Here is a 144,179-nt window from a genome sequence, read left to right as displayed (position 1 = left end):
GATAGACTGGAGAAGCTGGGGTTGTTCTTCTTGGAACAGAGACAGTTGCGAGGAGATTTGATAGAGGTATTCAAAATCATGAAGGGTCTAGATAGAGAGAAACTGTTCCAGTTGACGGAAGGGTCAAGAACTAGGGGGCACAGATTTAAGGTGATTGGCAAAAGAACCAAAGGTGTCATGAGAAAAACCTTTTTTACGCAGGATCCAAGGGGGTGGAGGAGGAGATTCAATCATGGCCATCAAAAGGGAACTGGATAAGTACTTGAAAGTAAAAAAATTTGCAGGGCTCCGGGGAAAGGGCCGGGAGGTGGGACTAGCTGGATTGCTCTTGCATAGAGCTAGTGCGGACTCGCTGGGCCGAATGGCCTCCTTCCATGCTGTAACCTTTCTATGATTCTGTCTGTTTTTCTAAAGCGGGTGGAAAACCAGAATTTAAAAAGAAATTCCACCAGTTGCCACATAATTGCAGAAATGAATTCGGAATCAAGTGGTAGGAATCTAGGGGGGTAAAATTCGATAGGGGCCGTTTTTAGACGCAGGTAGCGTGCTATGCTATCACCCTGTGCCCAATGGCCCCTGCCCAGGCAGGACGCAAGTTTCGACCCACCTGAGGACTTACCTGCAATCAGCCTTCCTTTTCAGGCTTTGCACGTGGAATCAATGCAATTTGCACTTTCCACCACCAGAGGGAGCTCAATCTCTTAAAGGGAGGATGTTTCTTAGAAATCTCTTAAAAGGTAGCTGGTACCTGTTATTTGCTGAAAATAACAGTCTACTGTCTGCATGGAGTCTGAACGGAGATCAGACATCGCACACGTAAAACACAGATGCAGGTTCCATCCCTGTGTTTACACACTGATGAGTTTTGTTAAAACATTGAATAAAGGTTGCGCATTACTAAATCCCACATCTTCCAATCTGCACGCCAGACCTCACCAATCTGCCGATCTGAGTTGGTACCAGGTCTGCGAGAGTGCATACACCAAGTTTCTCTGCTGATGCACTGGAGACCTTGGGTGCAAGAGGTGGACAGAAGGAGGGACATCCTATATCCGCAGGAGGGGGCAAGAGGCCCCCCCCAGGCATATACTCAAAAGACAGTGGGAGGCAGCGGGAGACGAAGTCAGTGCCAGGTGCACAGCATCATGAACATGGATGCAGTGCAGGAAGAAGTTCAATGCTTTGACATGAGTGGTCAAGGTGAGTGAGGTCAACTGTTAAGTGGCGTCTCCTACCAACTGCTCCGCGCACTACACCCCCCATCACCCACATACCAACAAACTCTTTCCATCAGTACTCAACTCTTCCAATCAGATGCTCCCTCTCACCCTTACAATTTACCACTGTTTCAAGCCGCCCACCCACAACTCACAGGCCACACACACTGGTAGCTATTCAACCATGACGGGCACATCACCCAGATACACATCCCACAGGAGAAGGTGGCACATATCAAGAGGCAGCAAATGGCAGTGGCATTTAGCCCGTCGAGGCTGTTCCGCCATTCAGTGAGATCATGGTGGACCTGTGAGCTAACTCCATATACCCATCTTCGGCCCATATCCCTTAATACCCTTGGTTCACAGAAATCTATCAATCTCAGATTTAACATTCACAAGTGAGCTAGCATCAACTGCCGTCTGCAGAAGAGCGTTCCAAACGTCTCCCACCCTTTGCGTGTAGAAGCATTTCCTAACTTCACACCTGCATGCCTTGGCTCTAAATGTTAGGCAATGTCACCGGGTCCTAGTATTCAAGTCTAGGTGACCTCCAAGAACAGTTACAAATGTCTTGGCAGCCAGAAGCAATAATCCAGCCACTAACCTGTAAATCCTGCATGGTCCCTTTAAATACTGCTGTTGTGGGGTCCTTCAGGCACGCTAAGACATGTTCAGATGGTCGGGGTTAAGACTGTGCATTGAGTTGAGCGTTAAGTCCCAAAATGGTGTCTGTCACTTTAAATCAGCATTGCACACTGATTAAAGCCATTTTCCCCCTACTTTACATGATTCTAGAGTTCGTTATCTGCGCCTGCGCTATCTCCTGTACCATGATGGCGTTTGTGCATCCAAGACGCCATCTTGGATGTCGGAGAGGCCGTGTAGCACCGAAACAATGGGCGCTACACGGCCCAATTTAGCGCCCAACGTTTATAAAGTAATGTGGTATTTGAAAATTGTTCTGAGGACAGCTGTTTGCCAATGGTAACAACAGAATTTTTTAGTTGGAAGAAATAAACTCAGCATGCAGTATAGTGACTGGAAATTCATATGAGAAAATAGAACTAATTAAGAAGTTAATTTAAGTGTTTAGGTTTTTTATTTGGTGATTTTTAATTTTTGTCCAACCTTTCAATACTACTTTCTGTGCCATTGTTGGAGTACTTTTAAACTTAAAGGCTGAACATTTGCCGAGAAAGAAAAATAAACAAATTGCATTTATTTTATTAATACCAATGTTAGTGACAAACCTCAAACAATTTTTTTAAAGTATATTTTGTAGACTCTCCACTTTAGAGCTCAATCTGTTCTGGTATTATAATGTTAAATTACTAGCATTTCATCCTGCATAAATCAGAAAGATTTAGTGCACTGATTTCTGGGTACAGTTAAGGAGAACATGAATTATCTGAAATTTAAAAATATTGGGCAGATTCTGAACGACGCATGCCGTTATTAATGTGCAGATCAGCCAGCAACTTTTGACAAATAAGAGATGCCCCGTGAATTGCAAATCGCACGAGTTGCTGGCCGATTTGCGTCGCTCCGCCGTTAGCTTTGCGAAAACAGCATCTCCCCATGATTTTCATGAAGTTGCTGCATTTGCACATTAATTGTCCATTAAACTCACCACAGAAAGTTAAATCTAGTAATTAATAGAGTACGTACCCTTTTAACAATGTCATAATTGTTAATGACGGCCAATCAACCTCTCTTGCCCAGAAAGTTAACAGTGATAAGTGTGGAGTCTTATTCTTTCAGGTTGTGAATTGTTTTAGGAGATTTTAAACTCAATTTTTTTTTTCTTTTTCTTTCTGTCTCTTTCTCTCTCTCTATCCAATCTTTCTTTCCCTCTCATTCTCTTTCTGTACCTGATTTGACATTGAATTCACCCACTTTCATTCACTCTCCTTCCATTCACTCTCCTCAATCCCTCCTCTGTTTATTTCTCAATCCTTTAATCTCATTGCTTAAGGAGATACACTGTTTGTCCCATTATTCACTAGGGTCCCAGATGCCCTGTTTCCCTCACTGCGCGTTATCAGCTCGCACTTACAGCAACTTTGCGAGCAAAAAATTTTAAAACCTTAACATGCACGAACAAGTCTAACCAATGGGGCATGTTAAGGTTTTAAAATTGTGTGAGATATTACTGAACCATCACGATTAGGAAGTAAATCTATTGTACAATTTCAACTTCTGAAATAATGAAAATTGTAACCTAAATATATAATATTGGACTAATAACTTTATTGAAAAGCACCATTTGACTCGTTATCTTAAATAACGATAACATAATTTTAACCTTTTATGATAAATAATCATGCTACTATGTTGAATTAAAGAGTGATACTAAAGAAAAGATGTTCCAGTATCAGTGTAATTAGTTTTCTTTTGATTTATCAGGCTGGCCGATTTGGACAGTTAACATACATTCGAGTTTACCAGGGTATGCTGAAAAAGAGTGAGACCATCTACAACACACGAACTGGCAAGAAGATTAGAGTACAGCGCTTAGTCCGATTGCATGCTGATCAGATGGAGGTATGGCTTCTAACTGAAAGTATTTTATATTCTCTCCTCTTCCCGTCCACTCTCCAATAAACTTTGCAGGCCAATCTTTTTGCATCCATAGTCTTTACATCCATCCCTTATCAGTTATTTTGTGATCCAAACGTTTCTAGATACAGTGTAAGCAGCTCAGAAAATGGGATCTGTTGTTCAGACTCTTTATATGTAGAGTTTGGTCTTGGTAACCTGCTGCAGATGTAGTAGGAGTAATATTTTATTTGTGAAGTTGAGTGATTTCTTTTAAAGTAAGGACTTGGTACGTTATTTTTGGCTGTACTGCTCGGCGTCCATCTCATAACCATGTGCCAAATTAAATAGTAATGGATGGTTTATACTTGTACTGGGTAACTGAAGTAAGGCCAGTTGATCGTCATATCTTCAGTACAGTACATGCAGGTATTGCTGTTTGATCATGTCCATTGCATGAAGGCAAAGATAAGAACGCTACAATTTACCCATTAAAGTTAGTTGGACCTTATTTCTGCAGATAAAATTGATAAAAATTTATTTAAACTCTTTACAATGAGTGATTGATTGAATTAGAAGAACCTCGACAAAGCTAAAGCAAGATAGAGCTGATTCATTTTTGTCACAAGCGATATCTCCAACAATACAGCATTCCCTCAGTACAACAATGAAATATTAACTGAAATTATATGCTTCCGTCCATGGTGGGGTTTGAACACACAGCCTTCTAAATCAGCGGTGAGTGCAACCAACGAAGCCAAGATTTGTGTCTTCTAAAAACTGTGATTATAGTGGATGGATAGGCATTACACTTAGCTTCAAGATAAACCCAGCAACTATAGGCCAGTCAGTTTAATCCAGGACAGAATTAACAGTCACTTGGACGAGTGTGGATTGATTAGGGAAAGCCAGCACAGATTTGTTAAAGGCAAATCGTGTTTAACCAACTTGATAAAGTTTTTTGATGAGGTAACAGAAAGGGTAGATGAGGGCAATGCAGCTGATGTGGTGTATATGGATTTTCAAAAAGCGTTTGATAAAGTGCCACTTGGTAGGCTTGCTATTAAGATTGCAGCCCATTGAATAAAGGGGACAATAGCAACATTGATATAGAATTGGCTGAATGACAGGAAACAGAGAGTAGCGGTGAGTGGTTGTTTTTCAGACTGGAGGGAGCTGTGCAGTGGTGTTCCCCAGGGGTCAGTGCTGGGACCACTGCTTTTCTTGATATATATTAATGACTTGGACTTGGAAGTACAGGGCACAATTTCAAAATTTGCAGATGACACAAAACTTGGAAGTGTAGTGAACAGTGAGGAGGATAGTGATCGACTTCAAGAGGATATAGACACTTTGTTGGCATGGGTGGACACGTGGCAGATGAAGTTTAATGTGGAAAATGCGAGGTGATGCATTTCAGTTGGAAAAATTAGGAGAGGCAATATAAACTAGAGGGCACAATTCTAAAAGGGGTACAGGAACAGAGAGATCTGGGGGTATGTGTGCATAAAACGTTGAAGGTGGCAGGGCAGATTGAGAAAGTGATTAAAAAAGCATACGGGGTCCTGGGCTTTATAAATATAGGCATAGAGTACAAAAGCAAGGAAGTTATGACGAACTTTTATAAAACACTGGTTTGGCCACAACTGGAGTATTGTGTCCAGTTCTGGGCACCGCACTTTCGGAAGGATGTGAAGGCCTTAGAGAGGGTGCAGAGGAGATTTACTAGAATGATTCCAGGGATGAGGGACTTAAATTACGTGGATAGTTTGGAGAGGCTGGGATTGTTCTCCTTGGAACGAGAAGGTTGAGAGGAGATTTGATGGAGGTGTTCAAAATCATGAGCGTCTAGACAGCGTGGATAGAGAGAAACTGTTCCCATTGCAGAAAGGTCAAGAACCAAAGGGCATAGATTTAAGGTGATTGGCAAAAGAACCAAAGGTGATATGAGGAAAAACTTTTTTACACAGCGAGCGGTTAGGATCTGGAATGCACTGCCCGAGGGAGTGGTGGAGGCAGATTCAATCATGGCCTTCAAAAGGGAACTGGATAAATACTTGAAACGCAAAAATGTGCAGGGCTACGGGGATCAGGCGGGGCAGTGGGACTGGCTGGATTGCTCATGCATGGAACTGGTGTGGACTCGATGGGCTGAATGGCCTCCTTCCGTGCTGTAACATTCTATGATTCACCTAGGTTTATTTGAGGGGAAGGGAATAAGGTGGGCAGTGATTAATAAACTATTTCAGTTTACCTAAAGAATCATTTTATTTCATTTTTTTCTGTCTTCCATAGGATGTTGATGAAGTTTTTGCTGGTGATATTTGTGCTTTGTTTGGCATTGATTGTGCCAGTGGTGATACATTTACTGCAAGAACAAGCAGCAATCTTTCAATGGTAAGAAAGAAACATTTAACAAAATCTTAAAGTATTTACAGTTTCTCCAACAGTAATAACAAGACTCCCTCTTCCCCAAGAAAGGCCCTCTTATCTTTGAAACTTCATTACAAATGGAAGTGAATGGCACATTGAGGTTGTTCTCATGGAATATGGGCACCACATTGGCCTGTGTACAGTCTACCTTTTTAGTGTCCAGTGACCTCCCTCATAATGATTGTCTGTGCCTCACAGATCGCCTCCCCAGTCTCTCTCAGCATCCTTCTTTGGTGATTTATTTGTTTTGAGTCCTTTCAGATTGTCTAGGAATTCACCTCATTCATTTGATTTTACTTTGGCGAGGATACATTGCTCATGTTTTCTTCCTTTGCGAATGCTTAAAAGTAATATTTCAACAAACTTTCTGTTTTGTACTCATCCTCAGTTTCAACCCTTTTTGCATCATTTACGGTTCTCACATTTTCTCTGACTATCTTTTTATTGCTGTAGTACCGAAAGAAATCTTTATTGTTATGTTTCTAGAATTCATGTATGTACATCTTATTGTAGATTTGCTTCCTTTCATGTCTGCCAGAGTTTGCCTTTGCTTAATCTCCAGTACGTGTGTGTCTGGGTTTCTGTGGGCACATTCACCTGTTTGATAACTTTCTGCCCTATGATCTATCTTATCTGGGATCTGGCTTTCTCCCTGCCCTCTCCCCTGCCTGTCTAGTCCAAATGATTTTCAGTTGCTGCCTCAATGTTGCACACAAGTGTCTTTGTTCCTACGTGGTTTGGATGCAGCCTGTTCCTCTTGTACTAGTTCTTTTTACTCAAAGTATTCCCAGTTTAAAATGAAAGTAGCATTGTTGTTAGTTGAATCAGCAAGTTGCAGCCCATCAATTCTGTTTCAATTAGAAGCTTCATTTGGGGAAATGGGAAAGAATTTATGTTACAGAAACCGTTTATAGTTAATTTATAGTCTTCTACAGTAGCATCGAACAATTTGTACACATTTAATTTAAACTTATAGTTGTACCTTTCTTCTGCTAATGCATAACAGTCACCAGATTGCTCACATTGTAGGGTAATAAAATCTGGCAACTGTAAGAAAATAAATTTCTTTCTTGTCTCCCCACAGCTGTTCAATCTCCTCATAAGCTGTCTCTATGACAGTGAAACTGAGCAAGATTATTATGATTGAAAGGAAAACCCAGTACTGAATTACAAAGTGCACTTTATATTCTTCTGATCTTGAAAAATGTATGATATTAGGAAGGGCTTCACCAACTATCTATGGGCATAAAACCAAGTTTGATACTTTTAAATTGCATTATTTTAAAATGTTATCTCCTGTGGACAATGCAGCAATAAAATAGTTGAAGGATTCAATGCAGCAATGTGATAAAATGACATGGAAATATAAGAATATAATATGTGATAATATACGTATATATTGATGCTACTTTTTCTGCTTTCAAATACAATACAGGAATCTATTCATGTCCCTGATCCTGTGATATCAGTCGCAATAAAACCTGTCAACAAGGTACGTGTATCTGGGTTCCATCTCCTGAAATGTATTTTTCTCCTTGGGTTCCATTTCATACATTATGTTTTGACCAATGAAGCAGGAAACACACCTGTTTTAAGTCCTTTTCCAGTGTTACTGTTGAGCTAGTTGTTAGAAATGCACAAGAGTACAAAATTTGAAAGATTTGCATTTATTTATCATATCACAACTCAGAAACTTCTCAAAATGCTTCACATATGATTAAATACTTTTGAAGTCTTGTCATTCATTGTTTGTAAAGTGCTTTGAGTGAGCCAGTGTGTCACACCCTCCACTTTTCTGTGAAATCATGCCTAGCCTATTCTTGGTGTTCTCCTGACTATACAGCTAAAGTCAGGCATTCATCACGTAGGAACTCATGTGAACTCATATCACTCACACCCACCCTGACACAGCATCAGCATGATATATCACCGCAGTGGCCAAAACTTTTCCACGGTTTGATTGAAATATTAAAATTGGGGAGAAAAAAATTATACTATTTAGATTTTGTACTGTTTAGTGTTTTTTATGCAAAATCCTTTGGCATGGATTAGGAAATTCCAATTAAAATCTCTGCCACCCATAATTTTTGCATTCTGATTCTAAATGAAAGGTGAGAGGTCCTTTCCTCGCCCCTGGTGCCTTTGTTGAAGTTGCATTTTTTTAAAAGGCGATGGGGCAGACTTTAAATTGGGAGTCAAAGAAGTGGGCAGGACTAAATAATTATATGTAGAATCTGTACTCAAATTGTTAGTTAGTCATCTGAAAAACTTGAAGGCAGATACAGTTGCCAAAATAATTTGAAATTAGATCTATGATGTATAAAACATGGGCAAAAAAATGTGAATTAGGACCTGTTTTCCAGAATCTGAGGATTTCAACTTCAGTTTTTTTTGTTGGGAACACATCTGTTGTGATTAAAAATATATACTTGTTTCAAATATTTGAGCCACCCAACGGTGTTTTCTATCAGAAAACGAGATTGTAATTAGGCAATTACATTGATAATAATAAAAGGTTTTTCATTGTTTCATGATTTTTAAGAAAGTTAATAAAGTTCATAGATAGCTTCCTAAGTTCTTAGACCCAAAAACTCTCTGCAATCTCTCAGGTAGAACATAGTTGTTTGGGAATAGGAGCATCTCATTTTGCTTTCCAAATGTTGAAGTTATAAATGTACTTTTTTGACTGACTGAAAATATTTTTCCATGTAAGATGTTAAGGAAAACAGTTTAAAGTATACTATATTCTGTTTTAGAATGATCTGGATAAATTTTCCAAAGGAATTGGCAGATTTACACGAGAGGATCCCACTTTTAGGGTTATTTACGACCCTGAGAGCAGAGAGACAATTGTGTCCGGAATGGGAGAATTACACTTGGAAATTTATGCGCAGGTATTTAACTTATTGTAACAACATTTTCTTCTTATGGTTCGAATTTTGGTGTAGTTCATTAAGTCTTTTGTGAACATTAGATTTCAATATGTATGCATTTCAAATGTTCTTCATGTGACAGTACCTTTCAGATTGAAGACAAATGTTTTATTCTGCCATTTGAATAGTGATGTCAGTATTTGAATTCATTGATTTAAAGTGATATACTGAGGGAAAGCTCCAGATTCAAACTATATTTAATGCACAGAACTCTCAATAACCACAGGAAGGTTCGGCCATGAATGGCTTATTTTCTGTAGTGATTGTTTAAATTCTGTTAATAATACACATTTTTGCCAAGCTATTTAATTATTTTTAAAACTTAAAAATAGCTACCAGTTCAAGTGCAATTACAAACTGTTGGGCATTGCTTTCTCTCTCTCCCATTCTGCCCAAACTTCCTCATTGCTCCAGCAACTGTTGAGTGGGAACCTAAACTGCCTGTCTTATGTCACTGGCATAATCACTGCACGTGTATTATAAATTCCTATACATATTTTTTAAGGTATTAGATATTGCAATATTGATAGTACTGTAAAATCCACTGCATAAATTACACCATCCTCTAGATTTTTATGCCCTGCTAGTTATGGTGTGATTTATGCACTGGTATAATTTATCTTGCCAATACCTGCCTAGTATAAAACAAGCCAGTGCAACCTTCATACTTATAAAACCATTATACTGGAATTTATAGTAGCTTTTCTTTTGGTATGCTAAGCTGATTTTATGGACTGGAAAATTACCATTTTTACATTTGGTGAAGAATGATTCATTTAACTTGAACAAATTATATTGGGTGTGACAAATTATTACGGCAATTGGTGAAGCGTAATTTCCTTTAGTTTGTGCAATGGGGTATTCTCGAACAGGTGTTGAGTACCTAAATGGCAGTTTTTAGAACAAAGGCTGAAACTTTCTGCATTTTCCATCAACAGCATTTTGTGATTTTATTCCTGCCCTGAAATTCAACACACAACTTTTTTATACTGATTCGCAGATGTTTTTCAAGTCCAGCTTTACTCTTGTTTTGATTTTTTTTGTTCACCTATTAAATGCAGTTGTTTTTAACCTGTAAGAGAATAGGCCAGATATCTGAGTTAGTCACTGTTGGGTACCTTAATATTGACAGCAAAAAATTACATTTGTATAGTGCCTTTCAAGTAATAAAGTGTTCCAAAGCAATTTGCATAGGTGAGAGAGAGATGGACTGAGCACTAGAAAATTTAGGAGAGTTAGCTTAAAGCACAGTCAAAAAGATATGTTTCAAGGTTTTTTTTAAAAGGCAAGGAGGGAAGGAGCAGGGCTAAGAGGTTTAGGTTGGGCCAAGATGGCTAAAAGCTCTGCCAACAAGTGAGGATCCCTGGGGGCGAGGAGCATGGATATACAGAGGGTTGGAGGACTGTCGGATGCAGACTGGGCCAAAGAGCTGAAGTTTGGAGAGATGGGGCCATGGAAGGATGTGTAAACAATGACCAGGACTTTGAATTTGGTTTGTTGTGAGTTGAGCGGCCAGTGGGGGTCAGGAGTGATGGATGAGTGAGACCCAATGAGGGACAGGATGTGGGTGACTGGGTTTTGGACAAGTTGGAGTTTGTACAAGGAGGTCTTCAGGAGATGGCAAGTCTTGAGGTAATGAGAGCATGGATAAGGGTTCCAGCAATGGAGGCAGTGAGATTGGAGCAAAGGCGAGCAATGTTGCTGTTATGAAATTTGGGTCTGTTTCAAGTTCAGCAGTACTGGTCACTTCCCTTACCTTCAGGAGTGCCTCCACACTGCCCAATATCTAATAGTATGATAACAAAACCTGGTGTGCCTTGGGATCTGAACTGAATAGTGCGTCTTTCACACAATCTTTGAGTGGGCGGACTGAAAACACTTGAATGAGACGAAGCCAGATATAAATAGTTAAGCTGTGTTATCTTGCAGACAGAAAGTGAATGTACAGAGCGAGGGTTATAAACAAAACTTACTTAACTTAACTTCAAACCCCTCTTCATGCATGGCCTGCGTTAGTGGGATGATTCATACTTACTTTAATCAGTCTAACATTGAAACTGGCCACGGCTTACACTTGCTCGGTCAGCACTAGTCCTACAATATACTATAAATCTAGCGCTTTCTTGCCTTTCCTCGACCATCTCAACTAATTGGCTGGCTTTAAACATTGTTTTTCTTTTATCTTTTTGTTACTTCTGACCACAGGAAGCGGATGGGGTGTCCCTTTGATGACATCCCTGTTCAGTGATTCCCCAATTGGCCTGATCATAAAACCAACTACCTCGCACCAAAAGTGGATTCTAACCAGACTACCTTAGCAACCATCCTTGCCTAGCTCACATGATTTGGGCCATCCCGACAGTAATAGGTGTGGATGATCGCTGGAATGTAACAAATTTCAATTGCCTAAAGTATTCTGGCTGAAACTGTGTGCCTGAAACTCTACATTTCCCAGTTATGCTGTTTAGTGAATTTGACCCCTTGAGAGTTGCGTGTAATAAAAGGTAACATTCTTAAGAGACATAATACCAAGATCCTTTCTGTAGTAAATCGTCAATAATCCCAGAATGTGATATTTGCCACGGTGAAAGTGCGATCTTGGTGATGGATAGCATATGGGGTTTGAAGCTCAGCTCAAATATGATACTGAGGTCGTGCACTGTCTAGCTCAGTCTGTGTGAACAGCTGGGGAGAGAAATAGAATCAGGGGCAAGGGTTGGAACCGAATAAGATAGCATCAATTTTCAATATTCAATTCGAGGAAATTCTGGCTCATTTGTGACTTGACAGCAGTAGTGCAGGAGCAGGCAGCAGTAGTGAAGGAGCAGGCACTGCTGCAAGCCCCAGAGTCGGTGACTTGTCCAAGTTTCCTTCTATTCTGCGGCATTGTACGGCCAAGTTGTATGCTCCGACCCTGCTTTGGGAGTCAATTTAGTTTGATGGGAAAAGTGTTTTGGTCGTCAGATTGAAGTGTTGCTGCCAGCCTTTAATTCTAATCTCTACAAGGTTAAGGATATGTGAAGTGATACATTTAGGCAGGAAGAAGAAGGAAAAGCAATATAAACTAAATGGTACAATTCTGAAATGGGTGCAGGAACAGAGACACCGGGGGGGTAAATGTGCACAAATCTTTGAAGGTGGCAGGACAGGTTGAAAAAGCAGTTAAAAAGGCATACAGGATCCTGGGCTTTATAAATAGAAGCATAGAGTACAAAAGCAAGGAAGTTATATTGAACTTTTATTAAACATTGGTTCGGCCACAACTAGAGTATTGTGTCCAATTCTGGACACTGCACTTTGGGAAGGGTGTAAGGGCCTTAGAGAGGGTTCAGAAAAGATTTAGTAAAATGATTCCAGGGATGAGGGACTTCAGTTACTTAGATAGATTGGAGAAGCTGTGGTTGTTCTCCTTGGAGCAGAGAAGGTTAAGAGGAGATTTGATAGAAGTGATCAAAATCATGAAGGGTTTAGATAAAGTAAATAAAGAGAAACTGTTCCCATTGGCGGAAGGGTCGAGAACCAGAAGGCACAGATTTAAGGTGATTGGCAAAAGAACCAAAGGCAACGTGAGGAAAAACTTTTTTACGCATCAAGTATTTATGATCTGGAATGCGCTGCCTGAAAGGATGATCGAAGCAGATTCAATCACTGCTTTCAAAAAGGAATTGGATAAATACTTGAAGGGAAAAAATTTGCAGGGCTACGGGGAAAGAGCAGGGGAATGGGACTAACTGGATTGCTCTTACAAAGAGCTGGCATGAGCTCGATGGGCCAAATGGCCTCCTTCTGTGCTGTAACCATTCTATGTCAGCTAGGCAGTCTGGCAACATAGAGGCAATTGTGGAATCAAGAGTGATGGTAGATAGGTAGTGCTGGTATGTTCACAAGCATGAACATTGACCCTATTTCAGCAGATAATGTTTCCAAGGTACAGCATGTAAAGAGTGAGCCAAGGAAACCTTGAGGTCTTTTTAATGTGGCCATGGGGATGGGCGGAGAACTGTTGCTGGAAATAAGGTGGCTCTGTTGGAACAAGTAGGAATGAACCTGTTTCGGGGATGCCCCCCAAAGTTAGACTACAAATGAGATGGTGGAGAAGAATGGAGTGATCAAATGTTGTGGAACGTTCAAGGAGGGATAGCAGTCATACAGGATGCCATCAGTGACTTTGATTAACGCTGTCTTGGTACAACGGACAAGGTGGAAACAAGATTGTGCAGATTCAAATAAGAAACATTGGGAGAGGGCACAGAGGTGGCTAGCAACGATTTTGGAGGGAAAAAAACGATAAACTTAAAAACCTGATATTTTTCACTTCAGCATAGAGCTTCAGGTCACCTCGAAGACTGCTATCTAAGGTTTATATAAGGTGTTAATGTAGATTTAAAAGAGGACAGTGCGCTCCCTGATGATTTATTTGGTAATGGCATACAAATGAAAAGCCCCAGTTTGTTTCTCAATCTATACTGAGTTAGCTGATCTTAGCCAAAATGGCAGTAGTGGTGTTACTGTGCTCTTAGACCAGAGAGAGATGGAAAATTAGCCACTGTTCCTGCTCCTAATCACTATTCCTTGCTGGACAACGCAGCTGTGTGGGCATCAAGGACAAGATCAGACTTAGCTTTAATGTTGCCCATGGAGAAATAGCATGCCAACAATAACATTCTATGCTCACTAATGAAGAATGGCTAATTGTGGGTGAGTTGTGGAAGAGCAATCACTGCATATAGATCCATACCTCAGGAGAGTTCAGAAGAGGAGAAGAGGAGTAAATTGGCAAAAAAGAACTGTTCAGGATTTCTGACATTTCTGCCTGATGGGCCCAGTTTAGGTGAGTTCATATTCATCCAGTACATTTTGCAGTAATGTGACAAATAATTGCCAACTTTTGATGAGTAAAAAATATCTTGAAGGGGAAATCTGCCCTAGTTTTTGTAGACAAATTGAAAAGGTATTTGCAGGGTAGAGTTTTTTTATATATAAAAAGAAGGAATGGAAGGGGACCCTTGATTATTTAGGTACTTTGTAACATCGAGTCTACAACACAGAAACAGTCCATTCGGCCCAACTGGTCTACGCCGGCATTTATGCTACACATGAGCCTCCTCCCGTCCTACGTCATCAAACCCGATCAGTATACCCTTCTATTTCTTTCTCCCTCGTGCTTATGTAGCTCCCCCTTAAATGCATCTATGCTATTTGCCTTAACTGCTCCCTGTGGTAGCCCAATCCACATTCTTACTACTCTTTGGGTGAAGAGGTTTCTCCTGAATTCCCTATTGGATTTATTAGTGACTATCTCGTATTTATGACCTCTAGTTTTGGACTCCCATACAAGTGTAAACATTTTCTTTCGTCTGCCCTATCAAATCTTCTCAAGACCTCTGTTAGGTCATCCCCCGCCTTCTCTTTTCTAGAGAAAAGAGCCCCAGCCTGTTCAGCCTTTGCTGATAAAATGTCTCCACGCAGTTCTAGAATCATTCTTGTGAATCTTTTTTGCACCTTCCCCAATGCCTCTATATCCTTTTTATGCTATGGAGACCAGAACTGTGCACAGTACTCCAAGTGTGGTCTAACCATGGTTCTATACAAGTTTAACATAACTGCTCTGCTTTCCAATTCTATCCCTCTGGAAATGAACCCTAATGCTTGGTTTGCCTTTTTGTATGGCCTTATTAACCTGTGTCGCTACTTTTAGTGATTTGTGTATCTGTACCCCGAGATCCCTTTCCTCCTCTACCCCATTTAGACTCTTATTATCCAAGCAATATGTGGCCTCCTTATTCTTCCTACCAAAATGTACCACCTCACACCGCATCACCTTACACTTATCTATATTGAAATTAATTTCACAATTACACGCCCATTCTGCAAGTTTATTAATATCTTCTTGCATTTTGACACATTCTTCCTTTATATTAACTATACCCCCCAATTTGGTGTCGTCCGCAAATTTTGAAATTGTATTTCCGGTTTCCAAGTCCAAATCATTATTGTATGTTGTGAACAACAGTGGTCTCAGCACCGATCGCTGTGGCACACCACTTCCCACCTTTTGCCAGTGACAGTAGCTACCCTTAACTCCTACACTCTGTTTTCTGTTTTGTAGCCAGCTTGCTATCCATTCCGCTACTTGTCCCCTGAATCCACATGCTTTGAACTTAGCTATGAGTCTACAATGCGTTGCCTTATCGAAGGCCTTTTGAAAATCCAAATATATTACATCTACTGCATTACCCTTGTCTACTCTTTCTGTTACTTCTTCAAAGAATTCAGTAAGGTTGGTCGAGCATGACTTTCCCTTCTAAAATCTGTGCTGACTTCTTTATTATATTTTCATTTTCTAGATGTTTTTCTATTACATCTTTGAGCAAAGATTCCATTCCTTTCCTATCACCAACGTTAAGCTAACTGGTCTATAAGTCCTTGAACTTGTTCCATCTCCCTTTTTACATATAAGAATCACATGAGCTGTCTGCCAGTCCTCTGGCAGTATTCCCTTCTCTAGTGAATTTTTATATATATGTAATAGTGCCTCTGGTATCTCTTCCCTAACTTCTTTTAATATGTGCTGATGCAATCCATCTGGACCGGGGCTTTATCTTCTCTAAGTTTGGTTTAGTTTTTCAATTATCTCCTCCTTTTCTATCTAAATATCTTGATATCTTTTTTGATCTCTTCTTATAATGTCATGCCCACCTTGTTCGTCTCCCTGGTAAATACTGAGGCAGAGTAACTATTCAATATTTCTGTCATTTCACTGTCAGTATGCAGTTTTAACATCGACAATACAATGAGCCGAAGTTAGGGTTTGAAGATGTGTCTTTTGCTTGTCCAGCAATATAGGTTTCTAAAGAGCATTATTTATCTGCAGAATCATAGAAATTTCAATACAAAAGTTGGTCATTTGACCTGTCATGCCTGCGTTGATCGACTCCCCACCAAAACTATTTCTCATAATCCTGTTTCTTTGCTGTTTCCCTAATCCTTTAATATTTTCTGTTTCATCTATTTTTCATCTATATTTTCTTCTATGGAATCCTGGAAGCAAACACACATAAGTTAATATCCTTCATTTGTAAAAAGATTGCTGTTCAAAGCCGAAGTTCAAGGATTATCTTGTATTTCCTGAAGTTTATCTATTGCGTTGTTGAAATAAAAGCTACGTTACTAAAAGAAATTCAACTAAGCAACATTTTCGGTGTCAGAAACTGGTGATATCTGAGTTCTGAGATGAGAGTTTGAGCATTTTAGAATCTTAGATACAAAATTTTTTTTAGTAAAGGAATGTGAAATATTTTGATTGCCATTATCTATATTGTGATACTGGTGCAACTAAGGATGCATGAGTCAGCCTCTTGCTACCACATTGTGCAATGTGGTAACAGCAGTAGACGTAGTGCATTTGAACATCAAGAGAATTTTTCGCATTACTAGATCGTGAGCAGATGCCAAAACGCTGAAAATAAGGAGAAGCTGGAAATGGCTATTTAGTCCATCCAGCTCAGTTATTCAGCTCATTCTTATGACTGACAGAAACCGGTTTTACCTTCTTCCTTTCCTGATGCTAAGTCCATGTTCTTCCACTCCACTTATTCTGAATCCTTCACGTATCATTGTTAAATATTGCAACAACATATATGCAATGCAAAACTTTAATCTTCACAGCAAAATTTGATTTTGGTAAACTTGAGAGTATGACCAACAAAGCACAAGATTGTATATATTGATACTGAAGTTGGCAAGGCATGTCATTTGACATTGCACATTCACAAGGTCTTGTTTTAAAATTCATACATTTTTTGGTGAATTGTGTACATTGCTTTGAAGTGAGTCAAGGTGGGAATGCAGCAATTCTACTTTTGGCAATATCGTCAAAAGTTTGGGAAAATCTGTTCCAGGAATGGCTGGCTGCCCTCAGACCACTCTATCGCCAGCTTATTTTATTTGAAGAATTAGCAAGATCCAGCATAGCTTTACTGTGTACCGACAGCTAACCAAATGAGGGATACACAAACTCTGGCCAAACTGGAAGAAACTTCAGCTCATCCAGAACTGTATGTTGGACAAGTAGGCTGACATTACAGAGGGACAGGAGGGGTCGAGAGAGGTCGGTGGAGAGGTAGTGTTGAGTGTCATCAGCATACATGTGGAACCTGACGCCATATATGCAATGAGTGAGCTACAGTTGCATACTTTCTGTCCCCTCAAGAACTGCTGTTACTCCTCCAAATGTAGGCATACCCATTTGCTGCAAGTGAAATAGCAGCTGGGTCATGGCAATTATTATTAAAAATTGGAAATAAAAGTTTTGCAATGCATAAAATCAGACCTAAACAAAACTCCAAACATTGTTATGGAAAGGCTATTTAATAATAACCAATAACAATGATGCAAGTCAACAAATGCAACAACACTTCACCTTCCACTAAATATCATCGTAGGTACAGCACAAGAGGGAGGCCATTCAGCCCCTCGTACTTGTGCCAGCTCTTTGAAAGAGCTATCAAATTAGTCCCATTCTCCTGCTCTCTCCCCATAGCTCTGTAAATTTTTTCCTTTTAAGTATTTATCCAATTCCCTTTTGAAAGTTACTAATGAATCTGCTTTCACGATCCTTTCAGGCAGTGCATTCCAGATCATTACAATAGTTTCTCCTTATTTACTCTATCAAAACCATTCATCACCTTGAACACCTCTATCAAATCTCCCTGGACTTTGTTTATTCTAAGGAGAGCAACCCCAGCTTCTCCTATCTCTCCACATAACTGAAGTCCCTCATCCCTGGTGCCATTCCAGTAAATCTTTTCTGCTCCCTCTATAAGGCCTTGACACCCTTCCTAAAGTGTGGTGCCCAGAATTGAAGGCCTAACCATTGTTTTATAAAGGTTTAGTATTACTTCCTGGCTTTTGTACTCTGTGCCTTTATTAATAAAGCCCAGGAACCCATATGCTTTTTTAACAGCCTTCTCAACTTGACCTGCCACCTTCAAAGATTTGTGTATGTGTGCCCCCAGGTCTCTCTGTTCCTGCACCTGCTTTAAAATTGTTTATTTTATATTGCCTCTCCTCATTCTTCCTACCAAAATGTATAACTTCACACTTCTCTGCATTAAATTTCATCTGCCATGTGTCCGCCCATTTCACTAGTCTAAGTATGCGCTCCTGAAGTCTGTTACTATCCTCCACATTGTTTACTACATTTTTGAGTTTTGTGTCATCTGCAAACTTTGAAGTTATACCCTCTATACCCAAGTCCAGGTCATTAATATATATATAAAAAAGAGCAGTGGTCCTAACACTGATTCCTGGGGAACAACACTGTATACTTCCCTCCGGTCTGAAAAACAACCATTCACCACTACTCTTCGCGTTCTGTCCCTTAGCCAATTTTGTATCCATGCTGCCACTGTCCTTTTAATCCCATGGGCTTTAATTTTGCTTACAAGTCTATTATGTGGTACTTTATCAAATGCCTTTTGAAAGTCCATATACGCACCAACTGCACTACCCTCATCAATCCTCTCCATTACTTCATCAAAGAACTCAATCAAGTTAGTCAAACACAATTTTCCTATAATAAATCCGTACTGACTTTAATTTATTAGCCCATACTTTTGCAAGTGCCAATTAATTTTGTCCTGGATTATTGTTTCAAAGTTTCCCACCACTGACATTAGGCTGACTTGCCTGTAATTGCTGGGTTTATCCCTCTCCCCTGTTTTGAACAGGGGAGTGATATTTGCAATCCTTCAGTGCTCCGGCACCGCTCCCATATCTAAGGAGGATTGGAAGATTGTGATCAGAGCCTCTGCAATTTCCACCCTTACTTCCCTCATTAACTTCAGATGCACCCCATCTGGACTGGGTGACTTTTCTACTTTGAGACTTGCCAATCTTTTAAGTAACTCCTCTAGTTATTTTTGCCCTATCCAATATTGTTACTACCTCCTCCTTTATTGCTACAATGTGCTTTTTTCCTCCACGCAGCCTTCTGGGTTTTGCTGTACATTCTCAACTTTCCCCTCCCCTTCTTCAGGGTTGAGAGGAGCCCCAACTACATCTTCCCTCAGGATCATTACAAGAAAAATTAAAGCACAAATAAAAACGCATATAAATCAATATGATAAGTTGAAGAAAAACTTTCAAACCATTAAAAGCTGACAGTCAGTTTTTAAAAGTCCACTCGTGCAGGCTAGGCTATCCACACACTGCTGTGCCCTCTTCAAATCGTTGAGTAACAGTGCCAGTGGGAAAGAATGAGAAAGGTGCAAAACTCAGCAGGGGAACCATTTACATTTTTTTTTAAACCTGTGTTGAGGTTGTGCTGGCCATTGAAATAGCCTCAAAAATGCATTTTCTTTTTCTACAAAATAAGGCTTACTGTAAATTGGGCACACTAGCCTGTGCAGCTGATTTCATGAACCACGCTCCTGGTCATCAAGGTCCAGGGCTACGCAGAGTGTTGTAAAAATGACTTCAAGTGTCACGATTGAGCAAGTCGGTTATAGAGTGGCTAAATGAAAAATGAAGCTCCTTCTACTTTTTGTCAATGATATGCCTCAGCCCCAATTTCAGAAGTACTTATTGCACCAACATAGGAGAAATTCTAAAGTTATCATTATAGCCTGTCTGACACTTGTGCTGAGCTGTGGGCTAAGCACTAAAGCCTCATAGGAAATTTGTTGAAACTACCTAAACTCATTTCATCTAGGACACTTATGGGCAGCCATGAAAGCAGACTTTCTTTCCATCAGTACTGGAATGTAACATGCACGAAAGCTGAACTTGTTTCTTCTTTAAAAAAAAATTAAATGTCAGCTCTCAGTTTGTGATGAAGTATGAGCTGAGTTGATAACAAAAATCGCGTCCAAGCTGTTCTTTTAAAGAGCCTTTGTTCTGTCAGAAAGCATGAGGGAGCTGTTATTATATTGGAGCAGACCTAAGCTGAGCAAAGAAGCTGGTTAAAGCTTAAGCTGTTGTCATAGTGATGTCGTTGTCTTTGCACTGCCCAAGATGGCAACAGAATATTGGTGCGCAACCGTCTTTGCAACAAGAAATCATTTTCTTTTGAAAATAGGAACAGGAGTAGGCCATTCAGCCCCTCATGCCTGTTCCGCCATTTGATAAGATCATGGCTGATCTGTGATCTACCTCAATATACCTGCCTTTGGCCCATATCCCTTAATTCCTTTGGTTGCCAAAAAGCTATCTATCTCACATTTAAATTTAGCAATTGAGCTAGTATCAATTGCCGTTTGCGGAAGAGAGTTCCAAACTTCTACCACCTTTTGTGTGTAGAAATGTTTTCTAATCTCACTCTTGAAAGGTCTGGCTCTAATTTTTAGACTGTGCCCCCTACTCCTAGAATCCCCAACCAGTGGAAATAGTTTCTCTCTATCACCCTATCTGTTCCCCTTAATATCTTATAAACTTCGATCAGGTCACCCCTCAACCTTCGAAACTCTAGAGAATACAACCCCAATTTGTGTAATCTCTCCTCGTAACTTAACCCTTGAAGTCCGGGTATCATTCTAGTAAACCTACGCTGCACTCCCTCCAAGGCCAATATGTCCTTCCGAAGGTGCGGTGCCCAGAACTGCTCACAGTACTCCAGGTGCGGTCTAACCAGGGTTTTGTATAGCTGCAGCATAACTTCTGCCCCCTTGTACTCCAGTCCTCCAGATATAAAGGCCAGCATTCCATTAGCCTTATTGATTATTTTCTGCACCTGTTCATGACACTTCAATGATCTATGCACCTGAACCCCTAAGTCCCTTTGGAAATCCACTGTTTTTAACTTTTTACCATTTAGAAAGTACCCTGTTCTATCCTTTTTTGATCCAAAGTGGATAACCTCACATTTGTCTACATTGAATTCCATTTGCCACAGTTTTGCCCATTCACCTAATCTATCAATATCCCTTTGTAATTTTATGTTGTCATCTACACTGCTTACAATGCCACCAATCTTTGTGTCAACGGCAAACTTAGATATGAGACTTTCTATGCCTTCATCTAAGTCGTTAATAAATATTGTGAATAATTGAGGCCCCAAGACAGATCCCTGCGGAACTCCACTAGTCACATCCTGCCAATGTGAGTACTTACCCATTATCCCTACTCTGTCGCCTTTCGCTCAGCCAATTTCCTAACCAAGTCCGTACTTTTCCCTCGATTCCATGGGCTTCTATCTTAGCTAACAGTCTCTTATTTGGGACCTTATCAAATGCCTTCTGGAAGTCCATATAAATAACATCCATTGACATTCCCCTGTCGACGACTTTAGTCACCTCTTCAAAAAATTCAATCAGGTTTGTCAGGCACGACCTACCTTTCACAAATCCATACTGGCTCTCTCTGATTAACTGAAAATTCTCGAGGTGTTCAGTCACCCTATCCTTAATTATAGACTCCAGCAATTTCCCCACAACAGATGTTAGGCTAACTGGTCTATAATTCCCCGGTTTCCCTCTCTCCTTTCTTAAAAAGCGGAGTGACATGTGCAATTTTCCAATCCAGAGGGACAGTTCCTGAATCTAGAGAACTTTGAAAGATTATAGTTAGGGCATCTGCAATGTGCTCACCTACTTCCTTTAAAACACTGGGATGGAAACCATCTGGTCCTGGGGATTTGTCACTCGTTCGTGCTATTATTTTCTTCATTACTGTTGTTTTACTTATGTTAATTTTATCGAGTCCCTGTCCCCGATTCAATATTCATTTTCTTGGGATTTCAGGCATGCTATCCTCTTTTTCTACTGTAAATACTGACGCAAAGTAATTGTTCAACATGTCCGCCATTTCCCCATTGTCAATGACAATATCCCCACTTTCAGTTTTTAAGGGGCCAACACTGCTCCTGACCACCCTCTTTTTTTCTAATATAACTATAAAAGTTCTTCGTATTGGTTTTGATATCCCTTGCAAGTTTCTTTTCATACTCTCTTTTTGTAGCTCTTACTGTCTGTTTTGTGACCCTTTGTTGATCTTTGTATCTTTCCCATTCGCCAGGATCAGTGCCATTTTTTGGCCTTTTTATATGCCCTTTCCTTATGTCTTATACTGTCCCATACCTCTTTAGTTGTCCATGGCTGTTTTTTTTTGGCAGGTAGAGTTCCTGCCCCTCAGGGGTATAAACCGGTTCTGTATCTCGTTAAATGTTTCTTTAATCATTTCCCACTGATCACCAGTCGTTTTACCCATTAACAGATTTGCCCAGTCTACTGTTTACAGTCTCTGTCTCATCCCATTGAAGTCGGCCTTACCCAAGTCTAGAATCTTTGCAGCTGATTCACTTTTTCCCTTTCAAACACTACATTGAACTCGATCATGTTATGATCACTATTGGATAGATGTTCACGCACAGTTAAGTCGTTAACTAAATCTGGTTCATTCATGGTGGGGGATTCGGTTATGGTAATGCCGTTGAATGTCATGGGGAGGTGGTTAGACTCTCTCTTGTTGGAGATGGTCATTGCTTGGCACTTGTCTGGCGCGAATGTTACTTTCCACTTATCAGCCCAAGCCTGGATGTTGTCCAAGTCTTGCTGCATGCGGGCACGGACTGCTTTATTATTTGAGGGGTTGCAAATGGAACTGAACACTGTGCAATCATCAGCAGTATGTTTAAAACTCCTTAAATAATGTTAAAACTATTTGTGTTCTGCCAGTATCTCTGTCACTCCAAGTCTGCCTTTTTTTAAATCCACACCAGAACTTCTATCTTGCAAGACATAAATTTGTAAATATGCCGTTGCATTGCTTCACTTGATTGTAAATCTGTGAATGAATATGTTTGTGTTGTTTATGGTAGTTCGATTACTTCATCTTGGACGGTGCCAGTAATAAGAAGTACATTTGGTGTACTTATTATGTTACCACCTTCTCTCTGTTACAGATTGTTTCGTTACCATTAGTTGACTCCTTTGAAGAGGAATCTTGACAAGCTGCTACAATGTGCTGAATGGGCCAGAGTGCTGTCACTAGGTCTTTTAGCCAGCATGTGTCTCAAGCATGAAGTTTTAATTCTGAACGTCAATGGAAAGCATCTATTTGTTTTGTAAGCCAGAACCAGACAAGTTTGCTCTTGATTTGTTATAAGCAAAACTCAGCTCACACTGGTTGAGAAGATTAGCTGAGACTAATTAAACTTGGCTATACACATCTCTGCGTGTAAAATATTTTATAAGCTGCTTTTACACCAGCATTGTTTTCATTCAGATTCCAAAAGAACAGCGTCCATGAGACTTGAAACATTGAGCTGGCGCATCTGCTTCCAGTGATTGAAATTGTGTAAATGCTCGGAACCAATTTATGAACACCGGTCTGCCGGAATCAGAACTAAAACAGTGCCAGTATAAAAGTGGCTATCGAGTACAGAGGTAGGCCCTGTGTGACACCTTGAAAGATGGCGTTTAATTATTTTATCTTTTGTTCAATATTTAGAGACTAGAGAGAGAATACAGTTGTCCCTGTATAATGGGAAAACCTAAAGTTGCCTTCAGAGAAACCATCTCTACATCTGTTCCGTAAGTAAAGTTTCCTAACTATAAATTTACTGGACTTTTTCATTAACCACTTCGGAATTTAAGCTGTATTACGTTTTTGAAATAACTGATGTTCAAGAGATTTGGTTTCCACATTTTGCCTGAACATTCAGTGCTTAAAATTCTTTCTTGGAGTCCTTTTTTTTTGGGAGAAATTTTACTTTTTATTAACCAAATCGTCCCAAACTTTGCTGTGGCACTAAACAGCTAGGGCGTTCCAGAATTTGATTAGTGTAGCACCATGTTAACATATTGATTTTCAAAAATCATGATCTGTTCAGTTGCTAGAAAAATTAGATCTTGATACTGGGAAATACATAGGTTGAACAGTCCAGTGACATCTTTACTTTGCAAAAAGTTTCAGTTAAGTAGCAGTGCAGTGGCAATGTGCTTTCCAACATCAACACATAATGCCACAGATAGAATGATGCAGGCTTAATGTTGCCAGTCAGACAATTTCTAGAAGCGCTGCATGGGGACGTGCTGAATGAAGACTCTAATACATTGTGCACATACTCCATGAATAATGTTGAAGTAGCTAAGGATGAACTTATTGAATGGCGGAGCAGGTTCGAGGGGCCTTATGGTCTACTCCTGCACCTATTTCTTATGTTCTTATGATGAAGTTGAAGGAGATCTAAGGATGCTGGTAGACTTGGCATTTGCAATATCGGGTTAATGTGGATTAGCAATCAATGGAGCAAATAGAATGCTGAATTATATAGCCAAATCATTAGACTGCAACTCAAAAGATGATATGCTAAAATTGTACGGTGCACTCATTCGATTGCATCTTGAGTACTATGTCTAGTTTTGGTTGCCGAGATGCAATGGAGATATTCGATCCCAGGAGATAGTTTAGAGATGAGTGGTGAAGCTGATCTTTAGCTGCCAAGGACTGAGTTGAGGAAAGACTTGAGAAACTTGGGTAAGGCAGTCTTATAAGTAGGCAACTAAGAAGGAACTAAACAGTATAGAAAAAGCAAAGCTGGAACACTGCTTCAAGTTAAACCATGACAGTAAGGCAAGAGGGCATAAGTTCAAACTGGGGAAAGTAAAATTTAGGACTGATGTTAAAAAAGTTCTTCCAAACAACGATCAACACAGGGAATGGACTTTTGTACAGGGTAGAGGAGCAAAACATCTCTGGAATCATTAACAGTATACAAGATGAGAATTTACATCCCCGTTTGGTATCAAAAGTGTGTGCAAATGCAGATAACACAGAGGAATCTGGGTAAGTGGCAGTCAGAAGATGGCAACCACATGACTGAGTGAGTCAGCTCTCAACTCAGAACGGTAACTCTGGCAACTCAAGCTGGCACGAAAATTAAGTTACATTATGTAATCCTGGTACTATCCATTCTTATTTAGAGATGTATACCTGAGAAAGATTGTTAGATTGTATGCTTTTTGTCTCTCTGTCTCTGTCTCTCTGGCATACACACACTCACATACTCTTACTGGAATGCTTGGAGACACTTTTCTTTTGTGTTATTACCTTGGTCTGCTCTATTGCTACTTCCAGAAAATGAAGGATTCAAAAATTGAGGCCTTGCATGTAACATGGGGTGGGAGAAATCATGAAGCTATTATAAGGAGAGAAGTATTCAAAGGTGACCGGGTTCTGTGTACCAGTTTTGGATGCCTTAATTCACTGAAAATAATTTATTCTCATCACACACAGAATGATGAGGAACACATCAAAGATAGATCATCCAATCTTCCAGTTTGTGTGCAGTCTTATAAATCTGTTCACAAAAATGTGTTTTATAGTCAGCATTTTTTTATTAATAGATAGTAGTGCAACTTTCATTGATGCAGTGGAATTGTTGCGATTATAAGTGATTATATTAATCTGACATTAATGTAGTTCACTGGTTTGAGTGGCTTCAGTATCTTGTACCATTTAAATATGTTTTTATGGCAGTAGTGGAAAATGTAACTTGAAGCAGCAGTGTTACATCCATTGTCAGCTGCAAGTATTGGTTAAATTAATGTTAGTAAGGTTCTTTTTCTCACATAGTCTTGTTTGATGTGCTCCAAGTGCAATGGGAAATATACACTTTGCATGAATGTGACTAGTCCTATATGAGTGGTTAGCACTCAGTTCATGGAAAAACCTTCCATTGCCGATCCTTCCAGCCTTTCGGATCCCGATCCTTCCATCCTTTCGGATCCCGATCCTTCCATCCTTTCGGATCCCGATCCTTCCATCCTTTCGGATCCCGATCCTTCCATCCTTTCGGATCCCGATCCTTCCATCCTTTCGGATCCCGATCCTTCCATCCTTTCGGATCCCGATCCTTCCATCCTTTCGGATCCCGATCCTTCCATCCTTTCGGATCCCGATCCTTCCATCCTTTCGGATCCCGATCCTTCCATCCTTTCGGATCCCGATCCTTCCATCCTTTCGGATCCCGATCCTTCCATCCTTTCGGATCCCGATCCTTCCATCCTTTCGGATCCCGATCCTTCCATCCTTTCGGATCCCGATCCTTCCATCCTTTCGGATCCCGATCCTTCCATCCTTTCGGATCCCGATCCTTCCATCCTTTCGGATCCCGATCCTTCTAGCCTTCCAAATTCTGACTCTTTAGAAAAACTTTCAGATGGAGAGGACAAGCAAAAGTATTTCACAGTCAGTGGTTGCTTTGGGTGCCACGTCACCCACATAGTGCAAGTGATTATTTCCTGTTCAGGGCAGAGAAAATAGCATTACTAGCATGTAATGAATGTGCTGGCAATGATCATTGTGAAAGGGATTTGAGTGGTCTCTGTGGAGATAATCGGCTCATTTCTTTGATTAATTTACCTGGGTTGGCAACTCATGGAAAAGAACTGTGTAGGTAAATTGAAGAAATCTATCTGTTCTTATCTGGAAAAGAGTTGTTTAGTTATATTAAAACATTTAATGAAAATGCCATAGCACTGATATGTTCAGTGACAAGAAGATATTTATTTTGATTTCTTACCCATTGGTTAACTTTCTGTATTCGAACCACGTTATACCTCATGACTTCAGTAGATTTTTCCCATATGATAGAGCTGGCGCTAACTTTTGCCAGGTGCCAGATTGGCATCATTTTATGGTCTACAAATCCAAAATTATCTAATATGCAGGGAGAAGAAAATGCAGTTTTTGAGGGAAAAAAATCAAATTTGGAAATCGTTACGTATTCTTTAAGTTTTTCTAATTTTAAAAATCTGTCAATTAACTCAATAACAGTAATTAAACTGCTAAGTGACATGGGTAACTGAAACTTCATACCAGGGATATTGTAGCCAACCACAGGGTCCTTCTGTTTTTTCAAATTGAGGTAGAATTTGTTATCTTTCTTGAAGCTGTCTTTCTTAAGGTCTTTCAGCTTGCACTTTAGAGCTGTGTCTGGATTTTGTTTCTTGTTGTGGAAGAGTACATTAGCTATACAGATGCCAGTAACCTGTGGTGAGAAACAATTATTGTAATCTTGAGTTTAGTCCTTTGAATATTACTTGTAGCACTTGTATTAGCTGCATCCTATTTATTTATTCATTCGAGGTAAGGGTAACTGGTCATTTCAGTTCAGTTACTTGTGTTACTGCATAATGGGCAATTAAAGATACCTTAATCCTCTGTTGCCAAAAAACACATTCTTTAAAAATCTTCTACTTTTGATAGTTGATTGGGTTTTTTTTGGACAATGAATGTTGCATTTAAGGCATAACCCTGTCGTCATTATTCTACTTACATTTGAAGTGCCGACGTCGTTTTTCACTTCAAATTCAAGATGGTACTTGTGTCCTATATTCGAAATCACCTGGAGTGAAAAATATTTTGTGATTTAGTCTTGATACTAACAGTAAGGTACACAATTCAGTATGCATTGACCACAACATTTTTGTGCACCTTGCAGTTTGTGCAGAAATGAGGATTTATGGGTTTAGATGCTGTTGCAGTGTCAGGGAGCACAGATTCAAAACATTCCATTGAACTATGCACACAGTACTTATATACTGGATGTATATATAACAATATGTCTTGTAACAATCAGTGAAATAAAATCCATTATCACTAAAGTTCAAGTTACATTTTTCTATTGCACTCCAGTTGAAGTTGCTCCACGATTTGATTGTGGAAGTTTGCCCTTGGCATGCTGTCCATCATGGCACCTATTAGTGGTAACATCAAATGATTGTTAAAAACAAACTTTCTCCATTAGCTTCAATTGAATATTAGAAAGAATACATAAAAGCAGTGTGTTCAGATGGTATTCCAGTCCATGAGGTCGATATGATGATGTTGCCAAACCAATCTAGCATTTCCTTTCATACCATAATATTATACACCCTGTATTACAATGTGTTGTATGCTGATTGCAAATACAGATATAGTTAACTCTCTTCAGCTGACAGAGGAACAATATCAACGAAAAGCCTAGATGTTTCAGAGAAGCTGAGGCTTTTGAGGCAAAAAAAATTAATGAAAGTACTTGGACAGAAAAAAAAATTAAGATTAATCATTATCATGAGATATGGATCTTTTATGCTTCAAACCTTATTTTCAACAGTAGTTCCTCAAACGAATGGCAGGCAACAAGCATAATGGTCAGGAAGTGCATGCAAATATATTTATTTTATATCAAGTTGCAAGCAAGAATGAAAATTCACGATCGTGAAGTTCAAAATAAGAATCTAATAATGGGCAATCAGCAACAACTATAAATTTCAAAAGTGAACTGATCATACTGCTCAAAGTTTTTTGAAAATCCCTTTTACTGCATTTTGTAATTCTCACCTAAACTGAGCACTTGCTACTGGAAATAAGGTTTGTAATGTAACACAGACACTCAAAATTATAACGTTTAAAAGAAAATGACAAGACATGCAATATCATTTCCTGTATTAGAAATACCTCTAAGAATATTTATGTTGGAGGCCTCTGCCTATGTGAGAAGCCTAAGCCCCTAATTCAAGCAGTCTACCAAAAATATCACTGTCAGCTTAAGATACTAAACTGGGTAGCAACCTACAGTGACCCGCATGCATCCGAACCTAAAGCTACTAGACATTTTTATGATTGTGAATGGCGAGTCTTGCTATAAATGTGTGCCAGAACTTGCTCTTTGTAAATCCTGCCCCTCCTGCACTACTATGTTTCAATGGAAAATCACTAGATAAAAACTGAGAGGAAAGCCATTTTTCAAAGCAGTAAAGGAAATTTGTTTTTTTTTTTGTTAACAAATGCAGTCAGCAGTTACAGTAAAAGGAACAAACACAGCTGAAGAGAAAACCAGCGAGTGGGGATGGGGCCAGTCTTTATAGTTTGTTTAGGAAATAGTTATAGCTGCTGCCAATGCTTTATTTATATTTATGTTTATGCTTGAGAACTTAGTCATTGTTTAATAGCAAGTTCTGGAAGGAATATACCATTATTCCAATTTGAAGTGCGGTTCTGAAAATACATATTGCAGAGATTTTTGATAAAGAACGAAGATGCAAATTAATTCAGTCTTTTCTTAAGTTCTATATATTTTTTGCTCTTCACTATAAAAACCCACTGAACAAATGCAAAGTAGGCGTAAATAGTTGCTTCCCAATCTTCCATTTAGATTTATTCAATTATCTGCTTTCAGTCAGAATTTTGTTTTAGGTATCAAGCAAAACAACTGTTTGTGTGGCGATCTCCTACAACTTCTTTCCGTGGTGATGAGCACCTCATCCTCACTTTCACATCCCAGCACCCCACCCCTCCCCACCTTACACCATAACGTCTGACTCATTGCAGCCTATGCCGTGGAAGTCTGTGTGTGGGTGTGTAATATATTTTTATTGTATACCGTAAAAAAAATTTCAAGATTGTGAACACGTCAGAGTTCCAGTGTCGCTTCTGTACTCCTTTTATGGTTTATAAATGTGTCTGAATCTTTTGATGAGATTGTATTCTAATAACTCCCGATATCAGTTGTGAAACAAATTCAGAAGTACAAAGAAAGCACAGTGTGGAAGAATTTTTGTATTCTATACACTTAACCGCTGGGGTGTCATAGTCATAGAGTTATACAGCACGGATAGAGGCCCTCCGGCCCATCGTGTCCGCGCCGGCCATCAAGCCCTGTCTACTCTACTCCCATATTCCAGCATTTGGTCCGTAGCCTTGTATGCTATGGCATTTCAAGTGCTCATCCAATGTCCTGACCAAGCTGGATAGCAGGATGATTGGGTATTAATTTAGTTATTAAAGAATGAAGGGATAATATGATGGTAGTATAGTTCAAATGACATTGATATAAGGAAACTTCTTGTTGAAAAATTGTTACTAAAGCTTAAGAAAATGTGTATAATGTTTGAGCTGGAACAATGGATATATAGTAACATTTGGTTTAATTACTTAGATTTCTAAGATGGAACTTTAAACAGTTATGTTTATGGGTCGAAAAGATGTGAGACAGTTCTTATTTGCTAAGTGCCATGGATTAGAATACAAAATGGTTTTTGTGCTGTTAAACAGCCCAGCCCATCTTGACCTTTGCTGGATACAGGAGTTTTGGCTTTTCCCCAGTTATTAGTACCAGCAAAACTCTTAGTTTAAAGGTAGATTTTTAAAAATTGCTTATATATACTATTGTTTTAGAATGGAATAACTTGAAGCCATTGAAATTTGAAAGCAATATTGTGTTCCAAATCTATCACCTATCTTTCATAAACTTATGAAAAATAAGGAGTTAAATGTCAAACTACAAAATGCACAAGGTAAGGTCACTAATATAAATTAGCAAACATAGTGTAAGCTGCTTTTGCTAAAAATTGATCATTGGAAATTTAATATGGGCTGCTCCTGAGTTACCGTGTTATTAAAATGAATGCATCCAGCTTTCTTGTGTACAGATCCCAGTTCAGCAACTTTCCAATGAACAAAGCCATTTGCCATCTCCCTGTTCATGTGCTTTGCATTTTAATTCTGTCCTTCTAGTTTGTAACGGGAACAAGTTGTATGAAATATATAAATAATACTTTCTTTTCAATTTGGTAGCAGCAGCACATTTACATTAATTTTCTATTTAAATTTGTATAGCATGAGAAAGCATATGTTAAGGACACTAAAAAGATTTCTTACAATTAAAGAAAGTTCAGAAAGTAAGTGGTTTAAATTTCTTTTACTTGCATTGTGTTCCTTTTTTAAAAAAAATCTTACCTCGATATAGACTTTCTTCAGCTTATGTAGTCCATAAACTGTGTTTGGGGATCCACGGTGATAGTTTAAGTAATGGACGGCCACACTTGTGGCTTGTTGAGCAAGACGAGCTGCCTTTGGAATTTCAACGGCAGTAACTGGAAGGTCTAAACGATTTGTTGTTTTTGGCATTCCATACAGTAATGGTAGGAAACAAACGATGAAGCATAGAACTGAGTACATGTTTGAGCCAACCCAATTGTGAACTAAACTTTGAGCCCTTACTTGTGTGGAAGATATAGCTTCAGCAGTTGCGTCAGGATCACAGCACCCGCACGATCTTAATGATTATGACAAATGCTAATGTTTCATGGACTTTGTTAAAGTCTCAAACGTCTGCTTCCAACTCAGTTGCACTTCTGCCTTTAATTGGGACCTAACTTTACTGCATTTGATGTTAGTATACTCTGGAATGAAATGCTGGCTTAATTCTGTCAATCTTGTTTTTAACCAAAAAAAAGCGATTTCCTCTAACTTTTGAACTTGAGCCAAAGTTCACGTTCAGAGTCTAAATGCTTTGAAGTGCATTTCCCCATTAATATATCAGTATTGAGAGAAAGGAAAATAATTCTGTGACCATGTCAATTTCCACTACCTTTAGCTTTACTAATTACACACCTATAAGTGTAATGATAGTTGCAATTTAATTTTTTTTTTAAATTGATCTTTTGTCATGTATGTTCAGTGTAGTAAGTGAAGAAAACCATTTTAAAATGCTTTTGAAAAGTTGTGAAGTTTAGCTGTTATTTCATAGAACTGAAGTAGTTTACAGGTGTACCTTCCTGGTATTCCTGTTTTGTGTTAGTTTTGAAATCCAAAACTAATTACAAAAGGGAATCATCACTTGCAATTTTCTCATGTTGTCAAAAAAGATCAGAAATTGAGAAAAATAGATAACTTGCAATGATCACAAGGCAGTAATCTCAGGTTCAGTGGACATTTTACACCATAAGTCCAATGCTCAACCAATGTATCTGAAACCTGAAATTTAATGGAAGGTTTAACTTTGTTTTGGGTCAGTTTATCTGCTGACTGTATCTTTATAGAATCATAGAATGATACAGCACAGAAGGAGGCAAGTCGGTCCATCGTGCCTGTGCCGGCTCTTTGAAAGAACTATCCAATTAGTCCCACTCCCCTGCTCTTTCCACATTAGTCCCACTCCCCTGCTTTTCCACATCGTTCACCTGAGGAAGGAGATAGCCTCCGAAAGCTTGTGAATTTAAAATAAAATTGTTGGACTATAACTTGGTGTTGTAAAATTGTTTACAATTGTCAACCCCAGTCCATCACCGTCATCTCCACATCATGGCTTTCCCTAAAGCCCTGCAAATTTTTCCACTTCCTTTTTGAAACTTATTATTGAATCTGCTTCCACCACCTTTTCAGGCACTGCATTCCAGATTATAACAACTCGCTGCGTAAATGTTTTTTTCCTCATGTTGCCTCTGTTTCTTTTGCCAATTGCCTTAAATCTGTGTCCTTTGTTTACCGACCCTTCTGCCACTGCAAACAGTTTCTCCTTATTTACTCTATCAAAACCATTGATGATTTTAAACACCTCTATCAAATCTCCCCTTAACCTTCTCTGGTCTAAGGAGAAGAACCCCAGTTTCTCTAGTCTCTGCATGTAACTGAAGTCTTTCGTCCCTGGTATCGTTCTGGTAAATCTTCTCATACCCTCTCTAAGGCCTTGACATCCTTCCTAAAGTGTGGATATCAGTGGATATTGTGCTCCAACTCAGTGAGTGATAGGCATCCACGTTGAAGAATTAACTTTCATTTAATCACTCCATATTTTTCAAGAAATTTGCAGTTGATTACTGTGCAATTTATGTTATAACATGATTATTTAAATTGCTCACTGGATAAATTGAAATAAATGGAGATGAACTAGTGTTAAGAGGATCAGAAACTATATTGCTCAACTTTATTTTTACTTCGAACCTAATAGAAAGCCTCCCAAATATTATACTGGTTACTCGTATTTCTTTGAGCCCTGCCGAACCACAAAATTCTCATGGCCTTTTCCAAAATGAAGACAAAAATATCTAGTCAATGATTCCTGTGTTCTCAAAAATATCTAGTCAATGATTCCTGTGTTCTATTCAAATATAAAAATCTGTTCTAGTTGATTACTGATTGATAAATACCTGCAATGCAGAGCTTGCCAGATTTTTAAAGACTGTTTGACCAGAAGTGTGTTGTTGACTGAGTCTGGGGCTAGCAGCAGTTTTGGTAGTTTATCAAGTGTGCAACTGTTCTCCGCAGTGACCTCATTGCGCAATTTCATGACGCCAGTATTTCGTGCATGCACACTGCTCTGTGGAATAGCGAGGCCCACAGTGTAGCCGATTTGCAGGAAGACCGGCTGTACTATACACAACCAAATGGAGGAGAGTAGTACAGCTATCTCTCTCTCTCTCTCTCTCAGGACCTGGCTGCAGGATAAAAACAATGAAAGATATGGTTCATTTTCAGGCTCAAATATTACCACCGTATAGTCTTCACCAGAAAACAAGTCCTGTATTTGTACTATTTCACAATAGGTAATCTAACCATGTGGCATAATCTTTTATTTAAGAAAAATGGTTTTACATTTACAGATTATGTACAGAATTCTTTTTCAAGTTATGTTTTTTTTCAATTTTTTTTTCCAGCTTTGAATTTACTCACAAGAAGCAGTCTGGTGGTGCAGGCCAGTATGGCAAGGTTATTGGTTTACTAGAACCTATGGAGCCTGAAAACTGTACCAAATTAGAATTTGCTGACAGAACTATTGGAACAAATGTACCAAAGCAGTTTATACCAGCCATTGAGAAGGTAATAGATCTGACAATTTCCTGACCTCACCCCCCTTTCCTCCATCTTGTATTGACTTCTACTTTTCTTGCTTTGCCTCTAGCAATATTATCAAGTACCCTAATTATTGTACTTGGAAACCTTAGCTTATAGTGGGGGTGGGGGATAAACTAAAAATTTGAAGATTTTTTTTCAACAGCAATTGATCCAGAATCATTGCAATCTACATGGCACTGCCACAAAACTAAACATGTGAAGTTTGTTGCTATAACATGGAGGAAGCCTGTCCTCAATTGCATCATCCTTAATAGGAAAGTGGCAAAATGGATGCTATAATTACCTAAATCTGGGATAGAATGCGTGAAATTTATAGCATTAAAACTATTAGCCGGATAAAATCAAAAGAATGAATCATATTCAGTGTTTTAGTCCATACATAGTTGTAATTTAGGGATAAACTGGGGGATAAGGTCATGCAATCACTTAACAAACCTTTCTTTCCCAACTGAGTGTTCAAATCCACCCAAACTGATGGAATGAAAATAGTCTGCCTCCACAGTCGATAAGGGTATTGAGTAAAATGAGTGTGGGCATTGTCAACCCAATTCCTAATGAATTCACAAGACAAAGCTTTAAATTTATTACTAAACTGGCATTGTTACTCAGACTGCAAGGATGATTGATGTTGGGAAATGGAAAAATTCACACTAGTGAAGAGGGACCTGGTGCCCTTCAGAGGGTTATTACATTTATGGTGTATTATGGAGGGAACATTACCCGTCAGCTAATCTGCCCTGGGTGAGCCATATCTTGGAACAAAGAAGAAAAAGTGGAAAAGTATCTTGTTGCTCAGTAATCCTTCCTCTGAGCGTACAATATGGACATGGTAATAAAATGTGTAAAATCCTTTATATTTAGTCTTTAACCCAAAAACCCACTTCATTTCAAAAAAACACCTAGAATTTTTTTTAAAGGCACAGCTTCTAGTTTGGCGGCAACATCATCCCATCCTTAACTCAGAATTACACTACGCGTAACTAACCATTTTACTTGTTCTCTGTTCATCCCTGCTGGTAAGAAAGTAAGAAGTAGATATATTTCAGAAAACAATCCATGGCTTGGAGTTCATTTAGGGCAGTAATGTATTTCGAGGATGAGATGACATCAAGAACGCACTGGAACTGTCCTCCGCAGGTTATGGCATCATCTCAACCCTTAATGTGCTGTAGCCTTTTAACCATTGCAAGCCACTGCTCTCGATGAGATTGTAGTGCAGATTGTAAGTTGTAAATTTTTTGTATGTCAAAAATGATTAAACAAATAGTCTAGCAAATGTACTGAGTAAGACTGTTGGAGAAAATTGTGGATTTTTTTCATTGACCAGCAATCATACAGTTAGAAGGAATATGGTTACAGTATTGTCATCATAATAGTCAATGTACCTGACTTTTATTCTGGGCCTGTATTAGATACAGAACATCTATTGAATTGTTTTTTAAAATTTACTTTTTCTTATTTTGCCCACTTTTAACTTTTGCTATTTTTGATGTGTGACACAGGCTGATTATAATGTCTGCATCGTTTCTCTGGCTGACATCTGCTATTTCAGCACAGGAGAGGGATTGAACTGGGATCTTGTTGATCTGTATGGCTCATCAGCAGTGCCCATTTCCCTAAGGTCTTGGAAAAGACCCCCTCCTCTGAACTAATTTTGTTCCCCAGTTGATGTTGACTGGCTTTGCATGTGCATTTCTAATAGGAAATTAATGAGCTGAATTCAGAAGTCAAGCAATGTAATTGGCGATGGGCCTTTATACAGGGTAGCAATGGGTGCGGGATTCTTCGGGATTCTCACGATAAAAGGGAGCGCCTATAATACAGCACTATGGAATCATTCATGGGGGAGCTTGGAAAATCTCCAATTTACCATATGGTCAGTTCGTCCCGCCTGTACATGATCTAAATAAAACAAAAATGGGACAAGTAGCAGAATGGATAGCAATCTGGCTACAAAACAGAAAACAGAGAGTAGGGATTAAAGGTAATTACTCAGACTGGCAAAAGGTGGGAAGTGGTGTTCCACAAGGATCGGTGCTGTTGTTCACCATTTATATAAACGATTTGGAATCGGAAATACAATTTCAAAATTTGCGGATGACATCATATTGGAGGTACAATAAATGCTGAGGAGGACTGTGACAAAATGCAATGAGACATTAATAAACTTGCAGAATGGGCGTATAATTGGCAAATGAATTTCAATATAGCTAAGTGTGAGGTGGTACATTTTGGTAGGAAAAATAAGGAGGCCACATACTGCTTGGATAATAAGAGTCTAAATGGGGTAGAGGAGTAGAGGGATCTGGGGGTACAGATACACAAATCATTAACGGTAACGATGCAGGTTAATAAGACCATTTTAAAAAAAGCAAACCAGGCACTGGGATTCATTTCTCAAGGGATAGAATTGAAAAGCAGAGAACTTATGTTAAAGTTGTATAGAACCTTGGTTAGACCACACTTGGAGTACTGTGAACAGTTCTAGTCTCCATATTATAAAAAGGATATAGAGGCACTGGAGAAGGTGCAAAGAAGATTAACTAGGATGATACCAGAATGGAGAGGTTATACCTATCAGGAATGATTGAACAGGCTGGGGCTCTTTTCTCTAGAAAAGAGAAGACTGTGAGGGGTGACCTGATAGAGGTCTTAAAGATTCTGAAAGGGTTTGATAGGGTAGAGGTAGAGAGGATGTTTCCACTTGCAGGGGAGACCAGAACTTGGGGCCATAAATGTAAGATAGTCTCTAATAAATCCAATAGGGCATTCAGGAGAAATTTCTTTACCCAGAGAGTGGTTAGAATGTGAAATTCACAAGGAGTAGTTGAAGCGACTAGCATAGATGCATTTAAGGGGAAGCTAAATAAACACATGAGGGAGAAAGGAATAGAAGGATATGCTGATAGGGTTAGATGAAGTAGGGAGGGAGGAGGCTCGTGTGGATCTGTTGGGCTGAATGGCTTGTTTCTGTGCTGTACGTTCTATATAATTCTATTTAATTCTTTGTAAATTGTGGCCCCACTAAGAACTCATGGAAGAGTTGCTTTACCTTCTCCCTCCTCGTAGGCACCAATGTGGCTCAGCACCGCACCATGTAATGCACTTAACAATTGAGCATCAAGGAAGCTCTTTATTAAATTATTTTTCTGAATTAAAAGGGAAATATAAAATATTCAGGTTCAGAGATATTAAGCCCATCCTCATATATTCTCCGTAGTATCACACCTTCCTTAATTGTGCAGTTTTATTTCAATTCTTTTATTTCAATTTGATTTTGTTTAAAGTTTTAGCCATACAATCAAAAACTTGTTGTAAATGTCGTCATAACATGCTATGTGTTATTTTGGCAGGGTTTTCTTGAAGCTTGTGAAAAAGGTCCTCTTACAGCTCATAAAATCTCTGGGGTACGATTTGTACTGGAAGATGGTGCTCATCACATGGTGGATTCCAATGAAATCTCTTTCATCAGAGCTGGAGAGGGTGCTGTCAAACTAGGTTTGTAAAGCTAATAGAAAACAGAAATACAAAGTACTAACAATAAATATTCTTAATGCTTTCTCCATCTTAGAAAATAAATTGTTAATGGAACTTGTGTGTAACTCCTTCAAAAAATTCTACATTGAAAATCTTTTGTCAAATTTACTAAAACCTTTGTTTTTGGACAACTGTTGAAACAAAAATCAAGTGATTTCCTTTCACTGATTTAGTTTTTCAGATGGCCATACCGGGACCTGTGTGTCTTTATTTACATGCGGCCATAAATGGAGAATTAGCATCATGGTTATTTCAAAACTGTACAATAGACTTTCTATCAGACAAATGCCGTAAATTACTTTCCGAGATCCTTTTCACATATGTGCATTTGTACATGGAAGGTTATTTGCAATGAAAAATGCCATTTAATTACAGAAATCATTTTTTATTTTCATTTCCTATTTTATATGTTACATATTATTACTTTGACTGCAACTGCATGTGTGTACAAGCATTGTGGAATAATGAAATAATTTTTGCCACATAGTAACTCCTGTGCTTCATGTTTTAATAATCACACTAGAGGCATTTTATAGTGTCATAGAATGCTGCATGAGCAATTTTGGAAATCAATGTGACCGAGAAACTTGACTACACATGAATTCTTCAGCATTTACTTTCACCCAACTGTTGGCAAAACAGCCAGCATATTCCCAGTGCTCATAGTGATCAGCTAATAATCTAAATTTAAAGGAAATGCAGTTTCTTGCAGGTGAATCAATCCAGGGAAGTGTTATAAGCATCTCTAATGTAAAACTTTATGTACATATCGGAGATTAGAGATTAAATTTGAACAAACAAAAATGGTGGGCGGGAAAAGTCCATCAAGCCTGCCCCACACTCATAATGCTTGGAGCAACATGACTAGACACATCTTGGCCCCCCGCAGGAATGTAATCTCCTGGGAGAAGCAAAAATCCAGAAAAACCTAGGGCCAGTAATGGGAAAATAAAATCTGGAAAATTCCCCTCCGACCCCCTCAGGCGATCGAAACCAGTCCAGGAGATCACATTGACCATGCGTACATTAACTGTAAGTGCACTTAATTCTATATGATGTGATCTCTGCCCTAGTCATGAACCGGTCCAGCTCCCTCTTGAAGTTTTGAATAAACAAAGATATCACAGAAATAATTGCTTGTTTTCTATTTGTTCCCATTGCTCAGCTATGGAGAAGACCGGTGTGGTTATCCTGGAGCCCATTATGTCAGTGGAGGTTGTAGCACCAAATGAATTTCAGGGAACTGTAATTGCTGGAATTAATCGTCGCCATGGTGTTATCACTGGCCAGGATGGAGCAGAGGGATACTTTACACTTTATGCTGATGTATGTATAATGCACTGCCTCGTTTTATTTCATGAAAAGTTGCTGATATTACCACTATGGTCACTTTTTCCTTATGTATATATTATCTGTTTTATCAGTCTGTTCCCTGTACATTAGTGACCATATGCCTAAAAACTCTTTTAAAGAAATAATGGCTCAGTTGAAGATCGTACTTTTGGAAAACTTTGTGAAAGGTAAAAGGGATGTAGAGTGTTGCGGAATGAAACATTTCTTTTTCTATTGGCAGTATTACCATTCCCCGCTTATGTGAAGCACAGGGTGAATGCCATCAGTGCCTTTTCAGTGTACCGACACCCTCCTGCATTCCAAAAGATAATTAAAAATACTGCCCTGTAGGTTTTGGAATATTTTTAATCCCACATGAAGGATGGGTTTTATTCTTTCCACGCTTGTGTCTATTGCTAGCTGTCAGGAATTTACTTGTTTGAGTAATAACGGAAGCATGTTTGAATGGACAAGGGCCAAATAGAATAGTTTCCACATTAAGGTATATTGTCTTTGTGACAATTGATGGAAAAGCCTTAATAGCATCACATAAAGAGCTGCTGGTGTTGAGTCCAAGCTTTGTTTTTGTTTCAGTAATAAGTAGTTCTGGTGGGAATTTTATATTATTGATACAGTACTTCACTGTTCTGTTGGTAGAATGCAACCTAATTCCACTCAATACCAATAAATTTGACATCCTGGCACTAAGTTCTATAATAATCTTCATAGGATGCCTTTATGATTGTGCTGTCAAAAATATCTGTTAAAAAGCCAAATATGGGATATATTTACTTCCTTGTCAGAATTGTTCCTTTCTAACAGTTTTTGTGCTTTGCTTTGCTTTTTTATTGTCAAGTTCTGAAACTGAATGAGGGGAAACAGAAATTGACATGAAGGGCCATTTACTGTCGATATTGTTCATCATATAAGACTTGAAAAATGTTTGTTCTTATTTTACAGGTACCACTGAATGACATGTTTGGATATGCCACAGAATTGCGGTCTTGCACAGAGGTATATCACTAAGCATTTAGAAGTGCCTAATGTTTATATGGCTTTCAGTTTCATCTCCTGCTCCCCTGAGGCTACTCATCCTCTTCATTTCCTAAAATAAATGCTTGATGTAGCATTGAAAATGTAGGAGGTTGAAGATTAGTTATTAGTGATAAATAAATCTTTTTAGACTTCATTTTATACTTTATATAAGGATGAACAATTAAGAGTTGATCAAGTGTACTAAATCTTTGAACTGATGAGAATTACTACAAGTAAATGAGTGAACATTTTAAAGGGTTTAGCAAGCTTTGTTATAATCTTTTTAACTATATTTTCCAGGGTAAAGGTGAATACACAATGGACTACAGCAGGTACCAGCCATGTCTGCCCAGTGTACAGGAAGAGTTGGTCAATAAATACCTAGAAGTAACTGGTCAACTTCCAGTTAAAAAAGGAAAAGCCAAGAACTAAATGTCATGCAGCTGATTTTTCTGAGAATGTTGGCATCATCACTTTACACAGCTTGATAACTGTTTCAAGAACACAAATATAGTGGTGCCTCTGTTCAAAGTGTTTTCATTGGTGGTACCGACACATAAGAATTCCTTAAGACTGTTCCTTTGACAAGACATACAGCAATCACTGCATCTGCACAATCAATCGGATTAGATTGAAAAATAGCAAACTCCTGCAGAACCTGCATCTGGAAACTCAAATGTCACTTTGCATTTAGCAAACCTATCATATTTTGAAGGAGACTGATCATCAGAAGGTTACACACTGACATTTATTTCTTCATACTGTAGCCCTGAAAGCAGTTGATTTTTGTAATGATTATCACAGATGGAAATTAATGATGCCCTTTTGAAAAGTGTGTGTTTTCTGATAATGTTGATTTCAAAAATTGTCAAATGAATAACTGAGAGAATCCCTTGTGTTTTCAAATTTTCTTCTTAAGATAAACTATCCCAGCCTTGTCCCCATTGATCCCCATTGTACATTTTTCCTGATCCAAGCATCATCTGTTGAAATACAAAATCCTGGTCCAAAGCGTATCATTCCCCACAATTATCGCCTATATTTTAATGCTGAGTACAGCAATTATTGACCGTTAAATTTCACTTGGTTCCAGCATTGCATTTTAGAAAGCTAATTAGTTTTGTCTTTATATTTCTGTTAATTTAAAGGGGTACTGCATTCATCTTAAAAAAAAGAGTTTGGGAAACTACTATTTTTGAGGAGGGAGAAGAGAAATGTTTCGGTACAATGATGTCATGTGCAAGTTACACAGTGCTATGTTATTTATTTATTTAGATTTACCCTATTCTGTTTTAACCTCAAAAAAGTTTCCTAAACAGTTTTTCATAACTGTTAAATATGCTGTCATATAAAAGTGCGATATTTTTATCTGGAGTTGATGATTCAAGCATCCCAAAGTGAACACTGAATTTGTGTCCTTGTGCTTTAGTCTTTTGGAAACTGGGAAAATCCTTATAAAATATGGACCTTTGTTTTTATCCTTTGGATCTACGTTGCCAGAAAATTCAATCATGAAACTAGAAGGAAGAATGACGTAGATGATAAACTTTCTGTGTTCCTTAAATGAAACAGTTTTTCTGTTTGTGATTATTCCCTTTGATTATCAAAAGGTCTTTGTTTCTTACAAGCGGTTTATTCCTCCTCACCCTGCACCATGCACTGCACACTAGCTGTGAAGTGCATAGGTGGTGGCCTGTTTCCCAATCTCCTACCACTGCTATTCTGTACCTGCTGCTCAGAAGTACATGAAAGTGGCCTGGGGCACCTAGCCGTCCAATTTTTCTATCACTCCCTATGGAGAAGCATCTGACCTGTATTCCCCTGGCTGAAATTGGAAACTCAACATTGAAGGAATCACTGGCTTGGCATATTGGTTCATCAGGACGCACTGAATTATGTCTTGATGGCATCAGCAGCTTTAATAAATCGCCCACTGTCATATCTGCAAAAACTGTTTCCTCTCCATTTGTACAGTTGAATTCTATAAATGAATACCCTTTGCAAAGGAATAAAGACCAAAATTGAGATGATATCTTCTTTTGAGGTAAAATGGCCAGAAAACTAAAACATTCTCTTGATTTTTGTTTTGAGAGTTTGCTTCTGCACTGAAATATTTGAAGTTCAGCATATTAAGTAAGCAGTGTTTTATTTGAACACAGTTTTACTTTGCACTGGATTGTATTGTGTTAGATGTCCCTTGTATTTACTGCATTTGGTTTCCTATATTTAAATCTGAAAGATATTTGCAGTTTAAAAATCACATATTTTATGTCTGATAGAGTTTATAAACAGTGCTATCAGAGCAGGTATTTTACAGTGTTTCATTTCTCATTTATATTAAAACCTTAAATATTTTCAAAAATGTCTTTATACATCTTGAACATTCCTGCAGAGCAAGGTTTAACTGTGATGGTAGAATGGTTTTTAATACGTCCCTGAAGAAAAAGCTGAGGAACCAGTTGGGAAAAAATGTCATAACTGCACAGAGGCAGTAAAGTTTTGTATTCAGTCAAATGCCCACTTGTCTGTTTTTGTTTTTTAGTTTGATGTAGTAGCTCACTACCACCCAGTGGTTGGACCCAACTCCCACAGAATGACTTTGACACTGAGGGAGTGCTGCACTGTCGGAGGTGCCATCTTTCGGATGAGATGTTAACCTGAGGCTCTGTCTCAGGTGGATGTAAAAGATCCCATGACACTGTTCGATGAAAAGCAAAGGATATCTTCCAGTGACCTGGTCAATATTAATCCCCCAACCAAGATCACTTTTAAAAAAAAAACAGATTATCTGGTTATGCATCTCTGCTGTTTGTGGGATCTTGCTGTGTGCAAATTGGCTGCCCCCATTTCCCTACATTACAACAGTGACTACACTTCAAAAGTACTTCATTAGCTGTAAAGCACTTTGGGTTGTGAAAGATGTGATATAAATGCAAGTCTTTTCCTTCCTTACTGCTTTCTATTTGTGCTGAATTGCCCTGTTTAATATTGTGAGGCAACAAGAGGAACTATTGTGCATGCAGAGATTCATGCCTGTGTAGCTGCACCAGAGGCTCTAGCACTTCTTGGCATGCATGAACTTTGCGTGCACAGTTCGTGCAAATTTATGGATCTGCCTTGGATATTGGGGTGGGAGTTGTTGAGAGTTGAAATGCTAAAAGCACATTGGTTGTATCTGAGCTTCAGTCAAGAAGTCAGCCTGACCTAGTAACTCTGCCTCCCATATTAAAATCCTACTAGATCACATTTTTTAAAAAATTCTTTAACTAAACAAGAACTTAGAATATTTACAGACATGATTTGAAATTGAGTCCTGTGTTAGGTTCCAAAAATGTAAGATTGTAAAAACTAGCATAGTTTACAATAAAATATACTCCAGCATAAACCTGCCAAATATTTGGGATGTTCACTTACACAGCAGAAAGTTTTCATTAATTTCATGATTAAATTGTATCATTTTGTTGTTAAAGCTCCTAACAGCCAAAAGCGTTTCATCTACTTTGAGTGAATCAGATACCTGACTGGAGTACAGAAGGAAAAAACTTGCTTTTATGTAGGCCCTTATGTCTTTTGGACATCTCAAAATGCTTTACAACCAATTAATTACTTTTTGAAGAGCAGTCACAGTTACGTGGGCAAATGTGGCAGCTGATGTGTGCACAGCAAGGTCCAACAAACAGCAAATGAGATGAAGGAGCAATTAATCAATGTTTGGTGGTGTTGGTTGAGAGGGGATGTTGATTAGGACCCTGGGATATTTAACATCCATCAGAGAGACAGACAAGGGTGTTGGTGTAAAGTCTCATCCAAGGATAATGTATCCAACAATGCAGCACTGTTTCTGTACTGCAGTGAATATTATAATCCTCTGTGCTTATAATAGTCTCCAATAAAATTTAATGAATAATAAACACCTTTTTTCAAATCTTAAAACCATTTTATTGTGCAGCAGTTAACTAATTAAGTTGGCCTACATCAAAATCTTAGTATAAATACACCAAAGATAGAAATAAAGAAGTTACATGCTTTCAAATATATGATCAGTCACTGAAATGTTAACAATCAAAAAAACATTATGCAAGCCTTCTTCATCATTCAGGCATACCTCACACACCATTGGAACTGGTTCTGAGGAACTGCATGCTTTATTTTGTTCTGATGTCATTAAGATTGTGATGTATAAATGCACAGGACCTGTATGATGGCTCATTACTTTTTCTCCACTAGTTTAAAGATTCTCTCAACTCCCAGTGTCACTTTTATTTGACATCCAGAGCAAAACCACGTAATTTCAATATGTTTTAGGATAAATAAGTACCTTTTAATTATTTCTGGTGCTTAGTTATCATGGTATCATAGTATGTTACAGCACAGGAGGAGGCCATTCAGCCCATCTGGTACCTGTATTTACTCTTTATTTACTCTATCAAAACCATTCATGATTTTGAACACCTCTATCAAATCTCCTTAAACGTCTCTGCTCCTCCAGTCTCTCCACATAACTCAAGTCTCTCATCCTTGGAATCATTCTCGTAAATCTCTTCTGCACCCTCTCTAAGGTCTTGACATCCATCCTAAAATGTGGTGCCCAGAATTGCACACAATTCTAGGCACCACAGGATCCCATATGCTTTTTTTTTTACAGCCTTCTCAGTTTGTCCTGCCACCTTCAAAGATTTGTGTACATACACCCTCAGGTCTCTCTATTCTTGTACCCCCTTTAAAATTGTACCATTTTGTTTATATTGCCTCTCCTCATTCTTCCTACCAAAATGTATCACTTCACATTTCGCTGCATTAAATTTCATCTGCCATATGTCTGCTCATTTCGCCAGTGTGTCTTTATGTCCCCCTGAAGTCTGCTACTATCCTCCACATTGTTTACCACATTCCCGAGTTTTATGTCATCTGCAAACTTTGAAATTATGCCCTGTATACCCAAGTCCAGGTCGTTAATATATATCAAAAAGAGCAATGGTCCTAATGCCGACCCCTGGGGAACACCACTGTATACCTCCCTGAAAAACAACTGTTCACCACTATTCTCTGTTTTCTGTACCTTAGCTAATTTTGTATCCACGCAGCCACTGGCCTTTTAATCCCATGGGCTTTAATTTTGCTTACAAGTCTATTATGTGGTACTTTATCAAATGCCTTTTGAAAGTCCATATACGCACCAACTGCACTACCCTCATCAATCCTCTCCATTGAGTTCTTTGATGAAGTAATCAAGTTAGTCAAACACTATTTCCTTTTAACAAATCCATGCTGACTTTCATTTATTAGCCTATATTTATCCACGTTCCAATTAATTTTGTCCCGGATTATTGTCTCAAAGTTTCCCACCACCGACATTAGGCTGACTGGCCTATAATTGCTGGGTTTATCCCTCTCCCTTGTTTTGAACAGGGGTGTAACATTTGCAGTCCTCAGGCAGTGCTCCCATATCTAAGGAGGATTGGAAAATTGTGGCCAGAGCCTCTCTAATTTCTACCCTTCCCTCAGTAACCTAAGATGCATCCCATCTGCATTCGGTGACTTTTAAGTACAGCCAACCTTTTAAGTACCTCCTCTACCTATTTTTGTGCTATCCAATATCGTTCCTGCCTCCTCCTTTACTGCTACATTGGCAGCATTATGCTTGTATCTATTACCTGTTTCTCTTCTAGTTGATTCCATGAGCTCAGTGGGATGGGTGGAGGGAAGAATATAAAAATCTTTGCTGTAACTCCAAGAAACTAGCATCAGGTCTGGAAGGTTCTTACCCCTTGTGTCTCTTTAATGCAAGTTTCATGGAAATTGTATCCAAATAGACTTCCCTTTGTTTTAACGAGGAACTTAATGTTCTCATTATAAAGCCATGGTTCACTTCTGAATTCTTCAAATGTGTGATTTGAAATGTCTTACTTGAAAAACAGCATTATTAGTAGCATTAGTTTGGCCCACAGCATTAGTGAACGGCAAGTTTTAGTTGTAGATCAGCCCAATTTGATTTGGCATGAACATGGAGTAGTTTTTGGACTCGGCCAATATTTCTTCCCAAGGTGGTCTCATAGTTGTAATTTATTTATTTTCTATATCCTAGTGGAGCATATTCCATTGCACCATTTGGCTGGTCAATGTCCCAGAAGTCCAAGTTAAGGGCCATTCTTCTTGTTCTACACCTACTTCTTGAGCTTCTCTTAGGTTTTCATTGACAGTGTCTGTAATGCAGCGCTGTGGAGTACGTCAATGCTTACCAGACATCATTATTTAAAATAAAAACACAAAATGCTGGCGAAGCTCAGCAAGTCAGGCAGCATGTGTGGAGAAAGAAACAGAGTTAACGTTTCAGGTCGAAGACCTTTCATCAGAATGGAAACGTTAACTCTGTTTCTCCACAGATGCTGCCTGACTTGCTGAGCTTTGCCAGAATGTTCTGTTTTTATTTCAGATTTCCAGCATCCGCAGTATTTTGCATTTGATCACTGTTTAAATTTGGCTACGACCCAGGAAAATGTATTTGGCAGATCTGTTTTGGCAATAGGGATTGGGGTGTCCCAGGTAGACCCACCCTGCTCCTAAATTGTTACTACTTTAGAACAGCTCCTAGGGTGTGTGAGAGATGCCTGAATAACAAAAAAGGTAAGATTACCTACCCGTAGGATCTTTGTCAGTCTTCAAGTGATAGCATTCCTCACACACCACAATCCTCCCTGACCATTCCCTCTGGCCCCACTGAGATAATTGTCATTTTATGATTAGGGAGTTTGGAAGAGAGTTTTTAGGATAGGATTGATCAAAAAGAACTCTGGCATTGTGTAGGTCCTGGGCCTTTATACAGGGAAGGAACCCGGGTAACATAATGGGGGAACGGGCCTGATGTCAGAACAGAAAAACCACGATTCACCTGAACTAATCAAGATTATACAAGTTCCTATTATGTTTCATGGACGCTATCAGTGAAAGAATAAGTCTGTACAAGTTAGGTAAACTTACCTTATCCTTCAGTGGATCCAGTAAGACTTCTACAGAATGCTGTCTACACAAAGAAGTATAGGAAATATGTCTTTGTTACTACAAAAAATAATTTCAAACCTCACAAACATGGACAATATCTGGTATTAAAATGTTGTTTACCCGATCAGAAAAGAAATTAAAAGTAAAGCCAACGTAAACTTTTTTAAAAAAAAATAAACTATCTGATATAACTGAAATACTCAGAATAATTGTTTACATTTTATTCACTGACTAGGAAGATCTTCCTCATTCACAAGATGATAACAGTATTTTACCTAACAAGTGTAGAGTCTATACTACAATAGACTAACTGCAGATCCAGTTGTTTAAAATGTGTTTAATTTATGACATGCATATTTTATACAGACTTGGTAAGTAATTTCCTAGTAACATGATTATATTTTGACTTGAAGACATTTGGCACTAACATCAAGATTATGTTCATTTATTTATGAAAGTACATAAACTTTTACTGGATAATTTTACTTTGAAGAATTCTTCATTTTCAAAAATCCACTTCATTAGTGTGACAGCATTCATCACACCGTAGTTCAAAATGTCATCAATGTTATGTTCAAACTGTAGTTCTTATTATCCTAAAGTTATCAGGAACAAGTTAGGACGAAAGGAATATCACACTTGTGCGCTTTTTTGTTTTATGCCACCAGGTGGGGTCACTTTAGGCTTTGTTGTGGTTTTTTTTTGTGAAGCTTGGAAGGACTCCGACAATGAGTCCATGCAACTTGGATTGATAACAGTTGAAATAATTGATATTTAGAATTTGCTTTGTACTTCGGGCTAGAGAGCCCCTGCCAAAGGATGCATCGTTGTGGCCAGTCCATTCGTAAATAGCGACGTGAGTAATAAATACAGTCTTTTTCGAACAAAGGAAATGTGTGAGTGCTGTACAAAAATGATCTTTTAATGAGTCAGGTTAAGACTAATTTGGCCGCGTTCTGATGCTCCTACGAATAACTGCCGCTTATTGTCCTAGTTTCTATTTGATGAGTGGCCATGTGAGTGAGGTATGTGTGAAACCATGCAGCAGCTTGTACCAGGGTCCTAAAAGAAAATAAAACTGGGGTGTTGCACTTTCTCGTTGTGGCCAGTCCATTGGAAAAAGCGATATGGGTAATAAATACTATCTTTTTCGAACTAAGGAAAAGTGTGAGTGCTGCACAGAAATTACCTTTTGATGAGTGACGTATCTCAGTGCTGATATTTTGCATGATTTGTCAACTGATGAAGGAGCATAAACTGAAAGTTGCAGAGTAGGTAAGTAATATAATCCAAAATTCTGATGTGCCCCATCAAACAGCAACTGTTTACTTTGAACAGTTCTCCTTGCCACCCTACCAAGCTCTACCTACACAAACTCCAGCTCGTCCTGAACTATGCTGCTCCTTTCCTATCACACACCCCTACCACCCCTGCCTTCACCGACCAACATTGGCATCTTGTTCTACAGCGCATTGACTTCAAAATCCTTGTCCTTGTTTTCAAATCTCCCTACCTACACAATCTTTTCTATTTCTATCCCAACACACAGCCTCCGGTCCCCCGACTCTGGTCTCCTGTGTGTACCATCCAAATGCTTCACTATTATTGATAGAAAAACCATCAGCCATTCTGCCCCTATACTCTGGTCTTCTCTTCCTAAACCCTGCTGCCTTGCTACCTCTCATCCTAACTTTGAGACTCCTCAAAATCTATCTCTTTTCAAACCTATGCATGTTTTCAACCACCTTCCCCAATTCCTACTGTTTCTTCCTCAATGCCAACCCCCAGCAGTAAATTTAGAAAGGGAGACAAAAAGGACAGAAAAACTCTGTGAATATTTGCATCTCCAAAATCAGCAATTGAGCATGATTGCCAAATTCTAGCAATTTGATGCTATAGACTTGTGTCCGTTGAGTAGGTTAAAATTGGCCAAACTTGTTTCACACAGGAAGGTTCGTCATCTAAAAGTGTAGATTTCCATTCAGTCTGTCCCAGCTAGTTTGAAACCTAAAGATCACAGATGAGACTGGATAGTGCTCTAACAAATTCCACCACCGTTGTGCCGGTTTCCTTGTGAGAGCCCATATGGTGGTAATGTCATTTATAGTTGATACCATTGTCACTTCTTGCATATTAAGCCTTACCAATGTTCATGAACACTTTCATTTGAAATTAGGTCAAACTACTTTCTATTTGTACTTTGTATGTTTTATAAGCCTGCTAGCAGGATGTAATGACTTATGTCTGACAGGTTAGGCAAATGGATAAGTGCAGTAAATGTTGATTTTATCATAGAATAGGAGATCAGTTTAGTGTGCATTCATTGTGTAATTTGTAGTGAATTGAGTTTCTGATCATTACTTTTACATTTTAGATACTGGAACAATATGATGGGAATTCTTTCTGGACTATGATCAACTCCTATAAATTAAAACAAACGTATCACAATTTATTTCGAATTTATTATATTTATGAACCTACAGGATTATAACTAAGCAAAGGTTAAGCAGAGCATGATATTTACCTTGTTTGAGTCGATATCTTTGTACATAGCATTGCCCTTTCAAAGTCAGGCAAAGCTGTTTGGAAAAGCGTTACAAAATAATCATGTACTCATTTCCCATAAGTCGACATTTATCTTGCATCAGGTGTAGCTATCGTGAATGGGTATATATTTATGAATTTAATTAAACTGCTCATTTTCAATGAATTGCACTAGCACAGTTTTTTTGAGAATACAAATGATACCTTTACCATCTTGGTGTACAAAATAGTCTCCCTATTCAAGGACATCAATTACTTAACATTTCAGTTGCTAAGCAATGTTGTTTGCTGCAAATGCAGTAAATAAGTATTATTTCTGACCATCTAAATGTGAGTACATTTTTAATTTATAGCAGTTGATCATAGTTGTTAAATTCAGTGTTCAGCATATGTTTAATTTTAACTTTTATGTTCAGTTCTTTTGTGTATTGCTGAGACCCAGACAAGTCGATAGGACAGTTCAAAAGCACTAAGTTGACTCAAATTATCTGTTTATTTTAAGAGTTGACAAATGTAAGGAATCTTACAACACCAGGTTATAGTCCAACTGTTTTATTTGAAAATCACAAGCTTTCGGAGGCTTTCTCCTTCGTCAGGTGAGCGAGTGTGGGATTCCATGGAAGGTTACCGCATTTATATTCCGTTGTCAAGGCAATCAAAGTGTTCAGACAGAGTGATGTTACCTACAGGACCACCGAATACACAAACGGCCAGAACACAAAACAGAGAGAGAGAGGGAGAGAAACATCCGAAAGGAAGAGAAAGACAGAGAATGACCCGTTGTGTTAAAAACAGATAACTTTTTTTCGCTGGTGGGGTTACGTGTAGCGTGACATGAACCCAAGATCCCGGTTGAGGCCGTCCTCATGGGTGCGGAACTTGGCTATCAATTTCTGTTTGACGATTTTGTGTTGTCGTGTGTCTCGAAGGCTGCCTTGGAGAACATGTACCCGGTGAGAACAGCGTCCACGACACCACACAGCCCTGCCACGGCAACCTCTGCAAGACATGCCAGATCATCGACACAGACACCACCATCACACGAGAGGACACCACCCACCAGGTACATGGTTCATACTCCTGTGACTCGGCCAACATTGTCTACCTCATATGTTGCAGGAAAGGGTGCCCCGGAGCATGGTACATTGGCGAGACCATGCAGACACTGCAACAACGGATGAACGGACACCGTGCAACAATCGCCAGACAGGAGGGTTCCCTCCCAGTCGGGGAACACTTCAGCAGTCAAGGACATTCAGCCACCGCACTTACTCACCAAAAACCCGGCTCACCGATGCTCAGTTTGGGTTCCGCCAGGACCACTCGGTTCCAGACCTCATTACAGCCTTGGTCCAAACATGGAGAAAAGAGCTGAATTCCAGAGGTGAGGTGAGAGTGACTGCCCTTGACATCAAGGCAGCATTTGACCGAGTGTGGCACCAAGGAGCCCGAGTAAAATTGAAATCAATGGGAATCAGGGGGGAAACTCTCCAGTGGCTGGAGTCATACCTAGCACAAAGGAACATGGTAATGGTTGTTGGAGGCCAATCATCTCAGCCCCAGGACATTGCTGCAGGAGTTCCTCAGGGCAGTGTCCTAAGCCCAACCATCTTCAGCTGCTTCATCAATGACCTTCCCTCAATCATAAGGTCAAAAATGGGGATGTTCGCTGATGATTGCACAGTGTTCAGTTCCATTCGCAACCCCTCAGATAATGAAGCAGTCTGTGCCCGCATGCAGCAACACCTGGACATCATCCAGGCTTGGGCTCATAAGTGGCAAGTAACATTCGCATCAGACAAGTGCCAGGCAATGACCATTTTCAACAAGAGAGAGTCTAACCACCTCCCCTTGACATTCAATGGCATTACCATCACCGAATCCCCCACCATCGACATCCTGGGGGTCACCATTGACCAGAAACTTAACTGGACCAGCCATATAAATAATATGGCTACAAGAGCAGGTCAGGGGCTGAGTATTCTGTGGCAAGTGACTCACCTCCTGACTCACCTCCTGACTCCCCATAGCCTTTCCACCATCTACAAGGCACAAGTCAGGAGTGTGATGGAATACTCTCCACTTGCCTGGATGAATGCAGCTCCAACAACACTCAAGAAGCTTGACACCATCCAGGACAAAGCAGCCTGCTTGATTGGCATCCCATCCAGCACCCTAAGCATTCACTCCCTTCATTACCGGCACACCGTGGCTGCAGTATGTACCATCCACAGGATGCACTGCAGCAACTCGCCAAGGCTTAGGAACATAGGAACAGGAGTAGGCCATTCAGCCCCTCCTGCCTGCTCCGCCATTTGATAAGATCATGGCTGATCTGTGATCTAACTCCATATACCTGCCTTTGGCCCAACCTTTGGTTGCCAAAAAGCTATCCATCTCACAATTAAATTTAGCAATTGAGCTAGTATCAATTGCCGTTTGCGGAAGAGAGTTCCAAACTTCTACCACCCTTTGTGTGTAGAAATGTTTTCTAATCTCGCTCCTGAAAGGTCTGGCTCTAATTTTTAGACTCTGCCCCCTAGTCCTAGAATCCCCAACCAGCGGAAATAGTTTCTCTCTATCCACCCTATCCGTTCCCCTTATTATCTTATAAACTTCGATCAGATCACCCCTTAACCTTCCAAACTCTAGAGAATACAACCCCAATTTGTGTAATCTCTCCTCGTAACTTAACCCTTGAAGTCCGGGTATCATTCTAGTAAACCTACGCTGCACTCCCTCCAAGGCCAATATGTCCTTTCGAAGGTGCGGTGCCCAGAACTGCTCACAGTACTCCAGGTGCGGTCTAACCAGGGTTTTGTATAGCTGCAGCATAACTTCTGCCCCCTTGTACTCTAGTCCTCTAAATATAAAAGCCAGCATTCCATTAGCCTTCTTGATTATTTTCTGCACCTGTTCATGACACTTCAATGATCTATGTACCTGAACCCCTAAGTCCCTTTGGACATCCACTGTTTTTAACTTTTTACCATTTGGAAAGTACCCTGTTCTATCCTTTTTTGATCCAAAGTGGATGACCTCACATTTGTCGACATTGAATTCCATCTGCCACAGTTTTGCCCATTCACCTAATCTATCAATATCGCTTCTTCGACAGCACCTCCCAAACCCGCAGCCTCTACCACCTAGAAGGACAAGAGCAGCAGGCACATGGGAACAACACCACCTGCACGTTCCCCTCCAAGTCACGCACCATCCTGACTTGGAAATATATCGTCGTTCCTTCATCGTCGCTGGGTCAAAATCCTGGGACTCCCTCCCTAACAGCACTGTGGGAGAAACCTTCACCACACGGACTGCAGCGGTTCAAGAAGGTGGCTCACCACCATCTTCTCAAGGGCAATTAGGGATGGGCAATAAATGCTGGCCTTGCCAGCGACGCCCACATCCCATGAACGAATTTTTTTTTAAAATGCTTCCTCATGATTCAGCTGGTCAAGGCAGGTGGTACCTGAATCATACAGACCAAGTAAGTTCTATATGCATTCCCTAATCTGTACTAAGTGAGATGATATCAGCTGGTTTAGTGGTTGAGGCACTACAATTGGCCTTGGCGCCTGTGTGTTATCGAGGGAATGAAAATCAGATTGGGTTCCTGCTCTTGATCACTGCACATGTGTGGATGTTAGGTGAGGACAGGATCAGGCTCAGCTATGATTCTCTCCAGGACAAACAGCCTGGTGCCACACACTGTCATGTGTGGGCTCACACATGAAGAATGGCAAATTCAGCAATACCTGAGAGTGCAAAATGCCCATGGAACTGTACTCTGTCAAAGAGTAAGGAGTCAATGATTTCTGGAAAGGAAGGAGAGAGAATTGATGGGAAAAGAAGTAACAAAAAACAGTAATTCAGAAACACAAAATACAATTTAACAATGTATTTAAGTACATTATCTCCAGATGACTTCTAATGAGGCCGAGCTAGTTTATTAGTATAACATAACACAGCCAATGAATAGGGTATCTTTCCTGGTAATAGTTTATTCAGTACTGACTCATTCATAGGTTATTTTTTAATTCAGGAAACTGTTTTGTTTAATTAATTTATATAATTTTTTTTGGCTTCCATTTAAAAAAAAAGTAACCATTGACTCTAACACAATCTTTTCATCATAGAAATATACAGAAAAGGGGATGATTAGTTTCTGGCTGCCAGACAACTGAATCATGAGTTGTCCTGGATAACTAATCTTGCACTGACCATGGCGAGAGTTCCCAAGTAATCCAGGCAGCACTTCACCACTCAATAGTTTTATTTGTCAAATTCAATCCATACCTTGATCTGGAGAATGGAGACCTCAAGTGCACCTGAGAGATTGGAAACAAGTTAGAAGTTATTTATAGAAACTGATGTCTTGTGACAAAGTATTGTGGGAATCAAAACAAGCAATCTAATATGATTTTTAAAAATGCACACTTAAAGATATTAATCAAGTTACATACTTGTATAGTGGACTGTTTATTTACTATTTAGCTAAGTAGCAACACATTTGCAGTGTTTCCATATTGCAGTGGTGTGCTGTAACTTATGAAGTATACAGGAAGAAATGCAAAAACCACAAAGAAATACATATGGACATGCAGGCAAAAGTTAAATTGCGACCTGGGAGCCCTGCATTTTGTTATTGTCACACCCTGTATCATTTGATGCTCTGGTACTTTCTGTTCTCTTTTAATTACCTCAAATATTTGTTGGCTTTCACAGTGAAAGAAATATCAAAATATAATAGGAACAAAATTAATGATACCAGTCATCTAAGTTGTGTTACATATGTGGGGAGCATTATATATAATGCAGTACATATTGTTGTTGCCGGTGATGGACTGGGGTGGACAAATGTAAGGAATCTTACAACACCAGGTTATAGTCTAACAATTTTATTTTAAAATCACAAGCTTTCGGAGATTATCTCCTTCGTCAGGCTCAATTTCTGCCCCACCACCAAAATGGACCCCATCAGTCTCGCGGCGGACACAGAGGAATTCATCAGGAGACTGAGACTCCGGGAATTCTTCCACAAATCCCAAGATTTCAGCAGCGAACCCAATGAGACAATCAACGATCCGGAACAGCAGACAGAGGGATCCGCGGTACAGCAACCGAAGAAGAGCGAGCCAAACTGGACTCCTCCGGAGGGTCGCTGCCCTAAGCTTGACATGTATGCTCAAGCTGTCAGGAGATGCGTCAATGCCAGATTCATCAGCTGCACTCACAAGACAGTCCAGAATGTCACCCGAGCACAACGCAACGCCATCAACGCTCTCAAGACCAACCGCAACATCGTCATCAAACCAGCGGACAAAGGAGGAGCCATTGTCATACAGAACAGAACGGACTATTGCAAAGAAGCATATCGACAACTGGACAACCAGGAACACTACAGACAGTTACCCGCAGATCTGACCAAAGAACACACCCACTAGCTCAACAAACTGATCAAGACCTTCGATCCAGACCTTCAAAGCATCCTACGTGCTCTCATCCCACGTACTCCCCGCATGGGAGACTTCTACTGCCTCCCAAAGATACACAAAGCCAACACACCCGGACGTCCTATCGTATCAGGCAACGGAACCCTGTGTGAGAAACTCTCTGGATACGTCGAGGACATCCTGAAACCCATCGTACAGGGAACCCCCAGCTTCTGTCGCGACACTACAGACTTCCTACAAAAACTCAGCACCCACGGACCAGTTGAACCAGGAACACTTCTCACCACGATGGATGTCTCGGCACTCTACACCAGTATCCCCCACGATGACGGCATCGCTGCAACAGCCTCAGTTCTCAACACCAACAAAAGCCAATCTCCAGACGCCATCCTACAACTCAACCGCTTCATCCTGGATCACAATGTCTTCACCTTCGATAACCAGTTCTTTACCTAAACACACGGAACAGCCATGGGGACCAAATTCGCACCCCGATACGCCAACATTTTCATGCACAAGTTCGAGCAGGACTTCTTCACTGCACAGGACCTCCAACCAACGCTATACACCAGATACATCGACGACATTTTCCTTCTATGGACCCACGGCGAAGAATCACTGAAGAGACTACACGATAACATCAACAAGTTCCATTCCACCATCAAACTCACCATGGACTACTCCTCAGAATCGGTTTCTTTCTTGGACACACAAATCTCCATCAAAGACGGGCACCTCAGCACCTCACTCTACCGCAAGCCCACGGACAACCTCACGATGCTCCACTTTTCCAGCTTCCACCCTAACCACGTCAAAGAGGCCATCCCCTATGGACAGGCCCTACGAATACACAGGATCTGCTCAGACGAGGAGGAACGCGATGGACACCTACAGACACTGAAAGACGCCCTCGTAAGAACGGGATATGATGCTCGACTTGTCGATCGACAGTTCCGACGGGCCACAGCGAAGAATCGCATAGACCTCCTCAGAAGACAAACACGGGACGCAACCAACAGAGTACCCTTCGTCATCCAGTACTTCCCCGGAGCAGAGAAACTACGCCATGTTCTCCGCAGCCTTCAACATGTCATCGATGACGACTAACACCTCGCTAAGGCCATCCCCACGCCTCCACTACTCGCCTTCAAACAGCCACCCAACCTCAAACAGACCATTGTTCGCAGCAAATTACCCAGCTTTCAGGAGAACAGCGTCCACGACACCACACAACCCTGCCACGGCAACCTCTGCAAGACATGCCAGATCATCAACACGGATACCACCATCACACGAGAGGACACCACCCACCAGGTACATGGTTCATACTCCTGTGACTCGGCCAACGTTGTCTACCTCATACTTTGCAGGAAAGGATGCCCCGGAGCATGGTACATTGGCGAGACCATGCAGACACTGCGACAACAGATGAACGGACACCGCGCAACAATCGCCAGACAGGAGGGTTCCCTCCCAGTCGGGGAACACTTTAGCAGTCAAGGACATTCAGCCACTGATCTTCGGGTAAGCGTTCTCCAAGGCGGCCTTCAAGAAACACGACAACGCAAAATCGTTGAGCAGAAATTGATAGCCAAGTTCCGCATCCATGAGGATGGCCTCAACCGGGATCTTGGGTTCATGTCACGCTACACGTAACCCCACCAGCAAGGGGAAAAAAAAGTTATCTGTTTTTAATATTCTCTCTCTCTGCCTTTCGGGTCTCTTCCTCTCTGTCTGTATAATTTGACACAATGTGTATTCAGCATACTGGGACCTACTGTTTTCCGTGGCTAACCTGTCTGAACACCAACGACACCTTTGATTGGTGTGATGGTGTCGCAGCCTAATATAAGATATGCGATTTGAGAACCTTTCCCTCACTCACCTGACGAAGGGGATAATCTCCGAAAGCTTGTGATTTTAAAATAAAATTGTTGGACTATAACCTGGTGTTGTAAGATTCCTTACATATTGTTGTTGTCAGACTCACGGTCACCAATATACATATCTTTCAACACATTGGTGCTATTATATTTGAGAATTACAGCAATTGGCAAATTAATAGAACAGATCCGGTTATTTCACAAGGATGCCATGGAGGTTGACAGCTGTGTGTTTTCTATCTGCAACATCAGTGTTCAATACTGCCAAATTCTGCTAATTATCTGCATTAGATGGTTGGCCGTCTATCAACAGCTGTGATCTTACAAACAGCAATGGCAAATTATTGGCTGATAGCAAATAAAATATTATTGTTACTAATTGGCAATAATACACAATGAACAACACATCTGATGAGGTATCTCCAGACCCTTTGATGGTCCATGTGACAATTTCTATCAACAGTGAGGGTTAGAAAAAGAAAACTAATTCTGTTGGGAATTAAATCTGATGCCTCTGTTGTACTACACCAAGCAGTGCAGTATTGCTTGAATGTCAAACAGTGGTGTGGGCAGACAGCTGCGGTTATACTGCCCTCTTGCTTTAGTGTTGATCGAGAGAAAGCAAAGCTAAGTGCTTTCACAATTAGCTGCACGGAGCTGTGCCTACCAGGTTTCAACTGGCAGTAGGATTTCAAAAACTTAGGATGAGTTGCCAAGATATTCACCAATATCTATTATCAGAAATGAAAAGACAGTGTAGTAAACTGCTTGACATGTTTTTATATTTTAAAACTTAACAGAAATGAAAGGGAGCTACTTGTTTTTAAAATGGTGTAAATTAAATGTCAAACACGAGTGTAAAATTGGGTCAGCGGCAGCACTCTCACTTCGGAGTCAGAAGGTTGTGGATTTGAGCTTCACTGCAGAACTAGCCCTCAGTGCTGTACTGAGGGAATGATGTGGAGATGCCGGTGATGGACTGGGGTTGACAATTGTAAACAATTTTACAACACCAAGTTATAGTCCAGCAATTTTATTTTAAATTCACAAGCTTTCGGAGGCTACCTCCTTCCTCAGGTGTACTGAGGGAATGCTGCATTGTTGGAGCTGCCATCTTTTGGATGAGACGTTAAACCGAAGCCCTGGATGTCTGTTCAGGTGTTCGTAAAATATCCCATGGTACTTTTCGAAGAAGAGTTGGGGAGTTTTCCCAGTGTCCTAGCCAACATTTATTTTTAACTAACACAACTGGTCGTTTATCTCATTACTGTTTGTTTGCAAATTGGCTGCTGCGTTTGTTTACTTAACAACAATGACTACATTTCAAAATGTAATAATTAGCTGCAAGGAGCTTTGAGATGTCCTGAGAACTTGAAAGGTGCTATATAAATACAACTTCTTTCTTAAGAAGATCAGATTGTGGTTAACAACATGCAACAGAGGGGGTGGGAGGTTGCTGGAGGATTGCAAACGTTACACCCCTGTTCAAAAAAGGGGAGAGGAATAAACCTGGCAATTATAGGCCAGTCAGCCTAACATTGGTGGTGGGGAACTTTTCGAGACAATAATCTGGGAGAAAATTAAGTAGCACTTGGAAAAGTATGGGCCAATAAATTAAAGCCAGCATGAATTTGTGAAAAGAAAATTGCATTTGACGAACTTGATTGAGTTCTTTGATGAAATACCAGAGAGGGTTGATGAAGGTTGCATCCTGGGCTTTATAAATAGAGGCATAGAGTACAAAAGCAAGGAAGTTATGCTAAACCTTTGTAAAACACTGGTTAGGCCTCAGTTGGAGTATTGTGTTCAATTCTGGGCACCACACTTTAGGAAGGATGTCAAGGCCATAGAGAGGGTGCAGATGAGATTTACGAGAATAGTACCAAGGATGAGGGACTTCAGTTATGTGGAGAGACTGGAGAAGCTGGGGTTGTTCTCCTTAAAGCAGAGAGGTTAAGAGGAGATTTGATAGAGGTGTTCAAAATCATGAACGGTTTTGATAGAGTAAATAAGGAGAAACAGTTTCCAGTGGCAGAAGGGTTGGTAACCAGACGACACAGATTTAAGGTAATTGGCAAAAGAACCAGAGGCAACGTGAGTTGTTATGATCTGGAATGCACTGCCTGAAAGGGCGGTGGAAGCAGATTCAATAGTAACTTTCAAAAGGGAATTGGATAAATCCTTGAAGTGGAAAAAGATTACAAGGCTATGGGGAAAGAGCAGGGTGTGGGACTAATTGGGAATGCTCTTTCGAAGCTCTCAGGCATAATAGGCTGAATGTCCTCCTTCTGTACTGTACCATACAATGATACTATGATACCAACAACAATTGGGAGCTGAGTCAACCTTCCCACTGATAGTGTTAGTAACGGTTGATAAAGGTTCTGATGATATTTCTTCAGAAGTAGCAGCAGAGCAGATGACAGTAAGTGAAGCAACAGAATTTGAAATGGTAAATTTGTGTTTTCTTTAATGGACTTTACAATAACTGTATCGCAAGAAACATGGCCCATCAGTATCATTATCAGGGAAAGTGGTAGGAGTAAGACCCAAAAGCTATAGAAAACATGAGGTGGCTCAGATGGGGAAATTGTGGGGTTAATTATCAACTTTGACACCAGGGTGGTAACCTGGTGGAATGGATTGCCTGTCCATTGTAGAACCTGTCCAATTTGTGTTCCGTTAATTTGAATGGGTTGAAAATTCGGTGGGTTCTGCAATGGGTGGGCGATCCCTTCTTCTGAACTGCCCCAGCAGAGGTAAGAATTTCTCTGCATCTAATCTATTGAATCCTTTTATCATTTTGAACACCTCGATGACATCACCCCTCAACCTTCTAAACTCAAGGGAATACAAACCAAGTTTATGCAATCTGTCCTCATAATTTAATTCCTTCTGGTGAATCTGTGCTGTACCCCCTCCAAGGCCAACATATCTTGCACCTGCCACTGGACTTAAAATCCACTCCCTTTACCATTGGTGCATTGTGTCTGCAGTATGTGCTACCCAAAGGATGCACAGCAGCAACTGACTAAGCTTACTTCAACAGCACCTCCCAGCCCCGCGACCTCTACCATTGAGAAGGACAAGAGCCGCAAGATCATAGGAACACCATCACCTCCAAGTTCCCCTCCAAGTTGCATGCCATCGTGAATTGGATATTTACTGCCATTCCTTCATCATCACTGGATCAAAATCCTAGATTTCTCCACATAACACCACTGCTTTCTCAGGGCAACTAGAGAGTACCATCACCACAAGGACCACAGCAGTTCAAGAACATAGGAACATGAGTAGGCCATTCAGCCCCTCAAGCCCGCTCTGCCATTTGGTAAGATCATGGCTGATCTGTGATCTAACTCCATATACTTGCCTTTGGCCCATATCCCTTAATACCTTTGGCTGCCAAAAAGCTATCTATCTCACATTTAAATTTAGCAATTGAGCTAGTATCAATTGCCGTTTGCGGAAGAGAGTTCCAAACTTCTACCACCCTTTGTGTGCAGAAATGTTTTCTAATCTCACTCCTGAAAGATCTGGCTCTAATTTTTAGACTCTGCCCCCTACTCCTGGAATCCCCAACCAGTGGAAATAGTTTCTCTCTATCCACCCTATATGTTCCCCTTAATATCTTATAAACTTCGATCAGATCTCCCTTAACCTTCCAAACTCTGGAGAATACAACCCCAATTTGTGTAATCTCTCCTCGTAACTTAACCCTTGAAGTCCGGGTATCATTCTAGTAAACCTACGCTGCACTCCCTCCAAGGCCAATATGTCCTTCCGAAGGTCCGGTGCCCAGAACTGCTCACAGTGCTCCAGGTGCAGTCTAACCAGGGTTTTGTACAGCTGCAGCATAACTTCTGTCCCCTTGTACTCTAGTCCTCTAGATATAAAGGCCAGCATTCCATTAGCTTTATTGATTATTTTCTGCATCTGTTCATGACACTTCAATGATCTATGTACCTGAACCCCTAAGTCCTTTTGGACATCCACTGTTTTTAACTTTTTACCATTTAGAAAGTACCCTGTTCTATCCTTTTTTGGTCCAAAGTGGATGACCTCACATTTGCCTACATTGAATTTCATTTGCCACAGTTTTCCCCATTCACCTAATCTATCAATATCCTTTTGTAATTTTATGTTTTCATCTACACTGCTTACAATGCCACCAATCTTTGTGTCATTGGCAAACTTAGATATGAGACTTTCTGTGCCTTCATCTAAGTCGTTAATTAATATTGTGAATAATTGAGGCCCCAAGACAGATCCCTGCGGAACTCCACTAGTCACATCCTGCCAATGTGAGTACTTACCCATTATCCGTACTCTGTCGCCTTTCGCTCAGCCAAATTCCTAACCAAGTCCGTACTTTTCCCTCGATTCCATGGGCTTCTATCTTAGCTAACAGTCTCTTATGTGGGACCTTATCAAATGCCTTCTGGAAGTCCACATAAATAACATCCATTGACATTCCCCTGTCGACGACTTTAGTCACCTCTTCAAAAAATTCAATCAGGTTTGTCAGGCACGACCTACCTTTCACAAATCCATGCTGGCTCTCTCTGATTAACTGAAAATTTTCGAGGTGTTCAGTCACCCTATCCTTAATTATCGACTCCAGCATTTTCCCCACAAAAGATGTTAGGCTAACTGGTCTATAATTCCCTGGTTTCCCCCTCTCTCTTTTCTTAAAAAGCAGAGTGACATGTGCAATTTTCCAATCAAGAGGGACAGTTTCTGAATCTAGAGAACTTTGAAAGATTATAGTTAGGGCATCTGCAATGTGCTCACTTACTTCCTTTAAAACCATGGGATGGAAACCATCTGGTCCTGGGGATTTGTCACTCGTTCGTGCTATTATTTTCTTCATTACTGTTGTTTTACTTATGTTAATTTTATTGAGTCCCTGTCCCGATTCAACATTAGTTCTCTTGGGATTTCCAGCATGCTATCCTCTTTTTCTTTTGTAAATACTGACGCAAAATAATTATTCAACATGTCCGCCATTTCCCCATTGTCAATGACAATATCACCACTTTCAGTTTTTAAGGGGCCAACACTGCTCCTGACCACCCTCTTTTTTTCTAATATAACTATAAAAGTTCTTCGTATTGGTTTTGACATCTCTTGCAAGTTTCTTTTCATACTCTCTTTTTGTAGCTCTTACTATCTGTTTTGTGACCCTTTGTTGATCTTTGTATCTTTCCCATTCGCCAGGATCTGTGCCATTTTTTGCCTTTTTGTATGCCCTTTCCTTGGGCTCAATTTTCGGACGTCCGAGCCGGTGTGTTCATGGCGGGGGGGGGGTCCGAAAATCGGGGATTCCCAGAGGGGTCCGGCGCCCAGCTCCAACACGCCCACTTTCGGGTTCCCCAGTGACGCGTTTAGATGCGCGCGCAGCCCCCGCATTCGGGACTCCCGCCGGCAATTAAAGCCAGCTGGATCCCACTTAAACCAATTAATTAGATAGTTCAGGTCGTTTGTAGACCTAATTTGTTGGATATTTTAGGAGGGGTGGGATTTTCAACTCAACTGAGTGTGTTTCCCTTACTGGGGGAAACACTCCCAGATAAAATGGACATGTTGCAGCCACCAGCCTGTGGCAGCTGCAAAGGTCCATTTGACAGGTGTTGGGGGTGGGGGGTGGGAGACCCTCACTCATTGCAGGAGGCCACTCTGTCACTTTGGACAAAGTTTGGCCTCCACCACCCTCCTCCTAACAATCAAATTCACAAACTTGCAACCTCAATCCCGGTGTGCAGACACATTTTACGGACCCCCTCAAAAGTACATCTTTCGGATGGGGGTTGCCATAGCTGCAGTCATACCCTCCTCGGAGGATGAACAGCATCACCAGCCACACCGTCCACCTCTGACACGTGGAGCTCCACAACACAGTGCTGTGATACATCCACCTGCACAGCAGGAGGGAAGGCAACCACAGAGAGAGATGCGTCGCAGAAGGCACTACCCTCGCCTCGGGGTCTACAGACCGAGTCTCAGATTCCTGGACCTCTCTGAGCAGCAGTGCACACGGAGGCTCAGAGTCACTCGACATGTAGTCGTGGACATCTGCAGCCTCCTTCATGACGAGCTGCTCCTGGCTGGCCCGAGTACCATCTTCTTACTTGTCGCTGTCAAAGTCACCACTGCCCTCAACAACTTCTCCTCCACATCCTTCCAGGGTGCCACCGGGGACATCGCCGACGTCTCTCAGTCGTCTGCACAAAAGAGCTCTGCAAATACAGCTACACCCACTCTGCAGTGACACAATGGGTGGCATCAGGTGTGGGTCTGCATGGTGATCCTCAGGAAATGGCATTATTGCACAAACCAGACAAGATTTGCAAAGACGTGGCAGTAGTGGTGACAATATAATATGTAATGTGAGTTGATCAGAAATCAAATATAAGTAAAAACCATGACAAACCCTCAAACACCCTTGTGCATCCCGTTCATGCTCACGACACGTTTGCCTTACACTTCCTACTACACATATGTGATGCATGCCCTGTGGCTGCAGCACAGGTAGTGGCAGGTTGGGTGAGGCTGACCGTGAAAGAGATGCATGAGAGGGTGAGTATGAGATAGAGCCATGAGATTGTATGAGGATTGGGTTGAGTGGTAGTGGTGGGATGTGTACTGGCGTGGTGGGTAAGTGCAGGTAAGATGAGGATGAGCTTTGAATGGGTGTGAGGAGTGATGTGATAGAGTAGTGTTGGCAGTGCAGAAGGAGATGTGGGATGGGGGTGGTGATGTAGCAGATGGAGTGTAGGGGAATGAGTAAGAGTACTCACTTCGGTTGACCTACTTAGATCATTGCAGCGCCCCCTGCACTGGATGCAGGTGCGTGATGTGTTGGTGATGCTGGTGACCTCCTCTGCCACCTCGAGCCAGGCCTTCATGGTGGCAGAGGCAGGCCACTTCCTTCCGTCTGCCGGGGAGAAGATCTCTGTCCTCCTCCTCCTCCTCCTCCTCCTCACCCCATCCAGTAGGACCTGGAGTGAGGCATCATTAAACCTAGGAGCAGCCTTCCCCCTGGGCTGCTGCATGCTGTAATTTTGGCTCCTTTCTGCAGCATCAGTCAGTGGAAGACTACCCCTTTCAATAGGGCTCCTCCAGCTGACAGCCTATGATGCTGTTTTGTGATCCATTGTTGATCTTTGTATCTTTCCCATTCGCCAGGATCTGTGCCATTTTTTGCCTTTTTGTATGCCCTTTCCTTATGTCTTATACTGTCCCTTACCCCTTTCGTTGTCCATGGCTGTTTTTTTTGGCAAGTAGAGTTCTTGCCCCTCAGGGGTATAAACCGGTTCTGTATCACGTTAAATGTTTCTTTAAACATTTCCCACTGATCATCAGTCATTTTACCCATTAACAGATTTGCCCAGTTTACTGTGGACAGTCTCTGCCTCATCCCATTGAAGTCAGCCTTACCCAAGACTAGAATCTTAGCAGCTGATTCACTTTTTTCCCTTTCAAACACTACCTTGAACTCGATCATGTTATGATTGCTATTGGATAGATGTTCACGCACAGTCAAGCTGTTAACTAAATCTGGTTCATTACTCATTACTAAATCTGGTATGACTTGCCCCCTTGTTGCCTCTGGATATACTGCTGTAGAAAACTATCCCGGACACGCTCAAGAAATTCATTACCTTTCTGACAGTTGCTAGCCTGCTTTTCCCAATCTATATGAAGGTTGAAGTCCCCCATTAAAACCACTATGCCTTTGTTACATGCTTGTCTAATCTCTGCATTAATACAATCGAGCACTTCAGAGCTGCTGCCAGGGGTCCTATACACAATTCCCACTATAGTCTTAGATCATTTCCTATTTCTCAATTCAACCCATAAGGTCTCTGTTGGCTGCTTACCCCTCGTTATATCCTCTTTTATCATTGAAGTGATTTCATCTCTCATCACTAAGGCTGCTCCTCCCCCTCTTCCATTTTCCCTATCTCTCCTGTAGACCTTATAACCTGATATATTTAGTTCCCAATCCTGACCATCCTGCAGCCATGTCTCAGTGATAGCTATCATGTCATATCCTCCAATTTGAATTTGTGCCTGTCGTTCATTTAATTTATTCCTTATACTCTGTGCGTTTGTATATAGAACTCTTTTTTTTTGAATATATAGAAATCTTAGTTGGGCCACACACCCTAGCCTGTCCTTCAGCTTGGTTTATCGCTTTACACCTTCTAGTTTTCACTTTATCTGTAGTGCCTCAAGTACACTTTCTTTATGCTGCTCTGCACTTTTCCCTTTCACTTGTTCTTGAACAACTATTTGTACTATTTGTGTTGTAAATTTCCCCTGGGTCCTCCCCTCTCTTGCTGCTTTCAACTTTACTCTCATCTGACTCCCCGCTCAGGTTCTCATCCCCCTGCCGCTCTGGTTTAAACCCTCCCCGACAGCAGTATCAAACCCCCCTGCAAGGATATTCATCCCGGATCTGTTGAGGTGCAACCCGTCCGGCTTGTACAGGTCCCACCTTCCCCAGAATCGGTCCCAATTCTTCAGGAATCTAAATCCATCCCTCCTGCACCAACCCTCCAGCCACGCATTCATCTGGTCTATTCTCCTATTCCTATACTCACTAGCACGTGGCACTGGTAGTCATCCTGAGATTACTACCCTTGAGGTCCTGGTTTTTAACTTATTTCCTAACTGCTTATATTCTGCTTGCAGGACCTCATCCCTCTTTTTACCTATGTTGTTGGTACCGATATGTACCATGACCTCTGGCTGTTCACCCTCCTCCTTCAGAATGTCCTGCATGACCCTGGCACCAGGGGGGCAACATACCATCCTGGAATCACGTTTGCGGCCGCAGAAACGCCTGTCTGCTCCCCTAACTATAGAATCCCCATCACAATTGCTCTCTCGACCTTTCTCCTCCCACCCCCACCCCCACCCCCCGTACAGCTGCGCCACCCATGGTGCTCTGGTCTTGGCTCTGGCTGCACGCCCCAGAGGAACCCTCTCCCCCACCAATACCCAGAACTGAATACTGGTTGGAGAGTGAGTTGCCCTCAGGGGACTCCTGCACTACCTGCCTGGTCCTCCTTGTCTGTCTGGCGGTCACCCAGTCCCTCCCTGCCTGCACTCTCTTAATCTGCAGGGTGGCCACATCCTGAAACGTGCTATCCACAAGGCTCACCACCACCACTGCTTTCTCAGGGCAACTCGGGGTGGGCAATAAATGTGGCCCAGCCAGCATCGTTCACAGCCCAAGAACAAATAAAAAAATGATCGATAAGCTCTGACAGTAAAAATGACAAAGTTGTCTCTGTGTGAGCATTATTCTTCTTAAATCTAGGTTGTAAAATGGAAGGGTAGTTACCAGTTTCTGATGCAAGGATGGAAGACCTTGCATCAGAAACTGGAAAAGCAAATTCTTTATGATTTATTGTCATTTTTAATCGTAGCCAGAGAAGTAGATTTTGCTTTCTTATATTTGATGTTTCCTCTATCAGTGGAACAGTCAACATCAGTGGAATGTGAATAATGTGACATTTATGTGATTACATGACTTCCAAACCCATGTGTTTATTTTGAGACTGATGAATAGTAAAATGATTTTTAAACCACAGCCCGTGACTCTTGTCCTGTTGCTGACTGGTTTTGTTTTGTTGCAGGCCTGATGCGGTTCAGGGTCTGTTGCTCCCTATCACCCGTCTCCAGGAAGTTCCTGTCCTGTCTCCAGGAAGTGTGGGCCAGGCTGACGTGAGCCGGATGGTGTGAGAAGCGGGCGGCCGAGACAGGATGGCAGAGAGAGACGCTTTACTGACTGGGGAAGACGGGGACCGAGTCCGGCAGCCGGACGACAGGCCGGGCCAAGGCTGTGGTGGGAGCTGCGCCTCGGCTCTCTGCGACCCCCGGAGAGGGCCCCACCGTTTCGTGGTGCTCAGCCTCATGTGTTTCTTGGGCTTCGGTGAGTCCGGTCCTGGGCCCCTGACTCTTTGAACCGAGGCAGCAAATTTAACCCGAGGATCGAAATTAACCGCGGCGTCCGGTCCACTGGCCGCAGCCCCCGTTGATGAGAAGCCCCGGGTATTAATTTAAGATTCAGTGCGGTATTTGTGTTCATGGGGAAGCGGTTTTTGAAGTTTCTGTCGCCGGTTGCTGCTTCGTGTTGTAACCGGCCCCACTCCTGTTTTATGTACCGTCGCTGTCCAGGTGTTTCGTGTTCTCTTAGGATGCCTAAAACTAGTTACAGTTCGAAGATAATTGCTTGAGGAATTTACAGAAAGTGGTTAAGTGAGTTCACCTAACTTGTGAATGCTGCAGATGCAAATAAGGTGTGGTCTGTCTTGTGACTTTTGTGTAACTTCCTCTGATTCTGAAGTGTGCGGTTGTTTATGTCGCACGAAACTTTCTATTAAAGTTGGTACCTTGCGCAAGTGACTGTTTTCCTCACATGTGCACATTGGGGTAGAACACACTTGATTTGTTTAATCGTTCAGCGACGTGTCAGCTTTTTTTTTGACACCATCGTGGTTTTGTACTCTGGAGAAGCAGCACTTATTGCAGATTGGACAACTGGAATAAAGGATTGTAAGAATCAGATCTGCCATGGTCCCATTTTGCTTTGTCTTTGTCTTGCTGTTAGAAACCAAGCTGATCTTCTGTTGAGTTCAAACATGTATGTGTGATAGTTTCTGTTATTCCAAAGATGTCAGTAATTGTCACTAATTTTAATTAGCAATGAGCTCAAGGGGGTGAGGGTAGACTAGATCAGACTTTTCGAAGGGAGGTATGCAGAGGGAAAATGGAGCATATTCCAGAATACAAAGTATAGAATTGTAGAATGGTACAGTTCAGAAGAAGGCCATTCGGCCCATCGTGCTTGTGCTGGCTCATTGAAAGAGCTATCCAATTAGTCCTACTTCCCTGCTCTTTCTCCATAGCCCTGCAAATTTTCCCCGTTCAAGTATTTATCCAATTCCCTTTTGAAAGTTATTATTGAATCTGCTTTCCACCAGATTGTTACGTAAAGTTTTTTTTCCTTCACGTGGCCTCTGGTTCTTTTGTCACCTACAGGTGTCTTTGTTCCTGCACCCCCTTTACAATTTACCATTTAATTTATATTGCCTTTCTTCTTTCTTCCTACCAAAATGAATCACCTCACACTTCGCTGTGTTAAATTTCATCAGTGGATGTTGTCTGCCCATTTCACCAGTCTGTCCTTCTATCCTCTTGAAGTCTGTTACTATCCTCCTCACTGTTTACTACATTTCTGATTTTTGTGCTATCTGCAAACTTTAAATTATGCCCTTTATCTACAAACTTTAAAATTATGCCCTGTATACCCAAGTCCAGGTCGTTAATATCTATCAAAAAGAGCAGTAGTCCCAACACCGACCCCTGCGGGACACCACTGCATGGTTCCAGTCTGTAAAACATCCTTCACCATTACTCTCTGTTTTCTGTTCTGTAGCCAATTACGTATCCATGCAGCCACTGCCCCTTTAATCCCATGGGCTTCAATTTTGCTGACAAGTCTATTATGTGGTATGTACCACTTGCTAAGTGTAACAGTGAAAAAAGGAGGACAGTACAGGCAACAAGAGAAGTACTGCAGTGGTAAGGTCAAAAAGAAGAGTTTTTGTTTAATATAAGGCTGTGTGTTGACCAGAGGACAAGGATGAGTGTTGGAATAAAGTTATGATGTGGAGATGCCGGTGATGGACTGGGGTGGACAAATGTAAGGAGTCGCACAACACCAGGTTATAGTCCAACAGCTTTATTTGAAATCACAAGCTTTCGGAGCTTTGCTCCTTCGTCACCTGAAGCTTGTGATTTCAAATAAAGCTGTTGGACTATAACCTGGTGTTGTGCGACTCCTGGAATAAAGTTAGGGAGGTGAAGAAACTGGGCAGGAGAACCAAAATAGATAACCAGATCTGAATTGCTGGGAATATAAAGCAGACAGTGTGGAAGCAGTGAGTCCTCAAAAGGACTTCAAACAGGTCATTATATCCAATCATCAGGGAATAGCAAGTATTCTAAATGAATTCTTTACATCTGTGCTCACAGAGGAAACCTTAACAACAACAACAAAATGCTTTGGATTGTGTCGTAAAGAAATGAAAGATGAACCATTTGGAGAAATATGGAACTATAAGAAGGAACCAGCATGATTTTATGAAATGGAGATCATGTGTATGAATCTCTTGTGGTCCGGAGAAACTCAGTGGATGTTGTTTATTTTGATTTAAATAAAACTTTTTGATACAGTGCCACATAGGAGACTGGTCCATAAGGTTGGAGGACATGACATAGGTAGACTGTTTCTGAAATGGATTAAAAAAATTCAAAAACAGGAAGCTAAGCGTGATGGCACATGGAGTTGGATTGATATAGAAGGAGGTAACTAGCAGGGTACCTCGGGGATCACTGCTGGAGTCTTTTCTGTTTACTCTGTAAATAAATGACTTGCAAGTGGGGAGAGCGACAAAACTCTCTAAGTTTGCAGATGATAGCAAATAGGAATGGCTTGCAATTAACAGGGAGCAGGCTGAATGAACACAGGAGGACCTGGGTCAACTGGGGAGCTGGGCTGACAAGTGGGAGCTGTTGTTAATGTGAACAAATGCAAAGTCGTAAGATTTGGGGAAGGGAGTGTGTTATCGATCTTGCTTGTGAAATAACATTTATAGTAACAGCTGAGAGAGGCAGGCATAGCTGAGTTTGATAACATTTTGTAGTGTGTCAAACAGGGGATGTAGCCAGTCAAGTGATTTTTAAAAAAATCACAAGCAAATATCTATTTTAGGTGTGAGTCAGACTTACTGAAATACTTTCTGATGCACCAAACATTTGTCCTATGTGAGGAAAGACTTCGTAGAAGTAATCTTTTTGTATACAGGAAGATGACATTCTGCAAAATAAAGAAACATTGCTTTCCTGTATGCATGTATGGATGTGATTTAAGGTCAATCATTGGTAACCACTCGTTGATAATTTTGTAGTTTGTCCAATCTGCTTTCCACATGGAAGGTGCTGGATGATGCTAATGTATTGCAATGGTTCATTTTATATGGATACTCTTTTATTACTACTTCTATAATAGCATAACTCGACTTGGAGGCTAAAGATAAACTAGTCAATATGTCCAATTGCATGGTTGCTGTTTAAAACAAAAGGTTGCTGCTTGTGTCAGTCTGCTCAAAATCTGTGTAATTTCTGAGAATTCTATGTAGGTCAACATGAGTGCAGTGTTGTCCTTTCTAGTTTATCCTCTTTTTCTACTTTTAACCATTGGAATTTTTGAAACATTTCCGTATACATTTTTAGGTCTTGACCAGATACTTGTTATGCTCCGGGCTACTCCTGTGAGTGATCCCTTACTCCCTGTGAACTTTATGGGCCGTTGATAATTTAAAGTTGCTTAATTCATATTATTGGATGATATGAATTTGAATTTAAAAATTTGCTTAAAAAAAAATCACCCCTTCCTATTTCTGTAACCCCCTCCAGCACTAGAACCTTTTTCTCTGGTGTCAAATAACATGTGTGCAAATTTCTCTGCCTGGCAAGGAGCTGTCAACAACTCCCTTTGGTACTCTCCCGTTGACAGGATTTGTGATCAAGACAGCCTTCTAGGAATTCCAATCAACAATCAAGACATGGCTTTTGGCAGTTGGTTATTAGGATTAGTAGGCAGTTGGGGAAGTGACTGGGACAGAAGTCTAGAATGGGAGTGAGGTGATAGTAGCAGTTTAAAAAAATTGAGTCAAGTTGGCTGGAAATAAACTGCTGTGGGGATTTAAAAAAAACAAAGCTTTGCTGGGGCTTGTTGCTTAAATGGCTGGAGGTGAGCAATTTTAAAAATTAAGTTCAGCCTGAACTATTGGGAAGGGGAATGGAATCGGTGATTAAGGCATGGAGTTTAAGAACATAAGAAATAGGAGCAGGAGTAGGTCATACGGCCCCCCGAGCCTGCTCCGCCATTCAATCAGATCATGGCTGATCTTCGCCATCAACTCCACTTTCCCGCCCGATCCCCATATCCCTTGATTCCCCGAGAGTTCAAAAATCTATTGATCTCAGCCATGAATATATTCAATGACTCAGCATCCACAGCCGTCTGGGGTAGAGAATTCCAAAGATTCACAACCCTCTGCGTGAAGAAATTCCTCCTCAGTCTTGAACGGCCGACCTCATATCCTGGGTCTATGCCCCCCAGTTTTAGACAGGGGAAATAATCTCTCAGCACCTACCCTGTCAAGCCCCCTCATAATCTTATGTTTCAATGAGATCACCTCTCATTCTTCTGAACTCCAGACAGTATAGGCCCATTCTACTCAACCTCTCTTCATAGGACAACCCTCTCATCCCAGGAACTAATCTAGTGAACCTTCGTTGCACCGCCTCCAAGGCAAGTATATCCTTCCTCAGATATGGAGACCAAAACTGTACGCAGTACTCCAGGTGAGGTCTCACTAAAGCCCTGTACAACTGTAGTAAGACTTCCTTACTCATGTACTCCAACATGCCATTTGCTTTGTGGCTTCAGTCTTTTCAATGCTTAACTGAAGGAAATTGCAGTGAGGAAGGATATTGCACCATGGTCACAATCACAGAAGATGTCATTTGTGTCTTTGGTTAAGGCCATTTTGGTGCTGTGGCAGGGATGGAAACCTGGTTGGAGAGATTCAAATAGAGTTACGTGAAAGATGGGCATGTATTTGGAAGGCATCAACATGTTCAAGGACTTTGGAGAGGAAAGGAAAGTTGGCGATGGGGTGGTAGTTTGCAAGGACGGGTTGAGGATGGATTTTTTTGAACAGAAGTGTGATGATGGCTGTTTGAAAGGGAGGGAGGAAGACGGTACCTGAGGAGAGGGAACCATTTACAATGTCAGCTCTACTGGGGGCCAGGAAGGGAAGTTGGGTAGTCAGTAGTTTATTGGGAATGGGCTCAAAGGAGCAGGAGGTGTGTCTTGTGGACAAGATGAGCTTAAAGTGGGCATGAGGGAAGATGGAGAGAAACTAGAGGAAGACCTAGGTTTGGGCTAGAGTAGGAGGGAGCATGTAGGTAGTGTGGCTTAGTGGGCAAGGGGATGGGGGAAGTAGCAGAGGCATTAGCAATCTCACAATCTCTAAATAATAGTGAAGCCTAGTGTTCAGAACAGAGATATTCAGCCATGGGGCTGGAGGTGGTGAGCCATATACCTTTCTATACTTTGCTGGGTAACCTCACATTTGCACTAAATGTTAGGAGTGTGAGAACTATCTGGAGCTGTTGTTCATGTGCAGAACGGCACACATTTGTATTTTTTTTATTCGTTAATGAGATGTGGGCGTCGCTGGCGAGGCCGGCATTTATTGCCCATCCCTAATTGCCCTTGAGAAGGTGGTGGTGAGTCGCCTTTTTGAACCGCTGCAGTCCATGTGGTGAAGGTTCTCCCACAGTGCTGTTAGGTAGGGAGTTCCAGGATTTTGACCCAGCGAGGATGAAGGAACGGCGATTTTTTTTTCCTCGGGGCAGTACAGGAAGTTGGATCCTGTGTTGATTTTGTCAGCAAATGAAAGTGCAGGAAGGCTTCTCCCAGGCCCCTCTTGCTGGGCATCAGAATGTATGAGATGATGATCTCACTGATGTTTGTTTGAATTCCCATGCCTCCCTGAATGTCTAGCTGAGTTTAGGAACTCAGAATATTGATAGAGGTGTACATTGCATGCTTTCATTTTACAGCAGTCGGTTGGCTGGCCAGCCAGCAACCCCAGCTATGTTTTAGTTTTGTGTATACTTCAACTTTTTTTCTCTCTTTTCAGGTAGCTATTTCTGCTATGATAACCCGGCTGCCTTGCAGACCCAAGTTATGAGTGTAAGTATGGAATGGTTGAAAATCATAAACATTATAGCACTTACTAATTTTAGAGGAACTTATTAGAGTGCACCTGGTACTGTGAATATTTATTGTATGATTCCTATGTTATCTGTACCTTGAATTCTGTGACACTCATGTACATTAAGTACTTCAGATATTTTGCCAACATTTAATAGTTATGTATTAGTGTTGACTTAGATTGTACTTTTGTATGAATGGAACAGCTCATTAAATCTGTTATTTGGATGCAGCAGTGGTTGCTGAGTCTGAATAAACCATCTTATAAGAAAATTTTAAAATGAAGTGTACATGCTTTAATAAGTGAAATACATAGGAGTATTAAAATGTCTGCCTGAAACAGCTTAAATTTTTTTGTTTTGGGGACAATTTTAACACTTTGTTAACAGTTTGAAGAGTTTTCTGTGTTTAAACATTCTGAGCACAACCGAAAGAACGCAATTGAAATTGCCTGTATTCTTCAGTTTTCATTCATTTTATGGTCCCGATATTCTAGGGGTTGGGGAGAGCATTTTCACCGTACAATCTCCGGGGAGCGGGGAGCGGGGAGGAGAGCTGGAATTTACCTGGAAGGGTTCTGCCTCTTTCTGGCCCCATTGCAAATTTTGACACTTTTGGAAGTGGGTCTATTGTAAAACAGGTGTATTATAATCCAATGTAAACGGGAGAAATAAGTCATGCAGTGTATTTCCCTCATTGACATTGTTAGCAATGCTGAATGCCAGGAATGTCTGAGTCCCTCACATTCCGCCTTTGCTAGTGCCAGGGGAGGGGGATTTCTGAAATTCCTAAGTTGGCTTTGCAGCAATTGATTGCAGTGCCTCCACTGGCAGAAGAAGCTAGGATCAGTTTTTACATTTTTTTTTTCTTCTTCAAGGCTATCTCGTGCTGTGGCACAGCACTGCAGCAGGATTCCATCCCTACCCTCAAGTGGGAACCCCAGTTCTGCCTGTCCAAGATTTATTAAGTTGCCTGACCCTAGGATTTCTGATGGGGTCAGGGTCCTCCACAGTGGGTGGGCGTAAGCTCTGCTCCACCCCGCCTCACCTCCTTCCCTCCATCTTTTCCCACTCCTGAGACGTCCTTACGAATTTCAAGGTCTATATTTCATTATTGGAGTAATTCTGTACATTTTATAGTTTTATCTTTCCGGTGGTAAAGCCTCCCTGTTTGTATTGAGGGTAATGATGAGAAACAGTGGCTACAAAACATGGCTATCGTGTTCCTATCTGTACTCAAAAAAAAAAAAAAAAAAATTTTTTAATTGATTTTTGGCCCACCTAAGAATGCTTTCACCCTTCTCGGTATAAACTGGGTGAGTAAAAATTCTTAGAACTCTACATGTTTATGCGGTTTGCTTTTTTACTCAGTTATATATTAGAGCCATGATGCCATTAAATGCTCCTAAACCAATTCAGTTGTGGCATGGCTAAAGCCAGGAGGGGGAGGAGGTTGCCGGGGGGGGGGGGGGGGATTGAGGATTGAGCTATGACATTTAAAAACCGACCCAGGAAGACAGTTTTGCTTTGTTTAGTGTTTAATTTGTGTGTTAAGTGTTAGACAGGAGATAATTGTATGTTCATTTGTCTCCCAATTGCAAATTAGATTATAAGCTGCAATAAAATGTCATGATCTCATCTGAGTTACTTATTTCTGCAAAGCAGTTAATGGAAAGCACAGGAGGAAAACCTATATATTCTACAAAAAAAAGTGAAATAATGAAACTAATTTGGAAATAGATGTGGCATGTATCAAGGTACAGGTTATAACTTTACTTCGAAGTCCTACAAGCTATAGTATATTTAATACCTTGATATCATACATACTTTATACATGAAGGAAAAAGCATCATTGAAATATTATGTATTGAGGTATATTGGGGGTACATTAGTGTTGTGGTTATGGTATTGGATTATCAATCCAGAGGTTGAGTTCAAATCCCACCATAGCAAAGTTCTGAAATTAAATTCAACAAGTCTGGTAACTTATGGACTGGCACCAGGGGATAAATGATGCTGAAAGCTGCTGGATTGTCATAAAACCCTGACAGGTTCAGGGAAGGGAGATTGCCACCCCTACCCATTCTGGCTTACATTTGATCCTAGTCCAACACTACATGGTTGACTCTTAATGCCCTCAGAAATGCCGAGCAAGCTTGTTAATGTGTGTTGCTCACACCCCAAGTAAGTTGTTAGTCTCAAATTTTTGGAGCAATACCAAACGGAGACGGAACTGCTGACAAAGTTAAAGTTTATTTGAAAACCTTGTGCACAAAGGGAGAGTGGTAAGCTTCCTCAAGCACGCACCTAACTCTCAAAGGAACATCAGCACTACAAGTATGTTTATACCTTTCAATAAGCAACACCCACCTGCTGTGAAAGGTGAGGGTACATGTTTACGTAACTACAGTGGGTTTCATTGGGTGGTATAGTCTGCCACTCACTTGTCAGGGGCTACCTTGGGTTGTCCCATGACATTAAACATCTCACATTTCTGAGGAGGACCCTTATCAGTCAACACATAAGTCCCAGATATTGAGACTGCACGGGGGTCTTCACAAGTCCTGATCAACTCATCCCTCACTCCCTTTTGTGCTGGGGTAATCTTGGAGATATCCACTGCTCCTCCCTTAATCATCCAAAGTGAACTAGTTAGGATAAACAATGTCAGCTTCGACCTTGGGTAAACATTCCTTGGTGTGTTCTGGAGATAAGTGAGGTGGTGGCCATAAATCCAACAAACGTGCCTTTGTCAGCTTTTACAGTGTGGGTTACGAACTGCTTCCATAATGGTCAAGTATCCCATCATGCTTTGCTGCTACCTAAATGCTACATGTGCGATTTAACTACTTATGTATGTGAGGATAGGAGTGGCTAATCATTCTTTAATATGGTAAGGGGAGGCTGGAGGTTTTGGATTTCTGTTCACAAGCCTATTTTTCCAGTCCAACAAAGTATAATATAAAAAAGTGGCATCTTTCATACATCATGTGAATAAAACAATCTGAGAAATGACAATGCCACTTCCATTGTGAATGAGTTTGACCTTTTGGCTCCTGCCCCTTTTAAAAGATAGGGCAGCTAACATCTTCTGTTTTTCAATGTTTAACATTGGTTAATGAATGCTTGTGTTCCTGATGTAACCTATCTACTTTCTGGTGCATGCCTGTGTTAGGAAATATGGGTTCATGAAAGAAACTTGATGATAGAAATGGCCCATTGTGGCACACAGGTTGGTTTCTGAATGTTATCATTTTTTGATAATTGTCAATTAAACTGTTATTTCTACAGTTATCTTTGTGAAATCTGTTGAATTTCTTGTACTCTAAATATTAATGGAAATTTTCCAAACTATAAATTGGTTGAAATTAATTATTTTGCTGTTGAATACAGGATTAGGCAGGAATTGTACTTCAGGCTGTGGATTAATCTGTAACATGGGCAGCAAATATTGTAATAAGCTCAATTTGAAGTCTAAAACTGAGTTTGGTGATCATTTAAACCAAAATTGAACTACAGATGAATACAGTGAATTTTCTATTCCTTTTGTCACATTGTGAATTTCACAGAGTACCTGCTGTTTCTGTTCAATTGTCACTATACAGTTCCCTCCTGATAATCCAAAGTAGTTTTAGTGTTAAAATTGAATAGTTCAATAATTTAAATGTAGCAACTTAAACAACCCAGAAAAATGGGAATTTGGTGCTAGAAAATTTGGAATTAAGCAACTTTGAATTAAGAGGAGTAGACTGTACTAGAAAATACACTCAACTCTTGACTTTTCTCCCATTAATATAATCCTTATCTAAACAATGCCTCAGATGGTCTCTTGATGTGGCATATGATTTCATTGTCTTGTGGCTTATCAATGTAAAACCAGATGATCATTGTGGATATTGCATGTGCATCATATCACATTATTGTATTGTGACTCCATTGTTCTTGGCCCCTTGTTCTGTAAGATTTCAGAATTCTTGACGAGAGTATTTGAAAATCCAACATAGTATGACATTTTTCTTTTTTTTGACAGGATATGAAGGTTAATACTGTTAAGTTCATGGAACTGTATGCCTGGTATTCCTGGCCCAATGTTATCCTCTGCTTTTTTGGAGGATTTTTACTGGACAGAGTATTTGGAATGCGGTAAGAGCTTCAACAAGAACAAAGTTGGCATTTGCCTTTCTGTTCTCTTTTTAAAAAAAAATTAGACTGATTTTTGTAATGTTTAAAAATGAATGAAATTGTGTGATCTGAAACCTACAAATGTGACATGCTTAAAACGTTTTTTTACAGTTTGGGAACAGTAATCTTCAGCTTGTTCGTCTGTGTTGGACAAGTGAGTAGAAATTCAGATTTGCTATGCAACTGTGTTAATTTATAAAGCACTTGGTGGGACTGGGAATACTGCATTCTTGAGATTCATTGAATCGTAGAATGGTTACAGCACAGAAGGAGGCCATTTGGCCTATCAAGCCCATGCGGTAAGAGCAATCCTGTTAGTCCCTTTCCCCCGTAGCCCTGCAAATTTTTTCCCTTCAAGTATTTTTATCCAATTCCTTTTTGAAAGCCAAGATTGAATCTGCTTCCACCACCCTTTCAGGCAGCGCATTCCAGATCATGACAACTCACCGAGTTTAAAAAAAAAAGTTTTCCTTCATGTCGTCTTTGGTTCTTTTGCCAATCATCTTAAATCTGTATCCTCTGGCTCTCGACCGTTCCACCAATGGGAACAGTTTCTCTTTATTTACTTTATCTAAACCCATCATGATTTTGAACACTTCTCTCAAACCTTCTCCGCTCTGAGGAGAACAACCCCAGCTTCTCCAGTCTATCCACGTAACTGAAGTCCCTCATCCCTGGAATCATTCTAGTAAAAAACGGGTAGTTCGAGGAGGGGTGGGGCTGATTAGAGACCATAAAGGAGATCTACTCGTGGAAGCAGAGGGGATGGCCGAGGTACTGAAAGAGTACTTTGCATCTGTCTTTACCAAGGAAGAAGATGCCGCCACAGTCTCAGTAAAGGAAGATATAGTTGAGATACTGGATGGGCTAAAAATTGATAGAGGAGGTACTTCAAAGGCTAACTGTACTTAAAGTAGATAAGTCACCCGGTCTGGGTTGCTGAGCGAAGTAGGAGTGGAAATTGTGGAGGTACTGGCCATAATCTTCCAAACACCCTAAATACGGGGGTGGTGCCAGAGGACTGGAGAATTGTAAATGTTACATCCTTTTCAAAAAAGGGTGTAAGATAAACCCAGCAACTATAGGCCAGTCAGTTTAACCTTGGTGGTGGGGAAACTTTTAGAAACGATAATTCAGTACAGAATTAAAAGTCACTTGGACGAGTGTGGATTGATTAGGGAAAGCTAGCATGGATGTGTTTTTTTTTTATTCATTCATGGGATGTGGGCATCGCTGGCGAGGCCAGCATTTATTGCCCATCCCTAATTGCCCTTGAGAAGGTGGTGGTGAGCCGCCTTCTTGAACCGCTGCAGTCCATGTGGTGAAGGTTCTCCCACAGTGCTGTTAGGAAGGGAGTTCCAGGATTTTGACCCAGCGACGATGAAGGAACGGCGATATATTTCCAAGTCGGGATGGTGTGTGACTTGGAGGGGAATGTGCAGGTGGTGTTGTTCCCATGTGCCTGCTGCTCTTGTCCTAGGTGGTAGAGGTCGCGGGTTTGGGAGGTGCTGTCGAAGAAGCCTTGGCAAGTTGCTGCAGTGCATCCTGTGGATGGTACACACTGCAGCCACTGTGTGCCGGTGGTGAAGGGAGTGAATGTTTAGGGTGGTGGATAGGGTGCCAATCAAGCGGGCTGCTTTATCTTGGATGGTGTCAAGCTTCTTGAGTGTTGTTGGAGCTGCACTCATCCAGGCAAGTGGAGAGTATTCCATCACACTCCTGACTTGTGCCTTGCAGATGGTGGAAAGGCCACAGAATACCCAGCCTCTGACCTGCTCTTGTAGCCACAATATTTATATGGCTGGTCCAGTTAGGTTTCTGGTCAGTGGTGACCCCCAGGATGTTGATGGTGGGGGATTCGGTGATGGTAATGCCGTTGAATGTCAAGGGGAGGTGGTTGGACTCTCTTGGAGATGGTCATTGCCTGGCACCTGTCTGGCACAAATGTTACTTGCCACTTATGAGCCCAAGCCTGGATGTTGTCCAGGTCTTGCTGCATGCGGGCTCAGACTGCTTCGTTATTTGAGGGGTTGTGACTGGAACTAAACACTGTGTAATCGTCAGCGAACATCCCCATTTCTGACCTGATGGAGGGAAGGTCATTGATGAAGCAGCTGAAGATGGTTGGGCCTCGGACACTGCCCTGAGGAACTCCTGCAGCAATGTCCTGGGGCTGAGATGATTGGCCTCCAACAACTACTACCATCTTCCTTTGTGTTAGATATGACTCCAGCAACTGGAGAGTTTTCCCCCTGATTCCCATTGACTTCAATTTTACTAGGGCTCCTACTAAAGGCAAATCATGTTTAATTAATCTGATAGAGTTTTTTGATGAGGGAACAGAGAGGGTAGATGAGGGCAATGCAGTTGATGACGTTTGATAAATTGCCCCATGGTAGGCTTATCATCAAGATTGCAGCCCATGGAATAAAGGGGGCAGTGGCAACGAGGATACAGAATTGGCTAAAGGACAGGAAAAAGGGAGTAGTGGTGAACAGTTGTTTTTCGGACTGGAGGGAGGTGTACAGTGGTGTTCCCCAGGGGTCGGTGCTAGGACTGCTGCTTTTCTTGATGTACATTAATGACTTGGACTTGAGTGTACAGGGCACAATTTCAAAATTTGCAGATGACATAAAACTTGGAAGGGTAGTAAACAATGAGGAGGATAGTGATAGATTTCAGGAGGATATAGACAGGCTGGTGGCATTGGCGGACACGTGGCAGATGAACTTTAACGCAGAGAAATGCGACGTGATACATTTCGGTAGGAAGAATGAGGAGAGGCAATATAAACTAGAGGGCACAATTCTAAAAGGGGTAAAGGAACAGAGAGATCTGGGGGCATATGTGCACAAATCATTGAAGGTGGCATGGCAGGTTCAGAAAGCGGTTAAAAAAAAGCATTCAGGATCCTGGGCTTTATAGAGTATGGAAGTCATGATGAACCTTTATAAAACACTGGTTCGGCCACAATTGTGTCCAGTTCTGGGCACCATACCTTAGGAAAGATGTGAAGGCCTTAGAGAGGGTACAGAAGAGATTTATTGGAATGATTCCAGGGATGAGGGACTTTAGTTACATGGATAGACTGGAGAAGCTGGGGTTGTTCTCCTTGGAACAGAGACGGTTGCGAGGAGATTTGATAGAGGTATTCAAAATCATGAAGGGTCTAGACAGAGTAGATAGAGAGAAACTGTTCCCATTGGTGGAAGGGTCAAGAACCGGAGGACATAGATTTAATGTGGTTGGCAAAAGAACCAAAGGTGACATGAGGAAAAACTTTTTTACACAGCGAGTGGTTAGGATCTGGAATGAACTGCCCGATGAGGTGGTGGAGGCAGATTCAATCATCGCTGTTGAAAGGGAACTGGATAAGTACTTGAAAGGAAAAAATTTGCAGGGCTACGGGGATAGGGCGGGGGAGTGGGACTAGCTGGATTGCTCTTGCATCGAACAGGCATGGACTCGATGGGCCAAATGGCCTCCTTCCGTGCTGTAACCTTTCTATGATTCTATAAATCGTTTCTGCACCCTCTCTAAGGTCTTCACATCCTTCCTAAAATGCGGTGCCCAGAATTGGACACAATACTCCAGTTGTGGCCGAACCAGTGTTTTATAAATATTCAACATAACTTCCTTGCTTTTGTACTTCATCCCTCAATTTATAAAGCCCAGGATCCCATATGCTTTTTTAACCGCTTTCTCAACCTGAACTGCCACCTTCAAAGATTTATGCGCATATACCCGCAGGCCTCTCTTTTCCTGCACCCGCTTTAGAATTGTACCATTTAGTTTATATTGCCTCTCCTCGTTCTTCCTGCTAAAATGTATCACTTCGCACTTCTCTGTATTAAATTTCATGTGCCATATGTCTGCCCATTTCACCAACCTGGCTATGTCCTCTTGAAGTCTATTACTATCTTCCTCACTGTTTACTACACTTCCAGATTTTGTGTCATCTGGACATTTTGAAATTGTATCCTGTATACCAAAGTCCAAGTCATCAATATATGTCAAGAAAAGCTGTCCTAGTACCGATCCCTGGGGAGCACCACTGTATCCCTCCCTCCGGTCCGAAAAACAACCGTTCACCACTACACTCTGTTTCCAGTCACTTAGCCAATTTTGTATCAATGCTGCCACTGCCCCTTTTATTCCATGGGCTTCAATTTTGCTAACAAGCCTATTATGTGGCACTTTGTCAAAAGCCTTTTGAAAGTCCATATGCACAATATCAACCACATTGCCCCCATGAAGCTCTCCGATACTTCATCAAAAAACTCAATCAAGTTAATTAAACAGGATTTGCCTTTAACAAATCCATGCTGGCTTTCCTTTCTTAATCAACACTTGTCCAAGTGACTATTAATTTTGTCCCAGATTATTGTTTCTAAAAGCTTCCCCACCACCAAGGTTAAACTGACTGGCCTGTCGTTACTGAGCTTATCCTTACACCCTCCTTTGAACAAGGATGTAACATTTGCAATTCTCCAGTCCTCCGGCACCACTCCCATATCTAAGGAGGATTGGAGGATTATGGCCAGCACCTCTGTAATTTCCACCCTTACTTCCCTCAGCAACCTAGGATGCATTCCATCCGGTCTGGGTGACTTACCTACTTTAAGTGCAGTCAGCCTTTCCAGAACGCCGTCTTTATCAATTTTTAGCTCATCCAGTATCTCAACTACTTCCTCTCTTACTGTGACTTTGATGTGGAGATGCCGGTGATGGACTGGGGTGGACAAATGTAAGGAATCTTACAACACCAGGTTATAGTCCAACAAATTTATTTTAAAATCACAAGCTTTTGGAGATTATCCCCTTCGCCTGACGAAGGGGATAATCTCCTTATCATTCACCTGACGAAGGGGATAATCTCCGAAAGCTTGTGATTTTAAAATAAATTTGTTGGACTATAACCTGGTGTTGTAAGATTCCTTACTATGACTTTGGCAGCAGCATCTTTCTTGGTAAAGACAGATGCACAGTTCTCATTTAGTTTTTCAGCCATGCCCTCTGCCTCCATGCGTCGATCTCCTTTTTGGTCCCTAATTGGCCCCACTCCTCCTCTTACTACCCGTTTACTATTTATATGCCTATAGAAGACTTTTGGAGTCCCTTTTATGTTAGCCGCCAGTCTTTTCTCAGACACTCTTTCCCCTCATTTCCTTTTTCACTTTTCTTCTCTGTACTTTCTAAATTCAGCCTGGTTCTCACTTGTATTATCAACCTGTCATCTGTCATAGGCCACCTTTTCTGCTTCATCTTACTCTCTATCTCGTTCATCATCCATGGAGCTCTGGCTTTGGTTGCTCTAGCTTTCCCCTTCATGGGAATGTACCTGGACTGTACCTGAATCACCTGCTGTTTAAAGGCCGCCCATTGTTCAATTACAGTGCTGTCTGGCAATCTTTGATTCCAACTTAACGTGCCAGATCCGTTCTCAGCCCACTGAAATTAGCCCTCCTCCAATTAAGTATTCCTACTCTAGATTGCTCCTTGTCTTTTTTCATAGCTAATCTAAACCTTATGATACTGTGATCACTGTTCCCCCACTGACACTTGCGACACTTAACCCATTTCATTCCCCAGAACTAAATCCAGCAATGCCTCCTTCCTCGTTGGGCCGGAAACATACTGATCAAGAAAGTTCTCCTGAACACACTTCAGAAATTCCTCCCCCTCTTTGCCCTTTACATTATTACTATCCCAGTGTATATTAGGATAATTGAACTCTCCCATTATTACTATAGTTCTTGCATCTCTCTAATTTATCTACAGTTTTGCTCCTCTATATCCTTCCCACTAGTTGGTGGCCTATAGAATACACCCAGTAGTGTAATGATGCTTCTATTGTTTCTTAACTCTAACCAAATAGATTCTGTCCTTGGTCCCTCAAGGACATCCTCTCACTCCAGCACTGCAATATTTTCCTTAATCAATACTGCCACCACCCCCCCCTCCTTTTTTTCCCTTTCCTATCTTTCCTGAACACCTTGTATCCACGTATATTTAGTACCCGATCTTGCCCTTTTTTGAGCCATCGCCACTACATCATATTCCCATGTGGCTATTTGTGCCTGCGGCTCACCAACCTTATTTGCCACGCTTCGTGCGTTCACACACATGAACTCTAAACCTATCCTAGATCTTCTTGTGTTCTCTCTTAGTCTGATCCCACCTAATACTGTACTATTTCTTACTCTAGTGCTATCTGTCGCTCCCAACCCTTTGTGCACCTTGTTTCTCCTTTCTAATGCTACATCCTGGTTCCCATCCCCCTAACAAATTAGTTTAAATCCTCCCCCACAGCACTAGTGAACCTTCCCGTGAGGACATTGGTCTCAGCTCAGTTGAGGTGCAACCCGTCTGTCTTGAACAGGTTCCTCCTGCCCCAGAACTGGTCCCAATGCCCCAAGAATCTGAAGCCCTCCCTCTTGCACCATGTCTCTAGCCACGCATTAACTGCCTTATCTTCATATTTCTGTACTCACTAGCGCATGGCACTGGGAGTAATCCAGAGATTACTACCTTTGAGGTCCTGCTTTTGAACTTCCTCCCTAGCTCCTGAAACTCTGACCACAGGACCTCATCCGTTTTCTTTCCTATGTCGTTGGTACCCACACGGACCATGACTTCTGGCTGTTTCCCTCCCCCGGCAGAATATTCTGCACCCTCGTCGTGATGTCCTTTACCCTGGCACCAAGGAGGCAACACACCATGTGGGACTCGAGTCGGCGGTCACAGAAACATCTGTTTGTCCCCCTGACTATCGAATCCCCCATGACTACTGCATTTCTACACTTCACTATGCTCCTCTGTGCAGTCCTATGCCTCATGGTGCCATGTTCAGGACTGCACTCCTTCGAGGTGTCGTTACCCTCACTGGTATGCTCTGGTGTCAGTTATCCAGTTTGTGCTCTGGTGTCAGATAACTTGTATTTCAATACATGATGCTGTTTGAGAGTGCATGTAGACTGCAGTACAAGTCTCAGACTGGTAACTGCCGTTTGGGTTTTAGCCAGGAAGTACCCTGTTTACATTTCCTAGCTGGTCCTTCAATTCTGCTGCCCGGGAAAGAGCTTTGCACTTGCGTGTATTTGTAGAATTTTTCTCCCAGCAGTTTAATTTTAAATGTTTTAACAGTGTGGGCAGCAATGCCTAAACATTTTGATTGCAACTATACACCGTTCACTTCCAAAGTGGCACAAAACCATCCCTCTAGAGAGTCTCCATTCTCTTTGCTCTGATTTCCAGTAGGGCTCCAATTCTGGATTTATGCAGTAACTTTAGCATTTGTGTGACCACCTCATGTGATTTATAAAATGGTGGACATAAATCCCAGCCATGAAATTTTTTTGATGTGATAGGATGGTTAACAACTTCACTGTTTATTTGTTAGGATAGTTAACATAGTTTTCTGTTGTGACCTTTAGCCATTGTGACAAACTGCAGTTACAAAATGGCTTTAATTGAAAATCTAACATTGGTATATATAATTGGGAGAGGGAGAGAGGAAAGTGGATAAATGTAATGCTTACACCCCCTTCTCCTCCTCCACACCCTTCATTGTAATTTCCTTTAAGTGCAATATTTTTGTTGGACTTTAAATATTTAATTTTTAAAGCCCACAGTAGGTGAAGAGTTTTTCTTTGACTTGTCGACGTGCACAAGGAAAATTACCAGTCTTCTCTCAAATTGTCAATGATAAGGGCTGGTACCCACATTGCAAGTGATAATGGTCTTTTATGAGTTTTTTAAAGCACAACTTCATCAGAAGGCTATGTTGTCTCTGTCTCACTACGGTGTGTACTTTATTAGACACAATCCTAACTGTTTTCTGGGTGTCAGAAGGCAGGTTATCACAAAATGGCAAATGAGTAACTGCAGAGTCTTCCTTCTAACTTAGTTACCAAATGACTAGTCTGATACAGAGAAGATCGAGCAAGCGTATTGTCATTGTGCTATAGTTTTTATTGTTATCTTCAAAGGCGTGGAGGCCTAATGAAGGAGAAGATATCCACATGGATGGAAAGTAATATAAATTTGTGCCTTTTTTTAAGGTTATTGTTGCTGCTGGAGCATTGTTGAATGCATTTTGGCTCATGGAACTGGGAAGATTTGTGTTTGGGTGAGTTGATGTTTATTTTATACCAGTGCTAGATAACTGACTAAGTGTGCTCGAGATTACTTGCTGGTCAATGTAGGCAATGTGACATAAATTTTCCAATCTGCATTATTTTAACGTTGGCATCAATCCATTTATTCATAATGGGTTAATGCTAGCCTTAAGATCGCACAGATCAGGAAATCTAGGCCTGAGTTAAACACACGTAAGAAACCCTAAAGGAAGAGGCATTGTTAATCTTTTGTTCCTGACCTTCAACATGTAAAAGATCATGGACCTACAGTGACTCGCCTCTACAGTGAGGATATATGTGCTATTTCTGACTTGCATCCACAATACAATTGCATAGAGATGTGGATAAGGAGATTACAAGTTCTATTACAGCAAACTAGAAAATAAATTAATGGAGGCCAATACAATATTGATAAATATATAAAAAGGAATGCAGTATTGAAATAGGAAAGTTAAGCCTTGAATGGAAAATTAAGCGTAATGTCCTTTATGGAGATCTGATTAAAAGGGTAACAATTTCAATGAATTATTTGTGCCAGCCTTGACTTAGTGGTACTACTCTCTTCTGAATCAAAAGGTCGTGGGTTCAAACCCCACTCCAGAGACGTGACCACATAATCTAGGCTGAAGGAGTGCTGCACTATCTGAGGTGCCGTCTTTCGGATGAGATGTTAAACCGAAGAGACCATCTGCCCCCTCGGGGAGATGTAAAATATCCCATGGCACTTCTTGAAGAGCAGGGGAGTTCCCCTGATGACCTGACCAACATTTAACCCTCAACCAATGCCACTAAAATAGAATTTCTGGTTATTTATCTTGTCATTTGTGGAATCTTGCTGTGCAAATTGGATGCCGCATTGTTTTTACATTACAACAGTGATTACACTTCAAAAGAACTTAATTGACTGTGAAGCACTTCAGGATGTCCTGAGGTTGTGAAATGCACTATATAAATGCAATTTTTTTTCTTATTTGCTAACCTTTTAATCACAAAAATGTTGTTCCATTAGCATGATGCCTTTTAACATGATTTATCCTTTCAGTTTTGTATTTGCGAATAAAAGTTTGTCTGGCTTCATAAAGATGGACACTTAGAAATTAGAATGATGCACATGTTTACAGTATTAGTTGAGAGCAGTCAGAATATTATTTCAAAACAAACGGGAAAGAGACAGATTTGCAGAGCTGTTGGCAGTCTGCTTATCAACTCAGCATGTTAAAGAATCATTTAAAAAGCACATTAGTACTAAAACTGGTCATTGTATTAGTTTATGAAGATCAGAAACAAGAAGTTTCCTGTCCACTGATACGACAGGATAAAACAAGAGCAATGCTGTATAAAATGAAAAGTCATTAGAGATGAATTGGAAAAGGTCTCTTCATATCGATAGGAAATCTGAGTTGCTCCATAATAGTCAACAGCAACAAAAACTTGCATTTATATAGTGCCATTAATGTAGGCAAACGTCCTAAGATGCTACCCAGAATCATAATCAGATAAAATTGACACAGAGCCAAAGGAGATATTAGGGTGGGCGACTAAAAGCTTGGTCAATGAGGTAGGTTTTAAGGAGGTCTTAAAGGAGAGAGACAGAGGTTTAGATAATGCCCTGACTTCTTTTCTCCGCGACCAATTGTCTCCTTAAACAGCTGTCCCCTGCCACCTCCAACAACAAGTGCACGGAGCTCATGGACATCTTTGGTACTAAGATTGAGACCATCCGTTCAGCTGCCTCTGTTGCATCCCTCCCCTTCCTTAGCTCTGAACCCGCATCTTTCGTGAGTTTCTCTGCTATCTTTCCTCGTGCCCTCTCTGAGCTAATCTTGTCCATGAGACCCACCTCCTGCTCTCTGAACCCTATTCCCACTAAACTACTGACTACCAACTCCCCTTCCTGGCCCCCATGCTAGCTGATATTGTAAACTATTCCTTCTTTTCAGGTACTGTCTCTCTCTCTCAAATCTGCCGTCATCACCCCTCCTCAAAAAACCCACCCTTGACCCCTCTGTCCTTGCAAACTACCACCCTGTATCCCACCTCCTTTTCCTCTCCAAAGTCATTGAATGTGTTGTCATCTCTCAAAACCGTGCCCATCTATCCCGCAACTCCATGTTTGAACCTCTCCAATCAGACTTCTACCCCTGCCACAGCAATGAGGGCCTAAACAAAGTTGCAAATTATATCCTCTGTGACAGTGGTGCACTATCCGTCTTGATCCTTCTCGACTTCTCTGCAGCCTTTGACATGGTTGACCACTCCATCCTCCTCCAGCACCTCTCCTCCATTGTTCTGAATGGTACTGTCCATGCCTGGTTCAGCTCTTGCCTATCCAGAGCAGCCAGAGAATCTCTTTCTTTCTGTCCCTGCACCATTACCTCAAGTGGCCCAAGGATCTATCCTTGGGCCCCCTCTTATTTCTTATCTGCATGCTGCCCATCGGCAACATCCTCCAAAGATATGACATCAGGTTCCACATGTATGATGCCGCCCAGCTCTACCTCACCGCCACTTCTCTCGACCCCTCCAATGACCCAGTGTTGTCAGCTTGCTTGTCCGACATCCAGTCCTGGTTGAGCCGCAATTTCCTCCAGTTAAACATTGGGAAGACCGAAGCCATTGTCTTCGGCCCCCGCCACAAACTCCATTCCCTAGTCACCAATTCCATCCCACTACCTGGCCACTGTCTCAGGCTGAGCCAGACTGTTCGCATCTTCGGTGGCCTATTTGCCCTTGAATTGGGCCTCCGATCCCATATCCTCCATCACAAAGACCGCCTATTTCAACCTCTGTGTGTGTATGTATAAAGGTAAATGCTTTATTTTCAATAACTACACTTACTATCATCAGTTGTCCTTGTTACTGTGTTAGACTGTTAACTCCATGCAACACCAAGGCTCCCTTTAAAGTGTCAGCCCTGACTGTACTCAAGTTTTAGAGTGGACTTAGACCTCCGTGGTGCAAGTGCGACCAAAAAAGGCAAGCTGACACTTAACAATTGGACAAATGGTTAATATACAGTGTAGTGTTTCATCATAAAATTGGGAAAAAAGTCAATACTATCACACCTCCTCTGATCTGAGATGGCTCAGTTACACACTGTCTTTATCAACTCACCATCAGGAAGATCCTCTTTACTTAATTTGATGCCGGAGATAATTGTGAGTAAAATGGAACGATAAAGTAATTGCAACTTAATCACGTTTTTTTTTACTTTTACAGGATTGGTGGGGAGTCGCTCGCTGTCGCACAAAACACGTATGCCGTCAGCTGGTTCAAAGGCAAAGAGCTCAACCTTGTGTTTGGGTTACAACTGAGCATGGCTAGACTGGTATGAATAGCACGTTTTAGGTGCTGAGATGTAACAAAAAAATCCTAAAGTTCATCATCATTGGATTCACTTCATAAAAATATCTGGAAATAAACAGCATTTTGATACGTCATCCTCTGCAATATAGGAAAGCAATAGAGCTAATCTGGATAAATGTAATTTCTGGAGCTAGACTGCAGCAAAATATTATGCTCTGCTAGTTTGCACGTATGTGAAGTACTAAGGAGCAATTGAATGTGTACAACTATGAAACACTCTACCGTTATTAAGGCCACAGATTTATTGGAGGGAGGACTAGATGAGGACTGGGAGAGGGAAGGAGAAAATGGCAGAGCAGTATCCATTTAACTTTTTAAAAGAAATGTCTAATTGTATCCTACATTGCTTTATAAACACAGCTTTTTCTTGTACTTTGCTTCCTACCTGCGGTGGTTTAGTTTTATTTTGTTAGCTGCAATTCTGTTGCTTACATTCTTAATTCTGTAAAATTACTTTGGGAGATATATAATGGAACACACTGAAGATGTGTTCCAACTATTCTCAAGAAGTAGGGCATCCGTTCACACCTATGATCCCTCACATGACAAATTCTAGATGTCACAAGATAATTACGAATGAGGAACACCATTTAGCCTATCTTGATTCATCCATCCATAATAATCCTGAAGTCCCCCCACAACTTCTAATCAGTTCTTAAAAGATTTCAGGGTTTTCACCTCCACTATTTTATTTGATAGTCCATTCCATTATTGATCATTCTCTGTGTGAACTTGATATCAGTCCCAAATTTGCTTTTTATTAGCTTGAACCTGTGGCCCCTTGTCCTCCTCTCACAATTTAAAATAATTTTTCATACCGTTTGCACTCTTATGTACCTCAATAAGATCACATCTCGGATGCTTCCTTTGAAGGCTGAAAAGCCCAAAGTTTCTCCAATCTTTCTTCACAATGTACACAATTTTTTGACAGTAGTATAACGCTTGCTCTTCTGCACTGCATCTAGTGCTTGAATGTCGTCTTCATGTTACTGTGACCAGAAATGGACACATTCCTCAAGATGTGGTCCGACCATTAAACAGTTTGATCATGGCTCCCTCTGACCTCTGTTATATGTTTTGGCTGTGTAGTTGTCATTCTGTTGATTTTGGTTGCATTGGTTGAACGTGTCGAGCACCAAATCTGCTACGATTCCTAAGTCTTTTCAACTTCATTCTTAGTTATTTGAGCACCATTCGTGGAGTAAGTGTGTTTCCTATTTTTCCTTTGTGTCCAGTATTTTATATTTGATTGTCTGCATTAAATATCATCTGCTACTGTTTTGCCCTTAGAAATATTTTCTGTAATTTCTGAACTGCCTCCTCCGATTCCACTGCTCTTAATTTGGTATCATTTGCAAATTTGACCAATGCCAACTGTCTGAAGTATGTATTTTTCAATTTCCTTTCCCAAGGGGAGGAAAATATAGAGAGCCAGTCTGGCCTCTATTCGTGTGTCTCTAAACAGCAGGTTCAAACAGTATTTGTGGAGGCCACAGAAAATATCTGCTGCAGGGGGACTTATTAAAGGAAGAAATGAGGCAGAGAAGTGGAACAACTCTTGCTATATCCTGTTTGGATGATTTTGAAGTGGGGTGAAAGGAGGACCCTGCACCTCCAACTCAATTCAACTCTTCCCAGGAAAAGCACAGGAATACTGACTACACGGAGACTCGTTATTCTGTTAAGTGTAGTTGGATGGAGAGGTCACCAGAAGTGTTCTAGGTCAATCTTTGGTTTGAGTTCCTAATTTTTCCCACATCACTGAGTTGGTGCTTTTTCACTTCAGTGGAAGGAGAGAGATTTTTTCCCAGGCTGCACTTGCATACTACCTCCTGATGGCTGGCTCAGTTATTTGATGGAGGTCCATTGCTGCATGTCCCAAGGAACAGTAGCAAAATAGGGCAGCTTCCCTTCCACCCCCCTCTTTTCTAAAAAAAAAGGATTCAGGTAAATATTTTTAAGCTTTACATATAATATTACAAATTTAACACTAATCCTAACTGAGCAGAGTTCCTTTCAGTGTAACCAAATGAGGGTTTTCTCACTCATAAATGAAGCTTGGGTGTAGGGGGTAGAGAAAGGAAATGTTCAGTTGATAATTCATTTAGAGGGTCTGAGTTTAGATCCAGTATTATTCGGTTGAATTTCTTTCTCTAATTAATGAATTCAGTTAACTTTGCTAAATGCAACACTTTGTAGCACCTAAAGTTTCACTAAATTAATTAATTTGTAATGGAAGTGCAGTTTTTAAGAGTACCATTGACTGGACATTGTAGACAACTGTCCAACCGCCCTTCATGCTGAAGGAGAAAATGTAGGAAATTGAAGCAGTGGAATCTAACTTTGGGGTGACAAATGAAGTTAATGCCTTTTGAATATGTAAGTTTTAGAATAGATTTTTTAAAAATCTTGCAAGTCTGAAAAATGTAAATGTACATGGCAACCTGTGTGCATAAATCAGTCTTGCATTGGAGTAAGTTCTGTAAAGTTTAAACTTTACTTTTTGTTTTTTTTTTACAGGGTAGTACTGTGAACATGAACATAATGGGGTGGGTCTATGCCAGAGCAGCAGAGATGATGGGCTCTGTGGGTTACAGCGCACTTGGTATAAGTCTCATGATAGGTTTGTATCTTTGTTTTCATTTAATGATACCAACATGCTTGACTGGAATTTTTATTGGCCACAGTTGATCTATCTTTGATGCTAATGTCAGCTCTCATGTATTTTTATTCTCTTGCAATCCCAGTTCTAGAAGTTCAGCTGCCTCCAGTGATATTCTTCCAATATTGATTAACAGGCGCATAAGTTTAAACATGTTCCTTACCGGATATGGGAGGGTCAAGCAAAGCTCACTTAGTAATTTTGGTCACTGTAAGCATAGTGATTTAGAAAGTGAACACTGTCTTTAGCTTTCACTGTTTAGAAGTTGGTTTACACTTTCATCCTGAACCTTCCATCAGAAAGATGACTTTGTTTCTATTAATAAAGCTTTTATTTGGTTGTTGAGGTGTTGTTGATCCTGTTTAGCTAATACAATTCTCTTCAGAATGTAGCATAAGAAGAGTCAGAAATGAGAAAAAACCACGAGGCCCTTTCATGCTCTTCCCTTTTGTACATTAGCTCTCCCATCATGACCTATTACAAGAAAAGTCACAGATGGCTATTCTGTAGCACAGATAGAAAAGTTAATTGTACTAATAAACTGTGTCCTGGCATAAGGTTATTTTAACAGAAACTTCCCATGTGGTGAGCAGAATTCTTTCATCAAAAATAGAGTCTACTATGGTATTTGTTTGTTCAACACCATTTCTTTAACACCTATAACTAATTCAGTCTTTGATCTTTTGTTTGGCAACAGCAAATAGATGATTACATTGGCTTACAAGATCTTAATTTGGTTTGTGCTGGTATACCTAGCCTTTTGAAGACTAGGAAGAGTTGAAAAAGATGTTTTTCATCCTGTCTCCTTAAATTTGCAAGTGATTACGTGAATCATGGTGATCTTGTAGGACAGTTTAATACTCTCGGAAATTCTAATGTTGCATGGTACTTGGACATTGGAATACTGTAGTCATGACTTATTTTGAACCAACATAAACAAAAGGGAAACAATTTCCTAATTACAGTGGCATTTTACATTTAATCCTGTGCTCACTGGATTATAAATAGAAACCTATATAATCCCTTTATTTTCAACATCCTTCACAAACCAGTAAAATACAGAAAGGCTTGGATTTATTTAGTTCTTAGCACCTCTACATTTAAAAATTCTTCACATACAATGAATTAATTTGAAATACAGTGACTGTTATATTGCACACTACCACCTACTTCAGTCACTTGGCCCTGTTGGTAGCACTCTCAGCTGAGTCAAAGGGTTGTGATTTCAAGCTCCGTTCAGAATTTTAGTGAACCATCTTGGTGGATGCTCTTGTGCTGTATCACTGCATCATTAGAGGTACTGACCTTCAGCTGAGATGTTAAATTGAGTTTCTATGTGCCTGTTGTGGCAGTTTGTGTGAACATTAAAGATCCCATGGATTAGTTGAAGAATATTGTCTTCTCCCAGTGTACAGGCCAATAGTTTCCCCTCAACAACCAAATGTCATGTAGGGAAATGTACTAGCCATTTTGCGCACAGTGAGATTCCACAAACGACAGAGAAATGACCAATTAATCTGTATTTGGTGGCTGAGGAAAGAATCATAATATGCTGGTTTCTTGGACACTTCGGTCCGTTTATGTTTTAGAAATAGTTACAATCATAGAATGGTTACAGCACAGAAGGAGGCCATTCGGCCCATCAAGCCCATGCGGCTCTTTGTAAGAGCAATCCAATTAGTCCCATTCCCTTGCTCTTTCTCCATCGCCCTCTGGTTCTCGACTCTTCCGTCAATGGGAATAGTTTCTTTTTACTTACTTTATCTAACCCCTTCATGATTTTGAACACTTCAATCAAATCTTCTCCTAACTTTCTCTGCTCTAAGGAGAACAACCCCAGCTTCTCCATTCTATCCACATAACTGAAGTCCCTTATACTGATACCATTCAAGTAAATCTTTTCTGCACCCTCTCTATGACCTTCATATCCTTCCTAAAGTACGGTGCCCAGAATTGGACACAATACTCCAGTTGTGGCCGAACCAGTGTTTTATAAAAGTTCAACATAACTTCCTTGCTTTTATACTCTATGCTTCTATTTATAAATGTAAGGAATCTTACAACACCAGGTTATAGTCCAACAGTTTTATTTGAAAATCACAAGCTTTCGGAGGCTTTCTCCTTCGTCGGGTGAAGTGTGGGATTTACAAAGCCCAGGATCCCGTATGCTTTTTTAACCACTTTCTCAACCTGCCCTGCCACCGTCAAAAAATTGTGCACATATACCCCCAGGTCTCTCTGTTCCTGCACCCCCTTTAGTATTGTACCATTTAGTTTATATTGCCTCTCCTCATTCTTCCTGCCAAAATGTATCACTTCGCACTTAAATTTCATCTGCATATGTCTGCCCATTTCACCAGCCTGGTCCTCTTGAAGTCTATTATTATCCTTTTCACTGTTTACTACACTTCCTAGTTTTGTATCATCTGCAAATTTTGAAATTGTGCCCTGTACACCCAAGGCCAAGTCATCAATATGTATCAAGAAAAGCAGTGGTCCTGGTACCGACTCCTGGGGAACACCATTGTGTATCTTCCTCCAGTCTGAAAAACAACCGTTCACCACTACTGTCTGCTTTCTGTCACTTAGCCAATTTTGTATCCATGCTGCCACTGCCCCTTTTATTCCACGGGCTTCAATTTTGCTGACAAGCCTATTATGTAGCACTTTATCAAACGCCTTTTGAAAGTCCATATACACGTCAACCGCATTGTCCTCATCAACCCTCTCTGTTACCTCATCAAAAAACTCAAATCAAGTTAGTTAAACACGATTTGCCTTTAACAAATCCATGCTGACTTTCCTTTATTAATCCATACTTGTCCAAGTGACTATTAATTTTGTCCTGGATTATCATTTCTAAAAGCTTCCCCATCACCAAGGTTAAACTGACTGGCCTGTAGTTGCCGGGTTTATCCTTTCACCCTTTTTTGAACAAGGGTGTAACATTTGCAATTCTCCAGTCCTCTGGCACCACCCCCATTTCTAAGGAGAATTGGAAGATCATGACCAGCACCTCTGCAATTTCCACCCTTCCCTCAGCAATCTAGGATGCATCCTTTGTGGACCGTGTGACTTAACTATTTTAAGTGCAGCCAGCCTTTCTAGTAACCCCTCTTTATCAATTTTTAGACCATCCAGTATCTCAACTACCTCCTCGTTTCTATGACTTTGGCAGCATCTTCTTCCTTGGTAAAGACAGATGCAAAGTACTCATTTAGTACCTCAGCCATGCCGTCTGCTTCCTTGCATAGATCTCCTTTTTGGTTCCTAATCAGCTCCAACCCTCCTCTTACTACCCGTTTACTATTTATATGCCTGTAGAAGACTTTTGGATTCCCTTTTATGTTTGCCGCCAGTCTATTCTCATACTTGTTCTGTGCCCCTCTTATTTCCTTTTTCACTTCTCTGTACTTTCTATTTTCAGCCTGGTTCTCACTTGTATTATCAACCTGACATCTGTCATACGCCACCTTTTTCTGCGTGCGCGCTCTCTCTCTCTCTCTCTCTCATCATCCAAGGAGCTCTTGCATTGGTTACCCTACCTTTCCCCTTCGTGGGAATGTACCTAGACTGTACCCAAACCATCTCCTCTTTAAAGGCCGCCCATTTTTCAATTACAGTTTTGCCTGCCAAACAGTTCCTGTTGAATATTGAAGTGTATGGTTTAATTTTCTTAATAATGTTTCTCCATACAGCTGCCTCAACATGTGTGTTCTCCATGTTGTGTGCATTAGCCATTGGTTACTTAGACAAAAGAGCCAAGAGGATTTTAAATAAAGATCAAGGAAGGACAGGTTAGTTGAAAGTTATTATTTTCCCCATAAGCTATTTTGGGATAGTTAACTGAAATTGAAGTTGGAGCATTTTTAAAATTCACTTAAAAGCTATGATGGAGTGAAATACAATTTTATTTGAGTATTTTGCAAGAATCAATTGTAGTTCGATTTTCTTATTTTATCCATTCAAAGTAATGCTTTTTCTTTTAAAGTGTGACTGTTTAAAAATAGCAGTTTTTCATTTAATCAAAATGTTGAAAGTCAACAAGGGTTGCAGGTGGTACTGAACTTGATAGTGTCACTTGCATTGTTGACCAGAACTGAGAGATCTCTGAGCACTTGCAATTGTAGGCAACCTGGCTAAGCTATTTAAATATTGTGTACTGAGTTCTTTGCAAATTAATATTCCAGATGTACTGGGTAATCCCTTTTCTTTTACAAATTGTAATAAAGTAGCATTCAGAAAATGTTTTGTGCTTTCACACAATTCTTAATGCTTTGTGAAAAAAGCATCATTCTGCTGCAAAATGCTGCTGCAGTCTTGTATCCTATGCTTGAGGATTCATCTTATGTGGTGGCTTATCAAAGAAAATTTGATCTGACCCACAAATCTATTTATCCTGTTTGGTCTGCAGGAACTGCTTCCAAGGTTTATCTCTTCTTGAAGTTTTTGCAGCGAGAGGAAAAATGACCATTGCTAGGTTTGAACTTGAAAATTTAAATTGTATTTTATTTTGGTGTAAATTGAAACTTGGCGTAGTTCAAATTGCATTTGATAACGCTCTTGATCTCAAGCCCAGTGTTCCAGTTTCCAGCATAGTCAGTAGTGGTATGGAGTGGAATTTGCAATATCCAAAGTGATTTGTTTACCATAGCTTAAGACATTCTTCCATGCGACACTGCTCATTTCACAACCTCTTGTTTGTATTTCATCTTTTTTTTTGGTGAATAAAACTGCTCGATATTTTAGTTTGTACTTTGTTTGTTTCCTGCTGTACCCTTTCTGTAAAACCAAAATTTGGGGACTTCTGATTATCTGCCATTTTCTATTATGGACGTTCTCTCCCTCAATGTGACAGATAATAGTGGTTTGACTATAATTTGACAGCTTGTAACTTTCTCTGGCCACTTAGCAATGATGCCTAAAGAAAAGCAATATTTTATTTCTAATGCTGGAGTCCATAATGAACAAAAATTTATGTTCGGGGTAAACATTTAATGCCAATGTTGAACTGACAAAATTGTGTCAAATTGGAGACGCTGCTCAACATAAAAAAATACCTGCCCATGGATAGCATTGCTAAAATAAGGGCAGACTGTAACTTGGCAGTTTTCCCTTGCAACCATTACCTTTGTTTTCTTAAAATCTTTATTCCTTAATAATCTAAGTCCCTTTCTGTTCCATTATCTTCTCTTGTTCTTCGAAGAGTCATGAAGTTAGAACATACATCTGGTCATTTGTATGTGTTGTGTTTGCACTTTTAAGTGATGTACAAATATGGTTGCTATTTTTTTTTAGGTTTTTCATGAATATTGGGGGATCTTTCCCCCCTTATTGTCAGCATTTCTTTCACAAATATTCCAGAAATCATATATTCCATAAGTTGGATCATGTCCCTATAAACATTCTATGCCTTCAAATATTGTTCTTAAGTCAACACTTGTATTCATCGGGTTTTCATATGTATTCTTGAGATTTGATTACTTTTGATAAGTGCCAGAGAACTGCACTTGCATATTTTTGTACTCAAATTCTGGCTTGTTGCCTCAGTACTAAAGAACATAGGGCTTCTTTTTAAAAGTTACTGTATGAAATTGTTGTGATCACAAGGCAGACTCCACCTTTGTGTGCTTTGTATTTTTGTAGCTGCTGGCCCAAATACATACTTAGGTCTTCAACTTAAGTGGAAACCATGCAGCTGACAGGCATTTTCCCTCACATTTCCTTCAGCAGACTTAAAGCTCCTTTTGACTTGGGCTGCTATCCACAGCCTACCAGCTCTGAAGAAGCATCCTAATAGGATTGTAGCACAGGAATACAAACTTAGACCATGACTCATCACACAGGGATATCTGGTAGTTGTATTGCTTTGTTTTAATGTGTCACAATATTATCTGAATAAGAAAATTGCTAAATATCCTATACTGTTGTATGGGGGCTTTCTGTTTTAATGAATGATTCTAGTTTTATACAGTGTGGATGCTGTATTAATTGCAATTTCTGGTGCTGTGTGGTTCACTCAGATTTAAAATCCAGTACCTGGACTTTCCAAACGCCAGCTATTACCAGTGTTCCCTCAGAATCTTGAAGTTGTTTCCCTTACCTGATCAAAATAAAACTGTCTTAACGGTGCTTCAGTTTTATCCTCAGCTGCTTAAGTTTGAGTTGGAGAATAATAAAGGGGGAGTGAAGCTGGCAAAATATTTTGAATTCTAGATTTTAGTATTTGAGACAGTTAGGGAATAAAACTTATTGGGTAGAAAATTGCTCAGACTCTCTGACGATGTAACAGCTACCTACAATCTTACTATAGATGAAAATTATGTGGGGAGAGCTGGTACTCGGTTGAGAGGCAACAGCACCCAGTAACTAACCCTGCAACAAACTGTAGGTAGTCTTTGAAAAATTGGCCTTTCAACAACTTTGACATTTTTGTTCGGTATGCAGTCCACAGTTCTGTTAGCTTTTCCCCATCGTACAGTCCTGTGAGCTCTCCCTGATATACAGTCCTGTGAGCTTTCTCCCGACGTACAGGAAGTTATCTGCATTTTTTTTTAATGGACATAGTAATATGCTTTCTAATATTGGATTTTTTTTCTAAATCTTTCTAGGTGAAGTTGTTAAACTGACAGATGTGAAAGATTTCCCATTATCGCTCTGGCTGCTATTCCTTATCTGTGTGTGTTATTATGTGGCTATTTTCCCATTTATTGGACTTGGAAAGTGAGTGCACTTATTTTGTTCAACCTTAGGTGTAACCTATGCTAGTTTGTTTAAATTTAGGGGCTTTGAAGCACTTGTATTCATTTGATGGTGTTAATGTGGCATTGGGCAGACTAAGTACAAGTAGCTCAATAATTGCTGTACGTGTATATAAAATTTATATTAGTGAGGTAGAACTATATCAAATCTTAAGCTAAGTCTGAGAGAATAAACTTGAAGGATCATGATGTCTTGACATAAAATTGCACTATCTTGCATGCAGACTTGTTAAAGTAAAACGAGAGGGCTAGAAATTCTGATGTTGATTTGCAGTTATTGGAATGGAGCTGAAAGATCCTAGACCAGATAAATTCTATCATGATAAGAAAAAGGTGGAGCAAAAACTTGGGGCGAACATCTGGCAGCTATAAATGCTTTAAGAAGTTATCCAGCCTTGGGCTTAATGAATAAATGCCCAACACAATAAAGAAGCAAGCGGAACTGGCTAATAATTAAAAGAATGACAAAATGATCAATGCTTCATTTTCAAAAAAACACCTTCACAACAATGGTTTCCTGTTGTACGGGATTTAAAATAAACCTTCTGTTAAGTTAGACAGGAGAAGGAAAGAGGTCTCCAAATGATTATCATTGTAATGGCCAGAAAAAAAAGAGTAGCTCAAAATTCCAATTCCAAAAGGGAAATCATGGGACTAGATGGTACTCAAAAGAAAGAAAAATATTTTATATAGGTCTGGATCTTGCTGGAGTGGGGCATCTCATAGCGTGCCCCGTTAGTTTGACTTTTTTCTGTACCCTTCTGCTCAAAGTTTTTGCGCCATAACTTGCTAGAAGTGCAAGCTGATAATGACATGGCGAGGGACTGCAGTGAATGGTGGGACCAATGATGTATCGTCTTAAGGATTGAGGAAGAAACAGAGAAATGACTGAAAGGAGGCTGAATTAGAATCAAATCAGGTACAGAAAGAGAGGGAAAGGAAGATTGGATTGAGAGAGAGCGAGAGAGAGAGAGAGAAAAGAGACAGAAAGGAAAATAAGAAATACCATTAAAAATTTTTAAATTTGACGTTTTTAAAATCTCTAAGAACAATTTACTACCTGAAGGAATGAGACCTCCACGGTTTAAATTGTTCAATTTCTGGGTCAGAGAGGTTGATTGGCATTGCATTAACAATTATCATGTCGTTAAAAAGGTGCTTGCACTGTTAATTACCAGACTTAATTTTCTGTGGCGAGTTTAATGGGCAATTAATGTGCAAATTCGGCAAGTCCATAAAAAATAACGGGGAGGCTAAGGACGAGATGCTGTTTGTGGGAAGCAGACGGCGGAGCAGTGAAAATCGACCAAGTTCTGGAGGTTCACAACTCATGGCGTATCTCTTAATCCCCTGAACTTGCTGGCTGATTTGCACGATAATAACGGCATGCGTCATTAACGTGCCATTATATTTCCAGCAAGATCCGGCCCATAATGTTTTGGCATTTCTCTCAGAACTATCTCAAAGTGCTTTATGTGCAATAAATTACCTTCAAGTGCAGTTACTGTTCGTAGTCAGAAGTGGCAACCACTTTGCACATGGTATGTTTCCACAAATGGTAATCAGACAAAAGACCAGTTATTTTGGTGGTAGATGAAAGGGAAAGTTGGTCAGGACATGAGGGTAACTCCTCTTCTCTTTCAAACAATATCACAAGATCTTTTAACTTGCACCAGAGAGGCAGACGGGGCTTTGCTTTAACATCTCATCTGCAGACGTTGCCCTTAACTTTGCAGCACTCCCTTAGTACAGCATTGGAGCGTCAGCTTAGGCTAAAAAATGAAATCCACGAGTTGAGCTTGAATTTATAACCTTACTCGGAGGTGAGAGTATTATTATCTGAGCTGACACAACTTTAGTTGTAAACACGACTATTTACAACCACAGGGCTGAAGATGTTTTGATAAATTGGAATTACATCAGGTATTTTTGTGCAACATGAGTTGCGCTACATTCCTTTCACAGTATAAAAATAGTTAGCTTTATTTCAGTTTTGTAGTACACAAGATAGAGCAGAGGAGAGCCAGATTGTTTGAAAAGCCAGGCTAAAAGAAAGGAACTGCTGCACAACAAGAAACCTGATTGTTGGAGATTAGAACATTTTTAATTGAAGAGTAGTCTGAAAATCAAGAGCCTTAAACACTTAGCATTTATGATGGTTCATGGCAAAAACTTGGGCACATTATCTCAAGATGCAGATTGTGAGAGATCAGTTCTGAATACAGATCAATTCTGATAGAAACAAGAAAACCCAGCATAGCAGGGTAAGAACATTAAAGATTAACCGGCAAAGGGAAAGATGGCGACTCCTGATGAATCATAATGTAAAAACATTCTGGATGACTTGCTGAAGGCATAATCTAAGTGCCGGAATCAGGTCAGTGACAACCAGAGAACTGCAGGGGAAGCAGAGATTTGTTCAACCTAACTGCTGCCTGTCAAAAGGTGACATTTTAATCCTTTAGACTATAGACTTTCAACAGTAGCATAAAACTGCTGACTGTTTAGGAAAATTGCCCAGATTGAAATCTTGAAGCTGCACCAAGTGGTGATATGTTACCAAAGACACTTGAAAGTTTCAGTCTGAAGGAGAGACACTGGCCAGTTTAGCATAGCTAATCAATGCTGTGCCATTGTGACTTTCATAAACTCGTCCTTGTTTGTGATGATTATCTTTATAACCATACTTCCTTGCATGTATAGAAACAAGAAAATGAAGTAATTATTCATTTTTCTTCTCCGTCCTTTACAGCAAAAGAGTTGAATGATTTTCATTCATTACTCTGTTGATTATTGATTTAATGCTAATTGGTTTATTTCGGACAATTTGAAGTGAGGCAAATACACTTTTGTATAGTAATCTTAGGCCGAAAAAGTAAATCCCAAACTATATTTCTCACAATTGTGGAAGGTATCTAGGATTTGCCTGCTTAGAAATTCCCACAATTACATGGAGGGGGAACGAATGAGAATTAACTGCACACACAGGCCATGTGCTGTACTTGTGTGGTGTAAAATGGTACAGATAAAAAGCAGTTCATATATTTTCATAGAGTGTCTAAGTCCCAATCTATAGATAACGCCCATTAGTATGTCATGTAACATTCTCGTTTCTGTGTGTTCTGGCTTCAATTGAACATGGTTTGACCAGTGAATTATGCTACATTTGAAGACTGTTTGATCCATGCATCTGTGGGGAATTGTATTGGTATTATCTAAATTCCTGTTACTTTACTCTTTAAGTTCTGATAGAAAATGTTTGTCTCTGGACTAAATTTGAACACTGGGTCCATAAATCAAGAACAATTTTACTCTTGTTAACCAGATTTATAGAATTTGCATAAGTTTCTCTTCCACCACCTCATCCCTAATAGAACCCTGCATAATGCTGTTTGCCATCTGGTATCAAACTTGGAAAGCATCCATTAGAATTCGAATTCCATGCAAGTCCATAATGTGTCTATATTTCTTGAAATATATGCATGACCAAGTCTTTTTTTATTCATACAGAGTATTCTTCATTGAAAAATTCAACTTTTCACTGAAACAAGCCAGTTTAATCAACAGGTAATTAATTTATGACCAGCAGCTGGACCTGATGAATCTTGATTTGCTGGTCAATAAAAGGAGCTGTTGAGAGTTAATAATGTATAAAGCACTTCAACAAAAGTTTACAGTGTCTGATTAAAGAAACTAAATTTAATAATTGTAAAATTCTTGCTTGCACTTGTATTACTAAGTCTTGATTTTGTATTGTGTTCTATTTATTTGAAATGGATTTTTACAGCAACAGATACTTTTTTGTTTCAGCAATTTATGCCTGTATTAAGATTAAATGCATGTTAATCAGATTCTCCTTAAAGGTGAAAACAGCCCGATTCTAAAAATGATTACTTTCCACACTGAAACAATACTCTTCTGCATATTTTGAGCTGTTTGCTTACTGCATTCTGGCCAATTTGGTAACCCTGCATTCGGGTAGCTCCTTCCTTAATTTATTCAGCCACCATATGTAATGGGGAGCACAGGGGTGGAGGAAGAATCCTTGGAGACATCATGCCTTTAAGAAACCTAGAAACCTATGCTCTTACGCAGCTATTTTAATTTCTCCCTTTTCCCGCGTCCCACTCAAAACAGCTGTGATCTGGCTTTTAAATTCACTATGATAGAGGCTATCCATACGCTATATAAAACACTGGTTAGACCGGAGCTGACGTATTGTGTTCAATTCTGGGCATCACACTTTAGGAAAGATGTAAAGACCTTCAAGAGATTGCGGAAAAGATTTACTAGAATGGTACCAGGGATGAGGGACTTCAGTTATGTGGAGAGACTGGAAAAGCTGAGTTGGTTCTCCTTAGAGCGGAGAAGGTTAAGAGGAGATTTTATAGAGGTGTTCAAAATCATGAGCAAATTTCATAGAGCAAATAAGGAGAAACTGTTTCCTGTGACAGAAGGGTTGGTAACCGGAGGGCAGAGATTTAAGGTGATCGGCAAAAGAGCCGGAGGCGACATGAGGAAACATTTTTTTACACAGCGAGTTGTAACGATCTGGAATGCGCTGCCAGAAAGAGTGGTGGAAGCAGATTCAATAGTAACTTTCAAAAGGGAATTAGATAAAAACTTGAAGGGAAAGAAATTACAGGGCTATGGGGAAAGAACAGGGGAATGGGACTAATTGGATAGCTCTTTCAAAGAGCTGGCACAGGCATGATGGGCCGATTGGCCCCCTCCTGTGCTGTACCTATTATACTATCTATGGTTAAGTGGGCAACCTGCTTTTAGGCCATTGTCAATGTTACTCTGAAACTCATTCCTTGAAAGTACACGAATACCGATAAAACTTCCTTTTGTTTTTTCTATCTCTGGGAAAATATTTTGACCTCTATTCAGTGTTCTACCTCTGATGTTTGGAAACAGTGTAGGGGATTTCGGGTGGGACCATGTGTCCTATTATGTGGATGACATGTTGATTTTGCTCACTCTGCCACCAAACTCCATTTTAAATTCCTACCTTTTTAAATCATTTGTTTAAAAAGTTGCTCTGTCAACATGTAGGTGGATTCTTGATATATGGTATCTGTTAAATTGAATGCTAACATTATTTGTCTCATTGTTGTTCTTCTTTCTAGTATTGTGTATATTATCTCTGCTCCAGCTTCACCTGTCCTGGGATTTCTGGTGGATAAAGTAGGAAGGAATATATTTTGGGTTATGTGTGCTGTGATGATCACACTGGCTGCGCATCTGATGTTGGCATTCACCTTCTGGAACCCTTGGATTGCCATGGTAATAAAACTGCTCGGTGCATAATTTGCTACACACACCTGTGACTATGAAGAGGTTAAGGGGACATTAATTATGGCGTGGCCCTGTAGATTTTTATTCTGTTGACAAAAATCAATTTTTGTTTTGCAAGAGGGGAGGAGAAAGGAAAGGTTAAAAGAGGTTATATGTTGGATTCATATATTTTTGTAACCTGAACGAACATTTTAAACTAATCAGTATTTCTGTATTTGAAGAAAAATCTGTTCGGCAACTTTAATGATAAATACTAATCTTGTATTTGAAGTGAATGTAAATTCTTCACAAGAAACATATAACTTCATTTTTAATGTTCATAACTGACAACTTTGGACTGTAAGTTCACTTAAGTAAATGTATTTTTTTAATCCAAATTTTGATTATGACCACTATTTTAATTTTTTTAAACTTCAACAATTTTAGATGCATTTCATTTGCAAGATGTTGTCCGTGCTAGAGAATGGAAGCTTCACTTTTGGCATCCACTGTCAGAATTGAAGAGTCCTATGCCGTATATAATATGGGTCAGATGCATGTAAGGTTGTAGTTCCTGTGCCCACAACTCTGCCCTCAGAAGAGTACCCACTAGTGCATCAGAATGAATTATTCAGCTCCCCTTATCTATCCTTGTCTCTCTGACATTTAATAAACACAATATGTTCTCAACCGTCACTCACTAGGAACTAGGTTGTGATGGCTGAAGCTCATTTCACATGACTCAGAGTTGGTAGAGAATAGATACTTCTATCCCATCAGTCTAAGCTGGGTTTCAACCCAATTCCCAAAGGTGTATTAGTGCAGTTTCGACCCAATTCACTTTTGTCTCATGCTGTATACAAATGTTCTACAGAAGTTGGCCCTCACCTTCTCCCCACTTATTCCATGAGAAATCTTTAAAAATTGCTTTGCTGGTTGAAGGCTTTGAAGCTGTGATTACAAAACCACAATGTATTGTAGAATTAGGAATCTTGATCATACAATGTTATCTGAAGGGAGGGTGGGGAGGTGGGAGGTTGTAAGGGAATTTATTGCTGTCAGTATACAATTAAGACCGTAAAGTCCTTCATCAGATTTTTGTCTAGATTTTCAACCGGGGAGGTAAATCTCTGCATAACACATTTGTTCATTGACTTGCACCTTGGTTAATTTATTTTACATAGTTGCCACCTCATTGTTTCTAAAGTATCTGTTTGACCTATCCCACACTTAAGCAGACTAGAAAAGTTTCCACTATCATTTTTACTCATTTTGAGGCCAAATATTGTTTTTAAAGATTTTATGTATTCAAGTAGATTTTTTTAAAAAATGTTTTTTTAATTTCAGTGTCTGTTGGGAATATCCTATTCTTTGCTTGCCTGTGCATTGTGGCCAATGGTGGCCTTTGTTGTTCCTGAACACCAGCTGGGAACAGCTTATGGCTTGTAAGTAATACTACTCCAAAATTACTTTAATATAGCTGCAGATTTATGTTTGGTAACTTAACCTTGCTTTAAACTTACTTTTTGAAGTTAAAATAAGTTTGCAGTATAGAGTTTAGAAACCATGGAGGGAAAGAAAATATCAAAGTGTACTTAATGCTTCAAAAATTGGTACTTGGGGTCCAATTCCTGGGTGAAGATGAGGTCAAATTGATAACTCTGCTCAAATGAAGAATTGCTGCTTCACAATTGAAGCAATGAGCCTACACATTTTCTTTCACCTGGTCGAGGTACAGGAGAACTGTTAGTGCACATAACGCTCTAGTATGAGTTGCCAAATCCACGAAAGGGGACTAAAGGCTGAAAATTGAAGAGCAAAATTTGCATCTATTAACATTTGTTTCTTACTGTCGTCAAAACTGTGCATATCCATTTGTGTACAAGTATCTAACATATATCCATCACACCTGTGTTCTTTTTCACCCAAAAAAATGTATCCTTCAGCCAAAAAAAAGCAATTTTACATTTACTTCATTGCACCTGAACACATCTCTGAAATAGATTCCACACCTTTCCCTGCAATCCTTTGTCAGTGGGTTAGTTCCTCCTTTGACCTGTGGGACGACCCCCCCCCCCCCCCCCCCTTCTCTCTTCTACTCGCCTCGTGAATATTTGGTCCCATTTATGTTTTTGAGCAGCTACGGGCTAGCAAGAAATGATTTCTAGCCAGCTCCCATAATCAGTACATCATCTGCAATGCTGCAAGAAATGCACTCTTTCCCACTCGTTCTGTATAAAGACCCTTTAAAAATAGGTTGGCATTAAGTTTGAGTATGCTTCCCCCTCCCTATTTTTTGTGTTCCACATCAAGGATTCTTTGGCTGACAGGGTGATGAGAGATCTGTGAAAAATTACCTGCTAGTGTTAATGAAACCAGCTGCTCTACTACCCAAGTAGCCTGTGTGATCACTAATTTGCTGTGATGGGGAATTTTGTACAAAAATTCCCCTGTAGCATTGTTATGTTGGTGCACCAAGGCATTAGGTCTTTAACTACATGTAGTATTGCAGTATAACTGCAGCCAAATATATGGCCAGTTTGGCTTTTTACAACAGATGCGAGACTGCCTCCAGGAGGTAGCTTCTATTTTGCATCTGTTGCAGTTTTGTTGAAACTAATGCAGATCCAATTTTTTAAATCTCAATTGTGGAGTTTAAAAAGAGCTCTACTGAACAACTATTTAAATTTCTAATCTTTAAGAATGGGCCAATTGTCTTTTTATTAAGAATGTTATTGGCTCCCCAATGGAGGGGTAGGTACACAAGATCAAGAAGATTAGGCAGATGTTCCTGAACTACTTTTGGGAAGGGAGACCTAGAGAGACTAGATGAGAGGGATTTGGGTCTGCCCAGAGAAAAAAATGTGGGTTTGCATGATGCCAAAAGATGTGGGCGGGCTGGAACTGAAGAGGGGTGTAGTACCTGAAGTTCCGTCTTAAGAATTTATTTTACACTCCCACTGCAGGCTTGGAGTCTCAAAGCGAAATAATGTGCTCTGCTTCTAAACATCTGCTTGCTTATGATCATTGGGTTAAGACCAACATTCTGTGATGATCCCATTTTGGGAAAATCCTTATTATAGATTGTTGGTCAATAATGTTCCACGACTGGGTGTAAACAAAAATCAGCTTTGCCAAGGCTGTGCATGAAGGAGGGTTTCTTAAATCATTCCAACAGTGCTTACTGCACTCTTAAAATTGTAATGGTGTAAAATGAGTGTGTGCAGTATAACCACATCATTAGATTTAATGAGCCATAATTAGCATTTGTCTGGCAAATAACATGGCTAAGAGCCAGAAAAATTGTAGCCTTTATTTTATAGCGCTTGACCTTCTAACTGTCGTCTTGACCTAAAATTTTGGCATCTAATTTTTGACTTTTATTATCTTTTCCTAACCATTCTTCTTGAATATTCCCTGTTGAGCACCTCCTGTTTCATGTTTTGAGGAACTAAATATTTAAATAATTTGAGAGATTCCTAGTTTAATTTTTCTTTGTGTATTTCAGCTGTTTGTAAGCTTGTACAAACTAAATGTAATTTTGTCCATTTTAAAGTTAAAACATGTCATTTCAGCATGCAGTCCATACAGAATTTGGGTCTTGCAGTGATTGCGATTGCTGCAGGTTCCATATTGGATTCCAGTGGATATTTACTTCTCGAAGTATTTTTCTGTGCCTGTCTCTGTGGTAAGTATTGTATTTTCAACACTATGTTTTCTTATCTGATGCTGTGCTAGTTGGATGGCTGGTACTGTTGACTTGAGTGAATGATATCTAAACTTTAGATGGATCAGTCTGTCCAACAAATATACTGAATTATCAAGTTTTGATGACCTGGAAGGAAATATGACAGTGCCACATTGGTCCTCAAAAATTTATTGGAGATAATGTTGGTTTACAACTTTGACCTCAAAGTTGTTTTTGAAAAAGCTCTTTTTAAAAAAAAAAATGTAACAATATGAAAATGGAGCATTAATGGTTTGTTAAAACATTGGCGTAATGATTTATTTCACTATTTACAATGACTGTCTTGGATACAAAGATAATGTGTGTTTTGGACTAGTTTGTTTATATTTTGAGTAATGTTTAAATTAAATAGATTTGGGCAGCATTCTTTTTGAGACATTACTACCTCTTTTGAGTGCTTGTGTGCCATCTGCTTCCTTGTTGGGTGGTGATTGGGGTAGCGGTCCCCCCCCCCCCCCCCACAACCCCACTATATCCTGAATCGTGATGTGTTAAATGGTGATGAGTTTACTTTGTTACAAAACGATGAAAAACGTATTGCTTGGCAAGGAGTGTAATGGGTTGTATTATTCTGAATTGGATGCCTTTTCCCTCTCCTGGTAGAGAAGAGATTCTCCCCAGAGGATAGTAACATTCTAACCAAGATCATTGTTTTCTTCAAACGTCACTCTATGGTGGATTTTTAAACATGTCAGTGATGGCTTTTGATAGATTTTTCACACTGCAATGAAACTTTAGCAGACACCTACTCAAAGTTTTATTTCCTCAACTAAATTTGCCTGTGCTTTTTGTTCATTTTAGTTTAGTGTAGTGTATTTGTCAGCGTCCAACTACAGTGTTTGTTTTTATCTTCCAGTGGCACTTATAGCTGTTGTAGTGCTCTACTTTGTGGATTTGTTGGCAGGTATGAACATCCAATTAAATTTTTCTTCACCTCACATTGCACACGTTGCAAAGTGTCTCAGAAATTATTTGTAACAATCTTTGTTTTAAATCTCTTAGAAGGTGACCTCAATGTGACTGCATGGAAACGTTCAAAGCTCCAAGCTGTTGCTGCAGCAGAGTAAGTACCCGTATATTTGGATGGAGAGGCTGAGGTCTTTAAAATAAGATCTGTGCATGGAACCCTCCCAAGAGTGGGAGACTAATAATATTAAAAGAAAATTTGTTGAAGAATGTGGGAAATTGAAGTGTATGAGATTCAGTTTGAAAGTGAAAGCAGACATTAATTGTTTTGAGAGATTGTCTGCTTTGTTACCAGATCTTGTATGACCTACTGCTATTTAAAATACTTGGATATTTGAATTCTGAGAACAAAACACTTTTTTTGTGGAGGGGAGGGAGGAGAGAGAAGGAAAACATTGCAGATCAGTAATTAGTGTTTTAATAACCCAAACTGCCAGTAATTTTATCTTTAGGAAATGGTATTCTAGACATAATTCAGTATGAAAATCATTTTCTGACTTTGTTTACATATGTAAAATTACCTTCATGTTGTCCTGCACTATGGGTCTTGGCCCTTCCCTTAGATGTTTTTTGAACTGAGAAACCTTTTAATATGAATCCTTTTCGTGAAGTGAGACAATTCATAAATAAATAATTTGTTAACATAGATGCTCCCCCAAACTTAATAATTTGTAAATTCTTTTAACACTGCTGAAGTACAGTAGTGTCGTATTTGCATAAGAGCTATAAATGGACAAACATATCTTTGATCTAATTTTAAAAACCTTCCAGTGTGGGTATTTCTAGTTTCCTATGTATTTCATATAGCTGTAGGAAATGTGACATCTAGGGACAAAATGAACATTCTACCCAAAGCAAACCTTAGCTGTTATCAAATTGAAGAATACAAGCTGTTGTGAAGGTTGTTTCACTTTTGAAGTGAATGGGATTGGATGTTGAAGGTACATTCTGTGCATAAAATGCAATTCTTATAATTTAAAAAAGCTTAAATTTACTTCAGTATTTATATAGAGACCAGACGAGTGTATGGATGTGAGGTACATGTATTGGACTGCCAGAATCATATCTGTGTAACTTTAGTTCATCATTTGTCACTGCTCATGTAAAAACAAGCTAAACTGGGCAAAGGGACCAGGAAAAAATTGGCCTTTTGAGGACTTCTACGCACTTCGTTGTCCTACTTAGCTGTGTATATGTAGTTCCATTTTGGACTCATTAGAAAGTCTGAGTTCTATCACTGATCTCCCTCGATTTTGATAACCAAGAAACCATGGAAATGGATATCTGAAAGGATAAGAGGAGCAGTGATTCCTTTAGTCTCTGTTTAGGACAGTGTGTGGTTTCTTTGGAAAAACTATTGTTGAAACCCCTCTATTCATACAGGGTCATATGGTATTGCCTTCTATACAGTTGCATTATTTGATTGTATATGGCTGAAGAGAAAAAGTACTGAAAACTGTAAGTATCCTGAAAGTGCTAGAAGCCCAATGAGGTTGGCAGTTTGACTCCCAAGACTGCCAACTACTCTCGTCTTGACTGGCAAAGACGGGGCATCACAGTAAGGTGACTGACTCCATCCTGACGGAATGGTGGCATGCACCGACTGAATTGCACCTCCTGCTGGCTGATCAGAATAGAACAGTGGCTGTGGAAAAGTTCCACCCTCCTGGTCTGTTGGGGTTATATGGCTGGCAGATAGTATTGTTGTATTGTAGGAGAATTGTGTGTAATGTATATTTGAGTATTTTTATAGTGAAGAATATAATGGTTAGTTAAAACTGTTAATCAGGAAAATGTCACAATTTCAACTCTATATGTGTTTTGGTTATTTTAATGACTTTCTTGATGGGATTCAATCCAGTATTATAACATTAAACTTACTGTGGAAGCAACATTGAAAGATTTTGTAGAATATAATGTGATTGCAATGAAGGGATTTGTTCTTCATTAGAAATGTATCAAAATTGACTCTTCATGTTTTGTTCCTAATTTAATTGCACATATCCTTAGGCTTACTGCTTAATTCAGTTGCACAGAAATGAATTTCACTGGTATTAATCCTCTGACGATGGAAAGAACTTTCCCCCTTTTTTTCAAAAGAGCAAAATGTTCTTCACTTTCAGATAATAGAACAGTGAAATACTAAATATATTTGCAAATTTGAAATTTTGTATCATTGTTCATTGTGAAAAGTAGTATTCACTTTGCTTGCCTTTGTTTGCTCTTTTCATGTGTAACTCCAGCTATGCAAATACCATTTTGTTTAAGCTTTTCGTTTGTAGACAACTGTTGTATCTAAACTATCCTAGTCGAAAGATTAGGCAGCAATCTACTGTGCTCTTGGTATATGGTATAAATAGTACTCTGATTTATATCAGCATGGTTCCCTATGGATACCTGGATTTGAATGAATCTCTATTACTTGTGTCAGATGGGATGTAGTATGAGAAACCCAAGTTCTGAACTGTTCCAAGTACTTTTCAGAAATCCAAATTTGAGTATATATATATTGCGACGATGTTTACTATTGACTGTGATCTTCCATATTGATTTTTGTTTTGCTATCCTGAATGCTGCTGCTAAATAGTGTAGTCAGTGGTGATCTGAAATTGAGGAAACGAGACTATTAAGAACTTCACCTTTTTGGGCTAAACTGATGCTTACAATATTTACTTCCTATTCCCATAGTAAGTGCTGGGGAAAAACAAATGGCTTATAGTGAAGGGATGCTGTAATTCTTCAAGCAATTATAGTGTGGACTTGTTCACTTAATTTAAAAAGAATATGTAATGAAACCTATATCCATGAGAAGATTGGTTTCAACATCTGTTTGGAGTTTTGCTAAGGTTTTGGTAGGGTTCATACTGCTCATATTCTCCCTCCCATTTAAAGTCTCCCAATCTGATGGATCAACTGCTACCAGGCAACCTGCTCCTTGCCTCAATCAATGCCAGCTGCTGAGAGGTGTTGATCAGTAGCCTGATGATGAATTGTGCTCCAATTCTCCCTCCCCTCCACTTCTACGCAGAACATTTAACTTTTTTTAGTAGCTTACCATAGTTTTGTGGCTGAGATTGGCAGATAAGCTGAGTGGTGACCTACAAGCACAAGCAATGGGCTGTCAGAACTTCTAATGTGCTGTGCCACTGTGGTGCCAGCTATCAACTTTTAATGTTCTATGCACCCATCAAGTTTAACCAGATATTCAACAAAGGCATAGTTTGAGATACTTATTGTACACCACTCATTGAGAAATGGCTTGCAGATAACCTTGTTTATCCTCTGTTTCTAATACTGTGCACTCTCAATGCTTTTTTTGTGGCAGGGGCTGCTCTTCCTCTCCTTTTTGATTAGCTTTTCCCATAAGTTCATTTTTTTTGTTTTTTTGTTTGTAACTAAATGCAATGACTTTTCACTCACCAAAAACTAACTTGTTTGAAAGGAAATGGAAAAATTGTGACTGATCAAAATCCTGGTTCTTAGGTTTTTTTTGCTTCAAAGTCTGAAGCAGTTGCTTGATTCTGATTGGTCAAGCTTGCCTTGAAGTTTATTCACTTTCAGATTATAATGGCATGCAGCTTTGCAAGGTGCTTTTCTAAATGTTCAATGGCTTGATGTACTCTGTTGGTTTGATTTTCTTTTAACGTTCTTACCTGTTCTGTCATTAGTTGTCCAGGCATGTCTGCAGTTGGTTATCTGTAAGACTGCTCATAAAATTAATCTGTTGAAATTTCTTGCTTTCAATCATTAGAACTACCTCTGCAAAGGGTTGAAGAAACTGAGTTGTAGAGTTGTATTTATGACTCTGAGCCAATTGACATTAAGTAGTTGCAATTCTGATGTTGCTGAACTGCTCAAGAGTTTTGAGAGTCACCACTTTAACCCTAGGTTATTATACCCAAATAGTACATAGGTTAAATATCAGTATATTAAATTTGTGGATCATTTTTTAAATGCAATGATGGGTTATGATTCCCTTCTCATGAAAGCTTTAGTTCCAATTTCCTATAATAGGAGACAGGTTTTTTTTGTTTACCCACAAGGAACTGGGTATGTACTTGTATAAGTATCTGGAAAGTATCATTTGTGAGTCTTTCTTGGAGTGTTCCATTTAAGGCATTTTGGGACAGTGTGGGAACCTTTATCCTGCACCATCACCCATGCTACACCTAACCCTGGAATGCTGGCTGTGAACAAATTATATTTCAGTGCTGATTTTTCATTTTAATTGTTTACTATAATTTCTGGGTATCTAGTAAATGTAACTGTGGACAATACTCATCCCCCCAAAAAAAAATTAGCAGTAGGGAATCCTAGTGATGTCCACTCCAAACTACTTTTATTGTACCCATAAAATTTATTTCTATAGTACAATTGGTGGCATTAAGAATTGGACTATCCCAAAATAATTAGTTACTCCTTTGGCATAATCTTTGTTTTATCTGACATCTACCTTGACTGTTGACTTCTCAACCTACTTTTAGTTGTTTTATGTCATCTTGGTTGGGATCCAGAATAACTGATCAGAATAGTGTTATGGTTGTAATTCTCTCGAGGCTCTTTTGTTGCTAAGTTTTTAAATTGCAGGTCTCTTTAGTACGCAAGTTTTGAATTTTTTTTTAAAGGGGGAAACTGAGGGCTCAACAGTTTGAGTATTGAGTGGTACAGCTGGGTGTAGAAAAGCTTTCTGATGGGTCCTGTACTGAAGATATGTTTAGCTCAATTACAATTGCAGTAGCCACAGGTAAAATTGTAGCTCATAATGTCCTATCCATAACAGTAAAGCAATAGAAGGGGCTACTGTTGTACTTTTATAGTGTGTTTATGCATAGTGATAAACTCTGGCAGCAGCACAGAATTCTGAAATTTTGGTGAATGGAATGAGCACATCTAATAGAGCCACTAGGTCATCCTGTCAGAAGTCAAGAAAAACTTTGGCTGTGGTATTTTCTTTTTACAACAAAAATGGAGGGCTCCCAGAACAGAAGAATACAAAAGAACCAGAAAAGTTGAACAAGGGAGTGAAAATGCATGTCAAACATTTCACTCCACCCCCAACACAAATTAATGTCAGTGACATTCATCAGCTTGTGACAATCTAATACTTTTTTGAGTCATTTGTTGCAGCATTAACCTCTAAATAGCTGAGAGTTGCACTCTGCAGAATAGACTTTCCCATCAGGTTTTAGATTTTAAAGCTTAGGAAATGTGATACATTTTTTGGTGGGGTGCAGCTTAATGCAATTTCAAATGGTAGCAGTCACAAATTATGGAATAGCTGCTACAATTTTTGAGCTAAGTTGATCTTGAATCTTTTGCTCTTTGGCAATTGTTGGGAACTACATTGTGTGTTTGAAGGTTGTCATATGGTATTTTGCTCATTTTTAGTATTGCGAGGGTAACTTCAGTCTTTAGGTTTCATTTTTTTTTCTAATCAAAGTGAAATGTCAGTGTTGTCAATATTTTCACTCCCCTTGCGCCTAATATTGTATTGGTCTGGTGTAGTGTGAATTGGATGCAGAGAAAGTTTCCTCCCCAGCATTCCAAAATTGTGCCTTCAAGGAATACTGTGGGGAAAGATCATGTACTAATGTTTTTTTTGAGACTCTGCCAGTTGTTATGGGTAAAAATGACAATTAAATTTAATTTGTAAGCCACAAACAGCTGTCCTACCTGTAGGAGTGATTAATAACCTCATCCTATGATGCTCAGATTCAGTACAAAATCGAGCACTTAAGTGAACCCTTTTATTTATGACCTTATTTTGTTCTACAATTAGCACTCCCATGTCATTGGAGAGCACCATAGAGCTCTCAAAATGTGTGGGATGTTTAATGAGCACCTTGCTGATATATGGGGCAGCTGTTGATTGTTAAGTATCCAACATGAGTTTTCAAATTGTTATAAGGAACTGGTAAAGATGTCAGTGAGGTTCTTGGCTTTTAGCCCATTTCTAGAGTATCTTTTGTCAACTTTCTTGGCCTTGTTACTTGTTTGGATTTCAAATAGAACTTCCATATCCATTGCTAAGGCTGTCTCTAAAAAGCTTGGTTTGCACTTTTGTGCCACACATTTCTTTTCCACCCCAACAGCAACTCTTAATTCTTTATAAAGGCCAAATTTGTCAAAAAACAAATATTGGTCCCATTTCTAGGGAAGTTCATCTCGCATCTCTGGTTAGGATTCAAGAGAAGGCTTGTCTCCTTTCTTTACCATGGCATTTCTTGTCTTTATTTTATTGATACTATGCTCCTAGAGTTCCTTCTGAGCTGCAAAGGCATTTGAGAAATTCGACGCGCTCAAAATGGTTGTGAAGTCGCCAGAGCGACTGCTCCACGTGCCAGTCTGTGTCAGCCTGATGCCAAAGTCAAATTTGGCTTATACATGCTGGCGGCGAGCTGTGGTCGCCAAACAGGCGCCTGGCTGCAGCTCGCTGGTCGGAGAGGGCAGGAAATCATGAGAGCTGGCCGGTAGGTTGGGTCTGGGCGGGTTCTCAAACACACTGGCAGTGGGTGGGAGTTTTTTTGTGGGCCGAGAAGGAACATTTCTTCTTCTCCTGGGCCCACAAAAATAAATACTGAAAATGACTTTGGGCTTTTTTTTTGAGCGGCCTCCTATGGTCCCTCAAGCACAAGCTCCACCCATTTGTACTTGAATTTCGAATTCTGGGTCCTGCAGAAGCATATTTAAAGAACCTAACTCCTATGTCAGGTGCTCGCCCTGGATGATTACAGGTTGCCCGTCCTATGGCATTCAGTGCACCTCCGGATCCAATTAGGCGTAACAGATTGCGACATGAAATTCAGAGGCCTAATGTCCATTTTATGGACGCAAAAGTTGAAATTCTTCCACATCGGCTTGCAAGCTTTTTCTCATCCCAACATTTCCACTGTTTCAAAATCAAGACTTATAATGCAGTCTCCTATTGCAACTTGTTCTTTCCCAGAACTCCAGCGAGAATACCTTAACTTTCTTCAGTCTTTCCTTTCTAATCACAGATTTTACTTACCTTGTGTTTTATTCTTTTCAACTTTGGTATTATCCTGCAGTATGGCCCATGGCTCTTTTCCTTGATCTTTCAAATTAAGTATTTCTTCAGCTTTCCACATTTGCTAACTCTGCATCTTCATGAATGGGATTGACTGTGTTATGGATACACATCTGTTTGGAACTGGGCTTGCCTTTTTTTACTTGAGATCTTCAGTCAGACTTATTTTCTCCCATATCTTGCTGGATTTTTCAAAAGTCTGGTCCTATAAGTGAAAGGACAGCATTAAATCGTCCAGAGCCACCTTTCTAATTTCTACAATTACTTTATTTAAGTAAATCTAACTGTGAATTATGCTGGTAATCGCCATGTAGCCTAGTTTATGTAGTTTGTTAGCCCTTTTGAAACTGGACATTTTCTTATCTTTGTGTTCCTCTTTCGCTTTGACAGAGATAAATGTTGCTGCATAATCGCTTCATATCCAGTCAGAATCAATCACACTGTGTACACATGACTGTTAAAACTTTTGTGCAATGTCACTCAATATTTTCCTCAGGTGATTTTCTTGATGCTCTGGGCTTTTGGACATGTGCAGTAAGTAGAACTTTAACAAATCCAGTCACAAGGATTAAGGTCTCTACCATTTAAAATTATACTGCTTTAGCAAAGCATGACACTGATCAGCTGTAGTAACTTGTAGCACAGGACTAAGTGACTTGTAGCACTGAAACAGCAGTTTGTTTAACTGGAATGGAAACTCATGAGTGGTCATTTTAGTGTTCATAATTCCATGTAGCAGAATTCATAACAGTAACTTTCACCACAATTTTTTACAGATGAGAATTAGGACTAGCAGCCCTCGGCCAGAAGTACACAACCTTTCAGCATCAAAACATCAACTTGAAGAATATATTTAATACACTTTCAGATTGGAAGAGGGGGGAGAAAAGCACTTAAATTAATTGAAGACCACAAATTAGTTGAAGACCACTAATAATTTGGTTGCAATCAGTTGTAACTTTGAATGACAAATGGGTATCTCAGACTATGAGCGTTAACATATGTAATTGTGATATTTTAGGTGACTGTCAAATGCTTTTGATATATTTTCTCATTTTTAAATAGGAACTATGAGTTCATGACTGCTTAGAATAATTTTTTACTGTTTGTAAAATGGTGCATCTGGGGCAGGTCCTATACTACCTAGTTCTGTTGTCTACCTTTGAGTTAGTATTCCACGAACGGGTAAGTTTTACAATTTAGATCTTATACTTGTAATCTCTTGCATAGCATTTGTTTTGGTTTGTATGCTAATACTGAGGAAAGCTAGAACATACTGGAAATTTTATGTAGTATCATAGACTACTGTTGAACTTCAAAATAACTATCTTTTCTGCTTCAAAAGCAATTAGATGCTTACTACTAAAACTATGTATAATGTCTTCCCAAAACAAATTAATAGCAAATTTAATTTAAAAAATGATCGACTCTGTCAATTGGAATGGCTGTGTGAGTAATACATTGTAAAATCACTTCATGTGGTACTTTTGTATTGGACTTATGTATTACAATGCACTTTTACAACGCACTTATGTAATGAAAGACTGCTGGCTAGTCCATTTTGTACTTATCATTTCTACTACGAGTTAGCTTCTAAAGGCTAATGGAATGTTAGCCTTTATAACTGGAGGGCTAGAAAATAAAGGGGAGGAAGTTTTGATACAGCTGTACAAAGCCCTGGTTAGACCACATCTGGAGTACTGTGTGCAATCCTAGGCACCACACCGTAGAAAGGATATATTAGCCTTGGAAGGAGTGCAGCACAGATTCACCAGAACGTTCCGAGGGCTCCAAGGGTTAGATTATGAGGAGAGATTACATAAACTGGCTTGTATTCCCTGGAATATAGAAGGTTAAGAAATGATTTGATTGAGGTTTTTGGGATTTTGAAAAGAATTGATAGGGTCGATAGAGAGAAACTTTTTCCACTGGTGGGGGTGTCTCGGACAAGGACCCCTTAAAATCAGAGCCAGGCCATTCAGGAGAGAAGTTAGGAAACACTTCTTCACACAAAGGATGGTAGAAGTGTGGAACTCTCTCCTACAAAAAGCAGTTGATGAAAGCTCAATTAATAATTTTAAATCTGAGATTGATAGATTTTTTTGCTAGCCAAGGGTATAAAGGGATATAGAGCTTAGGATGCAGATGGCCATGATTTCATCGAATGGCGAAACAGGCTCGAGGGGCTGAATGGCTGACTCCTGTTCCTATGTTCATATTTAGCAAGAGGCAAATAGAACTGATTTTTATTTCTTTTAGGAATCAAGATGCATTTTGGTGATTTTTTTCCCATTTGAACTAAAAATGGAATTTAAACTGTTTGACAAAATCACATGTACTAAATGTTCCATGTGAACGTTCTTATATGCTAAACTGACCGAACAGTTCACTAACAAATAAATGGAAACGTGTATCTTTTTACCTTCATCTCCTTTTCTTAGTAAATAAAAATAAATACCATTTAATATTCTGCTTGGATTTTGCTCAAATTTTATTCCTAAACTTTTGTATTGATACTTGATACAGGAGTGTCCAAGCTTTTGTTTTCGCAGATCACATAAGTACACACTTTGAAGCCTCAAGGCTATGAATAAAGTTTCAATCCATGTTCTCATTAACTTGTACATATCTAGATACAAGCAGATCTTGGATTTATCCACCAGTGAAGCAAGAACGTTAAGAGAAGCACTTTCCAAACTTCAAGGCTCCCAAAATGTAGAGGACAAACCAGTGAATAAGGAATATAAGTGCAAATAGAGCAGAGTTACCTGGACTTTGGGTGCCACATGTGGTCCTAGGGATGCAGGTTGGACACTCCTATTTAGTATCTGCTTCACATTTGTAAAAAAAAAATAAAACTGGTGATGTCTACAGATCACTTTTTAAAAAAAAATCTTTGTGGTTAGCTACTTGGAGTTTCGTTTGGTTCAAAGCCTGACACATTGGTAACTAAAATTGGTTGCAATGATTTTTTTTGTTTTGCAGAGCTGAGAAAGGGGAACGCATTCGTCAACAGCAAGTCGAGGACTTGGCTAGGATCCAGCCAATGAGTGCTTTTGCAGTAAGGAACAGATACCTTTCCAGACTCGGAGCACAAGTAAGAGAACCATATGGTGTTATAAAATTAACTGAGAAAAAGTAGATCCTCCATTATACGAAAGCATTGAGATCACACCAAATGTAAATGAATGGTAAAAGTTGCACAGTGATCATTATTAAACTGATGTAGTAGAATCTTGAATATTTGGCACAGAAATCCAAAGATGACCAAATGTCACAAACAGGCAGCTAGTGATTTACTATACCCTTGAGCAAGTCAGTTCGACTGAACAAGCATTCATTGTCCAGGATAGGTTTAAATAGATTTATTGTGCTTTTAATACTGTCTGTCTAGAATTTGGTCAGTTGAACACCCTTCAAATCATGTACTGTTATTTTGCTATTTTGTTGTCTGAATAATATTTTGCTTAGTGCAATTAGCAGCATTCCTGGTTTGTTGTCAAGGCTAGTATTGAAGGATTTGTAGCTATTTTTATTTTATTAATTAATTGCAGTGAAATATGTTGCTTGCAAAATGTGGAGAGATCTTTCTACATGTTATTTTTGTTTCTCTTGCAGTTACCAGAACATTACAGCATCCATGTGTCTGCACTGGCATATAGGAGTGTACTCAAATAAATTGAAGACTCGCGAGAGAAAATAGCTACCTTTTAATTTTCATAAATCTGAAGCTGGTGAAAATGGACTGGTAGAAGTCTGTTACAATACTTTTCTAATGGAAGAATCATGGATAACCAACCACATAAAGGCGTTTATTTTGCACATGCAGTTTTCGACTTGGAGAAACGTGGGGTTTTCAATATATCTAAAATGATAAATATTTTATTTGTATAATATCCAATGTTTTACTTGAATTGGTGCACGAGAAGTTCAGAAATTTGAAAAATCAAAAAAAAAGTCTGTATTTCACCAAACTTGAGCTCTGTGTTTCTGGGAAATTCCAAAGTTTGTTTGGATAATGTAGACTTCCATAAATTTTGTCTTCGTAATTTGGGCTGTAAACATTGTTAAAGCTGCAGTAGAACAATTCATAATTTTTTGAGCAAAGATACAAATTTTGTTCAGTCTTCCAGCATGTTTTATTAACGTGCCCAAGAATTGCACATTCATTGTAAATTACCTTTTTGTATTGAATAAAGTGTTTTTGTAAACTTAAGTCCTTTGGGCATGGCTTCTTTATTGCTAGAGAAGGCCACATGGTTGTAATTAGTTGTAGAGTTTAGTAGTGTACCTGAGATTAGTTTTGAATTTACCCTCCTTCAAGCGCATGCCAAAGGACACAGCAGTGATGCCGTGGGGGATTTGAAGTTGAGGATTTTAAATTTAATAAGGTGGTTGACAGATAGCCGGTGTAAGTCACCAAAGATGGCAGCAATGAGCAAGTGGTATTTAGTGTGGGACAGGATACAGGTGGCAATGTGTTACAAGTTGTAGTTTTTGGAGGGTGGAGCAAGGCGAACATTGAAGTCAAGTCCAGAGGTGAATAAAGGTTTCAGTAGGAAATGGGCTGACATAGGAATCAAGTCAGGAATCATGTGTAGGTGGAATTAAGTGATAGATAGGATGTGGGATTTGAAGCTCAGCTCTAGGTTGAGCAGGATGCCATGGTTTTGTATGCCATGTTCAACTAGAGTGAGTATCCAGGGAGGGAAACGGGGTTAAATTGGATAACCCCTGAAAAAGTATCTATATAATAGCACGGACTGAGGATAGGTTAACGGACTCGAAACAGAGAGAAGGAATAGACGGGTCATTTTCGGGATGGCAGGTTGTAACTAGTGGGGTGTCGCAAGGATCAGTGCTTGGGCCTCGACTATTTACAATATATATCAATGACTTAGATGGGGGGACCGAGTGTAATATATCCAAGTTTGCTGACGATACAAAGATAGGTGTGAGGAGGATGCAAGAGGCTGCAAAGGGATGTAGACAGGTTAAGTGAGTGGGCGAGAAGGTGGCAGATGGAGTATAATGTGGAGAAATGTGAAATTATTCACTTTGGTAGGAAGAATAGAAAAGCAGAATATTTTTTTAATAGGTCAGAGAGTAAGAAATGTTGGTATTCAGAGGGATTTGTGTGTGCTTGTACACAAATCACAAAAAGTTAACATGCAGGTACGGCAAGCAATTAGGAAGACAATTTTAGGAAGACAAATGGTATGTTAGCCTTTATTGCAAGGAGGTTGGTGTATAAAAGTAAGGAGGTCTTGCTGCAATTTGATAGGGCTCTGTTGAGACTACACCTGAAGTACTATGTACAGATTTGGTCTCCTAACCTAAAGAAGAATATACTTGCCTTGGGGTGCAACGAAAGTTCACTGGATTGATTCCTTGGATGAGAGGGTTGTCCTATGAGGAGAGATTGTGTAGAATGGGCCTGTATTCTCTGGAGCTTATTTTTTAATTATTATTCATGGGATGTGGGCGTTGCTGGCAAGGCCAGCATTTATTGTCCATCCCTAATTGCCCTCGAGAAAATCATGGTGAGGCGCCGCCGTGAACCACTGCAGTCCATATGGTGAAGGTTCTCCCACAGTGCTGTTAGGAAGGGAGTTCCAGGATTTTGACCAGCAACGATGAAGGAACGGCGATATATTTCCAAGTCAGGATGGTGTGCGACTTGGAGGGGAATGTGCAGGTGGTGGTGGTCCCATGTGTCTGCTGGCCCTTGTCCTTCTACATGGTAGAGGTTGCGGGTTTGGGAAGTGCTGGTGAAGAAGCCTTGGCGAGTTGCTGCACTGAATCTTGTAGATGGTATACACTGCAGCCACAATGCACCAGTGGTGAAGGGATTGAATGTTTAAGGTCGTGGATGAGGTGTCAATCAAGTGGGCTGCTTTGTCCTGGACGATGTTGAGCTTTTTGAGTGTTGTTGGAGCTGCACTCATCCAGGCAAGTGGAGAGTATTCCATCACACTCCTGACTTGTGCCTTGTAGATGGTGGAAAGGCTTTGGGGGAATCAGGAGGTGAGTCACTCGCCACAGAATACCCAGCCTCCGACTTGCTCTTGTAGCCACAATATTTATGGCTGGTCCAGTTAAGTTTCTGGTCAATGGTGACCCCCAGGATGTTGATGGTGGGGGATTCGACGATGGTAATGCCATTGAATATCAAGGGGAGGTAGTTAGACTCTTGTTGGAGATGGTCATTACCTGCAACTTGTCTGGCGTGAATGTTACTTGCCACTTATCAGCCCAAGCCTGGATGTTGTCCAGGTCTTGATGCATGCGGGCACAGACTGCTTCATTATCTGAGGGGTTGCGAATGGAACTGAACACTGTGCATTCATCAGCGAACATCCCTACTTCTGACCTTATGATGGAGAGAAGGTCATTGATGAAGCAGCTGAAGATGATTGGGCCTAGGACACTGCCCTGAGGAACTCCTGCAGCAATGTCCTGGGGCTGAGATGATTGACCTCCAACAACCACTACCATCTTCCTTTGTGCTAGGTATGACTCCAGCATTGGAGAATTTTCCTCCTGATTCCCATTGATTTCAATTTTACTTGGGCTCCTTGGTGCCACACTCGGTCAAATGCTGCCTTGATGTCAAGGGCAGTCACTCTCACCTCACTTCTGGAATTAATTTCTTTTGTCCATGTTTGGACCAAGGCTGTAATGAGGACAGGAGCCGAGTGGTCCTGGCAGAACCCAAACTCAGCATCGGTGAGCAGGTCATTGGTGAGTAAGTGCTGCTTGATAACACTGTCGACGACATCTTCCGTCACTTTGCTGATGATTGAGAGGAGATTGATGGTAGTAATTGGCCGGATTGGATTTGTCCTGTTTTTTGTGGACAGGACATATCTGGGCAATTTTCCACTTTGTAGGGTAGATGCCAGTGTTGTAGCTGTACTGGAACAGTTTGGCTAGAGGCGCGGCTAGTTCTGGAGCACAAGTCTTCAGCACTACAGCTGGGATGTTGTCGGGGCCCATAGCCTTTGCTGTATCCAATTCACTCAGCCATTTCTTGATACAACGTGGAGTGAATTGAATTGGCAGAAGACTGGCTTCTGTGATGGTGGGGATATCTGGGGAGGAGGCCGAGATGGATCATTCGCCTGGCACTTCTGGCTGAAGATGATTGCAAACGCTTCAGCCTTGTCTTTTGCACTCAAGTGCTAAACTCTGCCATCATTGAGGATGGGGATGTTCATGGAGCCGCCTCCTCCTGTTAGTTGTTTAATTGTCCACCACCATTCACGACTGGATGTGGCAGGACTGCAGAGCTTTCATCTGATCGGTTGGTTGTGGAATCGCTTAGCTTTGTCTATAGCATGTTGCTTCTGCTGTTTAGCATGCATGTAGTCCTGTGTTGTAGCTTCACCAGGTTGGCACCTCATTTTTAGGTATGTCTGGTGCTGCTCCTGGCATGCTCTTCTACACTTTAGAAGAATGAAAAGTGATCTAATTGAAACGTATAAAATTTTTAGTGTGCTTGACAGGGTAAATGCTGAGAGGTTCTTTCCCCTGGCTGGAGAGTCTAGAACTAGAGGTCATTGCCTCAAGATAAGGGGTCGGCCATTTAAGACTGAGATGAGGAAATAATTCTCTCTCAGGGTTGTGGACCTTTGGAATTCTCTACCCCAGAGGGCTGTGGATGCTCAGTCATTGAGTATATTCAAAATTGAGATAGGGGATGTGGGGATACGGTGGGAAAGTGGAGTTGAGGTTGAAGATCAGCTATGATCTTATTGAATGGCAGAACAGGCTCGAGGAGCGCTATGGCCTACTCATGCTCCTATTTCTTATGTTCTTAAAATGGGCATGGGGAGTTTGGTGCACGAATAATCCGCACCCGGTCATTGTGATGCAGGCAGCACATTACATTTGTGCTGCCTGCTGTTTCAAATGATGGCTGCGTGCAGCCAACGCTACCCACGTCGTTGATTGACTGCATGCATCAGCAGCGGGCCCCGCTATCGTGAGTGGCTCGTGCTTCTTAAAGGCAGCCTGCTTCTCTTAAAGGGAAGGTGCATTGTGGTTGCAAGAAGTGGGAGTAGTTTGTGAGTGGTTCAATGCTCTAATAGTTTGAAGAATGGCTGCGCCTGTGAGAGAGTCATATCCTACCAACTGTACCACTAGCGTCATCCGCTGCTCAATACACTACACCCCCATCATCCACCTACCAACAATCTCTTTCAGTCAGTACTCAACCGTTCCAATCAGATGCTTCATCAACCCCTCACATATTACCAATGTTGGAAGCCTCATACCGACAACTCACAGGTCACATGCACTGGCAGCTATTCAACCTTGACAGCCACATCACCCAAACATCTAAAAGGGCACGCACTGGCCTCCTTCTGTGCCGTAACTTTCTATGATTCGCTACACTTCCAAGTTTTGTGTCATCTGCAAATTTTGAAATTGTCCTGTCCACTCAGGTCCAAGTCATTAATATATATCAAGAAAAGCAATGGTCCCAGTACTGACCCCTGGGGAACACCACTGTATACCTTCCCATTTGAAAAACAATTGTTCACCACTGCCCTCTGTTTCCTGTCACTAAGCCAATTTTGTATCCATGCTGCCACTGCCCCTTTTATTCCACGGGCTTCTTCTTTGCTGACAACCTTATTATGTGGCACTCTATCAAACGCCTTTTGGAAATCCATATACATCACATCAACCACATTGCCCTCATCAATCCTCTCTGTTACCTCATCAAGAAACTCGATCAAGTTAGTTAAACATGATTTGCCTTTAACAAATCCAGGTTGCCTTTCCTTAATTAATCCACACTTGTCCAAGTGACTGTTATTTTGTCCCGTACTATTGTTTCTAAAAGTTTCCCTACCATCGAGATTAAACTGACTGGCCTGTAGTTGCTGGGTTTATCCTTGCACCGTTTTTTGAACAATATCACAGTCAAGCTCAACTCTGACATCCGCACACAAATTAGTTTGCAGCAGGAGTAGGAACCCTGGTACACTTTCTCTGGGTAGCCCTAATTGAGGATAATTCAGCAAATCAGCACATACCAGTATAATTTACAACAAATTCCACCCTCCGCTTTTAACTATTGATTGGCCCGAAGGTGGTTATCGCTGCCTATAGCTGAACCATGCTGGTGGGAATCTCGACCCACTAACACTGCTCGAACCAGCTTCACCGCTCTGATCTCACCCCGTTTTGATTGATGAAAGAAGCGACATGTGAATCCTTTTAGTCTTTAATATGTTAAGCGCCTTCGGCGTGGTTTAATTAACCGGGGATTCGGTTCAGGTCCAACGGGCGGCGTGGAGCTGGATTCTCAACAACTGGACTAATTTTCTTTTTCCTGAGTTCTGTAAGTAGCCAAGTGCGAGATTTATTTCCGGAGAGGAAGTACAGAAAGCGGGGTTGATGAAGCTGAGGACGGGTCTGCAGACCTTGTAAATGACACTGACGGACTGTAGTGTGGAACAGTTCTGGACCACATAAGCCCGAACGAAGAGGTCAATTGTGCGGGTGATGTGAAACGGCACAAACTACCAGCGGTTGCCCCACTAGAGCAGTATCTCCAGATGTAACCAGTGTCTTTTTATAGTGGAGCAGTATCACAGGGTTATTAAAAGGTATGGGAAACCCTGTCACGGTTAACATTACCCCCATAGCTGAAGAAATTCTCCGGGCTGGTCAGGTCATAACACACTGTCCTGTTGCGCAGGGTCTCTGTGTGTACAGAGATATAGGTGGGCAACGCTTCCATTATGACTATAACCCAGGCAACGATAATGCCCACTCTCCGCGTCCTCCACCTCATGGATTTTATGGGGAAACAAAGGCCCAGCTAGCGATGGACAGTGGTACAAGTCAGGAACACGATGCTCCCGTACAGATTGGCATAGAAAGAGAAGCGCACTTGTTTGTAGAGGAAGCCTCCGAAGGACCATTTATCCCTCAAGGGATCATTTACAATCAGCAGGGGGAGAGAAAGGACATAGAACAGGTTGGTCAGATAGATGGCCATGCAGCTCCAGGTCTTGGTCTGATAATACGATAACCACAGGACCGTCCCATCGAATATCAAGCCCAGTATGAAGACCACGATGTGAGTGACAGGTAACAAGATGTGCTTGTAGTCTTCATACAGAGGGCACAGAAATCCCGCCGAGTCAATGAACTTGGGATGAATTGCGAGGATCAAGAATTCCGCATTCATCCATGGCTTGCAAAGTTCATTGGATATTTTGGTAACTTTATAACGATGGCTTCAAGAGACGGGTCTTCAGTATTTCGGATTAAAAGTATTTGCCAAGCTGGAAAAGAATGGTCAGTATCCTAGTTCCTATTTATATTTGCATCCTATTATAAAACCATAGCCACGTTGCAACATTTCAAAAACACCTTCATGTGATTGAACAGGCTTGTTGCTCGGAAGTTCTATTTGTGTTTGGTAACGGATTGAAACCTCTTATCAGCAATACTCTGAAGAGCAGCGACGGGAACACTTCAAGATTTTTATTGTTTCTCAGCCTATAAAATATATGTGGTCCCCTCTCTATGTTCACAATCTCCTCGCAGGGGAATTGTGGATCGTTCATATCCCACTCAGGTTTTTACTAAGCTGTGATGTTTGTATAAACACATTATTTAGCTTCCGCTAAAGCCTTTGCAGTACTGTACTTAGGGCGCAGTTATTACTGAATATAGCCGAGTGGCCGAGATCCTTAAATTCTAGATGGGGAAGTGTTTACCTGGGATGCAAAGTAAGGTTCTTGTGTCTTCACACTGTCCCCCTCCCGTGCTGAAGACATTGACTGACTTTTGGTGTCCTTCGTGCCAACTCTCCATGATTGTCCTGGAGTCTCCAGGAATTGAAAATTAATCTCTGACATTGCTGAGAGCAACCCCAGGAGAAAAAATCATGGCATTTAGTATTTTTTCAATTTCTTTTAACACTTTCATTTATGAGTTATAAAATTATTGGAGATAGGGGAAAAGGCTGTTTTATTGGGTGGGGCAGTTGAAGGCCAGAGGCCATGTGATGAAGGCATAGGTCCAACCAGAGTTGGTAACACTATTCATGCAGGAACCTAGACAATGATTTTTGACAGGCTATTCAAATTTGGAAGCCATCTATGCTGAATCTGATTGTATTCTAATCTGACTAGTGAGCTGGATCTTTGACTCTTTCCCTGTCCCCTAAAGGTGTTGTAGCCAGTTGCAATACCTTAACTGCTGCCTGGCTGAGATTAGGAAGCTTACCAAAACATCATGAATTGAACCTGGGACCTTCTGGCCTGCCTTTATCCACTAAATCATCAGGGCAGCTTGCTGTGATTTCTCTGGGAGTTTTACATCCAGCCAAATACCAGCAATAAAAATCCAAATGGCATTTGAAAAAATCTTTTTATTCTGTGAAGAAAAATGAAGCTTTTTAAACTCCATGCTTCCTGGATAATGAAAACACATTTTGTCCTAAAAACACTCAGATCAAGTTGGTGGCAAACATTTTGATCTGCATTTATGAGTGTAGAATGAGAATTACCTTATTAAAATATGCAAAGTACTGAAAAAAGGTTACCAGTTACTTTAGATGATTCTTTTAAATTTAGAACAAAGTCATTAACAGAACATTTTCATCCATATTGTAAAGTAATTTGACTGATTCTAAGGGAGAAAGACATGCTCGATGAATGCACTATGCTTTCCTAGTGGTTAAGAAATGTAATATGTTATCTCAAGTGTTCTAATAATGCAAATTAGGTTCATGTCCAACATAATAATAGGAGTTTTATCATTTTCCCATGGAAACATTAATTCTAGTTTAAAGCTTCAATGAATTTAAAATGCTTGACTCTGGACAATTGTAAGAGTTCAAGTAAGAAATGAATACCCCGACCATCCGCTGGGTAAGTTTCTTTTGCAAAAAGTGCTTTTTTATTTTTTAAAATTTTTTTTTATTATTCGTTCACGGGATGTGGGCGTCGCTGGCAAGGCCGGCATTTATTGCCCATCCCTAATTGCCCTCGAGAAAGTGGTGGTGAGCCGCCTTCTTGAACCGCTGCAGTCCGTGTGGTGACGGTTCTCCCACAGTGCTGTTAGGAAGGGAGTTCCAGGATTTTGACCCAGCGACAATGAAGGAACGGCGATATATTTCCAAGTCGGGATGGTGTGTGACTTGGAGGGGAACGTGCAGGTGGTGTTGTTCCCATGCGCCTGCTGCCCTTGTCCTTCTAGGTGGTAGAGGTCGCGGGTTTGGGAGGTGCTGTCGAAGAAGCCTTGGCGAGTTGTTGCAGTGCATCCTGTGGATGGTGCACACTGCAGCCACAGTGCGCCGGTGGTGAAGGGAGTGAATGTTTAGGGTGGTGGATGGGGTGCCAATCAAGCGGGCTGCTTTATCTTGGATGGTGTCGAGCTTCTTGAGTGTTGTTGGAGCTGCACTCATCCAGGCAAGTGGAGAGTATTCCATCACACTCCTGACTTGTGCCTTGTAGATGGTGGAAAGGCTTTGGGGAGTCAGGAGGTGAGTCACTCGCCGCAGAATACCCAGCCTCTGACCTGCTCTCGTAGCCACAGTATTTATATGGCTGGTCCAGTTAAGTTTCTGGTCAATGGTGACCCCCAGGATGTTGATGGTGGGGGATTCGGCGATGGTAATGCCGTTGAATGTCAAGGGGAGGTGGTTAGACTCTCTCTTGTTGGAGATGGTCATTGCCTGGCACTTATCTGGCGCGAATGTTACTTGCCACTTATGAGCCCAAGCCTGGATGTTGTCCAGGTCTTGCTGCATGCAGGCTCGGACTGCTTCATTATCTGAGGGGTTGCAAATGGAACTGAACACTGTGCAGTCATCAGCGAACATCCCCATTTCTGACCTTATGATGGAGGGAAGGTCATTGATGAAGCAGCTGAAGATGGTTGGGCCAAGGACACTGCCCTGAGGAACTCCTGCAGCAATGCCCTGGGGCTGAGATGATTGGCCTCCAACAACCACAAACATCTTCCTTTGTGCTAGGTATGACTCCAGCCACTGGAGAGTTTTCCCCCTGATTCCCATTGACTTCAATTTTACTAGGGCTCCTTGGTGCCACACTTGGTTAAATGCTGCCTTGATGTCAAGGGCAGTCACTCTCACCTCACCTCTGGAATTCAGCTCTTTTCTCCATGTTTGGACCAAGGCTGTAATGAGGTCTGGAGCCGAGTGGTCCTGGCGGAACCCAAACTGAGCATCGGTGAGCAGGTTATTGGTGAGTAAGTGCCGCTTGATAGCACTGTCGACGACACCTTCCATCACTTTGCTGATGATTGAGAGTAGACTGATGGGGCGGTAATTGGCCGGATTGGATTTGTCCTGCTTTTTGTGGACAGGACATACCTGGGCAATTTTCCACATTGTCGGGTGGATGCCAGTGTTGTAGCTGTACTGGAACAGCTTGGCGAGAGGCGCAACTAGTTCTGGAGCACAAGTCTTCAGCACTACAGCTGGGATGTTGTCGGGGCCCATAGCCTTTGCTGTATCCAGTGCACTCAGCCGTTTCTTGATATCACGTGGAGTGAATCGAATTGGCCGAAGACTGGCTTCCGTGATGGTGGGTATATCGGGAGGAGGCTGAGATGGATTATCCACTCGGCACTTCTGGCTGAAGATGGTTGCAAACGCTTCAGCCTTGTCTTTTGCACTCACGTGCTGGACTCCGCCATCATTGAGAATGGGGATGTTTGCAGAGCCTCCTCCTCCTGTTAGTTGTTTAATTGTCCACCACCATTCACGACTGGATGTGGCAGGACTGCAGAGCTTTGATCTGATCCGTTGGTTGTGGAATCGCTTAGCTCTGTCTATAGCATGTTGCTTCCGCTGTTTAGCATGCATGTAGTCCTGAGTTGTAGCTTCACCAGGTTGGCACCTCATTTTTCGGTACACCTGGTGCTGCTCCTGGCATGCTCTTCTACACTCCTCATTGAACCAGGGTTGATCCCCTGGCTTGTTGGTAATGGTAGAGTGAGGAATATGCCGGGCCATGAGGTTACAGATTGTGCTGGAATACAATTCTGCTGCTGCTGATGGCCCACAGCGCCTCATGGATGCCCAGTTTTGAGCTGCTAGATCTCTTCTGAATCTATCCCATTTAGCACGGTGGTAGTGCCACACAACACGTTGGATGGTGTCCTCAGTGCGAAGACGGGATTTCATCTCCACGAGGACTGTGCGGTGGTCACTCCTACCAATACTGTCATGGACAGATGCATTTGCGACAGGTAGATTGGTGAGGACGAGGTCAAGTAAGTTTTTCCCTCGTGTTGGTTCGCTCACCACCTGCCGCAGGCCCAGTCTAGCAGCTATGTCCTTCAGGACTCGGCCAGCTCGGTCAGTAGTGGTGCTACCGAGCCACTCTAGGTGATGGACATTGAAGTCCCCCACCCAGAGTACATTTTGTGCCCTTGCTACCCTCAGTGCTTCCTCCAAGTGGTGTTCAACATGGAGGAGGACTGATTCATCAGCTGAGGGAGGACGGTAGGTGGTAATCAGCAGGAGGTTTCCTTGCCCATGTTTGACCTGATGCCATGAGATTTCATGGGGTCCAGAGTCAATGTTGAGGACTCCCAGGGCCACTCCCTCCTGACTGTATATCACTGTACCGCCACCTCTGGTGGGTCTGTTCTGGTTTGGTGTATGACTAATCAGATTATAGAGCAAGCCTTTGGCTTAATGGTAGCATTCCCGCCTCTAAGTCCGGTTCAAAACCTGCTCCCGATAATCCTGGTTCGTGGCTCTGGCTTGGAATTCTGGATTGACATCCAGTGGGATACTCCTGCTCGTAAATGAGAGAATCTGGTATAATGGATATAACTCAGTGATCAATGGGGGGATAAAGCAGGATATTTGAGCCTGATCAGAATCAGCTGCTGTTTTCATATTTTTTTGTCATTTGTTTACCTGGTAAGTAGCTGCAATTTTTTTGTTGAAACGCTTCATAGAATCATACAGCACAGAAGGCAGCCATTCAGCCCATTGTGCCTGTGTTGGCTTTGAAAGAGCTATCCAATTAGTCCCATTCCCCTGCTCTTTCTCCATAGCCCTGCAATTTTTCCCCTTCAAGTTTATATCCAATTCCCTTTTGAAAGTTACTATTGAATCTGCTTCAATTGCTTTTTGAAGGATAGACATTTAAATGTGTAAATTTGTTAGAATGGCTTATCTAATTACATTTTACATGTGCACAGAATGATTGGCAGGTTTGACTGATGGCCATCATCAGGACTTGAAGTTGTGAAACCAGAGTTGCGATATGCTAACAGGTTGCCATCTAGTGGTTTCTTTTATTACATACATTGTCCTCTGTAGTTGAAATTGTCTTTCATCTATTTGAATGTTGTACAGGATGGGAAGATGTTCTTTTTCACACATTTTATGTTCATTTTGCATACTTTGTCTCAATTGCACAAGATCACTGGATTTCTAAGTGCAATGCAGTAAAATAAGGGATTTTGCTCATGTTTTCAGTAGGTTACTCAAAGCAAACTGAGACATGAATGCTATTTCCCTGAACATAACATCAAAAGTTAATTATTATAAACTTTATGTAGAAAGATTTGGCTTAATTTTTCTCCAGTTCACTAAAGTTTATAGCCACAGAGCCACGCAAACAACACCAGCGGCAGAACTTCAAGAAAATGACAGGGACATCATGACCCATGAGAAGATAACAATGATACACTCTTATGACTAAGTGAAAGCATTCTATTAGTTGAACAAGCTTCACAAAAATTTTAGTAACTTAGTTATCTACTCTCTGCTGCAATTATGACTAAAATGATTGATCCTGAAAACAAGTGATTCCTCGTGTATGAAATTATTTTCCAATTTTCTAAAATCTACTTGTGAAGGACTCATTTGGTTTATGTAACGTTCTAATACTAAGTATTCTGAAAAAAGTTATAAATCGGAAGTTAAACTAAAAGGTACCAAGATGTTTTTACTTTAACTACCGAATTGCTCTTAGAGAGCAGGCACAGGCTTGATGTGCTGAATGGCCTCTTGATTTTATGATTCTATGATTTTGTTTCCTGTAATGGGTAATACTTTGTCAATAATCAGTCATTTTGTTATTTTTTTCATAGATGTTTGAAAATATACTCATCAAAGGACAAACAAAAATGATTATTTTCTTGCAACATAGTTGGACAGTTCTACTGTTAGTGCATTGATTCGGGCAAGGTTTTGTCTTCCATTTATCATTGGTACAGAGTAACTCCCTTTTATCTGGTATGTCTTTTGCTCTGCAGGTATACTCTTGTTAACATTTTTCACTTTTTAGGGAATTGTTTCTTACAACCATAAGTCCGAGTGATCAATCTTGGCATCCTTCAGAAGCTTAGAAATCAGTAAAAATGGTACATTGACAAATATTCCTTGAGCTACTAAGCATTGCACCCATTGCCTTTAAGAACATCTGCACCATTATTTGTTTTATTCTGATTCTGAGATGGGTGTTTAGTCAAAAATTGCATGGTAGAATCTGTTAAGAACAAACCTTCTGGGCCAGATCTTGCTGGAAAAATAACGGCGAGTTCACGACACACCCTTTATTAATGTGTAAATCGGCAGCACATTCAGGTGATTAAGATAAGCCCCGAGTTGTGAATCTCCAGAACTTGCTGGTCGATTTCCGCCGCTCCCTCATTTGCTTTGCACAAACGGGTATCTCGCCCTTCGTCTCCCTGTTATTTAAGAAATTGCTGGATTTGCCCATTAAACTCACTGCAGAAAGTTAGTGCTGGAACTTAACAGCGTAAGTACCTTGTTAACAACGTCATAATTGTTAATGACTGCCAATCAACCTCTCTGGCCCAGAAAATGAACATTTAAACTGTTCAATCTCATTTCTGCATGTAATAAATTGTTGGAGATTTTAAAAATGTCAAATTTTAAATTTTTACATTTGTCTTTTCTCTTAATCCAATCTTTCTTCCCTCCTCTTTATTTCTCTTTCTGTACCTGATTTGACTCTAATTCACCCTCCTTCTCCGTCGTTCTTCTGTAACTTTCTCAATCCTTAAATCTCATGGGTTAGGGAGATACATCTTTGATCCTGTCATTCACTAAGGTCCCAGATGCCCTGTTGCCCTCTTCACACAGTTATAAGCTTGCACTTCCACCAATTTAAGGTCCAAACAAATTTCAAGCTGAAGGGTGCAGGAACAAGTCTAACTAATGGCGTATGCCACGAGCTGCCCTGCTCTAGCAAGATCAGGCCCTATATTTTTAATCACAACGGATGTGTTTCCAAACAAAAAAATTCCTGCAATGGCGAAATTGGTGATGTACACTGTAAATCTCGCCGTCTAATGTGCTGATCTCACCATTGCTAACTTGCTCCAAATTTTGCTGATTTTGCACTCAGCGCTGAAGTGACAGCACACTCACCATGCAGAGCCGCAGAATGGTTTAAGGGAATGGAACTATAATTTCTTAAATACACTTTAATCTACAATCGAGCTTTGTGTTAAAGGCTGGTATCCTGCTAAAATACTCACGTGCCCATGACACAAGATTAAGAAAAATAACTGACTGAAAATCTGGGCCATTAACTTTTCTGTAAAGAAAGAAGGCTTTCAGTTCAAAATTAGAAAACGTATAAAGCAGAATTATTAGTTTGAGACTCTTTTTGGAGGTTGCGTGAGAAGATTAAAATGTGAATAACCACATCAGGAGTGGGATCACTGGGCCAGTAATGTGATAATTGCCCCCTTAGTGTTGTTCGACATCGAATTGCTAATTGGTTTTAATTTTTAAAAGTTAATTTGGCCTTTAGTCTAAAATTTTTTAAAAATTGAAACCACACAATAGACGAGCTATTCATTGAGAAAGTCAGGTTATTTTGAAAGCTATCTTTTAGACATTTGAACCTCTCTCACTCTCTCTGAACCCAGATATAATACACCACGACAATGTAACTGAAATAGCTGAAGATTTTTTTCAACTATGCAATAAATTCAATGTTTCACTATACATAAAAACATTGGCGGACAAGAAAGTTAGCGTTTGGGAAAATTTTTAATGAGGTGCAGGAAGAGCAATGATACTCATCCTTCTACCAAAAATCCTCAACAAATCTATTTTTTAAGTCTCCCAGCGCAGCCTCCAGTGGAGGCTGGTTGTGGCCAATTTCTACTCTGGGACAGTGAGCGCATCCTGTGCCTTCCTGGACTAAGATAGCATCAGGGTCCTCTCTACGTCAGGGTCCTGCCTGTTTCTGACTGCCAATATTGAGGCCTGCTTGAAAATTGCAGCAGGTGGGTGTTGGACTGGAAACTGGTGGTGATAGTTTGTGATTTTGGTCTCACTATTGCCACGTTCTCGCTGGAAAACAGGCTTCGAGAGATCAAAATTGGGGTTGTTTTGACCATCACATTTCCTGTGTCACACTTGATGTGCCAGCTTTACATCACACTTGCCCCTGATTGACTCAAATCTTATAAATATGAAGTAGCAACAAATCGTAACTGAACCAGGTATCAATATTCCAATCAAACATCGAGGTAAATCAAATCTGAGGTCATGTTCACAGGAATCAATGTTAGAAGATTTAAAATTTTTTGTCATTATAAGAAAACAATGAAATAGCCCTTTGTGTTCAAAATGTCTCCAACAATGTTTGATGTTGGAGTTTTGAGTTCATGGGGTTCCCAGAATCAGAGACTCAACAAGGCAGCGGACTGCAACTCCTAACATCCATATGTGTCTACAACTCCCAGAACTGTTTTTTTGATCAACAGCAACTCAGGCCATTCACAGAGCATGACCAGACTTGCTGTTTGTAAACCTAATCCACTTGTCGGTCCTTCTCCATTGACATAAGTTAGGGGACAACAAATACCCCAGGGAAGCCATTGTTTGAAGCAGTTAAGGAAAATGACAGTGATGGGCTGCCTAGGATGAAACAATCTCTGTGGCTGAATAAAAACAGTTTTAACTAATGTTTGGTTGAATCATGTGCGTCGTTTTGTGTGGGTGTATGTGTGAGCGAGGGATGGACATCAAAACATTTGACTCACCCAGAGCAATGCCACTGAAGATCTACCTGAATACAATTTTTTTGTTTTACTATGTGGAAATATTTTTTAAAAAGGGGGAGAGAATGCATCTCCGTTTTGCCAGGTAGTATTTTCACATCATCTTCAAGCCATGACCTAAATACATAGTGATGCAGCAACGTTTCTGTATTAATTACCTGGAAGGAAACTTTGACTACTTTTGTACTTGGAAATTAGTTCTATATTTCTACCACACAAGACTGAATTACAGCACTGCAGGCTGGCTGCTAGTTAACGCCTCACTTCAATCTGCACTCTGGCGAACTATATACTGCTCAGATTGCAAAACTAGGAACAAAGACCAATGATTGATGTTGATTGCTCAATTAAATGACCCTAGTCTGAGCTAGCAACAATATAAATCACATGAGCAGTAAATTCATTTTCCACATAAAGAATGTTAAAAGTGCCGATGTATGCCAGATGCCTGCATAGACTTCCAGTATTTATGGACTCAGCTAGCAAGTGCAGTGATTATTTTCTTTTTGCAAGGATGCTGTGTTTTGTCGCCGTTAGTTAGCCATGCATGAAATTAAGTATTTTCTTTTTCGAAGAACTTTTTTACATTTTATGTGATGGCCCTTAATCCGTCATAGCCTACTTTGTTATTGGAAGGGACACTTTTAGCTTGATCTCACAGGAAACATACTGTGATAATATTCACTAATTTGAAATAGTATCACAGCTTTGAGAGTATTTGTATTCATTTGTTTTCAATAAACACAAGTTTATTTTGCTTGTAGATGTCACATGTACATCTGACCACATTGTTCAAGACTTATAAAAATTTCTTAAATCAGGCAGGTATTTCAACCATCCAAATAGTTTCAAGATATCATCGCGAAAATGTTAAGCCTCATTTAATGTTGCTGGTTAGAACGGAGGAGTGTTAATGTTCATTGTGTCATCTGCAGAACTTTGACTCATTTTTCTCTAAGCAGAAATTTGTCTGTGGCTTTGAAATTTTGAAGATATGCTTCTAGTCGAACAGGGACCAAGAACAAAGGGGAAAATATATAAGTATGTTGAGGATGGTTAATGATCTCTCTTCGCCTCCTGTCCTCAAACAGCAATATCAAAGATATATAATTAGGCCTGGGGTATCAGGTTTTGGTTGACTTGCTGTTTCAGGATGAGGACATTTTCAGTAATAGCTAGTGGAGGGGGCAAAATACAATCTTTTCTGATGGGATTGCCAATAGCATCCCAGAATACCATATTGTGACAAGCACAAAATAAATAATGGATCAGTTTGTAGCTGAGTTTATTGAACTTTCAAGTCATCGTACATCATGGTCGTGTGCTGTAATCTAATTGTTATCCCTAAAGAATTAATATATGACACCTTGTATTTATACAGAATTGGTGGGTGTAAATTGCCAAAAAAATCCCTTTCATTAGATCTTCGTGCTAAGCATACTCAATGTTTCAATCCTCATAATTTTTCTTCTGTATCAAAGCATTAGCAACTGATTTCAAATGTATTTTCAGAGTATCTTTTTAAAAAAAATGTTAATGGACATTCAAACGAGATGCGTCCTCAAAAGAACAGTGTGCTAAGAAGCATCTATTTTTTTTTAAAAGTCACTGAGATAAATGATATCTTTTTTGACAACAGGTTGCTACTTGTATTGAAATAGGAAGCTAATGATCAGTCAAGGTATCCACTGGGCAGCTTGCTAGTTTTAGTTAACACACAACCTTCAACTTGTCGATAGAACAATTGCAGCATAAAACTGATTTTGGAATCGGTATTAGATATGCATGGCTTTTGGATACCTGACATCTTTTTTGATTATCCAGTAATTTGAATTCAGCACCGTAAATAAAACATTACAGGAAGCATTTTCGTGCTTAACATTTTTTGAAATAGCGGATGATTCAAATTAGAAGATCACGCTGTAGAATATTTAGCTTTATTGCACCTTCAATGCATTTTGATGTAAAATTTTATATTTGGTTTGGAATTTTAACAGGGCCTTTGGGGCTCTTTTTTCCTTTGGTCCCAGTATTCAAAGAATAGTTCAATAAAATGTTGGTATTTACCAAGGTATCTGTATCTCAGTTGTAACGACTTCCTTTTTTTCATGTGATGCTGTATTTCCTCATTATCCTGTTTTTGTTTAAACCTGTGGTAATAATGACAAGCATTGGGGATTTTTAAACTAGTAAGCAGCAATAAATACAAAAATGTAGACATCTCAAAGTTTAGATGTTCATAATCTACTCGGGCTTTGCTGTGATGGTTTACAACATCATCTGTGTAACATACATCATCTCACTATTTTCTCCCTTCTCCTTCTTTTCTGAAGGCTTTAATTCCGTGTTTGGGATATGGTTCCACAGCTGCCAATCACCTCTGCTATCTTGCCCGATCCACGGTCCTTACAGGGATCACTGGAAGCCGCTCCAAAAAGGTAAGCAACATTTTTAATACTTTAAATTCTGTGGAGCCAGGAAGAACAGGAGTGCTCCTCCTTACTCCACAAAAATACTGCAAGCCACTGCCAGCCCAGGATCACCCTCTTCCGTTTCACCTTCACCTGCCTCTCTGGAGCCAACTGTGGGCTGGCTTGGCTTTGGAGCCGGCTGAAATTTCTAACTCTCCGACAGGCGAACCACATCGCCATCCATTTTGTGCCAGAAACCGTACTCGTTGAATTTATTCCCCGAGATTCAAAGAGAGTACTATCCTCCAAGGAACAAGTTTGATAGATAACACCTTGAGAGAGCAATCCCAAAGTAACTGGCACATGTTTTTCCCCAGAATCTCAGATGTACCACAATTAAGGTTGTGTACACATGGCTATTACGTGATGTAGGACAGTAACTTTACACAAATGTTGGATGGACCAAAATGATTCTGATTTACATGGATTCTGGGAATTATTTAAGTGGTGCAACTTCCAAAAGGTTGTTGTGTACTTACTGCTAAGCATTGTATTTCAAGCCATGTGCGCCAACTTAATTACCATAGTCCATTATGTGACAGGACTTTCACTGTTGCTGAAGCAGTCAAAATCCTCTCATGGCATAGAAGCTGGCAGTGATTACAGCAATTGCTGCCCTCATTTTGCTGTAATAAATCGAGAGGTGAATTTCAAGAATCCTAGTAAAATACGTCATATGAACAAACCATCAAGTGGAATACAGATTTGATTGGATTTGAGATATTTTGACTAAATATTATGCATGATAAAATCATTTACAGAGAGGGAGGTGCTGGAAGTCTTAACGCGCATCAAGGTAGATAAATCTCCGGGACCTGATGAAATGTATCCCAGGACGTTATGGGAGGTTGGGGAGGAAATAGCGGGTCCCCAAGCAGAGATATTTGAATCATCGACAGCTACAGGTGAGGTGCCTGAAGATTGGAGGGTAGCAAATGTTGTGCTTTTGTTTAAGAAGGGCGGCAGGTAAAAGCCTGGGAACTACAGACCGGTGAGCCTGACATCTGTAGTGGGTAAGTTGTTAGAGGTTATTCTGAGAGACCGGATTTACGGGCATTTGGAGAGGCAGGGACTGATTAGGAACAGTCAGCATGGTTTTGTGAGTGGAAAATCATGTCTCACAAATTTGATTGAGTTTTTTGAAGGGGTAACCAAGAAGATAGATGAGGGCTGTGCAGTAGACGTGGTCTACATGGACTTTAGCAAAGCCTTTGACAAGGTACCGCATGGTAGGTTGTTACATAAGGTTAGATCTCACGGGATCCAAGGTGAGGTAGCCAATTGGATACAAAATTGGATTGACGACAGAAGACCGAGGGTGGTTGTAGAGGGTTGTTTTTCAAACTGGAGGCCTGTGACCAGCGGTGTGCCTCAGGGATCGGTGCTGGGTCCGCTGTTATTTGTTATTTATATTAATGATTTGGATGAGAATTTAGGAGGCATGGTTAGTAAGTTTGCAGATGACACCAAGATTGGTGGCATTGTGGACAGTGAAGAAGGTTATCTGGGATTGCAACGGGATCTTGATGATAAATTGGGCCAGTGGGCCGATGAATGGCAGATGGAGTTTAATTTAGATAAATGTGAGGTGATGCATTTTGGTAGATCAAATCGGGTCAGGACCTACTCCGTTAATGGTAGGGCGTTGGGGAGAGTTATAGAACAAAGAGATCTGGGAGTACAGGTTCATAGCTCCTTGAAAGTGGAATCACAGATGGATAGGGTGGTGAAGAAGGCATTCAGCATGCTTGGTTTCATTGGTCAGAACATTGAATACAGGAGTTGGGATGTCTTGTTGAAGTTGTACAAGACATTAGTAAGGCCACACTTGGAATACTGTGTACAGTTCTGGTCACCCTATTATAGAAAGGATATTATTAAACTAGAAAGAGTGCAGAAAAGATTTACTAGGATGCTACCGGGACTTGATGGTTTGACTTATAGGGAGAGGTTGGATAGACTGAGACTTTTTTCCCTGGAGAGTAGGAGGTTGAGGGGTGATCTTATAGAAGTCTATAAAATAATGAGGGGCATAGATAAGGTAGATAGTCAAAATCTTTTCCCAAAGGTAGGGGAGTCTATAACGAGGGGGCATAGATTTAAGGTGAGAGGGGAGAGATACAAAAGGGTCCAGAGGGGCAATTTTTTCACTCAAAGGGTGGTGAGTGTCTGGAACGAGCTGCCAGAGGCAGTAGTGGAGGCGGGTACAATTTTGTCTTTTAAAAAGCATTTGGAGAGTTACATGGGTAAGATGGGTATAGAGGGATATGGGCCAAGTGTAGGCAACTGGGACTAGCTTAGTGATATAAACTAGGCGACATGGACATGTTGGGCCGAAGGGCCTGTTTCCATGTTGTAAACTTCTATGATTCTATGATTTCTTTGAGAAGTCTATTGCAATATATCCAGGCTGGAGGAATGATGTACAAAGTAATTTGTGTGTGTGTACACATATACAGTAAACATGTACCCTTGCTTCTCTTCTCCAATATATAATCAGTTTTTGTGTTCTGCAATAAAGCATCAGCTGGAGAGTGCTTCTGCTATTCTGCATTCTTATGGATGGCGTGTTTCTGGCCTCCAAGTTCGAGATTACTATGTACTGTTAATATTTTTGGTATCTTTGGCAATGGCACTTAGTAGCATTATGTTATACACTGTAGTTTGTACCTACATTGAAAAGAGTTTTATTAAAAGCAATGCAGTTTTTAAAATGATTGACCAACAGGGATATAGGAAGTGGTCAGCTGGAGAGGATGAGGTTGCTGACTATGGAATTATGTGAGAACAGTAAGGTAGAAATTATTTGAGTGGGCTATTGTTTTGTTTTACTGTGTTGCTTTTCCATTAAATTTACATTATGCTTTTCCATTAACTATCATTGGGTAACATTTTTTCAGATTAAGGCAGTGTGGTTTGCAAATATACAATATAATTTAATGGCTATAACTACATACTGCATTCCAATTTTTTTTCCATGTGGATGTGAATATTGAATGAAGATGCATATTTATAGCTCTTGGCTTATAACTGTTAACAGTCCTTGCATATCATTTGGTACAATTGTACTGCTTTGTTATAAGATAGTAAGATTTATGTCCTAAATTGAATAGAAAGATTTTAGTTATTTCCTTGCTCTGAAATGAATTACTCTGCCTATGACCTCCTAAAATGGGGGGAAAAGCTGCAATGAAACCACTTATTCTAATGAGTTGCACTTTTCCCAGCATGGCAACAGCAAAGTTAAACAAAAATTAGCTCTAATGAATAACAATAAAAGCTGTGCTGAAATATCACTGCAATATTGGAGCTTAGTGTATTGCTGTCTGTCCTAATTTCCTATTAAATGGATTTCCACTTACAATCCTCCGTGTACATTCACACTATAACTATAGCATTAGTTATAAGAATTCGCTTTGCACTGACACTGCAGATAAAATGTAAATACAGTCTGAATCGCGGGGCGAGGCTCAAGCTGACACTATCGTGAGACCCTCTGAAGGAGTGTGTTTGGGCTTTAGCATCTGATTTAAACTACCCAAGTTTAGCATTGGTGTGAAACCAAAACTGCCTTGCACGAATATTAAACTTTGTATTGGCCCTGTTTGTTTGAATAATACAGTACAGAAAGAGGCCATTCGGTCCATTATGCCTGTGGCGGCTCTTTGGTAGAGCTATCCAATTTAGCCCCACTCTCTTGCTCTTTCCCCATAGCCCTGTAAATTTTTTCCCTTCAAGTATTTATCCAATTCCCTTTTGAAAGTTACTATTGAATCTGCTTCCAACATCCTTTCAGGTGGTGCATTCCGGATCACAACTTGCTACATAATTTTTTTTTCCTCATGTCGCTTCTGGTTCTTTTGCCAATTACCTCAAATCTGTGTCCTCTGGTTATTGAGATTTCACCGGTTGAATGAATGGACTAGCACGAACTTGCTGCTCTGCCTAGCTGGAAACTAACTAATCTCTCCATTTTTAAAAAAAGGTACGCTGGATTTTTTTAAAGTCTAAACTAACTTTTAATGGAGTGGCAAGTATTAGTGACTGCCACACAACCTCTCTGGCACTGAAAATTAACTTTTAAAAATGTGGAGTCTCATTCCTCCCAATGTTAATTGTTGGGGCTGATTTTTAAAATTTTTTTTTAAGGTATTTTAAGTTGTTCCTTTTTACTTATTCTTTCTGTATCTTTTACCTCTGTCTTTTAATCTTACCCTCTCTTTATGTCACTTTCTATAACTAATCTTATAGAGACTTTAATAATCTACCTGAAACTTTCTGGTTCTTAGTCTGCGTGACTTGTGAAGGAGGCTTTCGCTTCCTGGTTCTGACTGCAAGGCTTGTCAATGGTTCCAGCTGATGGTTGAGGGGAGAAAGAGATCCTTATGTCACTTTCACAGTTCAGAGAAGCCCGGAAATGACTGCTGCATATCTTGCACATCTCCAATTAAGCAAGTTGGCGCCCAGAAGCCCACAAAAAGTTTGTGGGTGAGTTAGTTACTTACGAGCGGTGGGCGCCATCCGTTCGCCACTCAGCTAATGTGAATCCACCCTTAAACAATTTGAGTTTATGGTGTAAAAGATCATTGAATAATACAGCACAGAAAGAGGCCATTCGGTCCATTATGCCTGTGGCGGCTCTTTGGTGGAGCTATCCAATTTAGCCCCACTCTCTTGCTCTTTCCCCATAGCCCTGTAAATTTTTTCCCTTCAAGTATTTATCCAATTCCCTTTTGAAAGTTACTATTGAATCTGCTTCCACCATCCTTTCAGGTGGTGCATTCCGGATCACAACTTGCTGCGTAATTTTTTTTTCCTCATGTCACCTCTGGTTCTTTTGCCAATTACCTTAAATCTGTGTCCTCTGGTTACTGATCCTTCTGCCACTGGAAACAATTTCTCCTTATTTACCATATCAAAACCCTTCATGATTTTGAAAACCTATCAAATCTCCCCTGGCCCTTCTCTGCACTAAGGAGAACAACCCCAGCTTCTCCAGTCTCCCCACATAACTGAAGTCCCTCATCCCTGGTACCATTCTGGTAAATCTACACACTCTCTAAGGTCTTGAAATCCGACTGAAGGTGTGGTGCCCAGAATTGAACACAATACTCCAGCTGAGGCCTAACCAGTGTTTTATAAAGGTCTAGCATAACTTCCTTGCTTTTGAACGCAATACCTCTATTAATAAAGCCCAAGATCCCATACGCTTTTGAACAGCCTTCTCAACTTGTCCTGCCACCTTCAAAGATTTGTGTATGTACACCCCAGGTCCTATGTTCCTGCAACTCCTTTAAAATTGTACCATTTAGTTTATATTGCCTCTCCTCATTCTTCCTACCAAAAAACATTACTTTACACTTCTCTGCATTAAATTTCGTCTGCCCATTTCACCAGTCTATGTCCTCCTGAAGTCTGTTACTATTCTCCACATTGTTTACTACATTTCCGAGTTTCATGTCATCTGCAAACTTTGAAATTATACCCTCTATACCCAAGTCCCGGTCATTAATATATATCAAAAAGAGCAGTGGTCCGAATACTGACCCCTGAGGAACATCACTGTATACTTCCCTCCAATCTGAAAAACAAGCGTTCGCCACCAATCTCTGCTTTCTGTCCCTTAGCCCATTTCATCCATGCTGCCACTGTCCCTTCAATCCCTTGGGCTTTAATTTTGCTAACAAGTCTATTATGTGGTACTTTATCAAACACCTTTGAAAGTCCATATACACAACATCAACCACACTACCCTTATTAACCCTCTCCATTACTTCATCAAAGAACTCAATCAAGTTCGTCAAACAGGATTTTCCTTTAACAAATCCATGCTGACTTTCATTTATTAGCCCATACTTTTTCAAGTGAAAATTAATTTTGTCCCGGATTATTGCCTCTAAAAGTTCCCCCACCACCAACATTGGGCTGACTGGCCTGTAATTGCCGGGTTTATCCCCTTCCACTTTCTTGAACAGGGGTGTAACATTTGCAGTCCTCCCCATATCTAAGGAGGATTGGAAGATTGTGGCCAGAGCCTCTGCAATTTCGGCAAAGGATGCTGCATCCTATCTGGAACGAGTGAATTTTCTACTTTTGAGTACTGCCAATCTTTTAAGTACCTCCTTTATCTATTTTTATCCTATCCCCTTCCTTTACTGCAACATTGGCTGCATCCTCTTCAATGGTGAAGGAAGATGCAAAGTTCTAATTTAGTAACTCAACCATACCCTTTGCCTCCACAAGAAGATCTCCTTTTTTGGTCCCTGATCGGCCCCACCCTCCCTTTGACTACCCTTTTACTATTTATATGTTTATAAAATACTTTTGGGTTCTCTTTTATGTTAGCCACTAATCTATTCTCATATACTCTCTTTGCTGTTGTTCCCTTTTTTAAGATCTCCTCTACTTTTTGTATTCAGTCTGGTTCTCTACTGTATTATGAACCTGACATTTGTCATAAATCTCCTTTTTCTGTTTCATTTTAATCTCCATATCTTTAATCATCCAGGGAGCTCTCGCTATGGATGCCCTTCCTTTCCCCCCTTGTGGGAATGTGTCTACTCTGTACCCTAACCATCTCCTCTTTAAAGGTCTCCCATTGTTCAATTACTATTTTGATTACCACTTTGATTCCAATCCACTTGGGCCAGATGGGTAATTTATTTAAATTGATAAAAAGTATGTAATGTATACTGTTGGAATAGCTATTAATTTTAACTACTGTCCTGTAAAGCCTAATGTATGGGTCATCCCTTGTGTAGGATTTAATGGACCTGGAAACTTGGGAGTTTTACTCTCGCACCATTTTGACTTAAGAAATCTTACCAGCCAGGCATAAAATGCCCAAGTAAGACTTGTACATTGATGCAACTAACTGTGGTAATTAAAATTAATGATTCAGTATTTTAAGTATTTTCCAAGGTACCTCTGTGATGCACACTATTCCTCAATTGGGAGGGTAGGCAGATGATTTGCTTCCAGGTTTCCACCAGTGCAGCAAATGCATCAGGTCAGTTTAGACCTATTTGGCTTTCTTTCCCCTGCCCTCTCTATCACTGAATAAGTTTTTCACTTCTGTTTGATGCCGTCCATGATCTGGTTGAGACAGGAACTTCCTTACATATAATCCTTTGTGGAACAGTGTCTTGGTGAACCAATGTGCAGCACCTCCAGATAATCAGTCCATGCAAAGTAAATATTAAGAAATTTGCACATTGCATCCTTTTCAAAATGGGAGGTGTTGGTACTTGCTGCTTGTGATGCAAGCTCTATTGGAGATAATGGAATAAATAAACCATAAGTTGCTTTCATGTGCACAACATCTAGATTAATGAATTTTGGAACAGTTTTTTAATTTCAGTATTTGAACTCAACAGTTACAATTATTTGTGCAGCTTTGGGGGAAGTGTTCCAACTGTTATTGGCAATATTCCTATGGTACTTCAGACAATCAAGAAGTAGAGCTTCAGAAGGCATAGGATAGGACTGCAAAGGATAGGATCCTGTGATTAAATGGCACTTTCTAGCTTTGCCCACTTTTAAGTACTTCCTTAGCCATGTTGTAAATAACTCAAAGCAAGAATTATTATTCTGGTTAATTTTCTACCTGTGTGCATTAGCTAGCAAATCTACAAGCAGCATTTCTAGTTGTGTCGTTAAACTGTTTCTGATGCTGCAGATAATCATTCCTGTACCTTTTAAACTGTCTTCTGCCATGAATTTAGTTTCTTTGAATATTAGTGTAGAAACACTTAATGCTTTCATAAGCAATCCCTTTGTCTGCTATTATTATGAAGGTGCTAACCTGCTTAAATGAAAGTTTTTTAAAAACTAAGCACATTATAAAGTTTGAAACCTCACCTGTGCCTTTTACTTTTGCTAACATTGTGTATGCAAATGAGTGCTGAATTATCTTATTGAAATTATTTTAATTTGGAGTCATTGGTTCTGCTTCTGAGCAGGGGAATTAGTATAGTGGTTTGTCTTGAATGTTAATGTCGTACTTAAACTGGAGCTGAAGTTATTTGATTTTTCTCTCTTTTTGAACCTACCTTTTACAGTAAATCAATGATTGTTCTTTGGTGTTAG

The 144,179-nt window shown here is 40.4% G+C and overlaps 3 protein-coding genes across 7 annotated transcripts in view; 2 read left to right on the top strand and 1 right to left on the bottom strand.

The window, feature by feature from the left end:
• The window catches only part of gfm1 (G elongation factor, mitochondrial 1), a 66,308-nt gene extending 22,723 nt beyond the window's left edge, over window positions 1-43,585 (top strand). For both annotated transcript variants that reach the window (XM_067995395.1, XM_067995394.1), the window contains 10 exons: window positions 3,627-3,764; window positions 6,054-6,155; window positions 7,627-7,683; window positions 8,948-9,085; window positions 23,573-23,655; window positions 33,547-33,709; window positions 37,099-37,243; window positions 38,448-38,608; window positions 39,575-39,628; window positions 39,950-43,585. In XM_067995395.1, the coding sequence (XP_067851496.1) occupies window positions 3,627-3,764; window positions 6,054-6,155; window positions 7,627-7,683; window positions 8,948-9,085; window positions 23,573-23,655; window positions 33,547-33,709; window positions 37,099-37,243; window positions 38,448-38,608; window positions 39,575-39,628; window positions 39,950-40,081 (1,173 nt within the window). In that variant the 3' untranslated portion in view covers window positions 40,082-43,585. The remainder of the gene's footprint in view (window positions 1-3,626; window positions 3,765-6,053; window positions 6,156-7,626; window positions 7,684-8,947; window positions 9,086-23,572; window positions 23,656-33,546; window positions 33,710-37,098; window positions 37,244-38,447; window positions 38,609-39,574; window positions 39,629-39,949) is intronic.
• On the bottom strand, window positions 25,442-31,304 carry lxn (latexin). Its single transcript, XM_067995393.1, has 6 exons — window positions 30,848-31,304; window positions 27,405-27,473; window positions 26,945-27,116; window positions 26,649-26,785; window positions 26,489-26,551; window positions 25,442-26,367 (listed from the first exon to the last, which is right to left on the bottom strand). Exons 1-6 carry the CDS (start codon window positions 31,067-31,069, stop codon window positions 25,780-25,782), a joined length of 1,251 nt encoding a protein of 416 aa, XP_067851494.1. The 5' UTR covers window positions 31,070-31,304; the 3' UTR covers window positions 25,442-25,779.
• A 22,657-nt stretch (window positions 43,586-66,242) lies between the features above and the next one.
• mfsd1 (major facilitator superfamily domain containing 1) lies at window positions 66,243-118,739 on the top strand. Of its 4 annotated transcripts, none has more exons than XM_067995390.1 (17): window positions 66,243-66,477; window positions 72,326-72,378; window positions 76,429-76,541; window positions 76,692-76,734; window positions 84,644-84,711; window positions 87,941-88,049; window positions 90,608-90,710; window positions 94,448-94,546; window positions 97,361-97,472; window positions 101,021-101,077; window positions 102,643-102,799; window positions 104,138-104,235; window positions 106,366-106,478; window positions 107,395-107,442; window positions 107,541-107,601; window positions 117,186-117,358; window positions 117,538-117,623. In XM_067995390.1, exons 1-16 carry the CDS (start codon window positions 66,309-66,311, stop codon window positions 117,307-117,309), a joined length of 1,527 nt encoding a protein of 508 aa, XP_067851491.1. In that variant the 5' UTR covers window positions 66,243-66,308; the 3' UTR covers window positions 117,310-117,358; window positions 117,538-117,623. The 4 variants fall into 4 exon arrangements, with proteins under 4 accessions (XP_067851491.1, XP_067851493.1, XP_067851490.1 ...); XM_067995389.1 differs by lacking the exon at window positions 117,186-117,358 and adding an exon at window positions 118,171-118,739 and having other exon boundaries at window positions 66,244-66,477; window positions 117,538-117,649; XM_067995392.1 differs by lacking the exons at window positions 117,186-117,358; window positions 117,538-117,623 and adding an exon at window positions 115,329-117,022.
• The last annotated feature ends 25,440 nt before the right edge of the window (window positions 118,740-144,179 follow it).

This window comes from Heptranchias perlo, chromosome 13, assembly GCF_035084215.1.
Source record: "Heptranchias perlo isolate sHepPer1 chromosome 13, sHepPer1.hap1, whole genome shotgun sequence".
NCBI classification, from domain to species: domain Eukaryota; kingdom Metazoa; phylum Chordata; class Chondrichthyes; order Hexanchiformes; family Hexanchidae; genus Heptranchias; species Heptranchias perlo.
Note: the sequence above shows the minus strand (reverse complement) of the source record. Positions and strands in the feature narration are given on the sequence as shown.

What these genes read in the sequence shown, in the direction of transcription:
- lxn (XM_067995393.1), bottom strand. Translation starts at nt 31,069, where the DNA reads ATGTACTCAGTTCTATGCTTCATCGTTTGTTTCCTACCATTACTGTAT. An exon ending in ACGACGTCGGCACTTCAAAT is followed by an intron (nt 27,117 to 27,404) that starts GTAAGTAGAATA and finishes TTCTCACCACAG; the next exon opens with GTTACTGGCATCTGTATAGC. An exon ending in TACAGAAAGTTAACCAATGG is followed by an intron (nt 26,552 to 26,648) that starts GTAAGAAATCAA and finishes ACTCTTTTCCAG; the next exon opens with ATAAGAACAGATAGATTTCT.
- mfsd1 (XM_067995389.1), top strand. Translation starts at nt 66,309, where the DNA reads ATGGCAGAGAGAGACGCTTTACTGACTGGGGAAGACGGGGACCGAGTC. An exon ending in TTTCTGTGCCTGTCTCTGTG is followed by an intron (nt 106,479 to 107,394) that starts GTAAGTATTGTA and finishes TTTATCTTCCAG; the next exon opens with TGGCACTTATAGCTGTTGTA. An exon ending in CAAGCTGTTGCTGCAGCAGA is followed by an intron (nt 107,602 to 117,537) that starts GTAAGTACCCGT and finishes TTTGTTTTGCAG; the next exon opens with AGCTGAGAAAGGGGAACGCA.